General features: G+C 42.8%; 3 protein-coding genes across 8 annotated transcripts; 1 reads left to right on the top strand and 2 right to left on the bottom strand.

Annotated features, from left to right (window-relative positions):
• The first annotated feature begins 4,192 nt into the window (after positions 1-4,192).
• Positions 4,193-37,254, top strand: Ap1ar (adaptor related protein complex 1 associated regulatory protein). Of its 4 annotated transcripts, XM_055628161.1 has the most exons (11): positions 4,442-4,524; positions 7,007-7,036; positions 21,040-21,088; positions 21,882-21,908; positions 24,807-24,832; positions 28,141-28,237; positions 29,485-29,583; positions 31,530-31,585; positions 32,159-32,232; positions 32,375-32,503; positions 35,518-37,254. In XM_055628161.1, the coding sequence occupies exons 1-11, from the start codon at positions 4,442-4,444 to the stop codon at positions 35,778-35,780; spliced, it is 933 nt and encodes a 310-aa protein (XP_055484136.1). In that variant the 3' UTR covers positions 35,781-37,254. The 4 variants fall into 4 exon arrangements, with proteins under 4 accessions (XP_055484134.1, XP_055484135.1, XP_055484136.1 ...); XM_055628159.1 differs by lacking the exon at positions 7,007-7,036 and having other exon boundaries at positions 4,193-4,523; XM_055628162.1 differs by lacking the exon at positions 29,485-29,583.
• Positions 37,255-47,987: 10,733 nt separating this feature from the next.
• On the bottom strand, positions 47,988-54,752 carry Tifa (TRAF interacting protein with forkhead associated domain). 3 transcript variants are annotated; one of them, XM_055628223.1, is made up of 3 exons: positions 54,231-54,752; positions 52,859-52,915; positions 47,988-49,358 (listed from the first exon to the last, which is right to left on the bottom strand). In XM_055628223.1, exon 3 carries the CDS (start codon positions 49,344-49,346, stop codon positions 48,789-48,791), a length of 558 nt encoding a protein of 185 aa, XP_055484198.1. In that variant the 5' UTR covers positions 49,347-49,358; positions 52,859-52,915; positions 54,231-54,752; the 3' UTR covers positions 47,988-48,788. The 3 variants fall into 3 exon arrangements, with proteins under 3 accessions (XP_055484198.1, XP_055484200.1, XP_055484199.1); XM_055628225.1 differs by lacking the exon at positions 54,231-54,752 and adding an exon at positions 53,683-53,848; XM_055628224.1 differs by lacking the exon at positions 54,231-54,752 and having other exon boundaries at positions 52,859-52,971.
• Positions 54,753-58,076: 3,324 nt separating this feature from the next.
• LOC129691886 (ATP synthase subunit ATP5MJ, mitochondrial-like) lies at positions 58,077-58,259 on the bottom strand. The gene has a single exon (XM_055628071.1). It carries the CDS (start codon positions 58,257-58,259, stop codon positions 58,077-58,079), a length of 183 nt encoding a protein of 60 aa, XP_055484046.1.
• Between the last annotated feature and the right edge of the window lie 42,960 nt (positions 58,260-101,219).

Raw genomic sequence — 101,219 nt, 5'->3', positions numbered from 1 at the left:
GGGTTTTCAAGATAAGATACTGCTATTTGTAAAAGTAGCTTTTATTCACCTGATTGAGTTGTTTTTTCAGAGGCTTATTGTCTCCTGCCTGCTAATCTAGGAAATTCATCTACAGCTGGTACTTCACAGGCAGTGTTTTCTCTTAACTCATTGGATACTTTAACTTTTAGTCACCCCGAAAGAGGCAGATTATGAGGCAAAGACTGAGAATTGAATAATTTTTCCTTTTATTCAGGACATATCCCCCACCACCTGCACCCCTACCCAAAAACAGGATCTTACCATGTAGTTCTAGCTGTCCCAGACCTCACTAAGTAGACCAGGTTGGCCTAGAATTCACAGACATCCATCTGCCTCATGAATTCTGGGATTAAGCGTCTGCACCACTATGTCTGGCTAAGAAGCATGTTTTCTTAAACCCCGATGTCAAGCTTTGAGGGCAAGTCTAAAAGGCTGAATTCTGGAAGAGGAAGCATTTCTCTTCCATCCTAGAAGAGGACATTTCTACAGAAACTACAAGGTCCACTTAGTAATCAAAAATATTCCCAATTGGGGTATGAAATGTCCATATAGTACAGTATAGGGATGAATATACTAAGCAGTGAATAGATATTTTATCCTCACAAGGCAAGTTTTTAAATATTTTTATTTTGCTGATAAGGTTTGTTGTAATTTCAGTTCTCTGCTAATTATAAGCTATACCCTGTGTTTGGTAATCTAAACCATGAAGTGAATTAAAATAACTGTGTCCCTGTTTGGTAATAAAGAACACAGAACTTCTCCTAAGAACTGGCATTGTATGAGAACATGCTAACACACAAAGAAATCAATAACCAATGAGAAATTCTGAACAAAGAAAATCAAATTTGGAATCACATGATCGGAAGGCAGTTAGAAGATACAAAACATATCCTGACTCCAGAGCATCTATGAAAAAAATGACTTCATAATAAAATACCACAGAAGAGAATATTGACAAGGGTGAGGACAAGAGGCTCCATATACCTGGAAGGCCAGGGCCAGACTCTCTAGAAAGCTGACATTTAAAGTCCTCCTCTGGAGCTGATCTCGATGTGTGTGTCTGATTGATAAGCTGAATATTCTACTTGGTTGATTTTCTTATCATTTCATTTCATATGAATACACTCTCTAGCTATGATAAATTCCATATGTGTGTCTTGGAATATTCTTGGATATTGTTGTTACGAACTTCACTTTCTGCCCAAATTTAAGAGAAACAAAATTATATCTTAGTAGGGACCTAAGCCTATGTCACTAGAACTAGGTTTTCTTCACATTCACCTGGCTCATAACTTTACAGCTACAGGTTTTCTAACTGTCAGTTTTTAACCATCAATACTTAACTGGTTGCATGAAAAACTTCAAAACATATTTATTATTTCACATATTTATTCAGAAAGATGGCCCCCACCCCGCAGCATTGAGGGATATGCTTATAACCTTACTGTTCACTCAGTAGTAGGAAATAGAAAGATCACCAGTTTGAACTAAGCCTGAGCTATATGGCAAGACCCTAACTCAAAAAAAAAAAAAGCCCAAACAACTAGCATTTTCACATAGTATTCAAAAAGTATTTTTCTCTATTATTAGTTTACCAAAATATTTCTGATGATACATAATATAAATATACCAACAAACTTACCATTCTTCACATATTACTCATTTATTTGGTGATTATTGATAAATATTTCCCATTGATTTTCCATAATAAGTTTCACTGTCTGAAGCTCAAAAGAGTGCTAATTCACTGCACCTTTGCAAAGAATGGTTATTTCATTTGCAAACCTTTTTTTTTTTTACTTGACTTATTATTTTAAGTTGCTTACATTTGCTTAGTGAAGTTTGTTTTTATTCATTTGGCATCAATTATGAAAACAATGCACATCCTCAACAAAGAACTGATTTAACCAATGTTAGCATTTACTTTTCATGGAGGTTTCTAAGAGCACCTATGAGAAGTGCTCTGTTAAGTCTATAGGTGTAATTCCTTAAGTTTTGTTGCTGTTTTTGAGAAAGGGTCTCACCATGTTACTGTATATGGCCTGGAACTTCAGTATGTATATCTCAGTTTGAGGCTGGCCTCAAACTCACAGAAATCTACCTGGTTCTGCCTCCTCACTGCTGGAGATAAAGGTATGTACCACCATGTCCAGACCATTTCTTAAGCTTCTTAAATTAGCAATTATCATGGTGTCACAAGGAGTTTCAGGAAATAATAAAGAGGGGATGGAGAGATGGGTTAGAGGACCTGAGTTGGGTTCCCATCACCTACATATGGTCACTTATAACCACCTGTAACTTCAGCTTGTGGTGATCCAATGCCTTTTTCTGGCCTTCCTGGGCATCTGCACGGTACATACCTACCTACCTACCTACCTACACACACACACACACACACACACACACATTTTGAAAGAAGTAATACAGAGTACCTTCAACTACTTTCCCTCAATAGCAGTTTCTGACAAAACCACAGTGCAGTATCACTAATGAGGGTACAATGATATCCACAGAGCCAAAATTCAGACTTCCTGTCATAGACTCACTTCTCATTACCTGCCCCATGAACCCTTTACTGTCTGTCATTTGTACAACTCTCTCTTTTTAATTTCTTTCTGTAAGTATAATTGTGTAACATGTAAGCTTTACAAGTTGTTGGGTTTTTTTAATTTAGCATAATTTTCTGCAGACTCATTCACTCAAGGCATGTTCATCAACAATATGGGTAAATTCCATAGGATGCATGTATCAGCTTCCTTAAAACATTTATAGTTCCATTTCTAAGACTACTTTATTAATATTGATTGCGGGTACTGAAAAAGAGAAGGAAAGCACAGTAGCAATTTAGGAAACAAGTAAGTCATTTCACTGGCATCCAATGAGCTGTAAGTTTGTGTACTTTGATACCAAAGAGCCAAGTACAGTAGTTAAGTTCTAAACTGAAATCCTGGTTGGCCTTAATAGTAAGAACCAACAAAATAAGTAGTTCAAATAATGTTTTATCATTAGTACTATTTTTTCAATGTAATTAGTTCACCTGCAGTAAAGAAGGTGAAAACAGTAGGATCTGGTTGTCAATGAAGCATGTTATCCACAGAACTAGTAAATTATGAAACTATGCTTATATCCAATTGGGATGGGGGCAGAGTTTCATTACATACTCATGACTGGCCAGAAACTGGCTCTATAGACCAGGCTGTTCTCCAACTCAGAGGTAATCCTGCCTTCTGCTTTTAAAGTTACCTGGTGTCTGAAACCGGGTTTTAAAGTAGCATTTGAGGACATGGATCTTTCCCCCAACTTCCTCTCATCTTGGGACAGTATATTTGAATTGGAAACGGCTAAGTGCGCCTGAAAACCACAAGAACTTTAGCTGATTTCCGCTGGATCTCAACTTCTACACCTGAAATTACACGAGAGAAAGAGACAGAAAGAGAAAGAAAGAGGAAGGAAGGAAGGAAGGAAGGAAGGAAGGAAGGAAGGAAGGAAGGAAGGAAGGAAGGAAACAAGTCTCACACAGCCCAGGCTGACCTCCAACTTTTTATGTGTATTTGAGGGTGACCCTAAACTATGTACGATTCTGCTTCCATCTCTCAAGTACTGGGCTTGCAGATTTTCCACACTTCTACCAACTAAGCAACATTCCCAATCTGGGAAATCTTCGTTTTTGACAAAAGAAAACCTAGCTAGTGGTACACCATTAACATCTCTCCAATACGCTGGCAGGGTAGAGAATCGTGGCAACGCAAACAGGAGTATCTGAAGACTAAAATGACCCCCTGGTGCATCCTAAGCAATGGCAATGAGTCCCTAGCCTCTACCTCCAGCTGCGGTGCAGTGCTGGAACGCACTTGCTGGGTGACTTCCGACCTACTCCTGCAGGCGGGAGGCTCGCATGCTTTAGGGACAAAGTTCGAAGGCTGAGCTTGCGCTCGAGGCTCCCTACTTGACCGCTACGAAGACAGCAAAAAACGGCGCGGAGAGAAGGCAACTGGCTATCTGGGATCAGGGTTCAACCTACCGCACCAGCTGCAGAGAACAGCGCCTCCTACCACACTGAGACAGCCAAACCGGAGGCCAGCGGAAATGACGCACGCGCCGGCCGCCGGAAGCGGGACGGCCGGAAGCGTGTCCAATGGCAGCGCTGAAGCGGTAGGGGGCGTGGCGGCACGGGCCTCCCGCGGCTGCCGGGGCGGAGACGGGCGCGGGCTGGTGCCGAGCAGGCCATGCGGACAGCTGGCGACCTGGGACCCCACGGCCCTGCGCTGGTCCCTCGAGCCGCGGTAGCCCGGAGCCCGCGGGCCTAGCGGCGGCCTTTGTTCCCTCCGTCGCCGTCTGCCGCGCTCCGGTCGGCGCGGATGCAGCTGCTCCGCCTGGGCTCGCGCTCGGGGCTGCAGAAGGAGCGGCGGCGCCGGGCGGGATGCGATGGGGAACTGCTGTTGGACGCAATGCTTCGGGCTGCTCCGCCGGGAAGCCGGTCGGCTGCAGCGAGCGGGCGGAGGGTAAGCGGCAGCGGAGGCCCGGGATGCCCGGCTGGGGTTCGGCGGTGGTGGTGCTCGCCGCCCCCGTCCAAGCTACCTGTCCCCAAGGACTCGCCTCGGGACGCACCCGGCACTGCCGCCTGGACACACCCTGCTTTGAGTTTATTTAATGCCAAAGCTTCTGTCTGTGTATTTGATCTTCATTTTGGGCCTTGACAGAGCAGGTGAAAATCTGGTTCCAATGTTGATGCCTCAGGTGCATTTTAAGAAGTCACTTGTGCTCCAGGCTCTGCTAGGTAAAGAGCTGCCAAATCACAATGCATAATGGGCATTTAAGTAATTGGTGCGGCTGAATACGAGTCTCTTCATACTAATACTTAGAAATTTGGAAAGGAATTTGTGATTGCTGCTACTCCCATGCTTGGCAAGCTAGGCAAAGTATCGCCGAACATCAGCATCACTTCTCTGTGTGAAAGTGTGATATGCTTAAGATTTTTCCATCTACGCTAGCCAATAGAAAAATTTGATGATATTTCATTGTTGTGCCTGAAAAGGGGGTGAGGGTCGCGTAGCGTGATGTTGATTTTTATTATTACCGAGTATTTCCCAGAAATTTCCTAGAATCGGAAATCTAGGACAGGCACTTTAAGTAAAGAACGTGTCTGCTGTGTACTTTCTTAAGCGTCGTGCTAAATTTTCAGCCAGTAGCATTGTATCGCGAAGTCTTCAGCAAACACAACCTGCATGCAACGAAGTGAGTTGTAATTCAAATCTTTGGGTCATGGAGACTTAAAATATGATTTAGTAATTAGTCAGTGTGTCACTTACGATACAAAATAGCTAAGGCTTTACATTATGCATTTCTAGAATGGGAGTGGATGGACTTAAAAGATTTGTGCTTAGTTTGGTATTTTCATTTTCCTGGTTTCCATACTGTTACTTTCACAGGGGTGTGACAACTGCTTTGTGATCCAAAATCATATTATCCTAAGTTTTGTATGGATAAGCCCGTTCATTAAGCTGTGCAAATAGGCTCATGGAAAAACTGGTCAGAACACCATCTTTATTATCAGCTTTATTATCATGGGTTATTTGGATGGTGAAACATTCAAACTCTAGGAAGGAGTGTTTTGAATTCTGTGGTAGACAAAATGTGCTTAAGATTTATTTATTATTTATACAGCATTCTGCCTGCATGTGTGCCTCTACACCAGATCTCACTGTAGATGGTTATGAGCCACCATGTGGTTGCTGGGAATTGAACTCAGGACCTTTGAAAGAACAGCCAGTGCTCTTAACCTCTGAGCCATCTCTCCAGCCTCCAGACAAAACGTTCTTATATTTGACTTTGGAGTACTTTGAGTTCTGTAAGAATCTTTTTATAAGCAGTGATGTTGCAAACTATATTTTAGTTATACGCCAATCATTAAAATTGTTGAGCACAGGCTTGGCAGCATAGGGTGGGAATAGCCGTGGAGTTATGAGTCATGTGAACATTTCTGTAGATGTGTCACAATACTTGATGGTGAATCTGTACCTTGGTTTTGGCCGACACCTTGAGTAAGTCCTGTGGGCTGTGGATGCTGCCATCTAAGACCATATAATCAGTGTCAAACCTTTTTCATCTGTGAGCATAGGTTTCAACAGTTCCCTTGCTTGGTTCTTCCCATAAACTTGCTGTTTAATATTAGTCATACAGTTGTTAGCAGCCTCCTGAAAGCATGTAGACACTTGCACAGTGATATTACATTGCCTTTCCGCTCGCTCGCTGTTAGTCGTTCTCTTTTAGGCACGCATCTGTACAGTTAATGGGTGCTTCTAATGGTGAAAAAAAAAAATGGGTAATCACAAAAGCTGGCTTTGATTTTGTGTTACTGTACTGACCATGGCTAGAAAGAAATAGGACATCCAGGGCTTTGTTAGGCTCACTTAGGCTGAACTCCACAGGGGTGCTTTGTGATTTGAGGCCTGGTTTCGTAGCCTTGCAGATTTCCCAGGAGTCTCTCAAAATGAGATCGCTTACTTCTACACTATATAACCTCAGCACTATAATTACCAAATATACTAGAGTGTGCTCTAGTACTTTGTATGCTAGGATAACTTGACTAGTCAGAGTATCAATATTTTGTTGGCATGTTGGATACCTCACCACCAAGAAACAAAATACTGATATCCTGATGGTTAGCCTTCTTTATTTTGAAGATTAGCCTACCGTCATATTTTGGAGAATTCCATCAAATGGCCAGTTCTATTTCTGTGGACAGTACTAGAACTCTGCTTCTGATCAGTCTGCCTCCTGTTCCCAAGTTCTGAGATGAGAGGCTTGTGCTACCTTGCCAAGTTTATGCAGTGGTGGGGCTCAGACCCAGGGTGCCATACATTTTAAGGAAGCACTCTCCAGCTAAGCGCTACCCTCAGCCCTATGTGTTACTTTTTTTTTTAAGATAGTTTCTTTGGAACCTAGTTGTGTTTTGATGTGTTGTATTTTAGTTCCCATCTTTGGATTGCTGTAAAATTTTCCACCCTTGCTCCAGGTAAGTTGTAGTATGACTTATGCAAAGTTGTGATCATGTCTGAGATGCCCTGTTTAGCAGGTGTCAGCCCCTTGTGCTCTAGCAGCAGACTTGCTTCTAGGTGATAGTTTACAGTAACTTGCTTTTCCTAGTGAAAATGACTTTAGTGCCTGTCAATAATTAGTTATTACTTACATGCTGGGCAGTATTCTAAATGCTACATGTTACCCCTTTTATTCTTTTCCACTCTCCTGTCAAATAATAGGTGCTATTGAAAATTGAGTACGCTATTCAAAATGCATGAGACCAATTTATTATTTTTTAATAAGATTTTGGAATATTTCTATACACAACACTCTCAGACATGGACACAAGCTAAAGTACAAAACTGATTTGTATTTCATCACACGTTGTACGCTTGAGAGTGGTTTTATAGAGTATTTTTTAGTTTGCCCATGGTTTTGCTTTAAGTGGCACAGCATCTTACTGTTACCCAGGCTGGCCTCAGACTTTCCTGCAATTTGACTATTTTCCTGTCATGTGAAGTCAGGTGTGGAATTTCCACGTTGTGACCTCATGTTGACTCACAGAAGGCTTCAGAACTTGGAGCATTTTGGATTTTGAACTTGCAGATTAATGTTGTTCAACTTGTGCATGTGTTATAGACTGAAAACCAAAGCTTAGAAGTTTAAACTTGCCTGAGATAACAGAGCTGAAATTGCAGTCAAAGTCCCTCTGAAACCAGAGCCTTTATCTTTAACTAGTAATACCCTGTAGCTGTTTATCTTGTAGGTAAACGCTTGGTTACCCTCTACATCTGAACTATCCTGGAGCCATTTGCTGAAGGTCTTATGAAGACCTCAACAACTTGACCCTGTCTCATGTAACAAGCTTCTTAAAGCTTCTTGCACTTGATCCCTGCAGTGTAACTGTCTTCTCCCTTTTGTTTCTTCCTGCCTACTTTCATTCTTTCTAGCAATCAGATAAGCGGGTTTTCTGGTGTCGTTTTAATTTCCTTTACATGTGTACTGCTTATCCCAAGGAAATTTCAGCCATTCCTGTCACTTCAGTCACTACTCAATTTTGTACCTTTTTAGCCTACTATGCTTTTGCCTAGTTTTAGCCTCCCTTTATACACGTGACCTCTGTTGTGTGTTTCTGTCTTAACTGTTGCCTTTCTTGTCATCCAATTAGTGGCTTGCAAATTGCTCTCCTTGTACTATCTGCATGTCATAGGAGTTGAGCTTTCTAAAACTACACTGTATCATGCCATTTCCTTGTTTAATGACTTCTGCTACTTTCTGTTCCCCATAGCCACATTTCTAGGTCTTGTTTTTCTCCGATGGCAGCCTGATGAGTTGTGTGGAATTCATGTTCAACGTATATCCATTTGTATTATGTGCATTTCTGTATTTGAGTATAATTTCACTTTTTGTTCACAGCAAAAAATACATTAGTACAAGTAGATCAGAAAAAGTTTTTAAATTAAAGGGAACATTGAAGATACTCTAGTTTCAGTACAACACATTCACAAGTCTTCATATTTTAACTTTTTGATAAAATATTATCCTTCATTTGAAAATAGTATTGTCCCTGTCTTGCCAGCATTGCTCTCTTCAGTTCTCCGATTTGCCATTCTTTCAGCATCCTGTACACTAGCTGGACTATGTTATCTCTATTAAGGAACAGTAGTCTTTCATTGTTTGCTGTATGTGTGATATTTTGCCATAGTATGTGTTGCTAAGATATGGGAAGATATGGTGTCTGTGGTAAGAATTTTTTTTATTGTGTGCATGTTTATGGGGTTTCAAAACATACAGATGCTTGGCTCCTGCCCTCTGAATTGCTCCACTCAGCACCTGATGGAAACAGATGCAGAGACCCACAACCAAACATTGGGTGGAGCACTGGGAACCTTGTGGAAGAGTTGGGGGAAGGATAGAAGGACCCAGAGGGGACAGGAGCTCCACAAGAAAACCAACAGAGCCAGCTAGCCAGGGCCCAGGGGGATCCCTATGGAGACTGAAGTCACCAACCAAAGACCATGTATGGACTGGTCCTAGGGCCCCTACACATATGTAGCCATTAGGCAGCTCGGTTCTCATATGGGTTCCCTAGTAAGGGGAATAGGATGACTCTGACTTGGACTTTATTGCCTCTTTTCAATCACTTTCCCCTGGCAAGGCCACCTCGCCAGGCCACAGGAGAAGAGGATGCTCCGTTGACGTAACTCGATAAGCTGGGGTGGGTGGGAAGAGGGGGGTCCCTTTCTCTGAGGAGTAGGAAATGAGGATAGGGGAAACAGGGAAGGAGGGTCAGACCAGGAGGAGGAGAGGAAGGGCACTATGACAGGAATGTAAAATGAATAATTAAAATTAAAGAAAAACATGCAGATGGAAGCTGCTTCTGTAATTTCACAAGTCACTTTTCACAGTAGTGGATTTAAGTGGATATAAAAATCCTGCTCGTTTTGTGGTTTTGTATTACAACTTAGAGATTCCCAGGGCTTTGTTCTGACCTTTAGTCTTCCTTAATATGTACATATTTTTCCCATTGTACTTTTGGGTAATACTGTGAAGCACACGGCTTTATCTCCTCCATTTGTCTTGTTGCATTCAGTCCTCTTCCGCTGAGTTCTGAAATAATCTAATTGCTTACTGTTTCTAGTTGATAGCAGTTGTAACGCTAAGCCCATCTTGCAGTGCTGCTGTTACCTCTTCTCATAGCCCTTTCTTTTCTTTATTTTCAGAGGAAATGGTGATTTCCTAATCATTATTTATTTTTGCTTCCTCTCTTCTGCATAGAAATGTAATCTGTAGTCCCCTTAGTTGTGAGCACTCCTTCCTTCCCTCTTCCTCCAAATATAAATTATCAGATCCTACAGATGAGACCGTCTCAGTGTTAACCTGTGTCCTTAAAACCTCTATGTCTGTGCTGGCTAGGATTGTGTTTTTGTTGTTTGTTTTTGTCAACATGACACAGACATATCTGAGAAGAGGGCATCACAATTGAGGAGTTTACTACATCAAATTGACGTGTAGATGCTTACCATAATTCTAGGATAAAGGCTAAAATTTATAAAGCTTACTGTATCTTTCTAGATTCTGCATTATGTATTTCTTGTCTAGTTTTTTTTTTTTTTCTTGTCTGTCTCTGCATTCCATTCTTCCCTAAATCTATCTCTTCCCTTCTTACTTGAATAACACCTACTCATCTTTTCCCTGGCAACTTAAGAATTATCCTCCAAGCTTTTCCTAAGCGTCACCAATCCTCTGGAAATAAGAGCTCACAGCACTGCAGAACAGTCATGCTTCTGAGCTTCACCTTCCTAACTTCCAAGTGCACGCATCTATCCATGTCCATGCTGATTTTGGCTTCCTGTTGAGTACCTGGCTCATAGTTAAGTTCCTAGTACATAGTAGATACATGTATTTGTTGACTCCGTGAATACAGTTTAAGTGTGTCACAGTTTCACATCCCTGGATTTTGACCTCTAACACTTCTGAACCACCCTTCCCCATATTTGGGGATGGGCTGATTCCTCCTCTTCAGGGTGGTTAAAAAACCATGCCTATAATCTACCTGTGTCTGCCCCATTTGACTGTAGGGTTAATTTCTATCTTTAGATATTTAGAACATGACATTTCTAGATGTTAATATGTTGCTTTACCTGTCGTTCAGTAACTAGGGAAGGAAGCAAAAGAGAAGACTCAGGGTCACACATGAAGAGAAATCACACGTATCACTCTCCAAAAGGAGATGATGGGTGATTTCAGATGCTGCACAAAGCGTGGAAGATGAGCAGAAGGTTCAGTCTTGAGCTCCCTTTTTGTTACCGATTTCTTCTCAGAAGGCACTGGCTGTGTGTATGAGTTTGTTTGGCCTTGTCTTCTGTCTTTGCTATGCACTGAGGGAAGGTCTGTCTCTCTACTGCTCTTGCAAGGCATAAAATTAATCTTCTGAATATCCATTCAAAAATTCCTCCTTCAGAAGGCACTACTAATACTATTTTTACTTTATGATTACTAGTTCTATTGGGGCTTCCATAGATAATAGAACCAGTAGAACAACACCATATGTCATCCAATAGCTACAGCTGTAGATACATCACATTTGTGATGAGGGATTGGCTGTGTGCAAGCTAGTGACCCAGGAAAACCAATGCTTTGAATGCCAGGACCTGGGCATAAGATAGCCAGAGTGGGAGCGCAGGCAGTGTGGCAGAGAACTAGACCTGTTCCCATAGGCATGCATACCGCTGTTGACATCATCCCTCCTCAGGACATCCGTCAATTCTTACTCCTTTAGATTCCAGTGGTTAAACCTCTGCTGAAATTTTGATATCAGCCGGAAAATAGTGTCCATCATCATCTTTATAATAGCTTTTGCCAGGCATATGATTTATAGCCTGCCCTGTCTTTTGTTTGGGAATGGAAGGCTGTCTTGGAAGGCTTTTAATTTTTAGTAGACTTTGGAACAATTTACCTTGGCTACACATCATTTATTTATAATGTTCAACCAAAAAGGATTGTCTTACTGTATTTCACTAGGTATGATATAATGTTGGGAACAGTATCAATGTATAGTTTTGAGTTTTTGTAGTTTTTTTAAAGGCACTATGCAATATAACAGAAAAACATTAAAAACAACATTTTCAGTGTGTTTTCAATAAAATTTAAGTATTTAGTATCTATCTTGATAACAAAGTAGTAGGTTTATAGGAAATCTCCATTTCTTACTTTGAAGCTGTTGTAAATTCTTTTGTTACTGTTCTTTTGTTACTGTTCCATGTACCAACCACAGCCTTTTTTTTTTTCCCCTTCCCTGTTCCTCGTTATATGTGAGCCCATATTCACATTTTTCATGGTAGAATGAGTATGCAGGAATCTGTCTGGTGTTGAGACAACTCTCAGGGACATAAGGATTATCTCTGACTCATCTGTGGATGACGTTGAACTTTGGAGAGCTCCTCCAAAGAAGGAAAATACATTTCTGTTTTCTTTAATCACTGTTTGGAGCACCTTTTTGCCAGGCATGCAGTGGTCAGGTTTTGCCCCTGTTATTTTTCACTATCCTCTTTCCCAGAGCATTTGCCTGAGTTGGTGAAAGTTAAATGTATATACAATGTGACCCTAATTTTCTTCACAGCTCAGCTTTGAGTGACCCTGCAATATTTCCTGAGGACTCTTCTAGCTTCTTACATCACTGTTTTTTATCCTTTCACTGCTGGAAGTTTTGCATCTTTGACTTATTGTGTTTGTTTTTGTGCTCTATGAACTTTGATCCCTGCACACTGTAACACCATTAGGACTCTGACACTACTTCCCATCATCTCTTGTCTTCCCCTAGATCAGGTTTTTTTTTTCTGCTAAGTATTTGTTTATCTGCTCCCCTCACTGACACCACCCTAATCCAAGCTATCATTGCTTTTTCTGTAGCCTCAAGTTGATTACATGTATTATTCATGCATTCACTCTGCCCCATCCTCTCTCAGCTCCCTAAGGCTCTTATGGTTCCTGGCACTTGCACTGGCTTACCCAGCTAGATTTAAGGGGGAAAAATGTCTTCTTGCTCACCTGTAATTATTTTAAACACAGTAAATATTAGTTGCTTAGGTCTGTCTTTGCTCTCAGTGATTTTGAATGGTGTTTGTCCAAAACTCTGATTTTCATACCTGATCATCCACTCCTCTTTCTATGTAGCATTATTAATATATCACAATTTATCCAGCCCTTTATTGATGGACATTTTTGTTGTTTCAAAGGTAGTTATGGGGTTTTTTTTCTTCATCTTTTGTTGTTATCATCAATTAGCATTAAAGTTTTTCAAGTTTTTCACCTGTTTATACTTTTGCCAATAAGGGAGTTCCATGGCTCCACTTTCTGAGTACTGGCAAGATGCTCTTTTCCAGCCTATTAGTGTGAAATGTCAGGTATTTGTACAAGAACTTCACAGTAGCCCTATTTGCCTGGAGCAAACAGAACATGTATATATATATTATATATTTTATATATATTTACCCCTAGTGATAGCAGTGGAAATATATAAGAAACTAGGAATAAGTAAAAGGAGGTGTTTAAAAATGCAGTGGCTCTTTTCACACCTGCCAAATGAATGGAGAACACTGCTGTGTTCACTGGTGAAGACTCTGTGCCTCAGCGTTCACCTGATGACCACAAGTTAGGCACCATTCAAAATGAGATCGGTAGCAGGCTTCCTCTGGAAGTTGACGGGGTGATTCCATGTATTATGAAGAAGGTGGTGGGTTTGTCTTAGGACACAGCAAACGCTAACAGATGTTGCCACAAAGATGGGCAGTAGGGAGCGGCACCTGGCAAAGCAGTGACCTTCATTTTACCAAGCTGGAGGAATGACTGGAAATGACTGCTTCACTGAAATAGTTAGTGGGACTAAAAAAGAATTGTTATTGTATGTATTTTGTCCAGTTCAGAGATTCCTCCTTACTCCGGCCCCTTTCCCCTCTTTTTTGTCTCCCTAGTTCAACTACCTAAAGTGGGTAGCAGTGTCCTGTCAGGAATAAGAATTCATTGTTTTGTTGATTTTTGCTTCAGATGGGACCTGTGTGCCTCCTTATACTTACTGTTCCCATCTTTTCTTGTTACTGGCTAAAAAGTCATGCCTCTAAGAATCTCTGAACTTGGGAGATGTCTAATGGCACTGTTGTATTATCATCATAAATAAAATTAATTTTAAGTTGAGTACCTTGGCCCTTACCTGCTTTCTTTTTTTTTTTTCTTTCATTTTTTTTTAATTTTTCTTTATTGATTACACTTTACTCACTTTGTATCCCCCCCCCCCGTTGTTCCCTCCCTCCTTCTGTCCCAGTCCCTCCCTTCCTCCACCCTCTGCATGCATACCCCTCCCCAAGTCCACTGATAGGGGAGGACTTCTTTTCCTTCCTTCTGAGCCTAGTCAATTAGGTCTCATCAGGAGTGGCTGCCTTGTCCTCTTCTGTGGCCTGGTAATGCTGCTTCCCCCTCAGGGGAAGGTAATTAAAGAGCAGGCCAATCAGTTCATGTCAGAGACAGTCCCTGTTCCCATCACAATGGAACCCATTTGGATACTGAACTGCCATGGGCTACATCTGTGCAGGGGTCTTAGGTTATCTCCATGCATAGTCCTTGGTTGGAATAGCAGTCTTAGGAGAGACCCCTGTGCTCAGATTTTTTGGTTCTGTTGCTCTCCTTATGGAGTTCCTGTCCTCTTCAGATCTTCCTGTTTCCCACTTCTTTCCTAAGATTCCCTGCACTCTGCCCAAAGGTTGCCCATAAGTCTCAGTATCTACATTGATAGTCTGCAGGGCAGAGCTTTTCAGAGGTCCTCTGTGTCAGGCTCCTGACTTGTGCCCTCTTTTCTCCTATTTCTGATGTCCAGCCTCTTTGCCTTTCTGGATAGGAATTGAGCATTTTAGCAAGAGTCCTCCCTCTTGATTAGTTTCTTTAGGTGTACAGATTTTAGTAGGTTTATCCTATATTATATGTCTATATGAGTGAGTATATACCGTGTGCATCCCTCTGCTTCTGGAATAGCTCACTCAGGATGATCTTTTCCAGATCCCACAATTTAACTGCAAATTTCATTATTTCCTTGAAAAATGGGGAACAGAGCTAAACAGAATTCTCTGCAGAGGAATATCGAATGGCAGAGAAACACTTAAAGAAATGTTCAACCTCATTAGCCATCAGGGAAATGCAAATCAAAACAACCCTAAGATTTCACCTTACACCCATCAGAATGGCTAAGATCAAAAACTCAAGAGACAACACATGCTGGAGAGGTTGTGGAGAAAGGGGAACCCTCCTTCACTGCTGGTGGGAATGTAAACTTGTACAACCACTCTGGAAAGCAATCTGGCCCTTTCTCAGACAACTAGGAATAGCGCTTCCTCAAGATCCAGCTATCCCACTCCTAGGCATATATCCAAAAGATTCTCAAGTACACAATAACGACATTTGCTCAACCATGTTTGTAGTAGCTTTATTTGTAATAGCCAGAAGCTGGAAACAGCCCAGATGCCCCTCAGTGGAGGAATGGATACACAAATTGTGGTATATCTACACAATGGAATATTACTCAGCAATAAAAAACAAGGAAATCATGAAACCTTACCTGCTTTCTTAAGTATGTCTTTTTTTTTCTCTAAATCCTTAATCTTTGAAATCTATAGAAAAAAAAAATGGCATCTCTTTCGAAAGAATTCAGTATCTGTAGTTACACTTTACAAATACAAAGGCAAAGAACAAGGTTTGTTTTCACTGATAAGCATAATAGAAGAAAAAAAAATCAGATTTTCCATTGCTTATGGTTTTTTTCTTAAGTAAATTCAGGGACTTTTGTACAACATGACCCACTTACGTGCTAACAATAGTAGTTCTAAAAAGTAGGATGGTTGCTTTTCTTTATAGAGAGTATGGTTAAAATCATTAGAGCAGACTTTCTTTGAATGATGTCAGCTATCTACTACCAATTTTTGGTGAAAATCTTTTTTATGAAAAATGCAGGCATGCCTTATACACAGAAGCCCTCGTGTGGATGGCATTTCATAAAACGTGAGCACAGTTAGACTCAGAGCTGCACACAGGGCACTGAACATGTGTGGTAAGCTCTGGATGTGTTTTCACGTCTCGCCGTGCACGTACTGAAGAGCTCAGTTACTCGAGGAGGTATTCCAGGCACGTTTGTACTGATTTTTTTTTCTTTAAATTTAAGAAAACAATTCTTGGACAGTTGTGAAACACAGGACTTGGGAGACCTGAGTAAAGCAAGTCTTACTAGCTTTCGTCTATGGTTAGTTTAGTGTTAGTTAGTTTAGTTTAGTTTAAATGTAAACATGGTAATTTGTTTTAGGCAACTACATAAATGGTTTCTCCATGTCCCTGTCTTTCACCTTTAGCTGTATTTGTTCAGATATAGAACATTAAATTATAAATCTATAATTTAGGATGAGAAGTCAGCAGCCTGCAAAGTGTGTAGCAATTGTCTTTCAGTAAGGACGTCCTTTTGCTTTGAAATGGCCAATACAGCAGGAGGTATTTGGTGTAGTTTGGAACAAAGGGACAGCGTGCCAACGTAACTGATCTTCTAGGGATGGTTTAGTTTTAGTCTGTTTCTAACTTAACAAAATTTAACTCGCTCTCCCTGCCTCTCCATTCCAAGAATAGTTCCATTTTTTTTATAGTAATTAGGAGTAATTTCCTTTAAAAATCATAAGATATATATTATTTGCATTCACTTTGTTTGAGAATGAGGTCTGAGGCTTTTGTTTGTCACCGAAGTTCCATATTAGCCCACACATAAACATGTTCATTCAGGTCATGACATGAGGTATTAGTATGAAAGGAGAAAATGCTGATCTTACCGTCTTTGTCTATAACCAACCTTCCTTGGGATAGAAAATAAATGATTTTTTTAGTTTGAAGCAAGAAAGAAAAGAAAAATGCTTCTAGTGGTCTGGACCTGAGAAGTAGCCCCGGGGTTGTTTATAAGAAGTGCTGAGACAAAGCCTGGATGGTTGTCCTTTCAGGCTGGCCTTCAGCTCTTCTCATCTTGCCTCTTCATCCCCAGTGCTAGGGCTAGATAGCACTACTGACTACGTATCTAGTGACTAGCTACCTAGTGGCTAGATAGCACTCCTAAGGGGTTTGGGACTGATGTTTGTGTTAGTGTTGTTCATTTAGCATTAAATAGGGGATTCTCACCCAGACTCTTGGTTTTGTACTCACATTGATCTCCAAGCTGCACACTGTACCACTTCTAACCTTCCTCATCCCTGACGTCTGTCTCCATCCTTGATTTCTGACGTCTTAAGTACTTCTCCCTCTGTTAGCATATTCTGGGAGCCTTGTCTTCAAAGGACTGTCAGTACTGCCTGTTGCTACTATGATCCTCTCCACTGCCATTCTGCTCTGTGCCACTACAGAGGATTGCTGGTTGGTCTCTTAAAGCAGTAAATCATTAGATCCCCTAAGGAAGTTCTTAATAGAGCAGATGGCTTCTAAAAAATCTGTAATGAATCTGAAAAATTATGGACCTGAGTACTCTAGTCAAACAGTGAAGCTGAGCAGTTAATGGATATTAATAACCATGGTAAAAGGTTAATATGCTACTTTAATGATGGATGGGTTAGGAGCCTGAGTGGTTGACAAAAGACTCACCCTTACTCTGGAACAGAACTGTGAGGTAGAAAATAAAAAGTCAAGACCGCTGTCCCGAGTGCTGTAGCTAGAAGGTAGGCCTAGCTTAGACCCAGGGCTTTGAGTTGATCCACCCCAACATCTATGAACTGCTGGACTGTGTGAAGGGGTTGTTCTGCGGATTCAAAGCTGCAGGATCTCTATGACACAGGGCAACAACAGGATATCTCAGGGGAGTCCAGTATTGATGGTTAGCAGAAGCCAGGGCCCCCAAAACAGACCAACAACTCCTTTTAGTGGACATTTGCAAGTGAAGATGTGTGGATGAAATGGTGGCACACTGCGACACACTACAGCTTCCATGATGAGATGTTTTTTGTTTTGTTTTGCTTTGCTCTTATATTTTATTTTCTTTTGTGAGTGAGGTCACAAGGGAGGGGGTCAGATATGAAGGGATGGAGAGATGGGTAGGACTGAGGTACATGATGTGAAATTCATAAAGAATCAATAAAGGTTTTTAGAAAGCCAGGAAGCATTTTGTAGGAAATACTAAAAGCATATAGTCCACATTTGTTAGACTTTGAGCAGTCAGTAGTATGAAAGGCTTGGGTCTTGGTGTCCTCCATTTGCTTGAGGGATAGAGCATTTACTGAAGGGCACTTCTATGAATTGGCACACTGCCTATGTGTTAAGGAGGCATCCTTGAAATAGAACCTAAAAACATTTGCCTTCTAATCATGTTCAAAATATCAGCCGTGGAAAAATTTGAGGACAGCTGTAGTTTAGTGTTTTATAGTTTTTTATGGCTTAAAATCATCCAAATATCACTGATCCAGTTTAATACTGCGCATGTCTGTGGAGGGTCTGTGCAAGTGCCAGCAGTGTTTAAAGAAATAAAGACATCCATAATTCATTTAATATGTATATATGTTCCAATATCCAATTTTTTTTTTTTTTTTTTTTAGAAAAGCCCCACAGTAAAGTTTCTCTTAAAAAAAAAGTGCCTGACTTTGCCAAATTGCTAATTTACTTTAACCAGTCAATATGGTCTCATTACTGTAGGAGTCAATATATGTCCTTTGTGACTAAGGTTTCAGTCTGTGTTTTTAAAGTGAAGCCCCGCCAATCTCAGGAAGATATTACCTATGTTTGGTTTCCTGACAACTCAAATGGAGTGTAGCGGTGTGTAGCTTGACCACTCTGAGTCAGGCAAGACTAGGAATCTTCTCCCTGTAACCAGTTGTGGGGAGAGAAACCAGAGAGCCCTTGGCTTCCCCAAAACTCCGGTTGTGATAGTCACCAGCCTATAGGTGTAGTGCAGCAGTCACCTCCCTTGTCTTGACTGTTCTGTGCAGCGTGGGGAATGTCCTAGGCTGCGCTACTGTTGCTGAACTTGTCATCATTCACTTAGCCCGTTCAGCAGGCCTGAACAAGAATACTTTAAGGAGAGACAGACTGTTCAAGCAAGTGGGTCACGGTGATATGTAGAGAAACAAATCTGATGCCCGAAGCAGGAATCCCACCATCAGAGCACAGTGCTTCTGGAATATTCTGTCGTTTTTTGGTTTTGCTTGAAAAACTGAAGCATGGAGACCCTGGGTGACTAGAGAATAAAAGATACTGTGTTTATGCTAGAATATTCCATGAGCTTTTTAAAAGACAGTACAGAATCCTTTACTTTCTACCTATAACCTGGGGGAAAGGAAGACATAAAACAACTGTTATGTTTGTGTGGTTGTTTGACCAAAATACCCAACATACATAGATTAAAGCAGGAGAAAGGGTTGAGCTCTGCTCACACTGTCAGAGGGTCTAATTCCTCGTGGCCTGGGAGGCATATGCTGCTCACATCATGGCAGCCAGGTTCTCTGCTGCTCTTCTCATTTATTCTGTCCAGGACACTGGCCCGTGGAATGGTGCCTGTGATGGCTCCTGTGTCAGCTTCACACAATCTAGAACCACCTGGGGAGTCCCAAGGAATCGTCCAGATTAGGTTGGTCTGTGGAAGTGCTTGTGAATGGTATTCTTAATTGTGTTGATTGAGATAGAAAGACCCACCCTGACAGTGGGTGGCAGCATTTCATGGTGGTGCCCTGGGCAGAAAGGAGGAAACACTGACATGCACGCATGCATCCTTGCTCTCTGCTTTGACTGGGTGTGACCAGCTGCTTCACATTCCCGCCACCTTCCATCCTCCACAGTGGTGGACTGTGACCTGGAACTGTGAGCCAGGTAAACCCGTTCTCCTTTATGTTATCACAGCAACAGGACATGACACTCAACAGTGTTTCCCTTCAGTGAATTCTTCAGGGAATGCTCTTACAGATCCCACATGCTGCTAAGCCCGGTCAGCTGACAATGAAGATGAGCTATCACATCTCTCAGCTTAAAAAAATGTCTCAGGAAAAAAACAGCAACTATAACCTTTTGCTCTCTTATTCATTGTTTGCAATAATATGTCATTTTCCCCAACTCTGTAAGCCGCCTTCATGCATATGTACATGTACAAAGCGTCAGATCTGACCTCACCCAAAACTCAGTGTTCAAAGAGGTCCCTCTCTAAGAAACCTGACAATTAGGAACCGTAAGAGCAAATATGGCTCCGATGAGGGCATCCCTTACTCATTTTGACAACTCTTGTGGGAACTGCACATCAGTGAAAGTCTTAAAGATGCCTGGTACTTTTAGTAGCAAAGGAATTTGAATTGACTTTGTCTGCGACGGACTTGGTGTTACGGTAGAGCATAGATTTATTGTTGGGGCAGACATGGTAATGAAGGTGCTTATTTAATGGCATCTAAGTGTCAGAGAGGCACAGAAATGAATTATCAAAATGAGGGAAGATTTGCTCCACCCCATAGAAAAATTAATCTAGTGGACATTTCTGACTTGTTTTTCATCATTCATTTGTGAAGGCATAAGAAAAGAACAAAAGGGCTTCTATAAGTATATGGCCCATTAATGTCTGGTTTTGTTCGGATACTAAGGCCTTGGCTATGTAGCCCTAGCTGGATTCAAACTCTCAGCAACCCTCCTGTCTCAGCCTTTAAAGCAATGGGATTATAGGATCTTCCTCTCACAGCTCAGGATAACTGTTCTTCTTCCTACATTGACCTACATTATCCTTTCAGAGTTGTGGTGTTTTGCATATATTTAAAATGTAAGGGACATCCTAATTGTATATATTATTTAGTTTCACATTGTGTGTGTGTGTGTGTGTGTGTGTGTGTGTGTGTGTGTGTGTGTTAAGGGCATTTTTGGTTTTCTTTGTTTTTTGACATGGTATACATAATGATGGATTTCATTGACATTTTCATACAATGCATGTGATTTCATTATATTTCCCTTTTTGTGGGGTGGAAGTTGTTTTCAAGACAGGGTTTCTCTGTGTAGCCTTGGCTGTCCAGGACTCGCTTTGTGGACCAGTCTGTCCTCCAACTCACAGAGGTCCGCCTGTCTCTGCTCCCTGAGTGCTGAGATTAAAGGCAGGTTCCACACTCCTGGATGATTTACCTCCATTTTTAAAAAGACATTTTATTTGATATAGCAAAAAGATAAAATTTAAAATGTCGCTGCATTCTGTTCTATGTAATATTTGCTTAAATTAACTTATTATTACAGACTTAGTAAACATTAGTGCCAATAAAAAGATTGGTTAGTTAACTAGCAATGAAGTTTAAAAATCTAAACTAGTGATATATATATATATATATATATATATATATATATAGTCTTACGTACATTTTATTTGTTTTTAGAAATACTGTTAGAGAATTTAATGTTTTGTTTTTGTTTTTGTTTTTCTGCCATATTCAGTTTTAGACTTAGTTTTGATTTTTTTTAACATTGTTTTTATGTTTTTCTTCCTAGATCAAAATATTTCAGAACATGCCCAAGAGGAGAGCACCTGACCATAGAGGTAAGTCTTGAGCCCTGGATAGGATCTACAGTACCCAGAGGTCTTCTTTCTCTTTTGAGATTTATGTGTGTGGAGTTTGCCTGCACTGTGCACTGTGTGTATGCAGTGCTCAAAGAGGCCAGAAGAGGGCGGCATATTCCTAGCAAGTAACAGACTTTTGAGCCACCATATAGGTGCTTAAAACCAAGCCTGGGTCCTCTACAAGAGCAGCGAGTGTCCTGAGCTGCAGGCTTCTCCCCAGCTTTTCACTTTCTTTATTTAGATAATAAAGATTTAGGCCCACAGTTAGTACGGATTATAATGTGAAAGAGTAACTACTTCAAAATTGTTAATTATTTTGGAGGCAGGGCTCATGAATACTAGGTTATCACTCTGACCCACATCCTCATCCCTCGTACTTCACTTTTTATTTTGAGACAGGGTCTCACTGAATCATACAGACTGGCCTTGAACTCACACTGTCACCAAGACTGGCCTTAAGCACTGCATCTTCCTACCGTCACCTTCAGATTAGCTGAGAGTATAGGTCTGTACCCTGGGTCTGGCTCAGTACTGTGGATTCTGATAGACAAAAAAAAAAAAAAAAAAAAAAAATTATATGCATGTGTGGGTTGGCCATTTTGTTGACTGAAATATCCCAAATGTGCTAATCATAAAAGGCACTCAACTTCTTAGGTACCTTATAAATAGAAAGTTGCATTCTTTTCTTTAAGGTTAAAAAAGTGGTAGTTTCTTGTGAGATGTGTATACTCGAAAAATATCCCTCCTAATGGTTACCTTTTTGTCCTTTCAGTTTGAGAATCTAGTAGAGAGTGATGAAGTAAGTATTTGACTCACAGTTTTTGTTCTTATTAATTATTGTATTAATTGTACCACTTTCTGTCTTGCTTTTTACTTCTCATCCATTCTGTATCTTTTCCTTCTTTGATTAATTTATGTTAGTAAGAATTCACAAATTTCTACTGTATCTTGAATATAATGCTGGACACAAATTTTTTTATTGCCTTTTATACAATTCAAGAAACTACAAAAAGAAGATATTTCTAATGTCTTTTCCCATACATAAGTCAAATACTTCAATCTAGAATCCTTTCTGTGGATTCTTGAAGGTAGAATGCATGTATGACTATAAAATTCCCACTTAAGCCATTACCTTGATCAATTGTTCTTAATATTGATTTTTTTTTCTTGTTTTTTTGACACAGGGTTTCTCTGTGTAGCCTTGGCTGTCCTGGAACTAGCTCTATAGACCATGCTGGCCTTGAACTTAAGGAGATCACCTGCCTTTACCTTCTAAGTGCTGGAATTAAAAGCATGTGCTATCACTGTCCAGCTATTACTGATTTTGTATATCTCATTTTACTGAAAGTTCAGTCAAGTTTAAGAAAAATCTAAGAACAGAACAAAAATACTCAAATATGAAAAAAATGCACTTTCAAACCAATGAAATGTGCTGTGTACTTAATATGCAGACATATAATTAGGAGATCTTGAGTTTGTATGCTCATGTCCAACTTTAATTGTCCGAATTTTGTACAGATTACTCACCCTCCCAGGGCAAAATGTATCCAACTTTTCTTTTGAGCATATAAATCATGGGGCCAATGAGATGGCTCAGCATATAAAGGCAATTACCACCAAACCTGAGTTGAGCCCTCAGGATCCACATGGTGGAAGAGGAAAATGGACTCTCACAGGTTATCCTCTGACCTCTACATGCCTGCCATGACACACCTGTGTGCACACGAGAGAGAGAGAGAGAGAGAGAGAAAGAGAGGGCACGCGCGCGCACACACACACACACACATACACACACACACGTACAAATAAATAAAATGTGATTTTAAATTATTAAAGTAATTTAAACGTATCCAGTTCAGCATTTCTCAAAATAATTTGATAGAAGGAGCTTCCTAGCCAGGTGGTGGTGGTGCAGCACTTGGGAGGGAGAAGCAGGTGGATCTACAGAGCAAGTTCCTGGTCAGCTAGGGCTACACAGAGAAACCCTGTCTCAAAAAGCAAGCAAACAAAACAAAACACAAAAGACCTTTCAAAAGCAAGATACATGCATCGTCTGGTAGGACAGTTGAGGGAACTGCCCAGCCTTTGTTCTTCCAGTGAAGGAACATCTGCGTTCCATGCAGCCTTCCTCCCCAACGCCCAGCCCCTCCTCCTCGTCCTTCACAGGGAAGGCTCCTTTCGGCTTCCTAGTTCACCTCAGCAGCGTCTGCTTCTCAGAAGAGCCTGCCCCTCCCTGCTTCCCTATAGTGCTTTCAGTCGTTGGCTCAGCGCTTTTTGCTGGCTCTCACTTTGCTGGCCAGCCTCTCCTCTGGCCCACTTGTGGTGGGTGCGTAGCACCCTGTGTTGTGGAGCCGCTTCGGACATAAGTGTGGACCACTGATTGTCTGATTCCTGCTGCCAACTTAGCAATGGGTGGCAGCTGAACTGTTTAGGTGTAGAAGAAATACTCATAGGCCCAGATTAGTCTTAAAAGAATTATGGTTTGCTTTGAAGAGAAAAGGGGCAATAAAACTTTATTATTTTATAAAATAAACAGTCGGTTTAATTCCTTTTACTTTTTTGATTTCCTTTTTCCTCTTGTTCACTGTGTATGGATACCTGTTGCACTTATGCCATGTGTGTGGTGCTCTCCCAGAGCAGGGGAGCAGCAGATCATGTCTCTGCAGCTGGACTCACAGGCAGCTGAGCCACATGATGCAGGGGTGGGAACTAGGCTCAGAACACTGCAGGAGCAGTGCTCTCAGAAGCACTCAGCTGTTGGCCAGCCGCCATTCACGTTGTAATTAAACTGCTTCAGAGTCCTCACGAATGCTGTGACCAAATCCTTCCTCCTGGGGGACTAAGAGGTGGACTCCTGAAACCTCCAGTCACAGCACGCGCATCAGCTCACAAACTCACAGGCTTATGTTGTGTGTTGGAAACACTTTCCTGAGCATGGATTGCTGACTCGCCAACTTCGAGCTCACAGTGAACACACTTTATTGAAACTTATCCACATACTCTCTATACAAGACACATCACACCTTCTTGTGCTTAGGATCACCAGACAGCAGTTAGACACCACATTTTGGGGCGTTTTGTTTTCTTTAAGCCAGGATCTCCCTGTGTCAGGAATAACTTTAGGCAGTAAAGCCACAAAGCACAAAATGCAAGCAACGATGGCAAAGGCTACTCCTTTAGTGTGAGAGATGTAGCAAGAGGCCAGGGTGGTACCTGTGCACTGTAGCTAGGAACCTAGGTCCCCGGCCAACTCTTCAGTTATTTGCTATTCTGTGTGCTTCCAAGTGGCCAGAAAGTCTAAAGAGTATTTATTTCCAGGAAAGGGTTATAAAACCTTTTCACAGGTATATAAATTCTAAGACACTGAAATCTGAATAATGGAGATCAGCCACAAATGCTGAAGACTTAGTAAGTGTGTTGTCTGGCATGTCCCAACAGTGAGAGCTCATTTGCTACATAACAAATGTTAAAAAATTAAGAAGTATCCAGCAAATGGTTTTTCTATAATTAGTTTTGCCTTGAAAAATAGTTCAGGTTTTTTTGTTTGTTTCAAATCCTTTTAACAATGAAATTTGCTTTCTGTGACAGAAATAGGTAAGTAAAAAAGTATTTTTGATTAAATGAAAATTTCTTTGACTTGCCTTAAGTAGTGAGTTCAACTAGTAAAAATTCTTTTACCTGTTTAATTTTTGTGCAGGGGGAGAGCCCCGGAAGCAGCCATAGGTAAGGTTTTTCAAAACAACAAAATATGTAAGTGTTGTGTAACTAAACTTTCCCTGGGGAGATGCTGCACACGCATCTACCCACCACAGATAGGGAGCCCATGACAGACCAAAGTACAAATACCCCCAAAGCCCAACTTGGTGAACCAAGGTTATGGGTGAGGGGTTACTTACAGGAACAGAAATGACTCAGAGACAGCTACATCAGCAAGGCCACCCTAGCGTAGGTGATAGCTCACAAAACTAGGAATCATGAACTCACTGCAAGCAGTTCAAAAGGTTGGAGAATATCCTTTTCAGATGCCTCAGTTGGTCTAAACCTCTTGTAAGCAGCTGGTTTGGTCTCATAATCGTCTTTGCAGCTTGGCTTGCACATGGCTTATCTGAGAAGGACTCTCAGTTTTTCTTACTCTGACAGGGAAGGCCCTCGTGAATCTAGTCAGTTTCAGGGATTTCCTGAAGCCTTTTGAGTTGTTTACTTCTTGCTTAAGGAGCTTCCCTGCAGGATGGAATGGAACTTTTAAACAGCGGAATGTAAGCTCTTGAAATCTGAATTCCCAAAAGATTAAAAGATTCTGATCATAGTCTTTGAGACACTGAATACTTTGTTTCACAAACAAAATTTTCTCTGTACATAAAAATAAGACATATTTCCCAAAGCAATATTTTTAGCAGAAAAATGATGTATATTGATTTTTCAGGTTTTTTTTTTTTTTTAATTGGGCCTAGGTTATAAATCATTTAGTTTTTTTAAAGCCAGTTAGGATTGATAATTCCTTTTTTTTTTTTTTTTTTTTTTTTTTTGATACAGTTTCTCTGTAGCCTTTGATGCCCTGAGTCTCCCTGCGTAGATTTTGAATTCACAGAAATCCACCTTTCTCTGCCTCTGCCTCTGGAGTGCTAGGATTAAAGGCTTGCGCCACCATAACCTGCTGATAACTCCATTTCTTTTTATGTTTCATCCCCCCTTTTCTTCTTGACATTCTAAAACATTCTACAAATTAAAAGCCCTTTTATAACTTCAGAAGTACTCCAGTTTATTTACATAGCCTTTATATCTGCTATTAAAATTGCTTAGACTGCTTGAAAAAGAAGTATATATTTTTAACTCAAAAGAAAGTTCCTGGGCTAAAGAGAAGGCTCAGCAGTTAAGAGCACTAACTGTTGTTCCAGAGGACCCAGATTTGCTTTGGCTCACAATCATCTGTCATTCCAGTTCCAGGAGATTTGGTACCTTCCTGTGGCTTTCCCAGGCACCCCGCATGCAAGTAGTATACAGACATACAAGCAGACAGAACAGACACACACACATACACACGTATATGAAATAAAATTTTAAAAGAAAGTTTCTCATGTCAAGGAAGTTGTTTCTTATTTTAAGTATGGTTTTTTTTCTTGCATGTTTTGGTTTAACAAACCTTTATTGGCAGTTGACCATATGCCAGGCACTGTGTTAGATATTGGGATGGAAAATTAAGTATGACCTTGGTGCAGTATTGCAGATGTGTAATAATAATAATAGCACTGGACACACATGAAGTAGGCTTCTGATAGACACTCAGGAGAACTGCCTAGGCTGTATGAGACCCTTTAAAATACGACAAAAGTCAAGAACATGGCTCAGTACCTAGGATATGCAAAGCCCTGGTTTGGTCTAGTCTCAAGCTCTCTCTCTGTCTCTCTTTCCCTCTTCCTCTCCCTCCCCCCCCCAATCCGTGTGTATGTGTGTGTGTGTGTGAATGTTGGTCTCTAGAAGAAGGGGTGTGTGTGTGTGTGTGTGTGTGTGTGTGTGTGTGTGTGTGAATGTGAATGTGAATGTTGGCCTCTAGAAGAAAGTGTATCCTGGAAGAAAGATCCTAGAGATAGCATGTTAGTGTGAAGTAGCACTCATAGAGCACACTAGTAAATCTAGAGAGTCCCTGTGACCAAAAATGTGCATCATTAGATCATCAGCCCACTTCCTCATGCCAGATATTACTAGCTCAGTGGTAGACGCACCACCTCAGAAGGCGTGGGGTCACATCCCCGGGTTGGGGGATGGTGGAGGAGGGTTCTTAGAGCATGGGGAAGAGTGCTGTGAACTAAGCAGAAACACAGAGAAACAAAGAGCCAGGAGAGGGTAGGGAGGCAATAGAGAAATGAGAAGGTCCAGACACAGGCCAGACTAGAGAGCAGGCTCATACTGATTGTGAAAGTGAGGTGAGAAGGACGTGAAGCTGTTTGCTGTGTTTATTAAACACCATGGAGACAGTTGATTACCAGAGATACTTGAGTGATGGGAGCTGATGACTGCAGGGAACTGAGTGAGCTGAGGCAAGTACATGGAGACAGGAAACATACTAGTTAGGAGCAAGGTGCTAGACTGCCTGCATTTAAGTTCTAGCTCTACCACATGCTTGTCCTTAATCTGCAGCCGTCTCATTTCCCTCACATGTAATCTCTGCCTTTACTCGCTATGGGTGTTGGGATGAGCCGGACATTGTAAGTACTGGAGGAGCAAGCCCTGGACTTGAGTGACTCATACTATGACCTCAAGGAAGGGAAGGAAGAATAAGATAAAATTAAGTGTAGAAGTGGAAGTGAAATGTAGTTGCTTTAAAAAAAAAAAAAAAAAAAAAAAAAAAAAAAAAAAAAAGCTTAAATAAGAAACTTAAGAAAGTTTTGGAGTAGTTAATGTAGGCGGTCACCTTGTGTAAGTTAAAAGACTGTTGCTAAATTGTTGGTGTATTTTTTTTTTTTTCTAGTGGCCCACAGCAGTAGGGAATAAAAACAGGAAAGACTCGGGGCCCAGAGTGAGTAAGCTAGTGATTGGAATAATGGCAGGAACATAGGAAGGTGTACGGTGAGAAAGGAAATGAGGTCTTCATTGTCCTGAGTAGAGACTAGATTACTGGTGAGGCAGAAAGAAGGCCTGCGGAGCCCAGGGTGACTGGAAGGAAGGTTAGGCATTGCCTGTGAGCATGGAGAAGAAAGTACAGCACAGTGAAAATAGGCTCTGTGGTTGTGTTCAGGGTGTAGTCAAGGATAGCCGTGAAGTAGAGCCTGTGTAGAGTAGCAAAGTCCATATTTCCTAACAGGAAACTGGCGAGAAAAGGGAACACGGCATCTTGAGCTGACGGAAGGACTGTTACTGTATTTCAGCTTTTAGTTTCACAGGACAATTGAAGCTGTGTTCAGTTGCTTTAATTCATCTTTTGGCAGTAAAAGTTCAGCATTCCCCTGGCTTTGGGAATGTTTTATTTGGACTAAGGTTCATCAGAAGGGTTTTTGTTTTGTTTTTTCCTTTTCCCTCCCTCCTGTTTTCTCTAGGCCACTTACTGAGGAAGAAATTGTTGACTTACAAGAGAGGCACTATGATTCTATTGCTGAGAAACAGAAAGCTGTGGATAGGAAAATCCAGAGGGAGGTAAGTGGCGTGTGCTGCTGTGAATACATGTGAATTGAAGCCTGTGGGTGGGTGCTCACGGATGTGTTGCCAACAATCACTGACCTCTGCTTACGTAAATACAGAGAAAGGTGATTCAAAAGCCATATACTGTATGGAATTAGTTTGATTTCATGTTAAGAGGTCATGTAATGTCACATGGTAGCTATAGAGCACTCTTTAAAGATGGTTCTCAGTTCACTAGTAGAAGTGCCAAGCAAAAAACAAGTACCTTGGCCTCCGTCAGCCTAAATCAACTGCTCTGTTTTTGTGGGTCTTGGATTTATTTGTTCTCAGTGAACCAAGGACCTCCACCAGTCCAGTCATAATGAACTGTTACATATATTTATGGAAGTGGCCTGTTATCATGGCTTCATTATCACTGAACTAAAGAGAATTAGTTATATTTTAATCTACATTTAAAAAGCAGTCTTTTTTGCCGGGCAAGAAAGTATTTGCCTAGCACTTGGGAGGTACAGGCAGGAGAATGAGCTTGAGGCTAGCCGTGGGATCATAGCAAGCTTAAAGACAGACCAAACTATATATAGTGAGATTCTATATCAAAATAAAATAACCTTCTGATCTTCTAGGGAAGCTGTTGAGTACAAGGTGCTGGGTTCAGTCTGCAGTACCAAAAAGAATTTTTTTAAGTAAAAATAAAAGTCAGTATGTTTAGTACCATAAGTGATTTATGAGTGTATTAATTTAATCTACTAGTACTCTACAAATCAAAGAGGTTATTCTTGGCTTGTTAAATTAGATTTGATCTGCAGTACTTATGACCAAGGTTCTGTGTATGCTATTATGAATGGTAATAATTTAAATTTGAAAGTAGTTTCTGGATAATAAGTACTAGTAAAATTGAGAAATATGTATGCGGTCAATTAAGTGGAAAGATGGGAATTTGGGAAAAGAAGAGATATGATTGGCCTTGGATTTAGGTTTCTTTGATTTGTCAGGGCCAAAACCATTATTGTCAAGGTGACAAGTATTAAAATGATTATTGAAAATGAAGATCATTGCATTTTCTAGAGATGCCTTACATACCATGTGGGGTATTTTATAAAATTTGAAATGAGCAGCCACAAACATCTCTATTCTAATCTGCTTCATAGATATCAGTTATTTTCAATGATTTATGTTTTGTTTTATAATCGGAATAGCTGATTTTTAGAGCAGCTAGACAGGTTCTGGTTTCCGTTAATCCTTATCGTTTTGTTCATGTACAGTTAGCCTTACAAGAGGAGAAGTTAAGACTAGAAGAAGAAGCTTTATACGCTGCCCAGCGTGAAGCAGCCAGGGCAGCAAGGCAGCGAGCGCTCCTGGAGGTGAGGGGGAGAGACCCCAGCGCACACCAGGCTTACTTCTCTCCTTGTTCTCTCTGACAGTTTCAATTTGGGGCTTTTCTCCTACAGTCAACAGCTCCTTGTTTAGCTGAGGATGTCCTTAGGCATATATTCTTAAGAATGTCAAAGGCAAATTAATTAAGCTTTATCCTCTAGAAGTAATATAAACATGTGCTTAACACTGTGTAAGTGTAGGTTAGCAGGAGCTAATTCTTGGTTAGCCAAAAGATAAATTTAGTGCTTTGAATTCAGATTCTTTTGGGGGAAATACTGTGTTTAGGAGGTAGATATTTCAAAACTAACCTTATAATTTGTCAAGTATTTTAGTGTATTTTCATGAAGATTTTTAGAAACAGTTTCTGAAATTGTAAGACTCATTTTTATATTAGACAAGCTATATGCTTTATGGCTCACTAGGGGTGTTGTTTAATTCTCAATTTCTTAAGTTTTTGAGACATTAAGAGTCTTGAGAAATCTTTGGCTTATTATCAGGGAAGACAGATTTACTATCTTACCATGACATGGGAATATGACATTATCACACAATGCTTGACAGCTGCCAGTCACAGATTTTTCTAGAACTAAGCGTGGGGACCAGTACTGGGAAGATTCTTAGTTTAAAATTCACAGCCGTCCTAGGAGAAGGGGCATTTGAACCCCTGTCCCGGCAAGGAAGCTGAAGGGCTAACCTCCCAGCGACACCCGGGAGAGCAGAGCTGAAGCGTGGGTTGCCGGTACACTGCTCACTGTCCTCCCTGAACTGCCCGGGTGGAGTTTTTCCACCCCAGTGTTAAGCAGTACAGGGTCCAGCACAGAACTCGGATAACACGTGGAAATTCAGACAACCTGAAAAATCCCATCTTTGTGATTCTTTGAAGAACTCTGTCTTTCTTTCTTTTTGAGGGGGTGTGTCTCAGCGGATTGTTTATGGGGAAGTGCCTTTTTGGAGTACATCCTAAGTAATGGAAAACTTTAAAGTAACTTTCACTATCTATGAAACTAATTGTTGTTCTTAATATAGGCATTCTTTTTTACAATAATAAATGCTCTACCATGACTTTTGGTTAAAGCAGTGGGTCTCAGCCTGTGGGTCAAGACCCTTTGGTGTCCAAATAACCCTTTCACGGGGTATATCATATTTCCTACATATCAGATGTATACATTACAATTCATAACAGTAGCAAAATTACAGTTATGAAGTAGCAATGAAATAATTTTATGGTTGTGGCCATCATCACAACATGAGGAATTGCATTCAAGGGCCGAAACATTAGGAAGGCTGAGAACCACCAGCTTACCATGCCCTATTTGATGTGTCAGTTTGGGTAATCTAGGTTCTCTGTGTTCCTGCTCTGGGAATACATCATCTGCATATTGTACAGACATGTGCTGCTTCATTGCTTTATTAGCAACTGGCTCTGCTAAGGCAGGACATTAGCCATCTGTAATCAACAAGTGGAGAAGCAGAAGCTAACCCTCATAGCAGGAATGCACAGCCACTATCAAAGCCCTCTGGTGGCTCCATAGGATCCTGCACTGAGTCCCTAGTGATCCATCGCATTAGAGTACCTGGGTCAGCTCGGCCTTCAGATCCTTAGATGACCGCATATGACTTAACAGTTGACTTTCCTGCCTGATCCTTCTAGTCACGGAAGTTCCCAGCAGGATTGAGAGTGTCAGGGCACCATTACACACCTGTTTACATCTGCTTCACAGCACTGATTAAGAACATGACACACTGATGAGCTGAGAAAACGCCTGTCCTTAAATAAGAGGATGCAGTGTAATGAGGAGGGAAAGGCTTTCAGTGGATTAACACTAACTTTTAGTTCTTAGAACCTAGGCAAGAGGATGTTGGCATTGCATGGGTGTTTTTTAAGAATGTGACTTGACATCAAAATGATTTGTATTACATTGTGTTTCCAAAGCAAGAAAAACAGAGAGCTGCACAGCACTATCATCCTAGCAGTGGAGACTATCAAAGGTAAAGAGCAACGTGGGTTTCCTCCTCCATTTGTGGCAGAAAGTGCTATTTCCGAACAGATATCTGTAAATATATTCTTCATACACTCAAGGCCGTTGATTCAATCCTTAGTGTACCCCCCTGTGTGTGTTACACCTCCAAAATTATATGTACATATATTCTGTGTTCGTATATACTTTCTTCTAAGACACTGTCTTGAAGAATACTGAGACCATTGTGTTTGTTAAGCTGTACATGATCGCTCAGACAGATTTTGATGCATTTGTAAGAGTACTAATGTCTTCCTGTAGAAAGGGATGCGGCAGCTGGTTTCCTGCAGGCCGGTGGTAATAACCTTAGTTATTCTCCGTAAGAGAGAGCATGTGTGTGCTTGTCAGAACAGGGCTACTGTACAGACCAGCTCTCAGGGTCGGCCTCCACAGTCAGTGTGTTTTCAGTTTCATGGTAGCACTAAAACATTACCAGCTACTCACCAGAATAATCTGATTGTACAAACAGAGACGCCATCGCTGGCATAGGTAGTCATTCTATTGAATCTGTTTACAAATGCATTTAAATTCACTTCTGTTACAGTGCAGGACCAGAAGATGACTTTGAATATTGTTTGAGAAATACAAAGTCACAGTACGAAGTTTTTCGAAGTAGTAGTAAGTCTTTAAAATATTCTCTGAACATTTTCAATTTACTTTTCGCCACATGAAGAACTGTATTTGTAGAAATTTGCAGGAGAGAAAATGACTGCTGTGGTAGAGCACAGTGGCATGTCAGTTTGTCTGGCGTGTGTTCCAGGGCTCTCATCTGATGCCACAGCACTGACACCAAATACCGAAAGCAGCTGTGACCTACTGACCAAAACCAAATCAACTAGTGGAAACGACGACAGCACCTCCTTGGACCTGGAGTGGGAAGATGAAGAAGGTATGCCGCCTCAGTTTCCCTAAGAGTCACATTAACCTGTGTTAGCCCAAATGTAAATATTTTCTGCCTTGTGTTTCATGGTATTTAAGTTGAATATATACAAGGTTAAGTTTGTGAAAAATCATTATCAGACCTTTTTTAATTTTTTTTTTTAAAGGAGTCTCACTAGTTCCAGAGTCTTGGAACTCACTCTGTAGACCAGACTGGCTTCAAACTCATAGAGATCCACCTGCCTCTGCCTCATGGGTACTGAGGTTAAAGGTGTGAGCTAAAACTTAACATGACTAACAATTATTATTGTTTGTTTTTTATATTCTGTGTGTGTGCTCATGATGTGTGTACACCACAGGGTGTGGAGGTCAGAGGACAACTCTGGGAGCACTGGCTTCTCCTTTCACCATGTGGGGCCTGCGGTTCAAATTCAGACCCTTCTGCTTGGCAGCAAGCACCTTGGCCAACTCAGCCATCTTGCAAACCCATGACTATTATTTATTAATAATTATAATCCCAGAATGAATTCTTTAGAAAATTATGTAAGTTTTTATGTTTCTTGAGAGTTAGAAAGCAAATGTTAAGTTTTAAAAAGCATTTATAACCTATCTCAGTTTTCCATTTGAGGGATTACTACCTCCTTCTAATCAAGTTAAGGTCAAGTCAGATAATGTCTGGTTAACTACAAATAAACAATTTAATTCTTAAGGGTTTTTTTTGTAAAACAGAAGCCATTGTTCAGCTCTAAGTTTAAATTTTATCTCATTGGTCTTGTAAGCTATAGAACTTATATAGATTCTTAATCTCTCTAAGCCATAATTGTTCATCCTCAAGAGGGAAGAATAAAGGGTAATTTTCTCATTTTATGTAAGTGCTAATGTATTAATAAACAATAAAGTATTTGGCTAGGGAAGGTAATGTAGCTCAAAGGTAGAGTGTTTGCCTGTGCAAGGACCTGGGTTGATCCTCAGCATATAAAAAAAAACAATAAAAATAAATAAATATTTGGGAGAAATTAGTATGGTAGTCATTAAATACAAATACCTAGTATATATAAATATATAAAGCACCTAGTATAGGGAATGGCACATACAAGTGCTCAGGATTGTAGCTAAAATATTTACTTATTTTCAACACAACTTCATGTTTAAAAAAAATAGGCAATGCAAGAAAGAATTACAGAGTATAGAACTTAAAATAGTAAGTTTAAGCAATTCATAGAATGTGATGACATGGATCTTAGATATCCTTTAATCATGCTATTTTGTTTTGTCAATTAAAGACGGATAGGCAGACAACTTTAGCTTTATGACAGGCTACATTAGCTTGTTAAATCTTTACACACACAGCATTCACCGTAGTGTAGGTTTGCATCCCAGTCACCAGTTCGTTCGTACTTACTCTGTCAACTACGTGTGTGCTAATCATATAAATAAACTGTCCTGCTCATTACCCAGCTTATTAGCAAAATTGTTCAGCTAGAGCAGGCGGAGAAAAGAATCCACCGAAAACCTTTTCGGTTGATATACAATTGCGGCTTCCTTTAGAGAAATTTCAGTCCAAGGAAGCAGGTTCACTGTATACATGCATATGACTTCTCAGCCCACATTCGTGTGTGTGTGTGTGTGTGTGTGTGTGTGTGTGTGTGTGTGTGTGTGTAGACGGGTCAGCCTCAGTGTTCTAGGGCTGTCTATCTTGTGTCTGGGACTTGGCCTCACTGACTATGCTAGGCTGGCCGTCAGAGACTCTGCCTCTCCAGCTCTCAGATTATAGTTGGGACCACACTAGGCCGTCTGCATGGGTGCTGAGGTTCTCTTAGTTGTTTGACAAGCAGCTTACCACTGAGCCATCTCCTTAACCCTGGCTCATATTTTATAGTGTTCTCATTTAGTATAACAACTTACTTGATTGACTTGTCTTTGTAATTTTTTATGAGTAACACACAACAGTGTCTGTCCTTTTCCTTTCTTTACTGTGAGATCTGATTCTTTAAGTTCAGAAAATAAAGTTGGTTGTGTCTCCTACTTCCTATAACCTCTTTGCCCATCCTAGATTTTAGTTCTTTCACCAATGTTGATTTATTTAGAAATTTCTGTCCTTTCTCCCCTCCATCTGCTTCAGGATTTTTGAGACTCAAGTTACTAACAATTTATACTCAGAATTAAATCTAGAACTATGCAATATCTACACCCTGTTATAGTAGAGGATCAAGATATCATGAGAACAGAGACTTTGGAGCCAGGCTGAGTAAACTAAAATTCAGCCTTGGCTAGGACGTAGCTCAGCAGTGAGACTGGCCCAGCATGCGGGAGCCCTGGGCTTCGCTCTCTGCCTCATAGCTGTGTGACCTGGCGACCGTCCACCTCTCTGCTGGAGTCGATGCTGGGCAGTACTTGACTTCACAGGGCTGCTTACAGGAAGTGAGTGCAGTGTTAGCAGCGGCCTGGCAGGTGCTGGGAAAGCCTGTGTTGTCACTGCGGTGCCATTTTTGCCTTCTCCAGGAAATGCAGCCATCATCTGGTGGGAAAGGATCCTGGCAAAGATACCAAGTGATCTTACAAGACCCAGAGTGATGAGCTTTAGGTCTCGGTATATTTGATTTGGGGCCCTTCAGAAATTTTATCTTATCAGATGATCGGTGTTGCAGTTTTTTTATTTGCTTGTTTTTGTTTTTTTTATCAAAGATGTGTGTCTTGTGACGATGACAGCCCAAATTTTTCCATTAAGAAATCTCCAACAGGTTAATCCACACATCAAACCTAAGAAGCAATCAAAAACATTCATATTATTAAGGTGGCAAGACTTATCTGTTTGTCTGTTTTCCAGACAGGGTTTCTCTGTGTAGCCCTGGTTGTCCTGGAACTCTTTGAAGACCAGGCTGGCCTCTAACTCAGAGATCCACCTTTCTTTGCCCCCAAGTGCTGGGATCAAAGGTGTGCACCGTACGCTTGGCTTAGCTGGCAAGTCTTTTAGCACAGCTTTTGATCCTTACTGAGATTCTTGCAATGTTCTTCAAATGCTAGGAATGACCAGGACGTTGCCAATGAGAGAGCGCTCCAAGACAGAAGAAGACATTCTGCGGGCTGCACTGAAGTACAGCAGCAAGAAGGGTAGCAACCCCACGTCGGCCTCTGATGACTCCAATGGACTGGAGTGGGAGAACGACTTTGTCAGTGCTGAGATGGACGATAATGGCAATTCTGAGTATTCTGGGTTTGTGAATCCTGTGTTAGAACTGTCAGATTCTGCCACCAAGCAGTCTGATATGGATCAGCAGATCAGATAGGATGAATCTTGTGACCTTACTTACCAAATGTTAACAATCAACCAGAATGTACAGTTGGCATGCCAAGCCTTTTTGTAAGGTGGCAAAAACAACCATGTGACAAATGTTTGTTCTCCTAGAAGCAGCAGCAATAGAGGACAGAGCTGAATGCTTCAGTCAAGTGCGATTTCAACATCTGCCTCTGCGCCCCAGGACTGCCTCGCTGACTCTGACATATCAAACACTCATGGCATCTGTTCACCCAGGTCAAGCTCTGCATCTTAAATCTGTATTAGTTTTACTTTGATTGCTTTACAAAGCCTATCTTACTATGGAAATAAACCTGAAAGTATTTCTTTGTTGTTAATTCTCAGCATAGGTGGTAAAGGCAGCATGAGGAGGGACGGTTAGATTCATGTGGAAGGCTCGTTTTTCCTTTTTCAGCACTGTTTACTTTGGTTCCTTGTTTTAATTTGTTGTCTGGCAGCCAGTAGATAGCTGGAGATGTCCCAAGGCATGCTGGTGTCCGGCCTCTCCTCACCTGTCACATACACATACCCGGCTTGTTGCTCACCCCTCTAAATGAAGGACAGTAAGACTAGAGAAGCTTCCGGAGCTTGGGCACTTTGAGTTGGTGACAATTAAAACTAATCCTTAAAAATATCTATTTAAAAGTTGTACTTCCTTTTACATACCACTATATTGGCTTTAAATTGAGATCTTGAGTTTCATTTTTTTTTTTCAGTTCTGTATTTCCAGTGAATGATCTTTGAAAGATTTTACACAGAAAATATTCTGTGAATGACTTAAGAAAACACTAAAATACGGGTATTTGAAAGTAAATAAAATCCTTTCTGCTATGAAAGGTCCCAGTGATTGTATTGCCCTTTACTCTGCCTTGTGGTACAAGGTGCTTTGTGGGGTAGAGCTAATTCATGGGTGTATGGAAGCCGTATAAAAGGCCAGGGCTGTGAAACGTTCCCTGACTGCATTGCTTGGTTTGGCTGAGGACTGGGTGTCACTTGGGCAAGCACACTATAGTCTGTCTATCTTGCTGTTTTCTCTCTTCAGCAGTGATGGTGCATGCTCTCAACAGTACAAGCAGGTCCCGGTAGGAATAGTCAAGTTCTTGCTGTATGTGAAAAATTATGTGGCCCTTTCGGTATTTGAACTGCTGTACAATGACATCTGTAGTCTTGCCATTTTTTAATCTCGTACAAATAAATACACTTTGATATGTAAATACACATTAGGTTATGCCATTATTTATATCTGTCTTAAAATTTAAATTGTAGGCGTGTCATGGAAATAATTTAAAGGTACTCTATATTCACATTGCCTGTGTTAATGCTTTTTAAGGTTTATATTACATCAGATGTATATTTTTGGTTTGGCATAAGCTACTGTTGTAATTTTCTTGGCTTTTTGTTCATAAAGAATTTTCTGAAGGAATGGTAACCTCTCAAGGATTGTGAATAAACATTTTTACATTTAATGGTATTTGCATATTGCTGGTATTGCTTCATAATGGTACAGGTTGGGTGACTCTGGGCATATAATTTTCTTAAGTCAGCTATGAAGATAAGGCTGGAACTACATGTAAAAATACCCTTTAATTACCAAGAAAAAGGGGCTGGAGAGATGGCTCAGAGGTTAAGAGCACTGACTGCTCTTCCAATGGGCCAGAGTTCAACTCCCAGCAACCACTGGGATGGTTATAGATGGTTGGGCAGCTCCCAACCATCTATAGTGAGGCCTGGTGCCCTCTTCTGGTGTGCAGGTGTACATGCAGACAGAACACTGCATACATAATAAATAAGTAAATACATCTTTAAAAAAATGAAAAAGAATCCTAGATCTCTTTTTCCTTTATATTTATAAAATTCTGGCAATGGCATTTGTTCAGCAAACCTTGGCGAATTGTTGGGTATGGTGGAGTATGCAAGCCCCTGCTCTCGCTTCCTGTTCTGATAAGAGAGGTTGATGAACACTGTCTTAGTCACTTTCCTTCTGCAAAAACAAAACACCATAACAAGACACTTTTGTTAAGACTCTGTTGGGAGCTTATGGTTCCAGAGACTTAGAGTCTATGGCAGTAGGCGTATAGGCATGGTCCTGGAGCAGTAGCTGAGCGCTTACATCTGATCTACAAGCACAAGGCAAAGATAGACAGAAAGAGCTGACTGAGAATTAGCATGGGCATTTGAAACCTCAAAGCCCAGCGACACCAGCTGAGGAACAGACATTCAGATGAGTTTGGGGCCATTCTCATTCACACAACCAAATTCTACTCCCTGGCCCCCATAGTTTCGAGGACATATATATCAGAAGTCAGTGGAAAGCTACTCAACTATTCAAAACAGGGACATCATGAAATTTTCAGGCAAATGGACAGAACTACAAAAGATCATCCTGAGTGAGGTAACCAAGACCCAGAAAGACATACATGGTATATACTCACTTATAAGTGGGTTTTAGCCATGTAGCATAAGATAACCCATACTACAATTCACAAACCCAAAGAAGATAAGTAACAAGAAGGATCCAAGGGAGAACGCTTAAGTCTCACTCCGAAGGGGAGACAGACTAGACAGTGGAAGTGGCTGAAGAGGGAACAGGCTAAGAGAGGAAGTGTAGAGAGAGATGAGGGTGAAGAGCAGACCTGGGGAAAGCAGGACAAGAGGACTGAAGGCCTGCAGAAAGGAGAGAGACCATGACTGGGGCCGTCTCTGACAAACTGGAGACCTATGACAGGGTAGGCTCCTGGGAGGATATGGGGGTGACCCTAGCTGAGACTCCTAGTAGCAGGGGTCGTAGAGACTAAAGAGGCCGTCCTCTAACTAGTGGATGGAGGGGAACACTAACCCGCCCACAAAAACTTCCACCCAGTGTTTACCCTGCCTACAAGATGTGCAGGAGTAAAAATAAAGCAGAGATTGAGGGAATGTCCAACCAGTGCCTGGCCAACCTGAAATGCATCCCAAGAGAGTCAGCCCCTGACACTATACACTGCTGTGCTTGCAGATGGGAGCCTAGTACAGCTGTCCTCTGAGAGGCTCCACCCAGCAGCAGAAGGAACAGATGCTGAGACTCACAGCAAAATAGGAGCTCCACAAGAAGATTAACAGAACCAGCCACCCAGGGCCAGGGGAGAAGCGGGGGGGGGAGAGTTGTGGAGGCTGAAGCACCAAGCAAGAACCATGCATGGTCTGGACCTAGGACCCCTACACAGATGTAGCCGGTCTTTATGTGGATTCCTTAGTAAGAAAACGGGCTGACCCTGACATGGACTCTCTTGCCTCTTTTTGATCACTTTCCCCTGTCGGGGCTGGCTAGTCAGACCACAGTGGAAGATACACTCAGTCCTGATACAACTTGATATGCTGGGGAAGGTTGGAGGGGAGATTCCCCTATTCTGAGTACAGGAAGGGAGATGGGGGAAGAGGGAGAAAGGGTGGGACCAGGAGGAGATGATGGAGGGGACTACGATTGGTATGTAAAGTGAATAAATAAAAACTAAAAGTTAAAAAAAGAAAAAAAAAAGTCCCTGTGGTCTTTCACAGTCTCAACATAGTTTCCAAGTCCAGAATCTCTTCTGGGGCTCAAGGCAGTCAACTGAGGAGTGGATACAGAAACTGTGGTACATTTACACAGTGAAATACTACTCAGCAATCTTTAAAAAAGGAAATCATGAAATTTGCAGGCAAATGGTGGGAACTAGAAAAGATCAACCTGAAAAACATAGCCCAGAAACAGAAAGAAACACATGATATATACTCACTTATAAGTGGATATTAGACATGTAATATAGGATAAACATACCAAAATCTGTACATCTAAAGAAGCTAAGCATGAAGGAGGACCCTGGGTAAGATGTTCAATCCTCATTCATAAAGGCAAAACAGGATAGACATCAGAAGAGGGAGAAAATGGAACAGGACAGAAGCCTACCACAGAGGGCCTCTGAAAGACTACCCAGCAGGGTATCGAAGCAGATGCTGAGATACATAGCCAAACTTTGGGCAGAGTGTAGGGAATCTTATGAAAGAAGTGGGAGACAGAAAGACCTGGAGGGGACAGGATCTCCACAAGTTGAGCAAGAGAACCAAAAAATCTGGGCCCAGTGGTCTTTTGCTGAGACTGATACTCCAGCCAAGTTCCAAGCATGGAGATAACCTAGAACCCCTGCACAGATGTAGCCCATGGCAGTTCAGTGTCCAAGTGGGTGTCCTAGTAAGGGGAACAGGGACTGTCTTTGACATGAACTCAGTGGCTGGTTCTTTGATCACCTTCCCCTGAAGGGATGGGCAGCCTTACCAGGCCACAGAGGAAGACAATGCATCCAATCCTGATGAGATCTGATAGGCTAGGGTCAGAGGGAAGGAGAGGAGGACCTCCCTTATCAGTGGACTTGGGGAGGGGCATGGGAGGAGAAGAGGGAGGGATGTTAGGATTGGGAGGCTATGAGGGTGGGGGCTACAGCTGGGATACAATGTGAATAAATTAAAAGATTTATTTATTATTTATTTTCTATACATTATTCTGCCTGCATGTATGCCTGCAGACCAGAAGAGGGCACTGGAGCAGTGGCTTAGAGCTTAACATCTGATTCACACATGAGGCAGAGAGACTGCTGAGACATGGTATGGGCTTGTGAAACTTCAAAACCACCCCTAGAGACATACCTCCCACAAGGCCACACCTCCCAATCCTTCCCAAACAGTTCCACCAACTGGAAACTGAGTATTCAAGTCTATGAGTCTATGATGGCCATCCTCCTTCAAACCACAAATATATATTATAAATATAATAATATAATATATAACATATTTATATATATTTATATTTTTTTAATCACAGACTAGCTAGGAAATACACAGATTGAAAGGGCAAGGTAGCAAAGCCAGGAGAGGGCTTTGCACAGGTCAGAAGGAACAAATTATTTAAGGAGACATTCGTTCTGGGTCTTAACTGAACAGGTGGGAGAGCCTGTTAGAGCATGCTGTAGGCAAGGACAAGAGTATGTACAAAGTTCCTGAGGCAGAAGCAGAAAGATTCGGGGACTGAAGCGTCATGAGTAGAGGAAGCATTGTAGGAGATGGTGTTGGGGTAATTAGTGGAAGCTCTACAGACTGTGGTTAAGAGCAAAAGAAAAAAAATTTTTTTGATGTGTCATAGAATGCTCCTGACTTTTGTTGGAAGCTTAGGATGTATAGTGATCAGATTTGCGTTTCTGAAAAAAGCTGGTCTAGCTGTTAAATAGGGACCAGGTCATAAGAGGGCATGCATGGGTGCAGAGTGGCGTGGGGTGGGGCTTAAGTTTACAGTAGCCATAGAGAGTCAGCCGGTTTAGAGGCAGAATCACAAGGGTTCCCCACTGAGTTGACTATGGGGTTGAAAGCAAGGGCTGAATCAGATAATCCACTCCGTGTGTACATTCCGCAAGGTGGGACTGGACGCTGAAGCAGATCTTGGCAGAAAGCCTCGGGATCTGTCCTGGGATGTGGGAACGTAGGCTGTCCTTAGAGGAACTATCAGGACGTTTGTTATCTGTCTCTCTGCCAGAAGGCTGTCCACATCCAATTCCATAGAACAGATGTCACCCCATTCGGATTCAGAGACACTCTGTAGATCTTCACTACAGTTCACAGCTGGCTCCTCAACACAGACACAGACTACTCCAATTCTGCTTATGTCACCAGCCATTTGGCCTCCTTGGTTAGTGACATCTTAGGAGCATCCCTGAGAATGACTCCATGCTTCTTTTGCTTTGCTCTATGCAAATAATAAGTATCTGGGTTCACTGTTTCCCTTCTGGGCAAATCTGTGGATATTTGACAGTCAACCTAGCAGCCACGCCTCTACCTGACAAAAACTTCCTGCTTCTGACCTGACTTAATCAGAACAATGGGAAGAACAACTTTGGTAAAGTGGAAGAAATGAAAAGTTTTGTTGGGAAGCCTAACTATTTCTATGGGAGTATCAAAAGGTGTTTGTGTATATGTCTGTCGTCAAAGAAGAGGTGTCACTGTTAAGTTTGAGGATTCTTGGTAGATACGTTACCTGTCTCATTGCTGCCATTAAATACCCTAGCAAAAGCAACTGTAGATGCTATTTTTTTGAACTCTACTTTATTTGGGGTTCTTTAGGCCTCTACCCCCCTTCCAACCTCCTGACTAGGTCAGAGAGAAAGGTTAGATGGGATAGGAGACATAGACCTCCTTAGACTTCCTTGTGGTTAGGGTTGTTGGGCTTCTTGGGACAAGGCCAATCTTATCAGGATATCTCCAACTTTTTCTCCTCATCCAACTGCAACCACAGCAACCAGGAGAAGCATGGGGAACAGCCTTCTTCTTCCTCAGACACCTCTCTCAGAACATCTCCTTGGAGCGTTCTCCTCGGAGCCACTCTTCAACGGAGCAGAGTCCTCTCCTCAAGCTGGACTCCAATCGTTACACCCTTTCAGTCCTTAGAATTAAACTATCTCCAGCTGGCAAAGACCTTGCCCTTTTCTGAGTCAAATGAGGCTCCTATCAGCTGGCAAAGACCAGGCCTCTCACGAGACAGTTACCGGCTGTGGATAAACTAGAAGCAGGCCCACAGCCCACACTTGGGATTAAAACAAAACAAAACAAAAACCCTGTTTATATAACAACTGGGTTTTTAAAGAAAATAAAACTTCCATCACAAGCATCTTAAGGGCAAAAGGGTTTATTCTGGCTCATCGTCAGGTATGCAGTCCATAGCAAGGGTGTGTTGGCCCGGGAAGTTTGAAGCAGAGGCAGATAACACATTGTGTCCACATCCAGGAAGCAGAAAATGATGATGGCTGGTCCTCAGCTAGCTTTCTCCTTTCTCTGTAGTCCAAGACCCTTGAAAGGTACCATCCACAGTTGAGGTGCCTCTTCATTCTATTTAGACGATGCCTCTGAAGCCTCTTGCCCACCCTTTGGTCTCATGGTCTCTTAGGACCATCAAAACCTTCTACATGTATTCTTAGCAGAGTAGCTTCACCAATCCAGAAGATAAGAATTCAGCCTACCTACCTTCTAGTCCTACCAACGTAGTCCTTTCTTGACTAAAACAAATAAACAAAAACAAACAAACAAAAAACACCTCACATAACCACAGCAATGAAACACCCTGTGGGGCAGTGGTTATGGTTACTCAAGTTTGACTCAGGAATAAACTATCTCCTATCCCATTTTCAGTTCTGTGGTGAGCTGTGGTAGCCCAGAGAACATGAGACACAAGGACCAGTGACTCCCTGCTACTCCTAATGTGGAGCACTGTGATAACTCCACACCTCACCTCAGCTGAGCCTCACAGAGGCCCTGTGTGGGAAGCGCTGCCTTAATTCTTAGTTTCAAAAGAGGAAAAAAGCATCAGGATACATCAGAAATAAAGACAAACCCTGGCAGTCTGATTCATAGCCCACATTTAATAACATCATGCTTCCTTCTCTAGAGACTGGGTCAACATCGTTTGTGAGGGTTTGGGAAATTCCGGGTTTATTTTGTTTCATTTACTTAGCCGAGGATTTGAAACTCGTTTTAAAATAGCCCAGTGATGTTTTCCTTCAGGACTGTCTCCACCTGGACAGAAGCCAAACCCTTCCGTGACTGTGGAGTTTAGAATGTTGCAGGTCCAGAGACGAACTGCAATTTATCCCGAGCTATTTTTAGACCACTGAATAGCCACCGTTGCTGCCCTCTATGTAAGAACCTAAGGTCCTGACTACAGATAAAACCTTTTGGAGTCTATTAACAAGCACCCTAATTTCCCACCAACCGAAAGGTTATTAAGAGTCATCAACTCGCATCTGAGGCTTCCAGCAGGTTTTTCCACTGTGCTGCAACCACCCACGCAATGTTTATAGCAGTGCATTTGAAAAGCACCTTGATTGATGACTTTCCTTATTCTGTTACTATACAAACTTCATGAAACTGCTTCCAAGCTGATGCATGGGATTTAGGATAACCTAAATCTGTATTCCCAGGCCACGGTCACTCATCTTTGGCTCCAGAATAAAATGATTTCTCATCGCCTTTGAGTTGAGATTTGTGGGTTTTGTGTCAACACCTCTGAACTAAACTGCTCTCGTCATCAAATCATCTGTGGCCTGCCATGAAAGAACATCAGAGCTGACCTTGTTGACTGCTGACTTCCTTCACTGGGGGGGGGGGGTTTGGGAAGGGTCTTGGGACCCTCACCCACATATGTATCCTTTCCTCCTAACCAGTTGTATGCAATTCTACCTTCAGTGCACTTGGCTTCAGGGAGAGTGAGAATACAGAAGTGAGGAAAGACTGGGATGCCGGGGTAGGGGTTAGTGGGAACCGGTTCCATCTATATGACCGCAGAGGAGTCATTATCCATCCTAGATGGAACACACCTTCCTTGTAGTAGGGCCTAAGGCCACCCCTGCTCCTTCGGGGTACCTCTTACCCACTGCCCTGTCTGGAAGGCTAATAAGCTCACAGGCCTCCCAGAATGAACTCGGTGGGAATCACACCTTGCTTTGTGGTTGGGGCTTTGGGAAGAGTGGTATGTGTTGTTTGTCTTCCTCAGGGAACGAATTTGAGCAGCACAATGTCCTAAGGAGGCCTAAGATGTGTTCCACTGTCATAATTTACAATCCATCTAACCTCAGGAGTTTTCTGTTTTACCACGATTTGGGCTTTTGAGCAGTGGTAACCACACCTCCTTCATTCCCAACTAACAATCAAGGATGTAGATGAACACTAACTAGAAAAAAAAAAAAAAACAAAAGAACCATTAGGTAACATAGAGGCAGCTGCTACTCAGACTACCAACAGTATCTCCTGACAGTAAGGTTATGGCTAGTTTTCTGTAACACGAAGATATTATCTGCATATATCAGTTATTTTTTAAAGTACATGTTGGATGAATACCCCCATCCTATGCCCACTGAAACAAATAACCTTTATTCATGTTAGAGCTTCTGCCTGTCAGTCAAGGCGTTTCATATAGAAATAGAATTTTCTAGAGAGTGGTTGTAAAACTCCTATGTGGAAGAAGATAACTGATCTCCAAAGTTGACCTCTGACCTCTACCAATTCACGTGTGTAAGTCTTCACACACAGAAATCTATTTAAAAAAAAAAAAAATTAACCCTATGCTAGAGCCTGGAAAGATGACTCAGCAGTTAAGAGGGACTTGACCACTGTTTTTGCCGAGGACCCAAGCTCAGTCCTAAGCACACAAACAACTGCCTGTAACTCTAGCACTTACCCACATACACCACTTACCCACTTACCCACTGTGTATTTTAAAAAAAAAAAAATACATAGATTTTTTTAAAAATAAAAAACTAAAAGTCACATGCCACGTGAGTTCGCTTTTGCCAGCCCGTTGGGTGTGATACTGTCACCAGCTGACATGCCCCTTTAAAAGCCACGTGCTGACCCCTAGAGGCGGAGTCCTTAAGACCCGTGCTGAAAATTTCACTTAGCTACACATACGTTGCACCAGACACCACTTTCCCTTTGTCCTCATTTCCACTCTGCTATGGCGATTTTGTTGTAGCTGTTGTTGTCAGAAAATGCTTTTTAATCCCTACACGGTCACCCACAAGGCTGCTGTTTTAGAGTGTGATTGTGTTACCTTCAGAGGGTTGGTTGGTGGAGGCTTGGGCACCTCAGTGGAGCTTACCCTGTGAGGCCTGAAAAAGAAACTCCGCCTTAAGGGTAAATGACCTGGACATGAACTCCAGTTTCAAAAAGAAGAAAAAAAACAAAAAAAGATGCTTCGACCACTCACGTCTGGTAATATTTAACCATCACCCCTAGCAACGGCTAATCAGTGAAGACCTAGAGTTTGCCGGGGGTTCTTTACAATGGGTAAAACAATTACGGTTTGGCCCTCTTGACACCCGGTATTTGCTAAATGTCAATCAATCCTAGAACTGCCAAGCTGGAATTCCCCGGATCTTGCTGTAACTCCGATAAAAACCCCCTCTCCCTGAGCCCGGGGCTCTACACTGGAGAACCAGTGTGACAGTGACTGTGTCAGTGACTGTGGCGGTGATGGTGTGGACCCCCAGCTCAAGCTTGAAATAAAGACCTTACTGCATTTGCATCAGAATCAGCTCCTGGGTGGTCTCTGGGGTCTGTGAGACTTGGGCATAACAACCCTGTCAAGAACTGAGCCAGGGAGGTCTGGCTCTCTGAGCCACAAATGTAGGCAAATCTTGCAAGTTCCTGGTGGCCATGTCTAAGTCACGTGTGTGAAGACTGGGGTCACCACAGGCCAAGGAATGAGGCTGGGTAGTGCAATCTCACTGCAAACCTGCAGCATTCCTTCCTTCCTTCCTTTTTTTTTTTTTTTTTTTTTTTTTTCTGTGAGGGACTTTGGTTTCCCTTTGAGAATCCCCTCTATGATTGAATAGCCCAGGAGGGGTTTTATTTTTTGTAACCAAACACTATTACACTCACCGCGAGCACTTTTAACAGGCTAAGTGATCTAGTTTGCAAATTTGCATCAGAAAAGAAGGTATAGTCCGAAAACAAAGTGGTGTAATGGAGGCCATTGATGGACTGTGGCGAGAAATGACAGTGTACACCTGCGGTGGGTTCAATGAGAACGTCCCCAGCTTGTGGACTGCTGAGGAAGGATTGGGAGGTGTTGCTTTGTTGAAGGAGGTACATCACTGTGGGAGGGCTTTGAGATTTCAAAAGCCCAAGCAAGTCAGGCCCAGTCTTCCTCTCTTTACCTTTGACCTTTGGATCAAGCTGTGAACTCTCAGTTGCTGCTCCAGAGCCGCACCTACTGGCTTGCCACCCCATGCCCCACTATGATGACCATAGACACATCTTCTAAAACTGTAAGCCAGCTCTCCAATTAAATACTTCTTTTATTTACTTTTCTCCCCCTGGGACAGGGTTTCTCTGTGTAGCCTTGGCTGTCCTGGACTCACTTTGTAGACCAGGCTGTCCTTGAACTCACAAAGATCCACTTGCCTCTGCCTTCCTGAGTGCTGGGATCACAGGTTCGCGCTGCTGAGCGTGGCTAATGCTTCCTTTTATAAGTAGTCTTGATCATTGTGCCTCTTCACAGCGATAGAAAAACTAAGACAATACCCTTATATAACAGGGAGTATTTTTGTTTTCTCTTTGCTGCTGTAATAGATTGCTGTAATTTGCAGCACAGGTATAAAATCTTAACGTTCTATGGGTCAGAAGTCAACGGCAGCTGTCATCGGACTAAAGAGTCCTCAGGATTAAATTCTTACTGAGGTCTCTCTGTCCTCTCCAGCACGTAGATGCTTATGCATATTTTCTGGCTTCAAGGTGCTGCAGCTTTCCTTGGTTCATGGTCTCCTTCCTCCAAATGCAAAGCCCTTACCAGCTGGCCAAGTCCAGTCCCTCTCATGCCTCATCCATCTGGTATCATCTGTTTTACCCCTCCTGCCTTTAAGGACCCTGTTATTAACTGAGTCTGGGATAATCCAAGATGATCTCTTTAAGGTAATCTAATGAGCAACTTCAAGTCATTCTGCTGCATGCGTTTGTCTCTGCTGTGTCATGACATATTCACAGGTTCTGGCAGTTAGCACATAGACACCTGGACATCTGTGGGCCATTCTTCGCTTACCACAGGAGTCAGCAGGAAAACTAGATGAGAAGTGAAACAGGCATCTGGGCACCTAGCACAGAGAAAAAATGGTGCCCATAGCAACAATCCAAGGGCTGGGACAGGCCGTCCTTTGCAGGCTAGGAGTGACTGGTGAGCCACACCAGGAGGCATAGTGCAGACATCATTCACATGGACCCAGGCTTAAATGTTCATTAGAAATAGTTTCAAAGGGTTGTTGCAGAAATAAAGTACATTATACTAGGCATGGGGTGCACATCCGTTATCACAACAATCAGGGCCTGATTCACGAGGATCACAAGTTCAAGGCCAGCCTGATCTTCAAATCAAGATGTAGTCACAAAAACAAAAATAAGATATGTCTGTGGTTAGCTAGCCCCACCTTACTTCTCCCCACTGCAAAAGAAAAAATCTGTACGAGTTACAGGATGAACTTTCATTCACCAAGGAAATTATACAGAAAGCCTTACTTCCTGGTAATGCCAGAATTTACCTTAGCTGTGATGGTTATGGTCCTCTAAACATAACATTCACTAAAACTCATCTTAATCTAGCTAAATGAATTAAATAAGAATCTTTTAAATAAATACAACTTCTTGTGAAACTGAAAGCTTAGAAATATTTAAGCATTTATTATAAATATTCACATATATGCACTTCTATACAGCAGCCTAAGAACAAAAGTTTTCCTTCTTTGAGAAGTTTCAAAGAAGCAGCTCTAGGGGCCTGAGCTCTGACAGTACCAGATGCAAAGAAGCTACTGAAAATTTTGATTTCTGCAACATTTAAATGTGTAATATACATAAAATTCCTTTTCAGTTTTGTAAGAAACTAATTTTAATTTCAATGTTTTTAAATGTTAATTGTAGGCCCTACATACAGGAAAGCGAAACTGCTATGGTTGGAATGAGCATTATAATTCTGTAGAAAGAAAATCAAGGTGTTATTTTTCAAGTCTTTCCATAGTGAAACCACAGTGACTCAAATAGTAGTCTGGAACTCATCCCAGGACTATGGTTCTACAGGTACTAGCGTGTCACAGACACCAGCGAACAACCCGCCCCAGCTCTGAACTTGAAAAACAAAGGCTGCTGGGGAATGATCTGACCAAGCCAAGAGACGGCTGCTACCAAAACTTAAGTACAGGAGTGACATCAAGCAGAAAAAAGGGAACCCCGTTACACAGAAGATGGGCTTTCTACACCGACCCTCACAGGTGTGCACTTAATTCTTTGTAGGTCCAGAATGAAATCAGCTGACTAAGCTGATGACTAACACGGTCTACAGATACCCAGATGCTATTACCAAACCCAAAGTCAGCACACTACACTCCCAAACTCCAAAGAAGCAGAACGGCTCGCAAGTGCCTAGCCAGGTGCCCTCATCCTTCGTGTTCCTCTCCTTGCATACTGTTCACGATTCGTTTTCATCCATTTCTGTAGGAGACGTTCGATGGGTGAAGTAGGAGGAATACCCCCCATCCTCGAGGACGGGACTCTGCGCTGGCCAGTTATTTTCTTGCAGGAGTGGTCTCGGGGACAAGATGAATTGAGTCTCAAAGGATTCCACTGACTCTCCATCCTCCTTCTCCAGCAGGAACTGATACTCGCCGAACCTGAGCATGCACCTGTAAGGCAGGTCCACCTTATTGAGGTAGCCGAGCTCCTGATTGTCCACCATCAAGCTGGTCTTCTTACTCATGTTTTTAATTTCAAACGAGAGGACTGAGCTGTTGAACTGTTTAAACGGCTGCAAAACAAACTGAACCCGGGAAACCTGCTTGTCCTGAAAAGTATACCGACAGATGTTGGAATTCCGTCCAAATTTCACCACCTCGATGGAAGGAAATTTCTCTTTGATGCAAAACCTGATTGACTTAAATATTCCACTTTGCAGCTGTCCCGGATGATAAACCGTCATCTGGAGACATGTGACGGTCTCTTCCGTATCGGCGTCTTCAAAGGTGGACATGATGCTCCCGGCCTGCAACAGTCAAACCTCAGGTTAGTTCCCACATGTGGTTAGGGGACTGAGAACAACCTACACGGACTGCTATCCCTCTTCCCCTCGCTTTGTCTCGTTTCTCCTTTGACCGTCCTCATCATGTGGACGGCTGTTAACAAGACAGTGATTTAGGGGGAGCAGAGGATCCGTGTGTCTGTTCCTCATTGAAATAGTGATGCAAACCAAAAGCCGTGCCGTGGCGGTAAACCCTTTTGAGAAATTAAGGCAAAAACATGATGAGTTCAAGCCCGGCCTGGGCCACCTAGTGAGACTGTCAAAAAGAAAACTGGTTTGGGGCTTAATTGGCGCCATACACACACAAAAACAAAAACAAAAAAACATAGAGACGATTAATTCCATTATAATATGAAGATAAATTGTGAGGCCTTCTTAAAATAAGAAACTTAAAGGTTCTACACAGGGGCCTGGAGAGATGGGGCCGCTGCTTGCGGCTCTCCTTCCACAGGGGCCTTGTCAGATTCCCAGCTCCCACGGGGTGGCTTGCAACCTTCTGTAGCTGCAGAGGATGTTTGCCCTCTTCTGGCAACCTCGGGTACTGCAGACAGCTGGTACACAGACATACCCACAATGTGGTCTGGTGCCCTCTTCTGGCCTGCAGGCGCACATGCAGGGGGCAGAACACTACATAACAAAGAAATCTCTAAAAAGAAAACGACATCACTTCTTCTTTGCTTTACAAAGCCATGCTGCTAAAATCAAGCTTCGTTTGCTTATTTCATAAAGGACAGCCAAGCAAAATGTCTTTTGTTGACTTAGAAACTCATCTTTCATTTTAATTTTGCATTCCTATCTCTTGGACATTGTTGCGGCATACTGAACTGCCTAACAAGGGAAGAGACCCTCAAATGTAAGGTAAAGAACAAAAGCAGCGAGAGGAATCCTCAATGTCTTGGGCCAATCCTGGAAAAAGGAACTGAAACGAAAGCCGCCAAGAATAAACTCTCATGCAGTGGGTGGAACTGCCGAAACCACCCCACGCTGCCCTTTCAATGCACTTTTATTACGATAATAAAGTCTCACTGACTCAAGAAGCAGACAACGTGAACGAGAATAATTACACTAACTTATGCAATGAGGCAATTCGCAATTGATAAATGGAATTCATTGGTATGACTCTTGAGTAACCTCCACTGTCCACCTACATTCCTTGTTTATTTAAAAAAATTTTTTTCTACAATAAAACTGCATTACACTTGCAAGTTAAAGCACCAAAATAAAATGGCGAACTTGGAAGATGGCTCACTGGCATTTGCCTTGCCAGTGTGAGGACTGTGTCTCGGTCCCCAGGACTCACACAAAAAAACTGAGGAGCATGTCAGCCCTGTAATCTCAGTGCTGGTAAGAGAGGAGGTCCCTGCGGGCTTATGAGCCAGCTAGCCTAGCCTACTTTGCAAAGTGTAGGTTAATGACAGGCCTTTACCAAAGAGGGTAGTAAATGCATACAACACACACACACACACACACACACACACACACACACACGATTTTTTAAGCAAAGAGCTTAAAAACAAAGAGTGGGAACCATCTCCATTTCTGTCTAGGAAATGCTTCAATTGCAGCTCATCCTTGGGCTTTGCCAGTTCCACAAGAACTACATTAAAAGAGTATTTTTTTCCAAATACAGTGTTTTTGGTGACAGCTCAATGTTGTTTTGTTTGCTTTATATAGCCTGTGAGTTTGCAGTTCTGTCTTTCGAGAAGATCCATTTGGCGAAAGTATCTGCTGGAAGTAGGCTCTCACACCTGGGACCCAAGGCACCATCAAGGGAAAGCTGGCATCTTAAAGAAAGTCAGGGACACACGGTAGTCTTGGTGAGAATTCATTCTTAGGGCTTGGTGAACCTCTGAGTCCACAGTTATGATCCCTTCCAGCAAACACCAAGGTAGGGTGTTTGCTGCCTCTGCTCCTCGCTCCCTGCCATTCCCCAGCTGGCCCTTTTGAAAAGGCTCCCCTGCTTTGGACTGCTGGCCGCTTCCATGACTAACCATGTCAACACGACCAGAGTCAGAAGTGGAAGCTGTGCAGAAGCTTACTACCAAGCTGACGTTTTAAAGTGCAGTTTCACCTTCATTCATAACACAGCATCTCTCGCCCTAACATCAGCAGTCCTTAAAGAACTACTACCCAGGGGGAAAAGCCAAAGACAAATGCCTAAGACATACAGCATATGAGCACGAAACCCATTCTTCCCTGAGCTTCTTGGGGCTGTTTGTTACCTCACCTTAAGCTGACAGATGCATTCCCCTGTCTTAAGATGAGATGATGGCAAACTCTGGCAGTCAGAAGGGCTTCTGCTTACGATATGCCTTTCATGGGCCAGGTTCTGTGCTAAGCTCTTGTACCTTCACAACAGCCCTGTGAATCACCCCTTTCCAGGCGAGGGAGATGGAGTCATGTAGAACACAGAGGATGGGTGCAGGTCTAGAACAAGGTGTCAAAGCCAGGACCCAAACTCCAGTGCTCTGTGTCTTAGGACCACACAAACTGCCACCCTTCCAGGGTTTAATGATATACTTTGCAAGCTATAGAAGTTGAGAGAAGAGGGGCTCAGAAGTATGTGTGCTGCGGCCAGCAGGACCTGAACCTAGCATCGTTGTCAAGGAGGGAAGCGCTGCCTCACAGGGGGATGTGAACCAAAACGTGGCTTACCACAGATGCCAAACATCCTTACGCCTGCATGTGAGAGTATGAGCAGAGGCCTACCATTCGCTGGCCACTGTGCAGGTTGTTTGAGGGGTCATGAAGGTCAAGAAACAAACCCATCTATGTGTCAAACTCCAGAGGCAGGAAGACTTTCTATAAAGTAGCTTGGATCCTTGTCACCTCAGTATTCAGCAGCAAGACAGAGAGGAACAACTGAAATAACGAATTGACGAGCGATACTTTTTTGTTTGTTTGGCTGCTTGTTGTTATCGTTGTTTTTAAGTCACTGGTGTGTGGAGGCCTCAAAAAAGTTCTTGAACTCTGCTGGTTTTCAGTTACAAAATACACAGAAGGCCAATGGGCTGAGCAGTAGTAACAGTGATTGTCTCAGGAAGGGGAAACCAAGGGCCAGGGGCAGGAGAGGAGCTTCTCACTGTGTCCCACGGGCCTTTCGAACTCGACACCACGTCCACTAAGACCTATTCAAATATTTAACGATTTTTTTTTTTTTATCTACACAAACCACAAACCATCAGATTTTTGTGGCATGAGACGGAATTGGAGATCATAAAGTAGCACTGGCCATGTGTGCTGTCTATTAATTACTCTGCTATCTGACATCACAAGGTTGTAAAACACTTAACGTCTGACAAACGGCAATAACCGTTAGCAAAGAAACTATTCTACAGCAAGGAGAGGAATGAAATGAAAAAACAAGTGCTGCTAAGAGGCCTGAGCCAAAGACCCAGGTCCTGCACTCCACACTCAAGACTGGGAACCTTTTGCATGCTGGATACCAAGAGGCACACACCCACCTGAGAACCTTCCAGTGGCCACAGCTAGATCAGGGCAGTGGAGCCTTGTCTCTTCTCCTGAGAACAAAAGAGGGGTATGTGTGGGTGTGTTAGGTACACAAGCATCATTGATACCTCAACTACACACACAGGGCAAGCTGCTCCTGACTCCTGTGTCCCATGAAACCAGTGAAGGGCCACACAGCTCTGCTTTTGCACAAAGCTGATTGGTATCAAATGTCACAGACGAGAAGATGCGCGGGGATGTTTTTACTAAAAAGAGCCAGGTGTCCAAACGGTTTAAAAAGGAAGTTTGCATGGCTCCCCGGTGGCGGTCACGCATGACTTTAAGGTTTCTCGACTTTTGAGATTGTTTTGTTTTGTTTAAGACAATGCTGGCTGTAAATGGAGGTTCCTCTGACTCGATGAGGTAGGGAAGGTTCCCCTCTAAAATCTTGAATTCCCATCCCACCCCCAACGCCTGCTCCAGCTCTTCCTCTCTAAGTTCTCTAAGAGTGAATCTGAAAGAAAGAAGTTTCTATTTTTGCGAAAGAGCCTTTCTCCCTGACAGACACTCTACGCTAAGCTAGTACAAGGAGAAGAGAAACTTGGAAGAAACAAAGACAAAATTATCCTTTTGCCCAACTCCCTCAGTTGCCATGGTCCGGTGGGGCATGGAAGAAAGACCTCTTCCCGTGAATGTTACGCTAAAGCCTCACTGCGGAGTCTTTCAGAAGGAGCGAAGAGGAGAGCATCAGGCTAGCTCAGCGCTTTTCAGCAACCTCGACGCTCGGCGGCCTTGCTCTACCCACCCCCGCCCGTTCCAACCCCCGCCCCAGCCCCACCTTCCTCCGTGGCTGCGGGACCCCAGGACCCCTCGAGGATCCTTCCCCGGGCACCCGGAAACTCCATCCGATCTGAAAGCCCGGGAAAATCCCGGACCGCGAGGACGACGGGCTTTCCCAGTATCCAGGCTGCAGCCGGGAGGCGGGTCTGGAAGAACCTTGTGCACCCGGGATCCGGCTCTCCCCGCAGCCTTGGGAAAGAGGGAAAGTCCCCCTAGTTCAGTAACAGCGCCTGGCGGCGGGGGACCAGCATGTCCGCTCACGAGGCAGGATGCACAAGTGGCATTCATACACACACCCCCCCTTTCCCATGAGATGAAAAGTTTGCAAAGAATTGGAGAGAAAAGACACACACGCCGCCCCCCCCCCCTTATTTTTATAAAGATCTGGGATGGTGCTGTCTGTAACTTCTTTTTCCCCCCCCAAATTCCCTTAGCCTATAGTGCCCGTCCGCCCGTAAGCCGAGCTACTGGAGCGGAGGCAGATGATGGCACAGCTGCCTGCCCTCTCGGAGGGGATGAAATGAGAAAGCCAGTCCCCACTCTCACCGCGGACCGCTGGCCAGCAGGTACCCGGGGGCCTGGAGGCGCGCGAGCCCTGGCTGGACCTCCCGGAGGAAGCGGCGGGGCGCCGTGCCGGTGGGGGGCCGTCCCTGCCAGCGCCCCGCGGGACTCGCCGGTCCTCCTCCCGAGCCGCCGAGCCTCCCACGGGCGCGCCAGGAGCGGCCGTGACCTTGGCAAAGCCCTCGCCGAGAGGCCGCCGCCGCGCTCCCCCCCAGCAGGCCCTGCCCCGCGCCGCCGCTCCGAGGTCCTCCTGAGCCGGTTTGAGAGGCGCAGGGCGCGGCCGCACCTCCAGAGGACGACCCGTGACCCGGGACGTAGGCTCTGTCTAGAAGGGAACCGGGTCAGTCCCGGGTTAAGGGGCGGTCGTGAACCGCGTGTGTGGATGGCGAGGGAGTTGGAGGCGTCGTTGGGCGCTGTAAAGACGAGTGCCTGCTCTCAGCCCCAGGGAGACCGTGGTCAGTTGCTGTCTGCAGATGCTCAACTCGAGGCCCCCCGGGGAGCGGGTAAGAGTCCACCCACGCAGACACCGGATCGGATCCTGCCTCCGGATGTTGCCTCCCCGCGCGCAAGAGCAGTCCAGAAGCTTACTCAGCTTTCACTTCCAGCTAGCCACCCATCAGCCTTCGACCAACACCTACTGCCGGGTGGTGGGAGGGGCAGCAGCCCCGTGGGGGTCTTTCACAGCCACAGAGTGGATACGCGAACGCTGATTTCCTAAGTTCAAGGAGGCTGGGATGGAAAAGCGGAAGGCAGGTGTGGAGAGAGATCGGAGCTGGTTCTGTGTAGGGAGAAAGAGGATGGAGAACAGAGAGGAGAACGAGTGACTGAAGATGTAGCCGGGATGTTCTGGCGGTCCGCCCTGCCCGGGAAACCGCCTACCAGTTCTCACAGTCATCCCACAAAACCATTTATTTGCCTGGACTCTGTTTGAAGCTCCCCCCCCCTTTTTTTTTTTCTTTCAAATTCAGCTGAGAACCTGAGGGCAGGCAAGGAAGTCTGCATTTAAGTGAGGCATTAAGTGAGATTCCTGTAAGGGATGTAATTTCTTCGGTTAATGATCAACATTTATTATTTCTTCTCGGAAGAGGAGACAGCCGTGGTATCTTCTTTCAACTGAGCGGTATCAACGCAGGTGGAAGATACGACATTGCCAATTTGATTGTGGCAAACAAACTCATGCAATGAAATAATGTAAAAAAAAAAAAAAAGTGGAGTTTCTGTTCTCTAATCTTTTTGTCGTTGCTGCCTTTATTTTTAGACAAGGTTTTGTCATGTAGCTCAGGTTAGCTTCCAACTCAAGATCCTTCAGCCTTAGCCTCAAAAGTGCTGGCATCATGAGCCTGCACTGAACTCTTTAGTATCTTTAAAGTTAAATCAAAGAAAATGTGAAGAAAAAAAAAAAACAATGAAGAATGAGGAGGAGTAATAAAGCATTGAATATGATCAAAGAGCATTATACACAAGTACAGAAATGTCATAGAAACCTTTACCTTATGCCAATAAAATATAAGTAGGGCTATTACTAACACTGTTAGGGAAAATACAGATTAAAATTCAGCATCTAGGGAGCATTCCCTTAGTTTCCTTGAACTGTCTGACTTGAGTGGTCAAGAATGTGACTTTGAAGAAGCATGTAGGCTGAATCTAAATAGAATCCAATCTCACTCAGGATTGTTTAACTGACAACTAGTTACAAATAATCGATCTTAAAACTGAAAATGAGCTTGTGGGCAACAAGAATCAGGTAAGAGTTTGTATGTGGAAGTTTCTGTTGCCTCAGGGCCTGAGGAACACCTGGCTGTCACCTCAGATCTCCTTTCAGATAGTTACAATACCATCGCAGTAACTCTGACTAGCCAGACTTCTGGAAGGCCCAGGAGAGCCTAAAACCTTGACTCTCCACAAGCCCAAAAGAAATATGTCCACTTGTTTCTATAGTTTTAGTTTGTTGAGTCTTCTGAAGATCCCCAGAGGACATGCCTGAAAAAAAGTGATCTTAAATCACTCATTTCTATATCAGACAGTCTGTTCTAATTGTGCCTTATTGCTGTCCACTCCTACAAGACCATTAAAAGCAGTCTTTAAATGAGGTCGTTTCACAGTTACTTCAGAGTTGGCTTCATCTTTGTTCAAAGCCAAATCTTCAGCAGAGTCACATGCTTAGTTCTGAGAGATTCACAGCTCAGCAAGGGCTGCCCTTACAGATCGCTAGGAAAGGAGAGCAGAAAGAATATGATCAAACAACAAGTTTCATGCAAACTCTTTGCACAAAAGTCTCAAAAATATGTTTTAATCTGCTAAAATCATGGCTGTTGGAATTCATGTTTGATTTCCTCTTTCTCCTCCTTCTCCTTTTTCTTACTCCCCACCACTTCTACAGTTTCCTTAAAGGAAAAGCAAAACCAAAAACATCAGTAAAACCAAAAAAACTGAGCCATCTCTCTAGCCCACAATTTCATTTTTCTGTTAAGATGCCCTGAAGGAGTGAGGCTTTTTGCACTCAAAGCTGTTCATGGAGGTCAGCATCCTTCATATCAGAGGCTGAACTCCTTTCCAGGGCTTTTCTGAAGACCTCCTCTGGCTTTTACACTTACTTAGCCTCCCTTGAAGGAACCAAATGTGCTGAGTGATGAGGGTTGGGTTTGTAGGAAGTCCACTGAGTCTGAGCTGAGCTGAGCTGAGCTGAGCTCTTTAGGGAAGTGGTTACTCTAAGAACTAGGCCTGAATGGTTTACTAAGCCAAAACGAAAGTGGTCAGTATCATATATGTTCTTGACACAAAAAGGAGAGGTGTCCCACGGTAATGCTGAGTGACTTAGTATTTAGTTTGAATAATATTAGATGCCCACAACCCAGCACATTACTATTAATCCTTCAACAATCTGAAAGACACAGATTCTATTTCTGTTTAAAGATTAGGTAACATTTGGCCAAAGCCCTCCTATTCAGCTGATATTATCTCGATGTATCTGTCCTCCCATCATCTGGGCCAATTCTCTCAATATAGGTTCCACATAATTTCTAATTATCATACTTAGTTATGCGGTAGCTTCAGCCAGGTGGTTCTAGCCTTACAGTCAAGAATGCAAGGAAGGGGTTGTGAGCTCTCCCTCTGTGGCCAAGGAAAGCTGCTGAGGCTAGGAGTGCGTCAGGGTGTCCTGACACACTCCTAAAGGCGTGCACCACCATGCTCAGCTATGAAAAGACTCTTAAATATCTTTTAGGTACTTAAACCATTCCACAATTTTTTTTCCTATTTATTTCACTTAAATAATAGAAGAAGCTTAGTTTTAGTGATACCATATAGAAAAAAAGAAAAAGTTGCTCGTCCCTTGCTGGTCTTGAGTTATCTGACACCTGCTTTCTGTTCAAGGAAGCAGCACTCACACCCATCTGACTTCCTTGTCCACCCCAGTCCTTCAGATTCTATGTGACTCGGTTCAGGAGTGTCCTTCCTTCTAGCTGGAGGTTTCTGCCTTCTGATAGTGTGTAGTGTACACAGCAGCTCATCTAGCTCTTTATTATTATTATTATTAATCTCCTCTCTTTTTTTCCACAAGGAGGAAAAAAAAAAACCTGTAACCAGAATAAGACACCACCACTTTAATTGGGCTTCTAATCGTTTGTCTTTGATTCACCCCAAAGGAAGTAGACCTGCTGGGCTAGACCTAACCAGGTAGATCATTCTTTCTTCTTTCTCACATCCATTTATTAATGCTACACTGTAAATGGTACTTAGACAAGTATAGAGTGATGTTCCATGTTCCTCATCTAACACAGCTTAGCACACAGTTTAGCAGACATATTCATCCTGGGTGGGCTCAGGGAGTGGTCAGCGCTGGCCATGGGCAGGTGCAGGGCTGGAGCCTTTCAAAGCTTTACTTCTTTTATCAGCACACTTCTGCTTTTGTTGAGGGTCAGTCACTAACTTCATTCCTACCCAAATTTCCTGATAGCCCTGAGTACAGCAGGGTTTCATGGGGACCCAGGCACTCTTACTAAGGCTTTGAAGCATCCCAGCAGCACCAAGCTTACAGGCTACCCCAGATTCCACAACAGACTGAGAAACAGGCGAATTCTTAAAAGGTGTCAGAGACACATGCTTCAGCTAGCCAGGATGCTCTCCTGTCCTTACCTATTTCCTCTCTCCATCATCCTCTACTGCTTCATTGCAGGTGTGGCCCAGACTATCAGCACTCCTACCTGCCTGGCATTCAGACAGACCTAATATTAAGGGCATGACCCTGATTCAATGTGTTGACATCTTGTTGAAATCCTCAGCCAGACCACGTTTCAAGAGGAAATACGTATAATGTTGCTGGTTTTGTTTTATTTGAGGTACATAATTTTGTGGGGTTTTTTTTCTACTGTCATTCTGGGCATTCTTTCCCCAAATCCTTTGTAGATCAAATCCCTCTTTTCCTCATAAGCCCTGGTTAGGTCTAGTTCAGTGGTGGTGGCTTGTTAGACATGGGCCGAGCACTGGGTTTGATCCCCAGCACAGAGAGGTGAAGGAGAAGAAGAAGGGAAGGAGACAAGGAGAAAGAAAAAGAACAAAGTGATCTAAGCCCTAGTATTATATTTATATTACGGAGTGTCCTTCTGTTCTTCTGTCCAACCTCCACCTTGCTCATCTCATCTGTACCTACAAATTTTTTTCCTTTCAATCACCTCTAAATCATTTACTCCTATTTTGCATATCTCTCACCCAGGCCTGTTTATTTCCACCGTTATCAAGTTAAATGGGGTCCAGCCAATTAATATCACAATATCTTTGGAAGTCACTTTCTTGATCGTATTCAATAATCCAGTCTTCTTACTGTAAGTCTTCTTTCTCAAATTTATGTCCTTATTATCATATACCAAGATTTATTTCCAAGATCCCGTCAGTGTTTTCAAGGCAGAAGTGCTTACTAATTATGATAAAGCAAAAACTGTTCATCATATATGCTAACGCCTGCCCTATCCTCCTCCACCCGCCTTTCACCATGGGGCCTTGAGGGCATTGCGTGCACTGTCAGCACCCAGAGCACCAAGGCAGCACCTGGCACAAGCCAGACACCTCCTCAGACATTCACAGTAAGTGAAGCTCTCTCTGATCAATTTCTACAGTAGTAAACTGTTACTACAAATAAGAACTGTTATCTTGGGAAACTTTCTAGAACTGAACGCTGTGATTAATGCGGAAACATTCCATCTCTTGTTTTGATGGCTCTGGGAATTTTGCCAGGAATCCTTATCACAGACAGATGTGGCTGTTGCCCAGACTCAATAAAGATAAACGACTCACCCATTGATATCTTTTCATTGGTCAGTGTCTTTTCATATTTCCATGTGTCCTTGCCATCTTTTAGGCACTAAAATATCACTCCTTCTCCCAAAATAATTTCTAACATATTTTTTAACTCACTTGCCCCCAAACAGGGTTGTTTAAAAAGTCACATATGTTGAAGTTGACATTCATTTTTTATTATAACTTTAAATAATTATAAAATATCTCTGTGTGGTTTTCTTAAACAAAACTCTACATTTCTTTCTTGCTTGCTTGCTTTCTTTCTTTCTTTTTTTTTCTTTCTTTCTTTCTCTTCTTGGAAGCAGGCCTCACTATTAAAATTATTTCTCTTCTTTGTTATAGACACTGTTGAACAAACATTCTAAAGGCTGACATATACTGTGCTTACGATACATGCATCTTAAATTTATAATTGATTTAAAAGACAAATATGAAGTTACATATTTGATGAATATTAAATATTACAGTGCTATTTAAAAGTGCATTTCTCAATGAGATTTATGGTATTTAAAAATTCGTTAACATATACCCATTACATACAGCTACAATAAAGCAACATTCCAAGAAAGTATATTTGTTTTTTAAAAAAGAAACTACGTTTACGTAAGTGGAAAGTCGTGTCACAGCAATTCTATGTCTTTACTTGAACAACGTTTTTTATTTTTATTATTTTTCTTGTTTGCTTTTTGAGACAGAGTTCTCTGTGATTTCCTGGCTGTTCTGGAACTCACTATTTAGACTGGCCTTGAACTCACAGAGATCTACCTGCCTCTGCCTCCCAAGTGCTGGAATTAAAGGCCTGTGCCATCACTCTGGCTGTTTGAACAACTTCTAAAGTCACATATAAAGAATTATTATCTATCATAAATTAGTTTTTAGGCAACCTATCTTTTTGACTGTTTGATTCTTTCCTTCTTCTTTGTTGGGAAGCCGAGTTGGAATCTATTCCAACTTGTTCAGGTATGAAGCCATTCACATTCTCATTTTCTTATTTAAAAAAAAATGATTTATTTATTTGTTATTTATACAGCATTCTGCCTGCATGTATGCCTACATACAGAAGAGGGCATCAGGTCTCATTATAGATGGTTATGAGCCACTATGTGGTTGCTGAGAATTGAACTCAGGACTTTTGGAAGAACAGCCAGTGCTCTTAACCGCTGAGCCATCTCTCCAGCCTTGCAGTCTCATTTTCTGGGTGGTATATCAAAGGCTTTACCCAAACCCATCCCATTGCTGTTAATAAAAACCCATTCTTATTAGTTCTAATTTATTTATTTTTTAATGTACATTTGGTGTTTGGAATACATATATATCTGTTTGAGGGTGTCGGATCCACTGGAGTTTGAGTTATAGACCAGACAGTTATGAGCTGCCATGTGGATCCTCAGGAAGAGCAGCCAATACTCTTAACCACTGAGCTGTTTCTCCAGCCCTCCTATTCTTTCTAAACTTCCTCGGCATAGCAGGCCCAGAAAGGCTTGAGTAAGTTGAAACATTGTTTACCTCTTAAACTTTCCAATAAAACATTTTCTCAAACACCGTCTCGTGTATTTTTGGGATGCTTTTGTCAAAACTTGAGTCACAAATCTCACTTGCTTTATTGAAAGGCAAAGCAGCCAGGAAACCGGTTCCCTCTCTTGAGAAACTGCGGGGAAACCTTCTTATTTGGACGAGGGGCAGAATAGACTCATCCAGGAGTGAAAGAAGAGACCGCCAATGAGAAATCGGGAACACGGTGACACCGTTTTTGATGCCATCAAAAGACAAACTCTCTTTCTGTGGTCTATCTCTGAACTAGAGCGCAGAGGAGAACGAGGTGTCACAGAGGAACGTGCATGGAGATGTTTATTTGCACTGGAAAAGGAAACTGGGGTTTTCCTCTTCGGCTCCGCCAGACCGGTTAACACAACTCCCAGAAGACCTTTCCCGCAGCAGTCACGAACGGGGCGTGTCCTGTGCCGAAGTTACCCAAGCGCTTTTCTTCTCAGATTCCCATTTCCTGAAACCAAAGCTGCCGGGGAGAAACGCTGCGTTTCCGGGAAGGCTGTGCCGGAATCACGGACCGTCGGGGTCCGATTGCCCGTCCTGAGTGCTTCTCGCCTTCTCTGGGATGCAAGTGAGTACCGGCCTCCAGGTGAGAACGGACAGGGGTTGCGGCGCCGAGGCTCGCAGGACGGGGGCGGCAGAGCTTCCTCGAGGGTGGTGGCCGTAGACTCAGCCGGCTCCGCCCCCCAGACTCGACCGCATTGAAATGAATGGAGCTTCTAGAAGGTCCTCAGAAGGGACAGGAGGAGGAGAGAGCAGAGGAAAGGCCACCTACCGTGTGAAGAGGGGGAAAAGCTTAAACCCTTTTTAAGAACGTAAGGATTAATAGCAGTGTACGCTGTCACAGCACTTGTCAGACCTGCTGGTCGACAGCTAGCCTCTTTCTCAACAGATCAGTGTTTGGTGAGGGCATTAAAGGATTGTCGGGATTTCGTAGTTGAAACTGGGTTTGGAGCACGTAGGAAGCCATCCCAGCAGCTACCACCTGCAGGATGGAGTCAGTCATTTTGCCAGGACACAGCTGGGTGAAAGTGTGAGGAACGCACACTGGGGAAGAGGTGACAGGAATTCTGGGTATGGACAAGATTTCTGTTGAGAAGAAAGCACTCATAAAAATTAAGCTCCATTGTGTGTCTGGGTGGAATAGTCCTTTTTCATTAAGAATTTTCAACATTTGAATGTAGAACTCTGGTCTGGAAAGTCACCAATGAAAACCTCTGAGGTTGTTAGAATTCACAGCGGGGGCCCAAAGAGGGGAGCAGAGGAGAAACTCCCATGTCACAACAAAGTAGCATCTCTATTCTAATACTCCCTACTTGGCATTTGAGAAAACTCTGTGCAGCTAATACTCCTTAAAAAAAAAAAATAAAAATAAAAAAAAAAAATATATATATATATATATATATATATATATATTTGCTTTTGCCTGGCTGAGACGTCATAGCTAAAACTACTTTAAAATTTCCCACGTGGATTTGTTGTTGCGACCCAAGTCTGCACGTGTCTGCATGCCCCTTTCTTTCTCCTCAGTGTTACTGAACGCTTGAGGGCGTTAGTGATTGTACCACAGAACCTGCAGTCGATTGTACTTTTAATTTAACATGCATTAGAGAAATGATCGGTTCTGGAGAGATGGCTCCGTGGGAAAGGACCCTTGTTGCCAACCTGCTAGGTTCAGTCCCTGGGACCGAGATTGTGGACGGAGAGATGCAATTCTCACACATTGTCCTCTGACCCTCGTGTGCGCTGTAAGAGGGAGTGGCAGCTGAAACACAGCCGCACAATCCAATGTCCCTGATTGAAATACTCGTACTTGAAGTATTTTAGAGTTTGGATTTTTTTTTTTAATGTTGCCTAGACAGAATGAGACACTGTGGCAAAGATGGCCAAGCAACAAAACTCACTTCTCTTTCTTCCATGCATACACATATCATGAAGGTGATGTTATATACCTTCATATGCCATGAGGTCGTGTATGGAGTTTTGCCTATCAAGGCTCAAAAAAGTGTCAAGTTCTGGATCCTTCTGGGTTTCAGAGTCTCAGGATAGAAATCTTCGACCTGTAGTCAATTTTTCTTGTGGCTTGCTGTTTCCATAGCTTTCACTTTGTGGTTTTTACTGAAGTCTACGTAGCACTAGTTTGCAGACAAGAAAAAAGGAGGGAATATAAACTTTACCTGGTACGTCTATCAATAGCATCTTAGTCCGATTCTTTTCTCTCACATGCTGCCATAACCTGTATGCATTAATTCATGAGTGTTGATATTATATCTATATTTAATCGCCACATCCTGCATCCCAGAGTGTGCATTTGGCTCACCCAGGGAGCCTTGCTTGCGATCGTCCTTAACCCCAGTTTACCTGTTAACTATAGTGCTGCCCGTTGGTATATAATCGTACAACATCTGTCAAAAAAAAAAAAAAATCCTGCGAGAAAATCCTGTCTGTTCATCATTGTCTTTCTTATATGTAAAAAACATTTTAGAACTTTAGCACGGTTTCTTTTCCTTCTCCGTGTTGTTCTGTTAACATAGCCTATGTTTAAAGTTCAGACCCTTCAGGTTGTCATTTTCTAAGATAACCGTATGACTAGCCAGAAGCTTCTTCCCTTGGCTCACATCCTCCAGTGATTATCAAGGAAGGAAACACAGTGAGTGAGTACTGGTGAGTCAAGTTTGATGGCTGTTTCTATGAGTTGGCGGTGGCTTTAATAATTCCTCTGTGCCCACGTTTTCTGTCCCCTGTCCTTCCCGGGTGGGCAAGAGAGCCAGGCAGGAGGATGTTATGCTATGGGGCTGGGGGCACAGTTTGCCAGAGCCTCTCAGAAAAACCCTCGGACACTCACTCTGTGCTATGTGGGTGAAGCCTCTGCCTGGTGAGGGGCGGGCACCTCATGTTTCTAGCTTTCTGAGAGCACCTCTCTCAATACATTTCGCCCCTCCCCCACACTTACTTCCAGATTCATCTTCTGGAGTTGGCAATCACTAAGATACACCGCAGCTCTCAGCTTTACTCTTTCATACCCGCTCCCTAAGTACAAAACCCTCCTGTTCTTTGTTTGTCTATTACTCATTTGTTATTGTAACTGATCAGACCTCTACATTCCAGTCAACTTTACAGAAGGGTTTAATAAAATAAATGTTAATATTACAACAATTGTAACCAATACTATCACCCTACTACTGTCATTCAACTAACACTTTGTGTGTGGGGAATGGGGACATGACAGGACACACACCCATCCATGAACCTGTGGAGGACAGAGGTAGAGTAAGACAGGTTTCTTACGCTGTCATTCTCCTTGGCCAATGGAATGACTCACCGTCTCCAAGAAGGACAACGTGGCCCAGGTTTCATTGTGCTACTCATAGCAACAGGTCATTTAAAGCTGTGTGCCGCCTCTTTCTGAATCACAGTTGACTGTTTAATTTGGATGGGGAAAAAAATCAAACTGTGAATGCCGTGACCATTGGAAGTAGATTGAGGCATTCACTGAGAAATATTTGTTGACTGTGTCCCATGGGTCATGGTCAAATTGCACACACTTTATCTTGTTTGATACTTTAAAAAAAATTCATTTATTCACATTACATCCCCATTGCAGCCGGCTCCCCTCTCTTCCTGGTCCCATCCTCCCACCCTCTTCCCCCTTTACCCTTCCCTTTCTTCTCAGAAAATGGGAGCCCCCTCCCCGCTTGCCGACTGACCCACCCCAGCACATCAAGTCACATTGGGCCTAAGTGCACCCTCTTCCACTGAGACCAGATAAGGCAGTCCAGCCAGGGGAAAGTGATCCAAAAGCAGGCAAAGGAGTCCATGTCAGAGACAGACCCATTCCATTTGCTAGGGGAGCCATGTGAAGGCCAGGCTGCCAGTCAGCTGCATATGTGTAAAAGACCTACGTCCATTCCCTGCATGCTCTTTGTTTGGTGCTTCAGTTTCTATGAGCCCCCATGAACCTAATTTAGTTTACTCTGCTGGTCTTCTTGTGCAGTTCTTGTCCCCTCCGGGTCCTTCTATCTTTGACCCTACAAAGAGACTCTCTAAGCTCTGCCGAATATTTGGCTGTGGGTCTCAGCATCTGTTTTGATCCTTTGCTGGGTGGAGACTTAGAGAAGACAGTTATGCTAGGCTTCTGTCTGCAAGCATAGCAGAGTATCATTAATAGTGGCAGGAGTTGGCCCTCTCCCATGGGGTGGGTCTCAAGTTGGGCCAATCATTGGATTGGCCATTTCCTCAATCTCTGCTGCATCTTTATTTCTGTACATCCTGTACAGAAATAGGCAAAGTAGGCAAAGTAAATTTTGGGTGGAAGGTTTTGTGGGCGGGTTGGTGTTCCCTCCTTCCACTGGAAGTCCTACCTGTCTATAGGAGGTGACCAGTTCATTCTCCATACCCCACCGATGCTAGGAGTCTCCCCTAGACTCGCCCCCATATCCTCCCAGGAGCCTACCCTGTCACAGGTTTCCAGCTTCTTGTTCGATACTTACTTGGGTTTTATGAGTCAGACACTCTTATTGGTAGTGATTGCAGAAAAAAAGAAAAAAAGAAATGATTGCTATGTCTTTCTCCTTCCTGGCTGTTAGCAGCACTCCATTCCTCTTCCTCATATTGTAGTTTCCATCTATATGCCTAGCCACTTGGTACAACTTTGTCAATTGTCTGCACCTGCATTAACGGAGCTGGCATTCTCTCAGGACCAGACATTTCCCAGGATCCTTGGCTTCTTTCCCCTTCTAACATTGGCCTTACGCACTCACTTCCATCCCACCACTGGCCTCTCACCACCATGGGACTCTGTCTTAGGATACAAAGGATCTCTTCTGGGGAAAGGTTGACTAGTGCCAATGATGGTTGGTTGTTGCACTTAGCCTGGTTGTGTTTAGAGATGAGGGCCAGGCAGAGTGTGGGGAGGGGGGTGGGAGGAGAAGGACAAGTTTTAAAGAAAATCTGAAAGGTTGATAGAAGTTGGTCCTTGCCAAAGTCGTCCCCAAGGACACAATCAGACGCACCAACCAAAAGCAAAGCATCATTTCTAAATACACCTGAGCATTTAAAAACAGACTGCTTGGTTACCCTCAGTCAGGAAGTATTACACCGAATGTATACTTAGTGAAAACTCGCTATGATTATTATAGGTATATAGGGAGATAAGGCCATAAAGGATTTGTGATGCTTATTTCTTAGTGGAACCAAACTTTCAGTGATAATACCTTTTTGCTCTTTTTATATCTATTGTTATGTGTATGAATGTTTGCCCACACACAGGCGCATGCACCCCATGCATGCCTGAACTGGAGGATGTCAGAGAGGACATTGGATCGCCTGCAGCTGGAGTTACAGATGGTTGCAAGCTGCTGTGTGGGTGTTGGGAACTGAACATGAATCCTCTGCAAGAGTAGTAAGTGGCCCTAACCACTGAGACATCTCTCCAGCCCAAGATTACAATGTTTTAAAAGTATATAGTCTTAAACAAATACAAAGATAACTATGGTTCTTCAAGACTTTGATGACTCAGCCCCTCTTAGAAATCTGGGGGTATTCAGTGAGCTGCTCTTGCCAGCCTGTTCCAGTACATGGAAATGGAAATCAGTAAAAGACAAGGGGGAAAAGTATAACTATTACACAAAACATGGCGAAGTTCCACAGTGTCTTAACACAGCGATTACCCAATAACAGTAGATAAGAAAGAGCCTCTCTGTGTGGAAACTGCACATTCATGAAGTAAAAGCTGCATGAGCCGCAGACCATTCAGGAGCCCCAACCGAGTTCCTTGCATAGGGTGTATCCCATTAGGTGCTTGTATCTATGCCTCAGAGCAGGAGCAGCCACTGCCACAACCAGGAAACATGGGGTCATTGACGGAGGCGTCCACCGGAAGTTCAGTGTGAACATGGTGAGAATGTTATGTTTGGGGCTGGATGGCTCTGTGGTTAAGCGTGCTGGCTGCTCTTCTGGAGGACCTGAGTTCAGTTCTCAGTACCCATATGCTGGCTCACGACCGTTCACCCGTCCCAGCGGATCTTGCCCCTTCTGATATGCATACAAACACAAGGACAAAATACTCACATGTAGATGAAATAAATACCAAAGAAAATGTACCTATGAAGTTCAAGACAGAGGTTTGGTCTTGACATGGGTCAGAAGTTGCCAGCAAACTTAAAATGTGCAGTTACAGGATAGGTTCAGTGGCAGAGGCCTCTAATCCTAGTACTTGTGAGGCAGAGGCAGAGGCAGGAGGATCTCTGTGACTTCCAGGCCAGCCTGATCTACATAGAGAGTTCCAGGTCAGCCAAAGCTACATAGTGAGACCTTATCTAAAACAAAAAGTAGCTATTATAGAATAAATAGATAGAAGAGGGTTATCATTTAATACTGCTTAGGCTGAAACGCTGTAAACATTGTCGTGTTTTCTCTTGTTACTGAGTGATTAAAAACAGTAAGAGCCACATAGCACACAATGTGTCATCTTAAGCTCTTTCAGTGCACGGGCTGATGTTATTAAACAGTTCATCATCTCATAGAACCCACTATATCTGCAAGTTTAAGAAGTAACATGCTGAAGTCTGTACTACGACTAGAAAACAGGCATCAAAGACACATTTCCGGGGCACTAAGGTCAAGTTCAACAGCGGAAGCAACACAAACGGCAGGTCATGCTAAACCCAGCTGACTGGAGTTGAGGGGTTTGGAATTCATTCTCTAGACAACACAAGCTTCTTTTAAGTTACAAGGTAACAGTTTTGTTTCTGTTTCTGGTTTTTTTTTTTTCTTTTTCAAGAAGCTACCTGACAGTTTGTGGCAGAGATGGGTAGGAAGGCCAGTTAAAGTTAATGGTCCAAAATGGGTTTGGACAGAGCCTGGCACAGGAGGCATGAAGAGGGCTTGAGAAGCAAAACCACATTTAGGAGGTACAGCTCCATCAGCTGTCAGGAGAGGGGGAAGAAAACAGGAACAAAGACCTTGGAGCAGGTGTGTGCTCAGGAGCACCCCAGGGTCTTAGCATGTGGGAGATCCCTGCGGCATTTGATAAAGACGTAAGTCTCTTTGCCCTATTGATGTTCCCTTTACATACTTAGCCATTCTAAAATACTTGTTAAATGGACCCCCCCACCCCCATCCCCAGTAGTTTAAGCATGCCTTTGCGATGCTCTTCACAGATTTGGCAGCAAACTCTGTCTCCATAGATAGCATAGACGTGGCTTTTGTCATCACCTCACTGACTCTATAGATTTTTGAGACAATTGACCAGTAAGTTGTTTTCCAAGATGATTTTTGGACAGATTAATGCATTGTTACAAAAATGAAGCCCCCAAAAGATTACTGATCAGGTTAACAATATACATGGGCATTTCAATGCCTCACAATTTTTTTCTCTGGGCCTTCACCTGTCTTGTAAATCACATAAGCCGTATTTGCTCTTTAGAGTGCCCCATTTGCTTTCATTAATAAATAAAATAAATAGGAACTTCAAGCGTATTGCTGCTGTTAGGTTCCACCAGAAGAGGGCAGCAGCGATACTCCAGGAAGAAGAATGGATTTAACCGGCTTTGAAACTGGCCTTAAAACATGAACACCCAGGGTAATGGGGAGGGCACAAACAGCCGGTGCCAGCATCCTAGTTAGCATTCAAAATGCACTCATTTTCAGTTCCAGAAACACAATTCCTAAAATTTCAGGGAAAAAAAAAATCTGATGAAATATCGTCACGTGACGAAGCAACATTTGTGGAGATTTCTGTTAATACTTGGTGAGGATTGATGCTTAGAGATATTCTGGAAAACTTGCAATTTTTTTAAATTTTTTTGTAGAAATTAAGTCTTTTGTGCCTTGTTGGGAGTATAGAGAAAGATTATATTAGTTGGAAAATAAAATGTGTCTTATTTTCTTGGAACATTGCAGATGTTCTTGAAACAAAAGGAAATGTTTCCATGTTATCAACAGTTAGGGGTGTGTAGGAGCAGGCGCCTAACAGTGATTTTTCATTGGCGCCCACACAACTTTTTTAAACATGGAACAACAATGGCTGGGTTTGCTCAGACGACTGGAAACTAAAACTTAATATTAAGAAATGTTAGTATTAGGCCCACAGAAGGAAACAGGACAAATTGTTCTTATCTGTCTTAGAGTATTGTTGTGAGGAAGAAAAATATTTACTAGAACTAAATAATTTGGTAGCTGCAGTCGAGAGAAAGTTTTTAAAAGAAAAATTAAAAAAAAAAAGAAAAAGAAAGAGAAAGAAGGAACCAGTCTCCAGGAAGCTCCAGATCAGAGTTGATGTGGAAAGTGAAGTGAAATTGAAATTAGGACTCAATGAGAACCTTTCTAAAGCTACTTTTGTGGAGGGAGAGGTTGAGCGGACTGGGTTGGACTACCAATCCTCTTTTTTCTAACTCTCAGGTGCTAAGATTCCAGTCAGTGCAGTGCAATTCCCAGCTGCTGACTTTTAGGCCCACTTATGTTTTTATTTCCTTTTAACTATAAAGGAAATGGATAACGCGAAAGTTACAAATTCCCGAAAACTGGGAAGTAGTAATGTGTTGCAACAACTTTGCTAGCTTACAGAGCTGTGAAACACTCCACCATCCTCCCTCCCTTCCCCCCCCCACCATAACTGCCTCCATGACCTAGCAAAACCATAGCTGGAAAACCTTTTCTCAGGCCACTCGTCTCAAAGCCCTATCCCAAACACCTCCTAAGACCTCCCCTGTCTGTGCAGGCTCCGCCACCTTCCCCAGTTCTCAGTCTGCTGAGTCTGGCTACATTTTCTTGGCCACATAGGTTGCTTGTGTTTCTACAAGCTCCTTAGACTTTTGTTCTTGTCTCTTTGCTTTCTATCACATCACTTCCTGGACTTGGGTTGACTGAGCAATTGAGGTAAAATCTGAGATAGTCCCCAGTTGGCTCTGACTGGTTACAGACGAGCCTCAGTTGGTTTCTCAGTCACACAACTTTGGCTCCCTTCTCCGACTGTGTCCAGAGCATCTGTTTCAACCCCACCCCCTCTATTCCAAGCCTTACTCACTCCTGCTACCTAATGCCCTGATTCTCCCCCCCCCACACACACACACACAGGTTCTCTAGGAAGAACTCTTGGGTTGCCTGTAAATCATTAGTCATTGTATCCTGCTCCCTATTGTGGGGAAACAAGTGTTCTGCTTTATATCCAAGCCTACTCCTGTTTTCCTAAGCCAAAACCTCTTCTAACTCTTTTATGGTTCTTCTCATTGTTTAAAATCCCTTTTCTATTTTCATTTTATTTATTTATTTATTTTTGCTTTTAAAATCCGTTTCTTCTTAGCTATTGGCCAGATACTGGCCCACAGGATAATTCTTATGAAAGATTCATTTCTCTTCAGACTGTTAACTCCCATCTTTCTCTTAACAGAAGTGCTTTTAAAAATAATGCGTGTGTGTATACTTATTCCCTTTACGTCTTTGCCTTTCACCCAGCAGCCGCTTCCAGTCGGTCCTTTCAGGGAAATGGCTGCTTCAGTTGCCTGAGCTGCTTGCCTCTCCCTGGACTTTTAAAGAGTTTGTTGCTACGCACAGCATCCCCTGTCTCCTGCAATTTGAGGATTCTAGTATTTCCAGTTTCTAGATCCTGGTTTTTGTTTGTTTGATGTTTGTTTTGCTGTTGTTTGTTTTATTTTGTTTTGGTCTGCTTTCCTATGCCCTGGTCTCTGAGTATAACAAACCTCTCATCATCTGGCTCTCTTCCGTAGTTTATCTCCCCCAGCCCCAGATCAAGGACTGATACTAGGACCTTAGGCATGCTCTTCAAGAGCTCAGCATCTGGGCTACATGCCCAGCAGTTTCTCTTTGCCTGCACTGAAGACTGGGGTGTCCTCCTCATGTGGATGATTCCCAAATATATCTAGTCCTCATGAGTTTACCTCATATTTCCCACCTTCTATGGAATGCTTCACCAATCTTCAAGCTGCCGTGGGAGCTTCCAACAGCCCAAGCCTGAACACACGACAGACAACATGGTGTGCAGAATCATGCACCTTTTCCCTTTCTGTGGCATCATCCCAATTCCCTCAGCTTGGTGTGCACCTCTCCACACCGCCACCCTGTCCTCAGGTCCAGCTGGCCACCCGTCACTCACTGGCATCTTCCTGCCCTTCTGTGTATAGCCGCCACTGGTGTTCTGAACAAAGCCTTGCATAATGAAACCTCTCCGTCTTCAAACAGACATCCAACCACTTGTTATCACAGATGACTTGATACACATCGCTGAACCCGAAGCCCGGAAGGTTCTGATGTCCTTTTCATCCTTGTAGCTACTCCAGATCCTGCTGCATAGCAAGTGCCCAGACGGTTTTTATTAATTTACATTGGTGGAAGAACGTTGCCGCAGACTTTCCTTTTTTAAGAATTGCTGTTTGTGCTGGGCAGTGGTGGCACATGCTTTTAATTCCAGCACTCAGGAGGTAGGGGCAGAAGCAGGCGGATCTCTGTGAGTTCAAGGCTGCTCTAATTTACAGAGCTACAAGACATCCAGGGCGACACAGAGAAACCCCATCTTGAAAAAAAAAAAAAAATATATATATATATATATTCAAAGATGTAGAAAGTTTTAAAAATCTACCTTATGCCGGTAAAGTTGGCACTTCTGTTTTTTTCTGTCCTAGTTTGGTTCCTACTGCTGTGACAACACAAGGATCAAAAGCAACATGGGAAGAAATGGGTTTATTTGGCTTAGACATCAGTGTCACAGTCCATCCTAAAGGGAAGTCAGGGCAGGAACTCAAAGTAGAACCTGGAGGCCAGAACAGAGACCAAGGAGGAGCACTGATTGTTGGCTAGTTCCCCATGGCTTACTCCGTTTATTTTCTTACAGTACTCAGGACCACCTGCCCAGAGGCGACCCTACCCACAGTGAGCTCAGCCCTCCCACATCAAGAAATAATCACGCCATCCCTCCTTACATCATCCCATGTTCATGTCTGCTGTGCTCTTCCCTGCTGCTTAGCTTGCCCCATGCCCTCTGGTTATTATTTCTGGCTGAACAGGGTGGACGCCTAACTCTAGAAGTTGTTGCATCCGTGAATCTTCTAAGACTTTGTGTCTGAGATAGAGATGCTGGGACTGAGTCGCTGTTTGTTGAGGGACGGAGTCAGGGAGGGGGTCATGCAGGTAGCTGTGATCAGAAGCGTGGCTAGAGAGGGTACCCCAGAAACTGCCTGCTGGATTCACCTACTAACTACCATGGTGCCTGACATACACAGTAGGCACTGTGAAGCCGGGAGAGACAGACCCAGACAGGTTCTCTAACAGCTCCCAATTCCTGGCTTAATACCCCACAAAGATGGGTTCCTGTCCTTATTTCTAAGAGCCATGCTTGTGCCTGTCCAGTAAACCCTGCCCATGCCAAAGCTAGTCAGGTACGTTGAGTTCTCACAACAAAATTAAACCCGAGACTTTGTCTTAACTTGGGAGCGCCGTCTATCGTCATCCTTCACATCTCCTAGTTTCCAGGTGCACTCTTGGAAACCGGAAATCCTAGTGAGCTATCTAGAAATCACTGAGTTACAGAAATGGGCATGCCTCTGTTTTTACCCTCATGAGTCTTACCCTTTTGAGACAGAATATAATTTAAAACACAATGTATATGTATATGTACACATTGTGTATATGTGTGTGTATGCGTAATAAAGGAAAGATTATGGTCCAAAGTAAAACCTAATGGCCATCTTTAAGGTTAATCCCTGAAGAAAATGTAACCCAAATCCCGATGGGAGGGTTCTTTTGCAGAGAGGGTCTCTGTGCACTGCTGATTGAGCTTCGCTTCATTCAGTGCCTACAGGTAGGATCAGTCCTGGTCAGGAGGCATTTGCCAACCTGAGCTCCAGAGGAGCTGGGCAGGCTTACGTCAGGCTTCTGGAACACCGGCGGCGAGCAGTGTTTGTGGGAGCGCAGGGAACTTCTTTGGAGGTTCCGCCTCTATGCTCAGTACTTGTGCGGCAGATGGGGGAGAAAACTCATTCTTTTCTGCTTGCCAAGCAGCAGAGCAGCACCGCAGCCCAAGGGGAGGTATGCAGGCTTGAAAAAGAGGGGGTCTTTGCAGTTTAAAGAGCAGTGGGCAGCCACCTACTGGAGAACAAAACAGAACAAAAACGTGGCAGTCATGAGAAGGTGTCTCACCTGTAGGTCCGAACACCAACTCTGCAGCCTTGAACTAGCTCTGTGTCCTTAGTCAAACCACCAAACCTCTAGTAATGGAGAATAACAATACTGTGTGGATTTACCTTAAAAGTGGCAAATCAGATAATGCCTGTAACTGCTCAGTTTACCGCTGAGAGCTGAGTTGTCAGGAAGGGGGACGTGGGTGTGAGGGCTTGGGGGTGGGTATTATGTAAGCTGTTGGCGCTTCTGTAGTGCAAACGTTAGTGAAAAGAGGGTTTTCCTGTTAGTTAAAAGAGAAGACAAGTTGCTTTGAGCTGAGAAATGTAGCACCGAAGCTTATGTTTAAGGTTTCCTCACTGTTGCATTCTTACGTGACTCCCTCAACGGTAAGACTAAAGGGGCACAGTAAATGTCTAGGAAGACAGTAGCTACAAGACAAACACTCGTCAGCCGGTGGGTATCACGATGAATGAATGAATAAATGAATGAATGAATGAGAAAGAACAAACTTTCCAGTTAAGAAGCCACATGTAAACTCAGACCTTAAAAGGAATTTGTAAAGCGCGTGCCCTGTAGATGGCGAACTTGGATAATGGAAACAGCCGGCAGCGCCTAGTGGAGAAAGCTGGGGTTTGTGTTTTGCAAAAGAAGAAAAAGAAGAGAAAAAAGAAGAAGAAAAGAAAAAGACAAAAGTGGTCCATTAATAAAGGTTGATTGCGGCTCTACGACAAAAGGATTCCTTAGGGTGTGAGGGAAGCTTCTCGGAAGGGGACTGTTCATCTGTCTGGGGAAGGGATTTTACTTTGTGGCACACGCCTCTGAGCGGCTGGTAGGAAGGTATGGGCTGAGCCCACGCTGTCTCTAGTGCCTGAGACTACAGAACGTTATGTCAAGCAGAGACCATACCCAGTGTTGCCAGCAACCCCCTGAGTGGTACAGAAGTGTTGCCTCTCCTGTATTTGGATGCACCGTGCTCAATAACCCGCACCCAGGCTGTGTCCAGAGTGTCTTTACCTTTTTATCTAGATAAATAATTATGCATGGTAGTGCGTGCTTGTGGCCACTGTTGAGTGTTTGTTCTACCTCCTCCCCAAGGTAACCCTTTAGAGACCAATTATCATCCCTTCATCCTTTATTAGCATCATTTTGCTGGCTGACAGACATTTCCCGAGTGACGTACTGGGCATTCAGGTCTCTCGAGGGATTTCTTTAACGCTCTCATATAATCTGTTTGTTCTACGTGGGAAACGTTTTTCCATTTTGAAATTCTACCATGGAGTAGAATTTTTACCATCCCAGGCCACACAAAGACAATGTTTGTGTGTTTGTATGTGTGTGTGTGGGGGGGGGGGGGGGGGGGGGGGTGTGGCTTTCCAAACCCTGCATGTTCGTGCACTGGCCCCAGATGTTTTGTTGGTCCTTTCAGTTGTGAAAGCCCGGCAGCTCCCCCCCAACATGATAGATGGGTGACCTTTTACTGCATTACGAATCAGGGTCACTGTTTCCAAAGAGCCTCCTGGCTTGTGGGTCAGGTGAAGGGACATCTCTAGGCTCCCATGGATCGTCTGCCCTGCCATTTATCACACAGGGCTGTAACGATCACCCCCACACCCCCACACCCTGGGCTCCCCACCCGTGTGTGATCCTGGAGCCCACAAAATAGTGACTTAGCCGTTTGCTCACTCCTCGCTCGTGTCTGGCATGTGCACTAGAAAGCTCTGTGTGCACCGAAGACTAAATCCTTGCGCTTGGATGTGATAAGAGAGTAAGCAAAGTGAATGTCGATTAAGAAGAGGAAATACAAGCCAGCTGCTTATGGAGCAATGTGCCCATTATTAGACAATAGTATTCCTAAGAAATAGGAAGAGAAATAAGACAAGTAGGGAGGGCGCATTTAAACTAATTCATTAATTTTTACACATCAGACTCTCGAGAAGCTGAGGTAGAACTGAATGCTTGATGACTGTCTCAGGGCAAACGTATGTCTCCAAGGACCTCTGTGTCTGCTTTCTTGTAGCATTCTCTCTCTCTCTCAATCCACAAGTCTCATGCTTTTGGAGCAGAATCCATAGCTTTCGGCAGGAGGCAATGTTTGGTTTGCAGGCAGCCTTTAAATCACGAGGTTGCCATTCGCCTACAATACGGTAAACCTAGGAAATGCCAGAAAACTTGGAAGTGATGTTATATCAGAATAGATTTGGGGGACTGGAGAGATGGCTCAGCAGTTAAAAGCATGTACTGACCTTACAAATGAACCAACACCAGGCACAGTGGGACAGAGGCAGGCAGATCTCTGTGAGTTCAAGGCCAAACTGGTTTATAAAGGACAGTCAGGGCTACACAAAGAAGCCCAGTGTTGGAAAACAACAACAACAAACAGAAAACAACAAAGGAACCAACATTTGTTCTCAGTACCCACGTCAGGTCCAGGAGACCTCATGCCTTTGGCTTCCCCGGGCACCTACACATCTGCCACCCACACAAGTGAAAATGAGCAGACGTTTTAAAAATTATTTTTAAAAGATCATATTTGAATCTTAAAATGCCATCAGTGAAAGGCAGACCAGGGAAGAGGGTGGCTGAGAGGCGTTTTAAGAATCAGACTCTGATCGATAGTCCAAATGCAAGCAATGTCCATGTCGCGCCCAAGTGGTAGTGCTCCCAGTGGTAGTGCTCCCAGCGGTAGTGGACAGTCAGGCATCTGGCATGAATGTAACGGCAACGTTCAAGGACACAGGGACGCATGCACTGGCGCAGGGCTGCTGTGTCTGCCCATGGCGAGCAGTCAATAAGGACTAATTAAACAAACAAGCTATTGTGTGGCGGAGCTGAGGGGAGCGATGGGCTGCCTTCCTAAAGGCAAGGCTTGTTTATTTTCTTACGTAGTTGCTTAGGAACTGATATAGAGGAATCGGAGCGGCGTGCGTTATGTAAAATGTACAGAGAGAAGTGGAGGAGGAACTAATGTGAAAATTTGGAGGGTGGGTGGGGGCTGGGGAAAAGGCGCCGCGTTTAAAGTGTTTGCTGCACAGTGCGAGGAGCCGAGCTCAGATCCTCATACATAAACTTCACATAAACAGCACGTGGGCACAGTTGCCCGCCCGTGGATCCAGCTCTCCAATGATAGGGACAAGGAACGTCAAGCAAGCTGACCAGCTGGACTAGCTCTAAGGGCGAGCTCTGGGTTCAACCGGGAGCCCCTGCCCTGATGAATAAGGTGACAGCAACCGGCGGTCTGGCGTCTGCACGCCCACACACGTGCATCCAGGTGAGAGGAAAAGAAGCGTGTGCAGGAAGCCGTTTAGGAGGAAAGCAATACCCAGGGAGGGGCGGCGAACGCATCCACACAGACGGGAATGACTGGAAATGCTGAGCTGTCTGACAACCGCCCGGGCACGCAGCTCTCGCCAGCCTGCCAAGAAAGTGTGCCCGTTTGTCTGCGGTGCACACGCACTCTTTAAACCATCTCTAGCAAGACTTTAGGACACGTCAGGGAGAGGAATACGAGGACGTTTGGAAACAGCTGTGTGCACACTCTACCTGTACTGCGGTGGACTGAACGCTGGCGTAGCTGAGCATCGCCGAAGCCCACGGAAAGCAACAGACGTCAGGGAGAGGGGAAGCAGAACTTGTGTGTGAAACTACAGAACCGTCCCGGAGCCGTCGCAGGAATTCTGTCAACCACTAGATAGGCCACCTGTAATGCCACATCTGGATCTAGAGAGTGAACACAGTCTGGAGCCGGGATGACTGTTCTGAGGTGGACTCGGCCCCCACCTCCATCTACTGACCAACTGCCCTAAAATAAGAAAGCATTTACTGGTTTGTTTCCTGTGGTTCTGGGCTTGTTCATACTAACCAAGTACCTCATGGAGCTCCTCTCCCCTAGATCCCTTAGTCTGGCTGGGCTGCGTAGACATGATTCCAATAATAGCTAACAGAGCTCAGTGTTTTGCTTTCTCCCACTTACATCCACCCCAGAAAAATCACTGCTCTCCAAGCTTCTTCCTCAGGGCTGCTCAGGGTCTGTCAGCCGCAAGAAAGTAAGAGGTTCTGAATTTTCACCGTGGTCACCCCGGTGACACTTGTGTCTGCCAGGTGGGGACTTTTAGTTCAAGTAAGACCTTAGTGGCCGTCTGCACATTTAACAGGAAGCGCAAGGTCAAGCCGTCCTGATTACTGACCTGGCTCTGCCACTGCACAGCCCTGTCTGTGTTGCCTCTGGCAACCTCCCGGCTTCTGCCTCTTTAATAGACTCTTAATTCCAGAGGAAGTCTATCCTGTAGCCTATTACAGGAGCAGCACCGTTCTCGTCCACTCAGCCGCCATCTTGCTTTATGCCGATGGTGGGATATGAGGAATGATCGTGGGCTGGATTAGGGAAGGACTGAGTGAACAGACTGTTTCTGGGAAAACATCCTTGCTCGTTCACACCCCTGGCTGTGGTTGTTTGTTGTTTGTTGTTCCCTGTTGTCTTTCTACTGCTTTACAGTGAACGCTGATTTTTAACTTCTCCACTTTCTCTATTAAAAACTATAAAGCTATGATTTTTCGTCTGCATGTGGTTTGGTTGCATTGCTTGGCTCAGAAATGTATTGGGGAATGACAGGATGGTATCTAGGGGGTACTGAAATTTCCAACCAACTTGATTATAAAACTTTGCTTTCCCATTAATATAATGCTTTTTCACATGTGTCCAGATTTCTTTTCCTTTTGTGGACTCGTGAGATTTCCTTTGAGCCTGCTATAGTATTAATTTTAATACAGTTCACTAGTTGCATATTTTAAACACACACACATATTCAGATAACATTGTATGCATGCACTTTAAAAATAATTTTGATTGGTGAACTATTTTATGTCTCTTTTATTCTTAAATATAACTATCCTCAGTGTTTTGATCCATGAAGGCTGTTTTTTTTTTTTTTTTTGAGTAAATTTTCTTGAATAGATGCTCAGCTCAAGTTCATTTCATATGCTGTGTATGAGAGGAAATTGACATAAACACATCATCAGGCCAAAGCCTGAGAGAGTGGGACACACCTTGGAAATGTTGGCTGATGGTGTTCTAAGCAGCTCAGACTCAGGAGAAGAGTTTAGCATGTGTGTGTGTTTGTGACTTACTGTCTGGGATCCTCTCAGCTCTGGTGTGGGTTCACAGCAGGGGATGAATTACACCTACTAGAAAGCTAGAGACTTCTGTCTCATCATGGGAGGCAGCTCCCATGCTCATAAGGCCAAGTTTCTGGTACATTTCTCAAGGCACAAAGTGCACTCAAAGGCCGGTAATACAGTGATCCCAGTGGTCATCTGCTTCGGGGTCACATCAGCATGGGGAACAAGTGCCTGCCTGACAGCTCCCCTGTGCTCCCTGGCACACGCTTATAAAACACATGGCCACATTTAACGGATAAAGTGCTTTAAGCTGCATACACTTTAGAGAATACTTGAAATTCTCCTCACTGAACGACTGAACCAAGGGGAAGAGTGAAGGGTCAGAGTAAAATGTCTTACTTAAGACTACCCAAGTCAGATATGCTTGGAACTGAACACAAAATCTAGTTCTGAGTTTCTGGGGCATAGAGCCAAACATGATGGTGAGGGTTGGGGGGTTTATAATCAAATAAAAAGAAACACCTCAACTGGCATGGAAATCGAAGGGTTACATTCTTTGCAGTCATAGAATTTACTAGGTGGGCTTTAAGCAAAATCACATGATCAGTAGAACAAACCTTCAGTATCAGTTTTTACACAGTAATTTTCAAAATTGCAAAGCAATAATTTCATAGCCAGTTACATATTTGTAAGTTAGTTATCAAAAAGTAAGAAAAGCACAGCCAGCCTTGTTGTGGTATAGAAATGTCTTGTTTCTATACAGTCTAAATATAAGAGAACATCTTTAGTATGTGTGCGTGTGTATGTGAGGTGTGTGTGTATGTGAAGTATGTCTGTGTATGTGAAGTATGTGTGTATGTAAGGTTTCTGTGTGTGTGTGTGTGTGTGTGTGTGTGTGTGTGTGTGTATGCCTTTGTGGGGGTCAGAGAACATCTTCTGAGAGGCCATTTTCCTCTTCCACTCTGGTCCTCAGGCTTGCCAGCAAACAAACACCTTATCCATCTCACCGGCCTTCTTTCTCTGCGTTCAACTCAAACAAACAAAGAAAAAACCCCATGCATTTCCTGCAGCATTGTACAGTTTCTCTTGTGTTCCATTTGTTCACTTTCGATCCCTGCATTATTTATCTACCGCTTAGCTGGATGTTGTCAGCTCAGCTGTCTTTGTGGGAAAGTGAGCTACCTACAAACTGCATGAAAGTTTAATGCTGTCCAATAAAGACCAGCGCTCAGGGAGAGAGGCCGGTGACATCACTGAGCCTAGCTCCCCGGCTTATTCAGCAACAGATTCCCTACTTAGAAGATGTGGTTGGCACTTGATCCTAATCAAAGGACCCCAAACACTTGGATCCAGTTCATTTTAATCTTGGCTGAAAAGATGGACACTTAGGGAAGAGGGGAGGCAGCATAATATCTTGCCTTCAAGTGCTGCGCAGCCTTCAGAAGGCGGCGTGGGTTTCGGCCTCGTAATTCTCCTTGAGGCAAACAGAAGGCTCTCACAGCACAGAGAGCAGCGGTTTATGAGGCTGGTACAGACAGCCGCACAAGAGCACTCTGTTCACGGTCTTCAAAGTGAGGCAGCGATGGCATGGTTGCTGCTGTGGCCACATGTAATGTCGCCTGTAGCTCTTTAAAGAGGATTAGTCCAGCGTGCTGAGAGCATTCAAAGCTGGATTTCGTGTAGAGCTGAGTATGCTAATGAGATGGTAATGTGTACGGCAAACATTTCGTAATAGCAAATCCCCTCCAAACTCAGCTTTGTCCCTCCCACAGTGGGAAACCAAACTATCATATCAGAAGGACTGGTTTTCCTGCCTTATATATCTACTTGGATAAAAGATGAAGCTAAATACTCGTACATATTTGAGCTAAATTCAACTCTAATGTAAGCTGAAAATCAAAGCCTGTTGAAAAAGGCAGTCATTCAAAAGTATGTTTACGGGGTCTGTCTGCCTCCAGGGGTGAATGTGAAATAATTTATTTTTGTAGAAAGCAACCTATATAATGGGGGAATTTTTCAAATTAGGAGTAGAAAGGCTAATGGAGACCACATTCTCCTCCAGCTTCACTTTAAAATTTCTTTTTGTGATTCCCCTGTTTGCCTGTACAGTACCCTTCTGCTCAGTGTTGGAAAATGCTGTATCATAACTTCCCAGATCACGTCTCTACCTACTCTTCCAGACTCGAGATTTGCAGTTTCTTAAAACTTGCTGTGTGCTTGGCTGGTGATGCATGAAGTCACTTTCAACCTAGCATTTCAGTTTCAGAACCTGTTTGGCATGGCCAAGGTGAGCTCATTGTTAGACGGTGGTCGCAACCCGCGTAGACACGTCTCGCATCCTTGCATCCGTGCACATGGATCCTGAGATTGAACCTCCCCCCGGCCCCCCCCCCACCGAAAGACTTCATCTTTACGGCTGGGAAATGCAGACCCAGCGAACACATGGACCCACCGGCCCTGGCTCAGTGTCTAAGGCGTGAGCTTCCATTAGTTATTATTATCTCACTGCACTTGACTGAGGGGCTTTTGCTCCCTTGGATATTCGTTGGTTAGAAATGGTGTGTGTGTGTGTGTGTGTTTGTCGAAGTTTTGAAGGGTTTGTCTGTGGACACAGAGGGACCATGATACATATTCATGAAAGAATGCACTCTCCACTCTCTGTTAGCCCTGACAAAGCCTTAGCTGTTTCACACAGCAAGCTGACTGGGATTGGGGGGTGGGAGGGGGGGGTGCTGCATGGACAGATTAGTGCAAACAGGGAGCCCACTCCTCTGCTTGTTAGGCCTTCTCTTCCCGACAGTTTCCCCAATTGTCGCTTGTGACAAGGCTGTCACTAGGTGATGGCTTCTTTTGGCCATTTTCAGATAAAGATAATTTCCTTAACTTCCATTTTATTTGCCGACAAGCACTGTGGGTGATAGAGGAAGTGCTTCCCGGAGGATCGGGGCTCTGTCACTTCAAAGGCACCTTTGATCTAAAAATATGTGCTGTACCAAATTCATTATGTCTTTCCTTAAAGAGCTTTTAAATTTATTGATCTTCTTCTCAATTATTCCCCTTTTTACATCCAGTGAGGATGTGTGAGCTGCAGTGTTGGGAAGAGCCTAAGGAGGAGTGGGGGGGGCGGCGGTGCAGCCAACTGGCCATTTCTAAGGTCATTACAAGAACCAAACAACAGGTGCTTTTGTTTCCACTCAATTCTCAATCCCTGAGCCACAGAGCCCGGCTGCTGCTTGCCGATGCAAGTAGCAATATCAGCACCAACAGAACAAGACAAAACAATGTTTGATTTTATGACTCAATAAAGGAAAAAATTCTATACGAAAATTGTGCCAACAGTGGTCTCACACCAACCCCCTGTTGGGCCCCTGATTTGGAAAGCCAGTTCACAGGGACTATACAAGGATAGCGCAGCCTCTTTGTTGACGAACAATTTGGCTTCCACCAGGAGCCTCTTCCCCTGGGCTGAGGGTTAGCTTGCTTAAGTTCACATAATTGGATTGATGAAAGATTATACGAAGCAGAAAACAAGAAGATAACAAGTTCTATGGACATAGATGAAAATTTACTTCAAAATAACAGCACAGGGTTGACCTGAGCGGAGTGAGAAGAGGAGCGATGTTCTCAAAGAAGTAATAAAAATACTTCTTAACGCAAAAGTTGCCATTACTCATAAGAGGAGTATTCGGGATGGTTTAAGAAGCATGTTTCGTGGTATCTTTAATTTACTTTGAGTAGTTCAGGTCCACACACATGCATGCAAACACATGGAAGCAAGCACGCATGGCAAATGTTATGCACAGAGTAATTAGCCCTCACTATTCTTTGAACGTCGTTGTATATTTAAATTTGTCATAATGCAAAAAAGTTTAAAATGAAATAATAGAGGGAGGAAGCAAAAAGCTTCCTTGGGGAGCGAAAGAGGGGACATGCTCTTTCTGGAGGCTTTGGCTCTCCACATTTCCTTTCTCTCTTTCACTGCTCTGCAGCTGCAGCTGCAGGAAATCACCATTTTAAACAACACCTAGAATGAAGCGGAATATAGACTCCATGAAAAGTATTCTGATCAGCCATTCACCTCTAAAACCTCACATATAATAATCCATTTTGACCAAGCACACTACCACTGTTCATTCCTGCCATTAAAAAAAGTTCAAACAGCGTAACCCCCATTTTCTTGTCCCAAGGGCACTATTCCTCTCAGTTTCAGAATGCCTTGGTAGTTTTGATGGTGTGGTAATTTTGGAGAGTCATAATTTCAGAGTCTTATACATGAAGGAAAATGTGCAATTTCTTTTACCAATGCAGGAGATCAAACGTAGGGTCTCCTATCTGCTAACAAGTTATGCCCCCCAGTATGAAAACATGTTAAAACACGTTTAAGATGTGTTGTTAAAACATGTCGTTAGGCTCCGCAAAGTAATGGAGATTGCTTCTCTTGGAAATTCAGTTCTCAGAATTTCCAAAATTGTATGTAGTGTAATGGTACCATGGTTTTGAGAAGCTAGCTTGACACTAGGGCACCCATGGGCCTTCAGTGCTGCCTACGTACCAGGATTCCCACAACTTTTTCAGCAGTGCCAGACACCACTTCCCTGTCTTATGTCAACTCATCCAGACTGAGAAGGAGATACAGTGGTCAGCTCAGGTTTACACATAAGGAAACTGAGGTTCAAAGAGCCCACGTTACATGCCCAGTTCTCACAGCCAGTCAATGCTACAACCAGAATTAAGACTTGGGGACTTGGAATCTGGAGCTGTGTTATTAATGCAGGGCCAGAAGGCACGGGACCCATGCTACATGAACTTGTCATTTCCATGGGCAAGTGAATGTGCGTCCTGTCTTCAGCCCCAATTCTTTTAGCGCCTCCACTCTAGTCTCCTTCCCAGCGTCCTCTGGACAACTGGACTGGGATGTGAAGACAAGGAGAAGGGCTGACGAGGAGCCATAGCTTCTCTCTGAGTTTCCCCAGTGTTCTTTCTCCCTCACACAGAAACTGACCTCTGAGGTCTGCTCAGTGAGACAACAGGATTCAGGATTCACAGCTCTGTGTCATAAGCAACCACTCACCCATCCCTTCCTTTAAAGAACTCTGATGTAGCTTCTCTTGATGTCATTTAAACGTGAACACTTTTATTTTTGTTTTCCTTGTGAAATCGGTAAAGGAAGAGGAATGTACTCTGGTTTAAGGAGGCACAGTTTTTTGTTTTGTTTTGTTTTTTAAGGATGATCTCTGCATTGCCTTAGAGTTCACCTGCTTTGTGACATGTAAATGAGCCACAAGCTGGCAGACAGCAACACCATCAGCTTGCCTTGGAGGAGACAAAAGTAAACACTCTCAAAGAGATTGCTCTGAAATATGATATCAGCTGCAAGAGAGGGCCATCTCCTCCGGTCAAATGAGAAAAATCATATTATCCTCACTGTGGTATACAAATAGCTTGTAAGCCACATTCCCCATTTTGAATGGTGACAATGAAGTGCTAACCTCAAGGCCTCAGGCCAGCCTGATCCCATCTCCAAACACAAACACTTCTGCCTCGGTTTTGGCTGGGGGCTGTGCGGTGGCCTCCCAACCCCCACCTCTCCCCACCCCCTGTTAATTGGCTGAGACCACCAGAATTCGGAGGACACAGATGTCACTGATAGCTTTCCTAGGGAACACATTCATGCCCATCTGTTGCAGCCTAGAAGGCTGTTCATATATCCACAAGGCCTTCATTTAATTCTTGTCAGAAAGTAATGTAAATCCAGTTTACCTCAGAGGTCGCAGCCGAGATTTATGCCAATGAGCCCCCTGCAATTTACACACACTGTAGTTGTATAGGATGAAAAGAAAGCCTTTCATGTTGGTGAATATTAACAAGAACGGCTGCCTTCCGAAAGGCTTTCTGACGGAGCTTTCTCCTGATTTTAATACAGACCGTGCCAGTTGGTGTACCCAGCTTTAGAAGGGAAAGAAGAAGAAGAAGGGGGGAAAAACCCTAATCTTTAAAGTTTCTTCTTTTATAAGAGGTGAAAGCGAAGGAGAGAAATCCTAGCAAGAGGCAGTAACTCATCTGTAATTATCTGTTAGGAGACAGGATACCCCTACCCTTTGATAGAATCTGACAGGAGAGCTGTTCTGGCTTGAATTATTGGAGTTGAGGTCTAGAGAGAATTCAGTTGTGAGCAATTATCTTTCAGTGTGAAAATGGTAGGACTGTCCCGCTGAATTAGTCTCCTGACTTTTCAGCGGTCTCTCTTTAGCATTGACGGAAGGGATGATGGGATTTGATTAATTTTATTAAGACCAAGGTAGGTTAGAACGGATCCATCAGTAAAGTGGAAGAGGGCATACAGGGAATGATTTTAGTGGAAGACTAGAGCATTTCAAAGGACATCAATGGTACTGGTATATTTTGAAATGTTCAGGTTTGTGGCCCTAGGCTGGTAGGCAAAGGTTTTGAAAATACCTCTGGGATCAAACTGTTTTTGAGATTCTGAATACAACCCCTTTGGAGTGTGTGACCTTGGCAAGTTACTTAACCTTCATGACCCTCAACTTTCTCATCTCTAAAGTGGGGATAAAGCCCACATCTTACAGTTTCCTATCTGAAGTGGGCAGCACAGTATCTAACCCACAAAAAGGATAGGCACCGGCATTTGTCCCTTCTCACCTTTGCCCGGGACAACAAATCGTGTATTGAAAATGTTAAGATGGCTCAAAATCCCTCATCGTCCCGATCTCGACAACGCTTTTCCGTATTTGAAAAAACAAAAACAAATAAACAACAAAAACCCAAACCAACATGTTAAGGGAAGATAAAACAGGGATTTTCTTCTCCATAGTCCATAATTTTTATTTTTAGTTGATCGGGTTTGTTTTTCTGTAGAAATATGCACGTTTGTGTCAGAGAAAGCCTGGCTACCCTCCTCACTCGGTTACAGCCGCTGATTTCCCAGGACAGTGTCTCTAGGCAATGTGCTTCTGGGGAGACCACCATCATTTGCTTGTGCTGATGGCTTTGAAGTATATGCTATGGTTATTTTACACATCTAACCTCTTGCTTGTATTTTGCTTGCGATAATATCAAATCCCATTGTGATTTCCAAGCTCACGCTAACAGGAACTTGGCAACAGAGGAATCTAAGAGTGTTCTACGGCAGGGCTGGAGGCGGTCGGGCCCTGATTGAAAATGCAATGTGTTGTTAGTCACATACACAGTAGATACTCCAAGTGTGCACAGTGTGGGCTTAACTGCAGAACTGGACGAAGCAGGAACTGTGCTGTGTGGGCTAATGGTCATACTACAAATTGATGTCAATGGTTGTTTACAACCAAAACCAGAGACCAGGAAAACACAATATAATGGAGGGTAGAGGGATGGCTTAGTGAGGAAGACTGCTCACTGCACAACCATGAGGGTCTGAGTTCAAATCCCCTGTGCCCATATAAGAAACCAGGTGTGCTACACTAAAAACTATTATAATATAGTGTGTATATTATTTACTATTAGAAAGTGTATTGTTTTCTAAAAATGTATTATTTTCTATTAGTGTCAAATGAAATTTGATTTGGGAGTCCACCATGTAAAGCAGTGAGAAATGAGCCAGCTTTCATTTTATTTCCAGTTGTTCAGGTTTGCTTTTCTGCAGAAATATGCAAGTTGGGGTCAGAGAAAGCCTGGCTACTCTCCTCGTTCGGTTACATCTCTGATTTCAGCCACAGCATCTGATCTGTCTTCCCATCCGTGGAACATTCAGGTTTTAGTGTTTCAAAATGCTTTTTATAGATGTACACTGTTTTCCCATTCTGATTACACAACAAGATAAATTGCATGGGAAGCAAAGTTTAAAAAAAAAAAAAGGTGGGTTGTCCACATAGCAGTGTGGATGAAATTATTTTCAGGCAAGTTCAGATTCCTGTTAAGCAAAAATGTTTCACTTAAAGTTGTGAATGGATTTACTACAATGGGAAAAATCCATCGTGCTCATAAAAAAAAAAAAAAAAGGACCTCACTTCTCAGCTGACTCTATGGAAGCCTCCTGGGAGGAGATGTATTGACTCCTGTCAGGGTTAATCTATAAACACTATCAGTTCTTAGGCCCCATTAGTCTTTGCTCCCCTTCATTGGTCCCTCTGGAGTCATATTGTCACTTGTATCAGGTGAACATTAGGACCCTTTCTTCCCAGGAAAAATGCAGCATTTAATACGCCAGCGCCTTCAGATTTGAGGAGGAGTGTACACGCCTCTGCTTCAAATAGACCGGAATGTGAGTGTGTATCATAAAATCGCTGATCAGTTTTTCCGTTTTAGGGTGGGATTGTTAGTTTCTTCCCCCATCCCCCAGAATAGACACAGAGTGATCTTATGTTAAGCCATGGATTAGATGTTTAAAGGCACATATGTAGCTCCAGCCAAGTAATTCTGAGAAATTGTTGTTTAAACTTAAACAACCATTGAAACGTTGAATGGGTTTGTTTTCTTTTTTAAGGGTTGGTTTAGGGTGTTTGCATGTGCCTGTGTGAGTGTATGCACATGTGTGTGGAGGGGCTCTAGGATGTCAGAAGAGGGCACCACTTGGAGCTGAGGTTATGGGCAGTTCTGAATGCTGGGCTCTGCTCTCCAGTCCTCATGAGCGAGCATCAGGTGTTCTTGACTTCTGAGCTCTGTCTCCAGTCTCCAAACTTTTGACTTTTCTGATTTTAAACAAAGGCCATTATTATTTTTTTTTGGTTATGGTTTTTGTTTGTTTGTTTTTTAATTAATTAAAGTTTATTCACTTTGTATCCCACCTGTAGCCCCCTCCCTTGGCCCCTCCCAAACCTGCCCTCCCTCTCTCTTCTCCTTCCATGCCCTTCCCCCACTCCACTGATAGGGGAGGCCCTCTTCCCCTTTCCTCTGACCATATTCTATCAGGTCTCATCAGGACTGGCTGCATTGTCTTCCTCTGTTGTCTGGTAAGGCTGCTCCCCCTCAGGGGGAGGTGATCAAAGAGCCAGCCACTGAGTTCATGTCAGAGACAGTCCCTGTTCCCCTTACTAGGAAACCCACTTGGACACTGAGCTGCCATGGGCTACATCTGTGCAGGGGTTCTAGGTCCTCTCCATGCATGGTCCTTGGTTGGAGTATCAGTCTCAGAAAAGACCCCTGAAGGCCATATTTCTTGCTGCCAAAATTCAAAATGAATTCTAACGAATGCTCTCATCACAATTTTGTAATAGTTGGGTTATAAACCCAGTTTTTCTATTTTATTTATCAAGATCTAAGTGTGTCTACACCTTTTCTTCTAATGGCAAGAAGGATGCCATGATCCGTAAAGCTTCTCTCAGTTTATACAAACTGACACTGTGAATCAGATGTTGTTGAGGAAAACTTATTTGGAAGTTGAATCATATATGTGTCTACTTCCAAGATATCTGTCACTGAAGTTGAAAATGTTTGTTTTGATTCTCTGGTAGGCTTCAAAAGCACCACACTAGTACACATATGTTACTGTATACAAGTCAGTAAATGCTAAATGTCATTGAGGAATTTACAGATAGTCTGTCTGAGACCTCTAAATTATCTTCAAAGCCAAGCAATAAGACAAATCTAGGAGCTGGTGCATGCTTTTAGTCTCAGCACTTGGGAGGCAGAGGCAGGCAGATCTCTGAGTTCAAGGCCAGCCTGGTCTACAGAGTGAGTTCCAGGACACAGAGAAAGTCTGTCTCAAAAATAAAAAAGTCTAGGAAATGAGTATTTTCATCAAATTGTATACAAATTAATGTGTTTCATTGTTTATTTGTTCATTTTAACATTTTTTTCTTGTATCTCAGTTAGTTTAATCTGGCAAGTATTTCTTCATTAATTAAAAACAAATCATTGGATTAATGCTAAATCTAAGATCAGCATCTACTTTATTAGGGAAAGGAGAAAAATGAAAGTGTGTCATGTGTCCCCCCAAAGCTACCAAGAAAAAAAAAATTAAAGCGCTTCAAACTCAGGTTCCCCCCAAATGAGATGTTTGATGGCATGTAGCACGTTTATTGTGCTCTGAGAAGCATTTCTGCAGGAACAGAAATCTCACAGGACACAGAGAAGCTGACAGCTGGGGAGCTGGGGAGCAACAGTGCTTATTGCCCAAGTAAAAGGACTGGATCAGCTACACACACACACACACATACACACACACACACACACACACCAGAATTCTGTCATTCTATACTCTATACTCATTTTTCAGATGAGTCTGATGAATTAAGGGCCCAGAGCTACAGGCTGCGGGGTGAGCTATGGTTTCTTAAGCTATGGCTTAAGAATGTATCATATTAAGGACCCTGGCTTTGATTCTACTATATAGGATGCTTGGAAAAAATAACAATTAAATGTGCTGGCATTTCTCTATAGACCTTTTTAGGGTTTCTTCCTTTGAGTTGCTCAAGAGTTGTAAAATTCTATTCAGTTCCTTGTCTTGAAGGGTCCTATTGTGTATTTTTCCTCCCAGCCCTAAACTCCTGGAATGATGCCTCATGAGACTCAAAATATAATTACAAATACCTAGGCCATATAGCTAGGCTCGTTCCCTGACTACCTCATCACTTAAAATAACCCATTTATTCTAATCTATATTCTGCCACATGGCTGGTTACCTCTGCTCAGGCACCATGTTGCTTTCCTCCTCATATCTTGCTGGACAAATCTTCTGTGCCTGGCTCTAACCAGAATCCTTTCTGCCTGCTGAATGTCCCACCTTCTATTTCCTGCCTCATCTCTAGGCCAACAGCATTTTACTGACAGGTGATGTGCTTCTATACTCTGCACAAGGGATTCCTTCTACAGGGTCCGTAAGAGCTAGGCCGGCTAAGCTACCACCGGACTGAAGGGATGTGGTGGATAGAAGGTAACACCTCAAAACATACTACTACCTATGTGGTCAGTGGTACAGGTAGCTCTTGGTGGTAGCAGTAGACAGCTGCCTGCAAAGATCCATCTTTAGCTGTGCACGCTATATGAATTACATAGCCACATAGTAGGGTTCTGTCAGCTCAGGACCATGGTCCAGTCCCTTGTCAGTCCAGAGACCCATGCCTGGTGCCTTTGACATTTTAAGTGTAAAATAAATAGAATTGTATGTGTGCTGTGTATGTGTTAGAGAGAAAGACACAGTAAGGGAGTGGTTGCTTCTGTATGAGATGATCCTTGGACACTCTTCTTCCCTATAAGCCATCTCAGCCCCTACTTTCTGACACCCTGACAGAGGGGCTGGTGCCTGAAGGCAAACAGGTGATTACATCAAGTTAGCTGGGCTTGGCTGTTTTTTTTTCTTCTTTTTTAAGTAAATAAAACACATCTTTCTCTTCAAAAATTGTCTAGCTGCTCATTCTTCTCCAATTTGTTAACAGGATTTCTATTTGTTAAATCAAATGTGGTCCTGAGGAATTGTTTAAAGGATAATTTCATCGTCATGTAGCTTAATATTGGTTTAAAAAATGGAGAACTTAAACTTTGAATGGCTAAGCAATTTTCTTTCTCAAAAACATAGATAGTAATGAAGCCACCCGGAATCAATGCCCTGCTGTGGTAAATAAGGAGAAATTGTATGGCTCTTTGGAAAAGTAATGTGGAATTGAAGGGTTTGGTGAGTAGGTGGTATCCCAACAATATCCTGATGGGATAAATGTGGAAAATTTATAATTACAGACTTGGAAGCATTTTTATTGCATACCGAACCGTAATTCCTGCATTGACTGTTCTCATCGAAAGTGTGCATTGCCGGGCTGGAGAGATGGTGCAGTGATGAAGAGCACCTGCTGCTCTCCCACAGGACCCAGCATCTAGTATTGGGTGGCCAACAGTTACCTAGGAGTTCCAGGAGACCCAATGCCCTCTTCTGGCCTCTGCAGGCACTGCATACATATGGTACACATGCATTCATCACACACACATACATACACATAGAATAAAAGTAAATCATTTAATGGTGTTCATTATTACACACATGGCAACTTCATACCAAAGTGCCCTGTGCGCCATTTCTCTATATGCATGATACCATCACTTGGCTCTCTTCCTCCAGCCCCCACACATACACAGCATTTTCGCCATCCAACTGTTAATATAAGCTGGCCATTTCCACACCTCACCTGCTGAGGCACACAGTACAAAATCAGGCTGCTTCATTTCTGCTCCCCAAAATTAACTGTCTTCCATGAAGTTGTTCTTGCTAGGTTTCTCTCCCTTCTCTGGTACTATTTAATGGGAAGTGAAGTAGCCACACGTTTTGAGGTTAGAGTCCTACACTTTATTATTTTGACCTTCTCGGCTTTCTCTACTCAGCCTTCTCTTATCTTCCAGTGTTTTACGTAGAGCTTGGATAGATGCTGTCTGCCCCTCAGGGAATGCACCTCAAATGAAAGCCCTTCGAGGTCTGTGAAATATTTCCCTGCTTCATGAGTGTTCTTTGCCTCATGGGGGCTCTGGATTAGGAGACATATGGAGTACATTGACGTGAGTGCTCTCCTGTCACTTACGGTGCAAATGTGCAGAGGAAGAGCTACTGGGAAGACCATTTCAAAGCCATCAGCACAAAGCCTGGAGCCAGGGCCAGATGGCAGGCTTGACTCACCTTGACCTGAGATGCGGCTCTTCAGCTATGGGGCCAGGCTAGTCGTTCTTCAGATGTCATCATGGCTGATGGAGCAGGTAACTGTAGCTGGGAGCAGCCACAGCAGTCCCTGCCGTGTGGCCTTTTCTGTTTCTTCTTCTCTCTTCCTGGGACCACCACCTAACCCATTTGTGACCCAGAACACTCTTTCTGCACTTTCTTGCACAGTCAAGTTTGGTAAACATACTCAGTGGTAGGGAATTGGAGAAGGTAGGCACAGGACCAGAGAGACAGAGGCAGGAGGCAGCTTTGCCAGCCAGTCTCTTGTCTCAGTAAGGTGTGGCCCATAGGCTAGAATTAGATAAGAGATGTAAAAACAGACTATTTTCGCTTACAGAATTTCATAAAACCCATTTGTCTTTTTAGGAAAATCAAAGCACACTTTTGGTTTTGGTTTTGTTTCTACCCAAAGAAACAAAATGAATGAAGCGTCCTGGCACTCTAGTTTGTTTACCTACTGGGTCAAACTGCCCGTCAAGGCTTCCTGGAGCTTACTCATCATCAGCCACACGAGAGTCCCCGCCTCACAGTCTGTTCACGTCGTTACCCAAATCCCACTTCCACCACAGTTCCCTGCCCAAGAGCCATCTCTGCCCTGAAAGGCTGTATCTCTAACCATGTCTGCCTGGAGTCATGGGCTCCCACCCCCTGGGCAATAATTGATATCTATTAGCTGTTCAGTACACCTGGGCTTCAGTACAACTTTATGCTTTTGGATTTTCAGTTATCAGATAGTAGACTTCTAAGACTGGCACCATATGTGTGGACTACAGTGAACACAGGTGCAATCCCATTTAAGAGCACACTGCCCCAATGTTTACGTGTGAGTCTCCACTACTCAGCTCCACCCCATCTTCCTTTCCCCCGAAAAACCCTTGATTCTAAATTTCTACTTTAGCGTTCGTATACCTTCCTTCTTTTAAAAATCTTTAAATTGCTTTAATTAGACACATTTGCATTAGAGAGTGATAATTTCATAGATGTGGATGACTCATTGGTTTTCTCTGTGACTTCGCCATATGTATTTGTACCCCACAATGTATTACTTAGTGTTTATTAGATTTATGTCCAAACCGACATGTGACTGACTTGCTGTTTGTATTTCTGAGCAGTGTTTCTCAGAACTGCTAGGCATCCTTTGCTATCATAGTGACAGGATGTTTTGTTTCCTAACTGGTACAGATTGTGTCACTGAGGACATTGTTGTATGTTTCAGCAAGGCTCAGACTGGAGAGTTTCTCTAAGCTGGAGTTTATACCTAAATGTGGGCTGAGGGTATAATGTCTATTTATGGTTTGGCTGTGGAGCATGGGATAAGCAACACCGCTCTCCTCAACAATTCTTATTATAGCTTTTAAAAAGTGTTTTCTAGTCAGGGAGTAAATATTTCTCATGGGACAGAAACTCATCATTCCTGATGGATAATGAAGCTGAACACTTCTCACATTTATTAGCTATGTGTGAGGTGCCCAACTCTTTTGTGTATTCTTTCCTCCCTGCACAGATAGTTCTTTTCCTAGTGGATAATGGGAAAATTTTATAAATTCTGGGTAGAAAATTTTTGTCGGTTACCAAACTTAACAACTACTTCCTTTGCCAGGCACGATGATGAAAGCCCTTAATCCCAGACTCAGGAGGCAGAGGCAGGTCAATCTCTGTGAGTTCAAGGCCAGCCTGGTCTATGTAGACAGTTTCAGGCTAGCTAGGGATACAAAGTGGAACCCTGTATCACAAAGAAACACTTTTTTCTCCCTTACGACTTATCATTTTATTTGCTTTATATTGTGGTTTTGTAAATCCAAAGTTTGTCTTTTTAATTAAATATATCTTTTCCCTTATAATTTCCTTTTCTCTCTTTTTTTTGCAAGTGTTCAAAAATTCTTCCTTAATCAAAGGTGATTAAAAAAAAAACTCTTTTAAGATCTTGACATCTTACCCACAGTGTCTTGTATGCTAGTATGAATACCAACTACATTCACAATAATAGAAACATGAGGGCAATGGAAATGTGCTCAATGTATGAACAAAGGTGGTTATTTGAAAAGAATAACTAACCACATATATGTTTCCTTTTTGAGGCTATAGAATATTCTGGAGTTGTTAGGGATGGCTATACTATAAACCACTGAATCGTAAACATCAAATTGGCAATGTTTGATATGTGAATTTTATCTCAAAATTTGTCTTCACTTCTGGAACTAAATAAAAAATTTGAAACACAGCTCAGTCCTCCTTTAGTGAGATCACAATTTTATTTTTATTTTATTTTATTTTAATTTTATTTTATTTTTCACATTGAAGCCTTTAGTACTGATTTTTAGAAAGTAACACAACAGCCCAGTGTCACCCACTGCTCTGTGATGGCCAAGTCTCCGTACAGATGTGGTTTTCTGTTGGGACCCAGGCTGATTTCTCCCAGTGCCAATAATCTATATAACCTAATATCACTTAATATTAACTATTGGCATTTCAGTTTTCTTTCCTCCCTGTTGTTTTTCTAACCCAATATGCCTAGATTCTGTTGTATTTTGTTTCAACTCAGCACACTCCACCACTGAACCTCATGTCTAGCCCTTCATTACTATTTATTCTTCCATATAAATTTTACGGTGACCTTTGAGGTCACACGTGAATACACTTACAGAGATGTTGAGGTTTTTATTGGTTTATTAAAGTTATAGATTAATTTTGGAAGAATTTGATGTCTTAACATTGAGTTTTTTACGACACAAATATGGACTACCATCCCATGGATCTGGGATACCTTTCAGTTAAGTTTTATAACTTCTCTTCTATAAGCCCTCACATTTGTTACTTAGATTTTTCCTAGGCACTGTCTGTCTGTCTGTCTATCTGTCCATCTGTCTGTCTATCTATCTGTCTATCATCTATCCTTTTTATGATACTACATTGTGCATTTTATGCCATGGCAACTGTTTACTTTTATTAAATTTTATTCCTAATAATTCACTGCTTTTAGGATTTGGATTTTTGATTTGTTCACAGTTGCTAACACTGTATGGTGTTCCTGTTGTTCTCTTCATGGGGAAAATTTTAAATTACTCACTAAATTTCTGTAAGATTATAGAATCCTATAAATTTTTATTTCTTGATTTTTTTGAGTAATATTTTATAAAAAAAATATTGCCTTACTGATGTTTTCACGCTCATTGACATACAGCATCTCTAATATTTTAAAATTTATTTACTTAATTTCACGTGCATTGATGAGAATGTCAGATCCCCCGGAACTGGAGCTACAGACGGCTGTGAGCTGCCCATGTGGGTGCTGGGAATTGAACCGGGGTCCTCTGGAAGAGCAGCCCGTGCTTCTAACCACGGAGCTGTCTCTCCAGCTCCGTTTCTCATATTTTATTAGCTTTACAAAAGACTCTATAGTGTATTTTCTCCAGATTTTTTTATTCCTACTGTAGTTTTTCGCCTCTGCTCTCTCAATTAAGTTTGCGCGCAGTTTGTCTGAGTTGTTCTTTTGAAAAAGTCAGCGATTAATTTCGTTGATCCTCCTGTTTAGTTTTCTAAGCTGCATCTCTGTACGTATATGTGTGTGTGTGAGTGTGTGTTGTGTGCACATGTGTTGGTGCGTGTGTGTGCGTGTTTATATGTGTGAGAGCTAGCACATGCCTGTTAGGCACCCTCGTGGAGGTCAGAGGACAACCCCAGGTGTCTGTCCTCAACTTACGCTTTGTTTGAGGTTAGGCTTCCTCACCATTGTGTGCTGGGTTAGGGGTCTCCCAGCTACCTTCAAGAGCATCAGGTTCCAGCTTCTGTGGATTCTGGGATGGGACCTCAAGTGCCCCGTGCTCGTACGGCAAGTGCTTTGTCCTCTCAGCAATCTCTAGCCTCAAAGTGAGTATTTTTATGTAAATTTCTCGTGTGTGTTTTGTTCTTACTTTCAGCCTTTTTCTGTTTCCCACAATGCCCAGTTTATGCGATGCAGGGGATTGGACCTAGGGACTCCTTCATGCTAAGGAAGCACTTTACCAACTGGACGACATCCCCAGCCTTCTCTTTGAAGCGCTCTCTCTCTCTCTCTCTCTCTCTCTCTGTGTGTGTGTGTGTGAGATGCTGGGGATAAAAATCAACTAATGTATACAAAGTTAGAAGTGCTGGGACTTCTTGGTTGCCTGACTATGAATCTAATGAAGAGATTTTTCTTTTCTTTTTTCTTTATTAATTACACTTTATTCACTTTGTATCCCCCCCTATGGTTCCCTCGATCCTCCCATCCCAATCCCTCCCTTCCTCCCCCCTCTGCATGCATGCCCCTCCCCAAGTCCACTGATAGGGGAGGACTTCTTTTCCTTCCTTCTGATCCTAGTCAATTAGGTCTCATCAGGAGTGGCTGCATTGTCTTCTTCTGAGGCCTGGTAAGGCTGCTCCCCCCACCCCAGGGGGAGGTAATTAAAGAGCAGGCCAATCAGTTCATGTCAGAGATAGTCCCTGTTCCTGTTACTATGGAACCCACTTGGATACTGAACTGCCATGGGCTACATCTGTGCAGGGGTTCTAGGTTATCTCCATGCATGGTACTTGGTTGGAGTATCAGTCTCAGGAAAGACCCCTGTGCTCAGATTTTTGGTTCTGTTGCTCTCCTTGTGGAGCTCCCGTCCTCTCCAGATCTTACTGTTTCCTACTTCTTTCATAAGCTTCTCTGCACTCTGCCCAACAGTTGGCCATAAGTCTCAGCATCTGCTTTGATAGTCTGCAGGGCAGACCCTTTCAGAGGCCCTCTGTGGGAGGCTCCTAACTTGTTTTCTGTTTTGTTCTTCTTCTGATGTCCGAGATTTTTTTTTTTTAATCTGTAGTAACAGTTTCTGCCTATCAGTGTATTTTATCTGACATTTTTTTTTTACAGCTGCATTAGCTTTCCTTTTGTTATTTTTTTAATGTATCTCTTCCCACCTTTCTGTGTTCTTTCTGTATTTTCTGCACTCTTAGGCTCTAGAAAATGCATATCACTACTTTAGAAAAATTTTAAATTAGTATTTACTTCACATGTATGGGTGTTTTGCCTGAATGTATGTATGCATATCACTTGCTTGCGTAGTGCCTGTGGAGGCCAGAAAAGGAAATCTGATATCCACGGAGGTCAGAAGAGGGTGCTGGATCCTCTAGAACTGGAGTTACAGACTGTTGTGAGCTACCATGTGGGTGCTAGGAATCGAACCTGTATTCTCTGAAAGACCAAGCTAGTGCTCTTCACTGCTGAGTCATCTTTCCAACCTCCATATAACTACTTTTAATGCAATCTATCTTTATCTTTTAACTGAAGCATTTTTTTTAGAAAAACCAATATAGTTGATAGTTATTTCAACCATCATAGTTTGTCCTTTGTGTTTATTCATACTCATCCTTCCTTATTTCACTTTCTTTTGTAACGTGTCATTGTTTTAATTCTGCTAGTTTCAAATTTTAAGGAAATGTCTTAGACATTTTATTACAGTCCAAATTAAAACCTCCCTTGTTACCTGGCCAAATTACAGATCTAAGAACTTGCTAATGTCAACTAATCTTATGACTTATATAATGTTTGTATCTTCACTTGTGTATTTTCTTAGCATGTTTTGCCTTCATGTATGTGCGTGCATCATGTGAATCCCTGATGCCCAGGGAGGTCAGAAAAAGGCGTCAGATCCTCTGGAACTGCTGTCACAGATGGTAATGAGCTGCCACGTGGTGCTGGAAGCTGAACCCAGAACCTCTGCAAGAGAAGCCAGTGCTCTTAACCACTGACTCTTCAGCCCCTAATATATTCTTTTTTCAATTGACAAAACACACAGCATGATGTTTTCAAATATGTATACATTGTGACACGACTAAGGAAAGTTAAGTATTGACTTATATATTCATTTTTGTGGTGAGGTCATTTAAAATTTAAAATTTTCAAGCGTTTAACATGTCGTTGATTATAATCGCCGTGCTGCACGGTAAATCTCTTGGACTCCTGTCTAACTGAAAATTCACATTCTTTGACCAACGTCCTTTTCTACTCTCTCCCCAATGCCACCCACTGAAAATCGCCATCCTTTCCTCTGCCTCAACAGACTTGACACACACAAGGGGATGATGTGGTACTTGCCCTTCTGCATCTGGCTTATTTTGTGTAAATCCATGCCCTCTGGGTTCAGCCTTATTGCCATAAATAAATAAATTATGATTAATTGAATGATGCACTCTGGGATTGCTCTGGCAACTTTATACAGCTAGTGTTGTTCAGATTTAGCTAAGAATCTACTTCTTACACTTTCGAGGTTTTTTGTGATGATCTCTAGATTTTTGTTTTAAAACTTTTTTACATTGCAAGGCATCCATGTACCAACGTACACAAGGTTTTCATTCTGTATCATATTGATTCCATTGTTGTTTTTAGTCAGATGCCTACAAATCCACGTATTTATACTTTATAGTTTGTTCTTTTTTACTCTTGATAGTAGCCATTCTACTTGGGGCGAAATGGAATATTAAAGTTTTAATTTGCATTTCCCTGATGGCTAATGATGTTGAACAGTTTTTTTTAAATATTTGTTGGTCATTTGTTCCCCTTCTTCCACGAACTACGGTTGTCAGTGTTTAAATTTTGAATTGTGTATTCTACATAAAAATCTCCCATCCAAGGAGTATTTCGGCAAAGATGTATATAGACAGTATGTAGGTTATCTTTTCACTCTGGCAATTTTTTCCTTTACTGTTCAGAAGCTTTTTAATTTCAGACACTGTGATCTGTCAGGTATCTAAGTTATCTCTTGTGCTATTGGGGTAGTTTTCAGGAAGTGCTTGTTGACGACTTTATCTTGAATGCTTTGCTTGAGCTGTTCTCTAGTGGTTTCAAATTTTCAGGTCTGACGTTAAAGTTTTAGTCCATTTTGAATTGATTTTTCTGAAAAGTGAGAGCTTCACTTTTCTGTATGTGGCTTTATCAGCTTTATTGGCATCACTGGTTGGAGAAGCTGTCTTTTTCCAATGTAAGAGTTTTTCAAATTACATTTTTAATTATGGTGTGCGTGTGTGAGAGACAGTGCATGTGTGAAGCCAGAGGAAAACTTGCAGGAGTCAATTCTCTCCTTCCACCATGTCGGTACCAAAGAACAAACTCAGATTGCCGGGCTTGATGGCAGGGGCCTTACCCACTGAGCCATCTTACCATCCTCATTGTAAGTGACACCTTGGTTGGAAATATGTGGCTGTCACTGTTTGTGCTTATTTTTTGATCTCCTAGTCTATTGCATTGGTTAACATGCCTGCTTTGGGCAGGTACCATGCAGTTCTTGTTACTCTGGCTCTTAGTATATTTAAGATCAAGTTTCTCCATGCCTCCAGCATACTTTCTATTTAGAATATCTGTGGATATATTTAGGGGTTTCCCTGCTTCTGTATGAATTTTTAGAACTCTTTTTCCTAGTTCATTGAAGAATGTGATTAGAATTTGGTGGGGATTTCATTGAATATATTGAAGTTTCAATGACATTTTAATTTTTACAGTGTTGATTCTGCTAACTCCATGAGCATAGGAGGTTTTTCCATCTTCCAGTACCATCTTGAATTTCTGTCTTCGGTGATTTGAAGTTTCTGTGACTCTTTCATCTCCTCCATTAAGATTACTCCTAGGCATTTCAATTCTTTGTATGGGCTATTATGAACGGAATACCCCTCCCTCAATTTCTATCTTGAAAAATTCATTTTTAGTATATAAAAAAGCTTCTGAGTTCTGCATGTCGACTTTGTATCCTGCTACTTTCCTGAAGATGTTTACCAGATCTAAGAGTTTTGGATTGAGCCATCCGGGTCTTTTAAGTATAAGATCCTATCATCTACAAATAGGATGTGTTGACTTCAGTTCCTATTTGTATACTTTTTATATCTCTGTCTTGTCTTACTTATCTATCTAAAGCCTTGAACATTATCTTCAATAAAAGCAGTGAGTGTGGGCACTCTTCTTCTTGATCTTGATTTTAGAGGAAATGCTTTGAAGATTTTCTCCATTTAAAATGATGACTACAGGATAGTCATTCACAGTCTTCAGTTTGTTGAGATGGGAGGCTTTTTTTTTTTTTTTAAGGTTCATCGGGACTGCTATCAGAAGGAAATATTGAACTTTGTCAAAGGTCTTTCCAGGATCTATTGAGATGACCACGTGAGTTTTCCTTAAGTTTGTTTATGTGTTGGTACATTTTATTGATTTACAGATATTTAACCGCTCCTGCATCCCTGGAGATACAACAAACTAAGACATGCTATACGGATACTATTTACAAAAAAATATATTTATCTTAAAACAAGACCTGATCAGATGGCCCAGAAGGTAAAGAAGTTTTCTGTGCAAACCTGGTGACTCAAGCTTCATCCCTGGCACCCACATAAAGGTGGGAAGGAAAGAACGGCTCCACAAAGTTGTGTGCACACACTAATAAAATCGGTATTTTTAAAAGAAGTTTTACATCTGCATACCTTCTTGCCTTAAAAACATCATTCAATTTCTAAAAGAAATTTTACATCTCGGTACTTTCTTGGCTTAAAAAATATCATTCCATTCCTTCCTGGCTTTGGAGTTGATGGTGAGAGCTCTGAGCTTACTCACGTGTGTTCTCCTTTGTAGATAAGTTGCCATTTTCTCTCATAGATTTTAATATTGTTTCTTAGCTCTGTTTCTGACATCTTGGCTGAACAGTGCTGTGGAGAAGTTCTACTCTGATCATGTCTATTGGATTTTTGCAGGTTGATAAATTTTTCTGCTATAATTTCATGGAATGGATTTTCTGCATCTTCCATATTTATCTTAACTTTTTTTTTTAAGTCCATGGATTCTTTGGTTTGATTTTTTTTTTTTGGTAGAGCTCCAGATGTGGACATTGTGGTCATTCTCACTTACTTATTGATCCTCATTGTTGTTCAAGCATGATATTTTCTCAATATTGTATGAGAGCCCTTACATTTTCTGTTTTGCTTGGTCAAATCTATTAGTGATGTTTTCCACTGTGTTTTTAATTTGGCTCATTGGTTCCCCCCCCCCCCCAACATTTTTATTTTACTTGCTTCAAAAACCTCAACTTCCTTTATGAAGTTTCTTCCATGTTGGTAACTTTCTCAGCCATGTTGATGACGCCTCACCCACTTTGCTAACGTTTGCTTTTATATTGCTCACATTCCTCTCTGAAGTCCCGAATTGAGTCTGTCTGCTTTTATGTATCCCCTGTGAGGCTGTTGGTCATTTGTAGAAAACCTCTTAAAGTTTAATTTATCTATTTTATGTCTATGGGTGTTTTATTTGCATGTATGTCTGTGTACCACATGTGTGCCTGGTGCCTTCAGAGACCAGAAGAAGGCATCAGATCCCCTGAGACTAAAGTTACAAATGGCTGTGAGACAACAGGTGGGTCCTGAGAATCCAATCTGGGTCCTCTGGAAGAGCAGTCAGTGATCTCAACTGCTTAGGCATCATTCTAGTTCTCACTGGTCACTTTTAATAATAAACTTTTGCAACACAAACCTGGCATTTTGCTCATTTCAGTGTCTTCAGCTTAGTAGTTAAAGGAGTTATGATCTTTTGGAGGAATCATGTTGCCTTGTGAACGCGTGTGTATGAGTGTGTGTGTTTGTGTGTATGTGTGTGTGTGTGTGTGCGCGCCAGTTGCTCGGGGAAGGCGAAATGTTGGAGGCTAGATTGTCACTGTCATTGCCTTTAACATCCAATATTCCCAGCAGTCTCCCATCTGACTTCAAGTCAGGCCTGACCCTGCTTCTCTTCCACTTTCAGGGTGGGACAGCTGCAGATAGGAATTCTGTCCCTGCCGTTTAGACCCTGGGAATCTCCTTTCTTCTCTCTCTTTCTATGAGCTCTACAAGACAGTGGTCTTCCCTTTATGAGAAAGGATGCTAAGCCTCTAGGATCATATTGTAATACAATTTTCTTTCTTTGTGCACAGACTAGTGCTTGACGCTCCATTGTTATATGGCCCTTTCCACCCCACCCCTCCACAGAATGTTCTAGGAAAGACAGTCTGCTTCTTGCTTTAATGTGGTACCTAAACAAAAGTGACTGTCTGACTCACCTGCAGGTCATAACCAGCAGTTTTCTCTTCCCTTTTTGAACTGCCTGATGTCTGTCCCAGTCTCTAAACTTAAGCCCCCACTGTAGCTAATACCTTCCTCATTAGTGAAATGGTGAGAATGTGATGTGACTGTTTACAAGGTCTCTTGTCCACTCCAGTCCACTAATTATCTCTTGTTTGCTCATTGTA

The sequence above is a fragment of the Psammomys obesus genome, unplaced genomic scaffold (assembly GCF_907164565.1).
Source record: "Psammomys obesus unplaced genomic scaffold, mPsaObe1.curated_primary_1811, whole genome shotgun sequence".
Classification (NCBI taxonomy): domain Eukaryota; kingdom Metazoa; phylum Chordata; class Mammalia; order Rodentia; family Muridae; genus Psammomys; species Psammomys obesus.
Note: the sequence above shows the minus strand (reverse complement) of the source record. Positions and strands in the feature narration are given on the sequence as shown.

Coding starts and splice junctions, on each gene's coding strand:
- Ap1ar (XM_055628161.1), top strand. CDS start 4,442: ATGCGATGGGGAACTGCTGTTGGACGCAATGCTTCGGGCTGCTCCGCC. Junction 29,584..31,529: donor GGCAGCGAGCGCTCCTGGAG/GTGAGGGGGAGA, acceptor GTGTTTCCAAAG/CAAGAAAAACAGAGAGCTGC. Junction 32,504..35,517: donor GGAGTGGGAAGATGAAGAAG/GTATGCCGCCTC, acceptor TTCAAATGCTAG/GAATGACCAGGACGTTGCCA.
- Tifa (XM_055628223.1), bottom strand. CDS start 49,346: ATGTCCACCTTTGAAGACGCCGATACGGAAGAGACCGTCACATGTCTC.
- LOC129691886 (XM_055628071.1), bottom strand. CDS start 58,259: ATGCTTCAAAGCCTTAGTAAGAGTGCCTGGGTCCCCATGAAACCCTGC.